The sequence below is a fragment of the Schistocerca piceifrons genome, chromosome X (genome assembly GCF_021461385.2).
Source record: "Schistocerca piceifrons isolate TAMUIC-IGC-003096 chromosome X, iqSchPice1.1, whole genome shotgun sequence".
Taxonomy (NCBI): Eukaryota; Metazoa; Arthropoda; class Insecta; order Orthoptera; family Acrididae; genus Schistocerca; species Schistocerca piceifrons.
Window position 1 is genome coordinate 556,147,976 of NC_060149.1, and position 144,179 is coordinate 556,292,154.

Consider the following 144,179-nt stretch of genomic DNA (forward strand, 5'->3'; position numbering starts at 1 on the left):
GTACAGAAAATTGGAACAGAGATCAACGTAAACATTATTTCCGCCCTTTTTATTGCTCATGAAAACCACACATTACATGTTGTACCACCATACAGCGAGACCTTCAGAGGGGGTGGTACCTCTAATACCCAGTAGCACTTCCGCTTGCATTGATACGTGCCTGTATTCGTCATGGCATACAATCAACAGGTTCACCAAGGCGCTGTTGGTCCAGATTGTCCCACTTCTCAACGGCGATTCGGCTTAGATCCCTCAGAGTGGTTGGTGGGTCACGTCGTCCTTAAACAGCCCTTTTCAATCTATCCCAGGAATGTTCCATAGGGTTCATGTCTGGAGAACATGCTAGCCACTCTAGTCGAGCGATGTCGTTACCTTGAAGGAAGTCATTCACAAGCTGTGCACGACGGGGGCGCGAATTTTCGTCCATGAAGACAAATGCTTCACCAAAATTCTGCCGATATGGTTGCACTATCGGTCGGAGGAAGGCATTCACGTATCGTACAGCCATTACAGCGCCTTCCATGACCACCAGCGGTGTACGTCGGCCCCACATAATGCCACCCCAAAACAGCAGAGAATCTTCACCTCGTTGCACTCGCTGGACAGTGTGTCTAAGGCGTTCGGCCTGACCGGGTTGCCGCCAAAGACGACTCCGACGATTGTCTGGTTGAAGGCATATGGGACACTCATCGGTGAAGAGGACGGGATGCCAATTCTGAGCGGTCCATGTGGCATGTTGTTGGGCCCAACTGTACCGCGCTGCATGAAGTTGTGGTTGCAAAGATGGACCTCGCCAGTGACGTCGGAAGGGAAGTTGAGCATCATGCAGTCTATTGTGAACAGATTGAGTCGTAACACGACGTCTTGTGGCTGCACGAAAAGCATTATTCATTATGGTGGCCTTGCTGTCAAGGCCCCTCCGAGCCATAATCCGTAGGTAGCGGCCATCCACTGCGCTAGTAGCTCTTGGGCGGCTTGAGCGAGGCATGTCATCAACAGTTCCTGTCTCTCTGTATCTCCTCCATATCCAAACAACGTCTATTTGGTTCACTCCGAGACGACTGGAGACTTCCCTTGTTGAGAGCCCTTCCTGGTACAAAGTAACAATGCGGACGCGATCGAACCGCGGTATTGACCGCCTTGGCATGGCAGAACAACAAACAATAAGAGCCGTGTACCTCCTTCCTGATGGAATGACTGGAACAGTTCGGCTGTCGGACCCCCTCCGCCTAACAGGCGCTCCTCTTGCATGGTTGTTTACATCTCTGGGCGGGTTTAGAGACATCTCTGAACAGTCAAAGAGACTGTGTCTGTCATACAATATCCAGAATCAACGTCTATCTTCAGGAGTTCTGGAAACCGGAGTGATGCAATACTTTTTTTGATGTGTGTACTTGTTAATATTCATCAGCTTAAGATCTTGCTTGTTTCTATCAAATGAGAATGCGGAGACTGTGCTTTGACTACCAAACAATGTAACAATTTGTTTTCTTCTGTTTACTAACTTACGTGCAGAGACAAACGCCAACAAGTGATAGAGTGACAAACAAAACTAAACCTCCACTCTAAGCGAACTGAAGTACCTAAAAAAAATCCTAGGATCTACCATTACTTTTTAACTCAATTTAAAACACAATCTGCAAAATTCTCAACCACTTCAGGTGTTAGCGATCCGTGATCTTACTAAAAAAACATCAATGACAATATCACTCGTCACTATTAACTACAGGAGTAATGGTTGCAGTGGAATCAGCTAGGCTCTGGATCAACCAGAAACGTTACTGTCGTAACTCTGAATGGGGTAAACTTTATCAAAATAAACCACCGGTCTGGGTGTTCTGGTAACAATCTTCAAATCTGTAAAAAAAACTGATAACTTCGCTATACAAAAAAATAATTCAATATCCACAAAATCTTGCTCACATATCACCGCAAATACCGAATCCATCCAATACATTCACGGCCGTTACTCTATGCCTCAGAGAACGCGGTCGTCTCTTTGACAATTAATCACAGCACCCACTTTGTAGGCGTACAGCAAATACACCAGAATTGGAACCCTGACTCAAATTGCTTCAGTGCGATCGTTGAAGTTAAACAATACTCCTTCGATTCACGGTTCACAGTCATCAGTAAACTCGTAACCGCGTTACAATTACAAAACTTAAACTCACATTCAACTAACTGAAGCATGTTCACTGGGATAACTGTTCAAATAAATCGAGGAGTGTAATAAAATTAAATTATTTCCAGTATCTGACATCCAGCCCTATACCCGTTGCAGCAATCTTTGACCGAAATACAGACACTTTAAGTCATACTTCTAAAATTGCGGACACTTCCCATTTATATAATAAATCGATACAACCGTCCGATGATTAATTAATATCGATAGCTAGCCGCATCAGTTTAAGTTAGCGAACAAACAGCAATTAAATGTCCTGTCCTTTCGGCCCTCTACACACAAACTTAGTTCCACTTAAGTGTCTCTCACTGCTCCTCGATAGTAACTCAACTTCCCTTTGGCATAAAACCTTAGCCGAACCATTTCGTTGACAAAAGTACGGCGGCAACATTATTTCTGAACTATTATCAATGAGCAATATGCACCCGTCGGGCGTTCCTCTAGATGTCAGCTGGTGCTGACTCCAGCGCTCTGCGGTTCTCGCCGTCTCAGAGATTCTCGTTTCCAGTAGCAGCGTCACAACAATGTGCCCTTTGTCAAAACGGCTCGTATCAGTGGATTTCCGCATTTTTTGCCCTTATCTTTGCCATAATGAATGCCCATTCGTCTCTCTTCCCCTTACGTTCTTTCCGTACTGCGTCACATGGCCACAACACCACCAGAAGGCATTCAACGTCGCGGTGGGCAGTGGTCATAATTTTTTGGCTCATTAGTGTAAATGTAAGTCAAGATAAGGCAGCTGATATATGCTGGTGTGCAAAGCTTAAGGTTGAAAGTAACTATCACAAAATATGTCACTGCCAAATAACATAGCTCTATCAAACTTGGACCATAGAAACAGAAGGTAACTGAAAGAAATACGCAATGAGACTAACAGAAATGGAACCTACATTCAAAGACAATAATTACACTGAAGTCACCGAGATTCATGACGGTGCCGTGAACGTTTTAAAAGGTGGGACATGGTTCTTAATAGAGAGAGTGATCAGCACGTTCGGCAGTGCGTACCCTACAACGCAACGCACTCCCACGCTAGCCATAAGGTTGGTAAGGATTTCTTGTGGTAGAACGTTTCCATTTCTCTACCAGCGTGGTTATTAACTACCGGATCGAAGTTGGCGCATGTGGAAGTGCTGTAAAATGTCCCTCCAACGCATTCCGCAAATGCTCGATGGGATTTAAGTCAGAGAATGGGTAGGCCACTCTGTTCGCTGAACATCCTCTGGTTGCAAGCGCTCCTCCACATGTGCTGTTCGATGCGGTCGCGCGTTGTCATCCATAAAGGTCAGAGCCGAATTCACCACTGAAAAGACGCACCTAGGGAAGGAGTACAGCGTTACAAGAACGTTGTTGATTGAGATGTGTTCTCCATTCCAACACTATGCCTCCCCTCACAACAACACCTGGACCACTAAAACGGCCATGTTGAACAATGCTGGACGTAGCTTCGTCTGGCTAGAGATGAGAACAAGTAATACACCCAGGAACATTCAGCATACAGGTTCTTGCAATGGTTAACATATCAGTGAAGCGTGATGAGATCGGAATGCTCATTCGTGTTCATCCCTTGCCACACTTACGTTCTAAGCTGGCTATTATTCTCACGACTCAAAGTTCTCTCTCGTGGCCACCCAAATATCGAGATTAGTTACCCACATTGTAATGAAACTACCCGCTACCTGTTTGGCGTCGCTAAAACAAAGACTACACTGGTTCATATGTTAATTTCGATCTGGCAGCCATTTCAGTAATTTGTTTCCTCGGTGATGGAGAATGTACATGATTGTTCAGTGACTCGAATTTTAATTTTGGATTGGATAACATGTGCTTAGATGAAATCTTAAGCGGATGGTCTTTGTGGTGACCCTTTGCCTTCAGTGCCAACGGTTAGACAATGAATCACCTAATTTAAATGAGAATCCGGTTTTGATGAAGCTCTCCCAAAAATTACGGTATGTGTGCTTACCGAAGAAATAGTATTGAAAAATGGCGACAACGTTTCTCACTAATCGTCAAACGAAAGTGCGCGAAGTATCAGAGCTGTTGTACTGGCGGTGGACAACCAGCAGGAGTGGCTTCCTACTTCAGAGCAATTTAAGCTATATCTGAATGATATTTTGCGTCGACTTGTCACCGTGATGAGATCAGAAGATACCTTTATACCCTAGAAAATAGGAGATAACCGAAACAACGGCTTACTCTCGCTAAATCTGTACCTAATAAGACGAATACGATCTCCTCATCTAAGGAATTTGTAGTGAGTTTCTTGGGATGTGATGGCCATCAATGCCACAGACTTGCTAGAAAAAGAAGAAAAAACGGCAAGTGGAAGGAACTAGAGTGAGATAGTACACCGTTTCGATACGAAACGGCACTATTTGGCGATGATGAAAGTGCTGCTCGAACAAGACAATGAGCCAACACAGTATTTCTAGATTTGTATTTGCAAAACCGCATGAACTGCGTGACTGTTTTTCTGGTGACAGAGCTGTATTTAATTTAAGTGTGAAATTTCTACGTATTAAAGGAGGATCTTTGAAGAGTACTCACGTGGGACTTTAGTTCATTGGTTATGTACGCACCATTGCTAGATCTAAGAATAGGACCATGTTTGCCATTCCGTCTAATTCAGCCCATGAGTTCCGTGACACCACATCAAAATTTCGTCTAACACACTTCCACCCTACAGGTCTGGTTATTCTCCAGCTGATACAAGATAGGTTCGATTTCCTAACCCCATAACACTGATTCACGAAATCATCTCTGTGGGTAACTATTAGTAGTCGTTCTGCTTACTTTTTGTTAATTAGCTGTCCATAGTTTTAGCACACGCGCAGTCGTCGCGGGCGAGCATAAACAATTGAATGCTATCGCGACGTCTGTAGTGCAACTGCATATGTCATTTTAAATGTGTATTGTTACAATCGCCTTATTGAATGTATATTCGATACTTTTTCGATTGAAAGTCGACTGGATCTTGAAGCCCGCTGTGCGACTGTAATCTTTCACATAGTTTTCCCTGACTATTCACAAATGTGTTAATCAGGTAGATTGGCGTGTACGTTTTAGGATTAACTGAATCGTTATCCTCGGACTTGATTGTTGCAGCTTTTGGCAATAAGCTGACAGACACTTTGTCTAATGTTAACGAATCATTAAGTAATACGGTTCGGAATGAAGCAATTTGAACTTTTATATGTCTGAGGATCTCAGCAGTAGTATCTGGTCGTGGTGCCCTTCTGTTTTCCACCTTCGTTTCGGCTAAAGGTACTTCCTCTATATAACATTTTGTAAATAGAAAATAATGAATATATTCACTGTGTAGCTTCTATGCAGGGTGATTCTGTGATGATGTTCAGAGTTTTAGAGATCAAGGAGAACTGTAAACGTATCGGTTTGAAGTAAGGGCACTGGTCCGGAAATCATTTTGCACAATGGAATACACTTACCGGCACTTTTTTATGTAGATTGTAGGGTAGGCAACTTTCAGAGGTGGTAGTGTGGACGAAAACAAGGAAAAAATATCTAATGAACATGAGCTCTAAAATGCATACCTTAAGAGCTAAGAGCACTTGTTTATCTTCTGTACTGTGAAATACGTCTCTTCTACTGAATAAATGCCTATAGCTCCAAAGGTATGCACTTTAGAACCCATGTTTACTAGACATTTTTGTTTTTGTGCATAAAATTCACTCTGAAAGTAACCTACGCTACAATCCTAGCAAGAACAGTACCTGATACATACAGGTGTTTCACAGTGCATATTACAGAAATCTAGAAATTATAGAGGGGAATTAGCAGATCAAGTTTTACGTAGGAACCCATGTCCGAAAAACGTCATTCAACGACGCTGTGGAGAGTTATGGTTATAGGCACCGGCCACTGTAAGTGTACGTATATACAGGCTGATTCCGTGATGATATCACAAACTTTCTAGTATGATGGAGAAGGATAAACATAGCAATCTGAGATAAGGGTCCCTGTACCGGAAACGAACGAGTCGAATGTTATAAGCGAAAACCGTTCTAATACCTTCTGACAGTGGAGTGCAGGTACTGGTAGTGTTGCTGCTAAGATTGAAGAGTAGACAACTTTCAGATGTGGTAGTATGGACCAAAACAAGAAAATATGTCTGGCGAACATGGGCTTGAAACACGTCCCTTAAGGGCTATGAGCAGATGTTCTATAGAGGAAATATGTTTCACAGTAGCAATGATGAACAAGTGCTCATAGCTCCTCAGGCATGCATTTTAGAGCCCATGTTCTTTGGTCCGCACTACCACCTCTGAACGTTACCGGCCCTTCAATCTTAAGCCGCGCGGTCTAAGGCGTCTTGTCACGGGCCGGGCGGCTAACTCCGTCGGAGGTTCGAGTCCTCCCTCGGGCATGTGTGTGTGTGTGTGTGTGTGTGTGTGTGTGTGTGTGTGTGTGTTGTCCTTGGTGTAAGTTACTTTAAGTTAGATTAAGTAGTGCGTAAGCTTAGGGACCGATGATCTCAGCAGTTTGGTCCCGTAAGACCTTACCATAAATTTCCTATTTTTTTCCTACAAGCCGGCCGCGGTGGTGTAGCGGTTCTAGGCGCGCAGTCCGGAACCGCGCGACTGCTACGGCCGCAGGTTCGAATCCTGCCTCGGGCATGGATGTGTGTGATGTCCTTAGGTTAGTTAGGTTTAATTAGTTCTAAGTTCTAGGGGACTTATGACCACAGCAGTTGAGTCCCATAGTGCTCAGAGCCATTTGAACCATTTTGAAAAATGTCACGATAGACGCAAGAGAAGGCCTTATATTCCTAACCTTGGCAGGAAAAATGAAGCAATAAATAAATGAAAGGAGACTATTTTGAAAAATAAATAAAAGTTGTACTTTATATGGTGTCTTCATTGCTATCAGGTACTTGCTGAATCGCCCTCACAGCAAACCCAAATGTTATGATTGGTAGAGAAAGTGAAGATCCATCGTTAAGATTTCTAATTACGGAGATTTTTGATACTATATTAAATAAGTCACGCCTATCTGCAACATGAACACGTTAAGTTAGACTGTATGTCATGCGTTTTACGAAATTCAAGAGCAGGTGGATATTTTTCCACGTGTACGTGACTTAGAGATGTAGCACTGCAGGATGTGTAAGAATGCGTGGTAATCACATGGAACACCTTCTAGGCGGCTATCATAGGAAATAATGACTCATACGCAAACATATGATTATAGCACTTCTTTTTCTAATTTTAACCAGTATTATTTTCTCTGAGCATATGGGACATTTTCAGACACCCAACACAGTTCATCACTAATGCTATCTAGTAGTATTGGAACCATGACGAAGCACCATAACTCACATTTGTTGCTTGAGCGACCAAGGCCACCATACGCAACCTTATTCAGGAACCGCGCTGTTTCGCGTTTTCGCGTTTGAACAAGACGAAGTGATTTATTGTCGTCACATTTTATTCGAAACAATAGCATTCCTATTCTGTAGCTTAGTAAATTGGCGGGTTAATCATCTGTGTGTAAGAGTCTGTTTTATTTTTACAAAGCCGTACAGTCTACAGGGCGAAAGTCATGAGCTAGCGTGTAACTACGTTACATTCTCTCCCAGTCCCTTTACTTTCTCCTGGAACTTCAAAGAACAGATATGTGACTCCTCACGGGGTTCTTTACTCAGCGTGAGAGTGTGGCTGAAGTGCTCAGAGGTTAAGGCTACGAGATACATGCTATGCATTTCAGACAGCCACACTTACAAAATTCCAAGAATCCACGCGCCAAAGTGAGTAACGGAACATGCTGCTTCCGTGGACTTGGCTTTCACATAATTATCAGGACTCCTACAAGATAGAAGTTCAGGCTCATAAACACTGAAGAGCCAAAGAAATAGTTCAAATGGCTCTAAGCACTAGGGGAATTATCATCTGAGGTAATCAATCCCCTAGACTTAGAAATACTTCAACCTAACTAACCCAAGGACAGCACACACATCCATGCCCGAGGCAGGATTCGAACCTGCGACCGTTGTAATTGCGCGGTTCCGGACTGAAGCACCCTTGAACCGCTCGGCCACAGCGGCCGGCGGCTCTCCATAAGTACGTAAGAGTACGAGGGGATGGAGATCTCTACTGAACAGGACCTTCTAAGGCATCCCAGATATTCTCAATAATGTACATGTATTGGGAGTTGGTGGTCAGTGGAAGTGCTTAATCTTATAAGAGTGTTCCTAGAGCCATTCAATAGCAATTCTGCACGTGTGAGGTGTCGCATTGTCCTGCTGGAATTGCCCAAGTCCGCGGAATGCGCAATGGACGTGAATGGATGCAGTTGATCAGACAGGTTGCTTACGTACGTGTCACCTATTGGAGTCGTATCTACACGTATCAGGGATCCCATATCACTCCAACTTCACACACCTCACATCATTACAGAGCCTCCACCAGCTTGAACAGTCCCCTGCTGACATGCAGGGTCTATGGATTCATGAGGTTGTCTCCACACCCGTACACGTCCGTCCGCTCGATGCAACTTTAAACGAGACTCATCCGTCCAGGCAACATGTTTCCAGTCATCAGCAGTCCAGTGTCGGTGTTGACCGCGCCAAGTGAAGCGTAAAGCTTTGTGTCGTGCAGTCATCAAGGGTACACGAGTGGGCCTTCGGCTCCGAAAACTCATACCGAATGGTTCATACTCTGACACTAGTTGATGGCCCAGCATTGAAATCTGCAGCAATTTGCGGAAGGTTTGCACTTCTGTCACGTTGAGCGATTCTCTTCAGTCGTCGTTGGTCCCGTCCTTACAGAATCTTATTCCGGGCGCATCGATGCCGGGGATTCGATGTTTTACCGGATTCGTGAAATTGTATTACGAAAAAATACCCACTTCGTCGCTGCCTCGGAGATGCTGTGTCCCATCTCTCATGCGCCGAGAATAACACCACGCTCAAACTCACTTAAATTTCAGCGCCGTATTCTGCCAGTTTACATATCTCTGCATTTGAGTACACATGCCTCTACCAGTTTCTCTAGCGCTTCAATGTAAAAGGGTATCGACAGTCTTCCTTGTCGCGTACCATCCTCAAATGGAACAGGATGGGAAATGATGTAAGATAGATGTACCCCGTCAGTCACGAAAGTTTCGAGAGTGGGTTAGTAAAAGGTAGAAAATATTTAAGATGGTGGTTTTTATCCCTTAAGTGTTCTGTAAAGTCTCCCCACACTGGAGTACAACGCACAGAACGTTTACACGACCATAAGAAACTCTTAGACAAGTCTTTCATTGGAATACTGTTCAACTCGCGCGTCTCGTTGGCTTAAATGTCGGTTGCACCATCAAAGCGTTGATCCCTCATGTGAATTTCTGCACTTTTCAGCTATGATGGTTGTTCTAGAAAAGCACTGTCTACGCTTTAGATTTCAGTCAAGTAGCGACAGGTGTCCACGAATTGCTGTTTTTGTTTGGTAGTTAAGGTGTGCAGCACAAACTTTTGCACACACTTATCTCTGCTTCAAAACATTGCGGAGATTATCTTTAACTCTTGATTTAGAGACGTTGCTCCATTGCGATTTGTGGCATAACAAAGTTGATACACTGCAGCCGCACGCCTACTGCTTAACACTGCCTGCTCGCAACTGACTAGACAAATGCACGTCTGTCGTTTATTGTTCAAGCCACCATCGTAGTTACTGTGCCGACCTCGCTTATTCCAGGAATAAAATCAGACTTGGATCTTTTAGATGGACGGTGTAGACCTTTTTGTGGTGCATCTGACCTTCACGCTATTGCAATAAGTGCTCTGGTGTTGTTAAACACTGTAGAATTACGTATGCCACATATACAAGACCCAACTCTTTAAACACTACTATGTGTAGACTACGATGAACACTTCCACAAAATTGCGTTACTCGCCTACAGTGAAGTCGATTCACCTCACTCTTAAAACACTTTCGTTGTTTCAATACAACTATTGTGGGGTATCAGACAAGCCCTGTGACTTGGGTAATAAAGCAAAAAGGCTTGCCAAATACTTCTGTGTGGCGATTTCACACTGTAATCCGTAGTTCTCCCTCGCACTGCGAGCTAATTTACAACTGCTTCACGTGTCTTCCACATTCTATGATATATCATGGATTGCCCAGTGTTGATCGAGTGTGAAGCCATTAAGTTAGCTGTAGAAAACTCCTGCCAAGAGTCAAAGCTAAACAATGTGTAAGATATTCAGCTAAACAAAGTATAAAGTGGTCGTAAAGTAGCAAGCCAAGTACGGACCGTTGAAACCAGTCTGGTGTCAGAACTGCTTGATAGCGCTTGTACTGAGGGAGATGGCGATGAAGTCGTTGTAACTTTTTGTGGTCTTTATTTAATTTCTCTCATATATATCAGTAATAAAGATAATATATACTAGTTTGCGACACATTAATGAGCTACTAGTGACAAAACTGCCGTGGTTATTCAAGATTACGTTCTGAGTTTTTCTGCAGGACACATATACACTGGCTAATAACCTCATAACATGTGCGATCAGCTGTTGCTTGTGCAACAGCTCACACTGGGCGCGTTGTGAGAGATATAAAATGGCTTAATGTTTACGGTAACGAATGAGGCATTTTGTCATAATTTTACGTTTTTATAGTGTTGGTCTTTGGCGAGCACGCCTTTCCCTTTTATCGTCTTCTCATTCAAAAGAAATGAATGTTTGCAAGATTTATGTTACAGGATTGTCATGTGTTATACATTCCTAACAAACTCACCTCCGGCACGAACTTAAGTTCACAGAGTAATGCATTATTTGAATCGTTCGATACCTTCTTTTCCTTCGAAAAGATATTTTTTTCTCCTAATATTTTGTAACAGTAAAGTTATTAAGGCTGTTGCTGTCATTGTGGTGTACGATGTGGGAGGAAAAGAAAAACGCATAGTTTCGAAAACTTTTATTTCTAGTTACCTCTGTGGACAACTGAAGTACTTGTGATTTAAAATTCTACTTTTCTTCCCAAAACGCCTTTTACTTCCTTCAACCGAGATTCTCAGAATTATGCTGTGGTCGCGTTCACTAAATTCTGTAAGTCATGCACTTTCCTTCTTAGGCCTTGCTTTCGATTCCTTGAGCCATAAAGAAAAATTTGGTTTTTCAGGAGCTTCTAACCTCATAGAATTTCAACAATTATATGTTGGTATGGAAATGAGCAGCAAACCTCAGCTGAAAATGATATAGGTAGGAAATTAAAGTAAGTACTTATTTCAATACTGGACCATTGTAATTAATTAGAATTGTTTTTAAATTAGGTTTCATTTTCAGGACGAAAAACTGTGTAATTTTATGTGCCGACCACGGTATATTTTTTTCTTTTCCGCTGGCTGTCCTAGTTCATTTTGTTTTTTATTTAAAATAGTAAAATGTCTCGAAAGGAAGTATTTTGCTGTAACTGCATATAATGTACGGCAGTTATACTTATAAGAAAATGAATAACGTATTCAGCTCTTCGGGGAAAATGGACACAAACAAGCTTCTACTGAAAGCCTTCTCGTCCCTTTCTAGTTGTGTATAACGAGATGGTAAGCAACCAGTTCCATACCCGAAATTTAATTACTTTACCCTTCTTCAGAATTATTTGAGCGTGCATATAGAAAAATCCCATGGTCGTGTGGTTCAGAGTGTCTATACAAAAGAAGAATGGCACTATAAAGTGACCGAAACCGGTAAAGAAATTAAATTTCCTTTACGCAACTTGTTGCTTGTTATTTCATTATCTGCAGCTACAGTTGCTGACGCTGGATAAAATAAGTTTCTAGTTGCCCTTCATCCAAAATTAACAAACGGCCATAAGGCTTCACAAAAGTATAAAATGCACCACGTTACAATTTTCATGTATTATTTCTGATAGAACGATAAACAGAGTACAAAAAATGAACTGTTCACTTAAGCCTCAAAAGGTAAAACACGTTGCACAGGAAATCAGACCATTTTGCTTAAAAATGCAAGGTAACTGAAGACAATACGTGACGGGTCTCATATACGAATACACTGTCACGGAGAAGAACATATTAGCGCAGTAGTAAGGTTGCATAGTTAGAGATACGTCAAGTATCAGACAGGACCATAACCTCAATGGCTAATTAAAAGACAAAATATTTATTCTTTCCTTCACAGGCGGAGATTTTTACACTGGGAAAACAAAAAGTTGCGAAAATAACTGACGTAAGACTTAAATTCAAAAGCAAATGACAAGTACACTGAAAAACTCATATTGGAGTCAGATAAGAACCTAGCACCTGAACGAAAAATGAAAGACAGGGATCAAGCAAGCATAAATCCGAAAACGTTTCTCATAATCGACAGAATGAAAACATGGATTTTTTTTATTCTATGGCATGTATATAATGCGTAGAACACTGGTATGTAAGAGATGGATTCGGCCAAATTTGCAAACTGACATTTAATATTCACCAACTTTGAAAGCATCTGAGGCAGTCTTGATGAAAGCATTCTTTTCTCGGTGTTTCACTCTTGTGTTAAGAGTAGCCTCAGTTTATGGACCCGTGTGCCTACGTAAACCCCGCAGCAACGCCGTGGAGACTTAAACTTTTCCATCACGAACAAGTAACTATATCAGATTTGGGTCGCATTGGCTTTGTGGTAAGTTAAATGTTCGTATGGCATCTTTTGCCGAGAGTCCTCTTCTGTGGATTTCGACCGCCTGATGCACGTCTTTTTATTTGACGCCACTACTTCTACTTGCACATCAATAATTATGAAATAATAATGAGCACAATACCCACAACCAGTCCCGAGCGAAGAAAAGTGAAGTTTCGCACATTTTTATTCCACTTGCAGAATAAAACTTTTTAACGACTGGATAGCTAGATGAATTATTAAGTTTCATGAAATAATAAAAAGTAAATTTTTTAGTGAAATATAAAGGATTTCCAAGTGTAACCTCAGTTAAGCTCAGGGCATTTGTACTTCTGTACATCCTTAGTGAATAAATTATTTTCGAACTCTCCCTAATAACGGTTTATAGACCATTCCAGAATTTTTTTCTTTCACAGAAATTTGTGAGACTGTGAAAAGTAAAACTGCAAAATAAGCCAAATATAGAAAATAGCGTGATTATGGAACTATCAAAAGTCCATTTGGTGCGCCCTCCAACCAGCAGCCTAATGAAAAAAACAGATGTAAAAAGTTTTAGAATAAAATGTGTAAATATATGTGCACAAACTGTAAATATTCAGGAAAACAAAAGCCGGAGAAGTGCGAGTAGGAGATGCGCTCTGAGAGTTCTGTATAAGTTTAATTGCGTATATACGCGGGTCGGCCAATAAGTAAGTTTCCCTATTTTATTCGTCAAGGGCTGGCGAGTTCGACTGGTATGTGCCCATAACGCTCGTACTGGTTTACGATGCATAGAGCATCAACTTGCCAGTATGCTGTCAACAATCCTGACGTTACCACTACAAAGTGTGTCCCCTTGTGAGCTGCGCTCTCGCATTCGTTTTTTCGCAGAAAAACAGCTATTCGCTGTCGATATTCTTCGGGAGCAAATATCTGTCAATGGAGAAAGTTGTATGTCCATTCAAAAGGTTCTATGTTAGCGAGTACAGTTTGTGCAATGGCGTGGAGATGTGCATGACGAACATCGTGCAGGGAGGCCTACTACTCCGACATGTAATGATGCCACTGTAATTCCCAGTATTGCGTTGGAATATCTTCGCGTTGCCAATGACAACATCCTAATGCGGCCAGTTCCTGGGGCTGCAATTGGATGCCCATCCATCACACAGATTCTACAGACCGTCATCACAAGGTACCGCAAAGTCTGTGCAAGATGGATGCCACATTCGCTGAGTGGTGTTCACAAGCAGTAGCGGATGTATTCGGCCAGAATGTTTCTGGAAAACAACCAGAAGGAGAAAGATCTGCTCTTCGACCGACTTTTCGCAGGGGATGAGTCCTGGGCCCATCATTTGACTCCTGAGGCAAAACCTCAGGGTATGGTGTGGAAGAACCCTGGCGAAAGTGACTTAAAAAAAGTATTCGGCGGGGAAAATAATGCAGCCATATTTTGGGACTGTATTTGCTCGTTCACTACCTCCCGACACACAATGAATGCAGAGGGGTACTGTAATGTCTCTAGGAATCAGCAAGTTGCCGTCAAAAGAAACGCCCATGAGTTTTGTCTCGCAGAGTTCTTTTCCTTCATGACAATGCTAGTCATCATATATGATAGCTCGAATGAATAATGTAATGGCTGGACTCAAACTCCGAATTTTGAGTCTGCAGGGCGTTTACACTTTTAGTTTTTCTTTATTTGGGCCTCTGTTCTCTCCTACAGCCACTCGTTGCGCTTGCCAGTTGACCTATCTATTGGCGAAGAACTTAGCCTGATGTGTTTCCTCTAGGAAGTCTTCCTGGGACCGAGGCAGGTTCTTCTGTCCAGTAATGGGAAACCGTCCTTATACAACGAAACAGAAGATTTCTGACTGGGTCTTCTGTAGTACATTTGTTCTGTGCTCTGTTGTAACTCTGTCCACGCATCCAATTGAGAAATGCAGTAACAATTTTTTAAATTAAATGTAAGAGAATCATAGAGAAAAATGAAGGTGGCAGGCCTCTTTCTGCAAGCAACAGAAAGCAAAGCTCCGCGTTCTGGCCATAGGAGACCAATCGGGACCGACCGATCGGCCGGCCGCTGTGGCCGAGTGCTTCTAGGCGCTTCAGTCCGGAACTGTGCTGTTGCTACGGTCGCAGGTTCGAATCCTGCCTCGGGCATGGATGCGTGTGATGTCCTTAGGTTAGTTAGGTTTAAGTAGTTCTAAGTCTAGGGGACTTATGACTTCAGATGTTAAGTCCCATAGTGCTTAGAGCCATTTGAACCATTTTTAAATCGACCGATCGCCTCGTCATCCGCTGCCAATGGCCTTGTCGAATGCGGTACTGAAGGGCGCGTGGTGAGCACCTCGCTGCCCCTGCCGTTGTCGGGTTTCTTGATCTCGGGGCCGCTACTTCTCATTGAGGTAGCTCCTCAGTTGGGCTCATGACGCTCACTGTAATCCGATCCTGTCCTCCCAGCAAGATAAAATCCCTGGCCGTGCTGGGACACGAACACGGGAACTTCGCATATCAGTAACGCTCTGACCACTGGCCTACGGAGCCCAAATGAAATGAGTTGTTTCACATCATACTTCAATAGTTTAAAAATCCAGTTAATTAACACCAAAATTAAAAAATAATACTGCTAAAATGACTAATAACACAAAATCCTACGCTACTAGCATTAAATATAACCTATTTCTCGTTATATAATAGAATGATGAAAAAGAGGAAGGGTCCCTTCCTCATGATGCAATCCTTTAGAAATATAGTTAAAATTCACTAATGAAACATTTTAAATAACCAAAGTTACGAAGACGTATTTAGATGGAAATTAAAGTAATCGGCGAATTTCTGTAAGGACTGATATGATGGGAGGTTTACTTCACATTAGGCGATTGTTTAAAACTTTAAAATGTTGACGTATTAATCGGTTTACTCTGACGTGAGACATTTCATTTCGTTGAGCATATCATGTCCATCTTTCCTTTCTGTTCCGGTGTTGCTATTGTAGGTAAGTTTGGAAATATTGTAGGTCCGGTTGATGCGTAGTTAATACGTAATGCAGTAAGTGTGCCACACACCACATATATGCGTGATACTTGGCAGCTGGGAGGAAGTGCCAGTGGAACGACGGGTTCATCTGTATGGATTGGTGTGGACCGCCAGCTTGTTCCTCGTCCATGACCAAACTGTATTTTGGTCAATGTACGTGAATCTGTGGGCGAGGGTGTCCCGCGAGTGATACCTAAAACACATGAGTCCGATAACAAATGAATAGCGTACAGTTTGTCCCTTGTTGGGATCTCTTCGACAGTCGGACTCAATCACGCAGACTTGACGTGTGACGGCAGGAAGCTGTGATGGACATTTTTCCACAACTTTTTTCCTTCCGGTGTTTGAATTTTTTGTGGAGTTGGTGAACGAAGGAGTGTTGGAGCGACTGTCAGTAAGGATTGACAGCGGTGTGACGGAGGGAGCCTTTTTAACATAGTCAACTAGTATGAAGAACTTTTGCACATATCGCGACGTTGTTTCAGCCTCCGGCATTACTATAGATAGTGATATGCAAGCAAGTTAGCAGCATTAAACAATGCTTTAGTTAGTGATGTTAAAATTGACAGATGGGTTTCGAAGACCCAAACCTCCTGGCGATAGTCAACGTGTCCGTTGCTTTGAAGAGTAATTTAATTATATTGACAGACTAGATCACCTAGAAAGATGCTGGTGGATGTGCTTCGCAACATTTTCCTGGTCTGGGTAGACCACTGTGACACAGTGTATCTTGGACAAAGCATACGCTCTGATCAAGTGCAACAGCTGGAGCCTATAAAACAGTCGAAGACGATATTCGCTTCAAGTCAGCCAGATAGTTTTCGTTTTGCCCTTTTGTAACATATCATTCGGATTTGCTGATATGAATAAACTCAGGTACTTGCGTTGTCTGGCCATAGAAATACAGAGCAGAATGTCTGTGTTAGGCAAACTGCCAATTGCGAGGTAAGAGCAGGACAACTATCGTCCTCAGATTGTTGGACTACGTAAAGGGTGCGGAGACACTATTACTTGGCAATAAATAACGCTCACAGTGTTTGCATAATCTTGTATGTAACACTTAAAATCACCCAAACTAAGGCCCACAAAGCTGGCTCGTAGGCAACAGAGGAAAGGTCCAGTGGTAAGTGCGTAAAAGGTCGCTGACAACAGACACCCCTGTTTCAAAATCAATTGGTACAAATGGCTCTAAGCACTATGGGACTCAACATCTGAGGTCATCAGTCCCCTAGAAATTAGAACTACTTAAAACTAACTAACCTAAGGACGTCACACACATCCATGACCGAGGCAGGATTCGAACCTGCGAACGTAGTGGTCACGTGGTTCCAGACTGTAGCGCCTAGAACCGCTCGGCCACCCCGGCCGGCGTGCAATAATCCCATTAACATGATGACCAGAGGGGGTTCGAAGTCATATACAGTTAGACACTAATATTAGAAGGCGGCAGGTCCTTTCGACCTACCTTTCGTCCACTTCAATTCCTCGTGTTCTATGGTCACTGAGATTATTAGAGAGGGTTGACAGTGGTTGTGACACTGCATTCAGCAGTGGCTAAATGCATGCAATTACGTGAGGTGGAGGATATGAAATCTCGTTTTCCATCGGGCAGCTGTCGCTGTGGCAGGTGAGGCGAGTTCTGAGATGAACAAACCGCAGGTATGCGAAGGCCAGCCGGCTGGCGCTTTGACACGGCAGTGGTCATCACAAGAGGATGCAACTCGAGCCACGGGGAGTCACTGGACACACAGAAGCGGAAAGGCAGCAGCAGGGGTTCAGCTGTATTGTCCCTGCAGCGAGAAGAGAAATGCGCATCTCCTTTCGCAGAAGTGGCGTAGGAATGTGAGAGCTTCAAATGTCCCCGGGCGAAGCGAGGCGCAGTCCACGTTTCATCAGGGGACCTCATTTTGTCTCCGGTTTCCACTAAAATCGGTTTCTGCTTGTTGGCGGGGACATTTCTCGGAAACACTGCTGGTGGCCGGAGTCTGGGTCACCGAGAGGGCTGTGACGTTTCTTTCCAAGTTACGCAGGCGCTCTGGTCCGCGTAGTTGCCTGCGTGTAAAAAGTAATAGTGTGTTGCTTGCACCGCAGTCCCTGACGTGAAAAGCCCCTATTACAAGATGCGCCTAAACCGTACACCTATGCACCAGCGACCCAAGCGTGCATCTCTGTAACTATATGATGGTTTACGTAGACCTGTTACACCGTCCACGCGGGATATACCTGGCGCACATGCGTCGTAGACGGTAATAACGCGCTAAACGCAGATAGAACTGTCTCATCTTTTGTAAAGTCGTTCGTTCTACCGCACGAAACACAAGGGGGATTGTGTGACATATTAGAACGTTATTTGTTCAATAATAAATTGTTTTTTATCATTATTTGTTAAGTAATTCTTATTCTCTTATGTATGTTATCACTGTTCTGAATTACATATTCAACAGTTAGTTTTAAGGTACAGCACTTTGCACGTGGAGGACCCACTTGGTTTTGGAGCTGTTGCCCTGGTAGCGACAGTAAATCTTCAGATTAGGGCAGAACGACGACGAAAACGAAAAGCCATAGTCTATTGAGTTCAACCCTGGCTCAAAAGAAGGGACGAAGGGAAGGGATTATATTTGCTGCTAATGAAAGAACTGAGGCTCGAAGATCCGCAAGAATTTCGAAACGTCGTGAGTATGGACATAGCCTGTTTCGAGAAGCTGCTGTCTATGACAGAAGTAACAAGTGTAACACATTCATGAGGGAGGCTGTCTCACATTCTCGAAAGTAAGAATTAAATCATGTGTTTATAAGTTTTGTGATCGTACAAGCCCAGATCACGAATAAAATACCAGTAAAAGCCCTGTTATGTTGCAGGCTGGTTGTAACATTAGCTTTACTGGCGACTTTCTACCCTATCACAGCCAGTTTCTCTTTTCTGACATGCTGAAATAACGCAAGAGGTGCAATCAAATCAAACATTAATTTTTGTAAATACGCCATTACGATACAAATCGAAATGCATATTGCTCAGAAAGAAACGATTGCTGACGTACTTTATTATGATACAACCGGTCGTAATACAACATTCCTCTCTATATGTCTGAATGAAGACGCTTAACGCCTCTTTGCACCATTTCATTTTTAGAATACGAAGCAATCAATAGAAAAAATGCTTTCACAAACAGCTAGTATAAAAGATTCAACAGGCAAAAAAAAAAAAAAAGAAAAATTCTGCATTTATGAAACCTACTTACTGAAAAAAAATGCGGAAAAATCCTCAACACGAAAATTAAAATGGTTCAAATGGCTCTGAGCACTATGCGATTTAACTTCTGAGGTCATCAGTCGCCTAGAACTTAGAACTAATTAAACCTAACTAACCTAAGGGCATCACACACATCCATGCCCGAGGCAGGATTCGAACCTGCGACCGTAGCGGTCGCTCGGCTCCAGACTGTAGCGCTTAGAACCGCACGGCCACTCCGGCCGGCAACACGAAAATCCCTAATTAGCCACTAGCCACCTAACAATAACCAAATAACAGACAGAAAGCACTGCGGTACCCCTTCCTGCGCATGGGCTAGTTATCGCTGCCTAGTGCGCATGCGCTGATTGACGGCAGTTTAGGACTGCTCTCTATTCTGGCGCGCTGATAATGTGTCTGCTAATTTTCGTAGTTTCACCATTGGTGCCACTAGACGGCTGTCGCACTAGACCAGTATCTTTCACGGCGGATCGTCCTGTAACACCTGCTTAAGAAACCGTCAGAGCGGACGCCTATCGATGTACCGCAATATATTGATTATTCCTTGTTACTGTAATTTTATCTTGGAGCTGTGAGAAAGGACGACAGGCGCCCCAGGGCGCGGAAGCAGAGACGATGCTGAGGGCTGACGGAACTAGGAGAGATATTGTTACATGAAGTAAACCGTAAGGGGAGAGCTTTGCTAAAATGCAGACGCCCCCAGACGTGGTCCCAGAGCGCCAGTTACTCTTCAAGGAATTAGCACGTAACTTCATATGTCGTCTAGACGCTGTGATAGTTCGCCACCGTAGAACTTTGTAACCAAGAGGCACGTACCAGCGTATAAAGCCAGCTTGATACCAGTCCTGAGAACAACGACAGTAGGCTCACAAGGATTAGAAAGAGAGTGAAAACACCAAAAAACTGTTGACCTAGCAGTCCCTACTCCAGGGAGAACGAGCGGCGGGGCTAAATGACGTATCACAATAATGTTGCAAGCCTTATTTGGCAGAGCAGTTACGTTCAGCTTTTAGCTGAACAATGTTGATACCAAATACGGACTTAGTGCAACTGCCTTAGGAGCAGTAGAGGGGACCTAACTAAACCGTGATTGGCAGGCGCCTGCAAGAGACCTGCGGGATTGGCTGGGTGGCTTTAAGCGGGAAAAATAGTGCCCCCACGTGACTCTTTAAAATCCCTAGATTTCGCATTTTGGCGGAGATCTCAGTTAGACGATCTGGGTGCCGAATCCGCGTCCGTCGACTCCAGCCTCGGTCCAGCTCCGCGTAAGTCTGTTCTCTCACTTGGAGTGCCTCAGTGAACAGTGTCACATTCAGTATGTTTTGTTTTGCAACAAAGCTGTTGCCTTAAGATGCTGCTAGTGTTTGCTACTGTGGTTAGCATCTACTCCCGGGATTTCTGCACTGGCTTCTGTTGTAACAGTGTTATTCATGCTTTTTCTAACCCTATAACTAGCCACCAGTGTATTAATTAGTCCTGTCTGGAATAAACAACTATTTCAAAACCCTGTTTGTCCAAGAGTCTCTACAACGAGTTCCCTACCAAGTCTCACCACCTGCATTTCTAGTAAATGCCTGTACCAGTGTTGGCTCAGATAGAAGGAAACAATCAAATGACTTTACTGTGAATTGTCCTTTTGCCTTCTGCTCTGCACCGCTCGGGAGCGCAGACTGACCAGTAACCCCTTTTCTCCCTCTCCCACCTATGTCAGGACACGACAGTACTACGATTGGAGGGACAGTTTTTTCTCGTCTTATATGGAGATGCTGTACAGGACACGTAGCGATGTGCAATTGGTGCACGAGTGTTTTACGAGCTTCTGATTGGCAGTTTTAGTTTGTTGGCAAAAACCACGTGGAGCTTTCTGCGACATGAGAGAGATTGTGTGGAAGAAGGAAATTTGGTCGTGGTCCGCGCAGGAGTGCGGACGGCAGGATATTCGTTCGGGATCTATGGAAGATCATGGACAAGATTCGGTCTCGCTCTGAGAAACAGTGCGGACCAGAGATCCACCATCTGACCCGACGGGAGTATGCATCCCATCTCGAGTTTTCTACATGTACGGTGAAGACTGAGCAGCACCTGCAGTAAGAATATTGAGAGCAAATTCTCTCACTTCATTGTTCGCCCATGGCAGCAGACGCTATTGCCCGATACAAGCGCGTTTAGTAGTTTCAGTTTACAATCACTGTCAGTTTTGTATTGATCATGGTCAGATAGTGATATCCCTTTAAGTCTTAGTTAAAGTGGAGCCATCACCCTTGGTTCAAAATGGTTCAAATGGCTCTAAGCACTATGGGACTTAACATCTGAGGTCATCAGTCCCTTAGACTTAGAACTACTTAAACCCAACTAACCTAAGGACATCACATACATCCATGCCCGAGGCAGGATTCGAACCTGCGACCATAGCAGCAGTGCGGTTCCGGACTGAAGTGCTTAGAACCGCTCTGTCACAGTGGCCGGCACCCTTGGTTCAACTTTGCCGTCTGCCAAACAGATCATTCTACTTTATGAACATTAGGTAGTGTATAATCAAGATGTTATGTTGACACAAAAAAAAAAAATGGTTCAAATGACTCTGAGCACTATGGGACTTAACAGCTGAGGTCATCAGTCCCCTAGAACTTAGAACTACTTAAACCTAACTAACCTAAAGAAATCACACACATCCATGCCCGAGGCAGGATTTGAACCTGCGACCGTAGCGGTCGCACGGTTCCAGACTGAAGCGCCTAGAACCGCTCGGTCACAGCGGCCGGCTATGTGGACACACTTCTCACTTTTGACTTATACTTTTTTATGAATAAATCTGTCGTGATATTTAATTCTTTCTTTCATTCAAATTCACAAGATACCTTGATCACCTTTAATAATTTTATGTACTTACGTGGGAGATAATAGTTGTAGTCTTGTAGTGAGATATTCAATGTGTCGTCTTCAGTGACACTACACAGGGCCACCATTTACAGTCATTTGAGCTCATATCCTCTGCGCATAATTTTTGTAGTATTGTCACTGAAGTGGTGCCTCTATGTCATAGAGTTATTGAGAGGTAGACGTTGATTAGAGGCACGCACATGCCTGATCACCACAGAGACGCTTTGTAATACAAGTCCTCAAATCTATCATAAGCATTCTGAATTCCAAAAATTTCAAGGGTAATGAGGTATCAGTTTACGGTGTCAGTGCTGTAATGTCCGTGAGGAAAGTGAGGTCGTTCATCTTTGGGCGCCCTCATACAACGCTGTACTCGTGTTCTCCCAATAGAAAGGGACTGATGGTCCTGAGTCCCGCGTTCAGTGTCCTGCTTAATAATTTAAAGTCCTCTTTTTAACAAGAGACACGTCTGTAATGTTGTAGTTGCGCTGTCGTGCCTCTCAGGACAGCGGCTCGTGTGCCACATAAAGTTCACTAAACATTTGCAGCATATGCGGATCCAACAAATGCCAGAATTGGTTGTAGAAATGCGGGAGGATACCATCCACTCCATTTGCTCTGTTCGATCGCGCCTTCCGTAAAGCAAATGATAGCTCGTCTACACCGAATGGCTAAATGAATCGTTCAGACGTTGCTTTTATCCCTTGTACCTGAACTCAGGTAAGACAGCCATGCCGACACATGAGCGGCAGAAGCTAGGGTGCTTGTTCATCATTTAGGTCTTTTATATCCCTACGTGTGGCGAAGATTCGTCCCTGAATGTCCTTCAGCCCTGAGGTCGGTGGTAGACGATTTTGGTATGACTGAAAGCGGTTGCTGCGTCTCTTAATGTAGCCACATAGTCCTCTGTGACCTCAGTAGTTGAGTTAAAGTTTGATGAAGGGGAAATTCCGTTGAAAATTTTCCGGCCGTGGTGCCAGGAATAGTTATACGCATGTGGAACGTTTGCACTTCATCTTTCGCCATGTATACTGCTGTAGCAATCTAATAATATATTTTTTAGTACAGTCTAACGAACAGTCCATCCCAGTTCTGAATCTAGGACTCAATATGTACATTTGTTGCAGACGGTTAACACTGCGGATTGCAGTTCATCGTCCCGAAGGTATCTAGTATTGAGCTGCCATAAGATTCTGGTTTTGTAATCTGGCTATCGCTTCTGCCTCCACAAAAAAAAGGGGGGGAGTGAAGTGATCGGAAAAACTGAGTGATCTAATTTCACACTCTCTGCGTTTGTTCAGTAATTGTCCACCTGCGTATTTAGGTCAATATGGCTCGCAGCATTTGTTGCTACGTAAGTCTAAGTTGACTGTGTTCTTTGTACCCCACACGTCAATTAATTGCAAATTGTTGATGATCCTGTATAGTTCAGGTCTATATTTAAAGTACGCCCGCAGGTCCTGTTGCTCTACCACGCGATGGAAGTCTCCCACAAAGAACATATGCGCTCAAATATTGATAAGGACTTTGGCAAATTTTACTTTAATAAAATCTCTTGTGTCGGTCTTCGCACTGGAACCTAGTGGAGCGTGATATTTATGAAGTAGGTGAGGACTACTATACATGCTGTACCCTGCCAAACGGAAGCAATGCGGTGAGTGCGCAAGATACGTCTTGTCTAAAAAGGATAGCTTTGCCTGCTTTGGGATAGTATTTAGAACAGTGTCGAAACCTGCATCTTTTGTAAGGTTGGCGGAGCAAACCTACTATAGAAAAGAGATATTAGTGTCTGTGTCTAGCAAATGATTCCAAGATTTAATTACCTTGGTGGAGGAGATTATTCTATTCATATCCGCTGTCGCTAAGCTATAAGTTTGAACGTCCATCAGTAATGAAAGTTAAAGCCTATCCTCAAACCAAAGTATGTTTGGATCATATTGCTGTTCCGGTGTGGAGTTTGAGTCAGATAATTGCGGCATTAAGTATTTTCAGAAATAACTGCAACCAGTCGCCTTTTGTGATAGTATTTATTACACCATGATCGGTTTCAAGTCACTTAGTGACCATCAGATGGTTTTGATGACCGTTCGCAGCATTTTGGGTGTTGTTTGTAGCCACAAAGAATCGTTAGAAGTGTCTACCACCTAATGATGAGTTTCTAGGTTACTTGAAACCGTTCATGGTGTAATAAGAATTGAACCATCACTCAAGGCGACTGGTTACCGTTATTTCTGAAAATCTTTATTCATCATACTTCGCTATGGTCCACGCCCACAATAGGTAAAAATTTCATCTGCTGCGAAGCCATCTTCCAACTTATCATGAATCAGTACTGAGACTGTTAGCCACCAGATGTCCAGCGTGTGCTACATGAGGGAGGATCAAAGAGTTTCCGTTTGAGGGCACTGGTGCAGCGTAGATGCAACGTAGCGAGAATCCGATGCGGGTATATAAGGATTGACTTGTAGCCAAGGGATTAGTGTGGGATTCGTGTCATTCAGACTTGTGAATACGGAAACGTGAGCTGTGGCGACGTCATTACCAAATGCATCCCAATAGGACCAACACACAATTATTCTTTTCTTTGCTGTGGAAGGACAAGCATCGGTATACGTCCATCGGAGAATGAAGACTGTGTAAGGGGCAGCATATCGGTCGAAAACAACCGTTCTCAAATGGTGTGGCTAGTGGTGCTGCCGCATCCTGATACCGCACGTCCCCATTATGTGTATCGATGCCCTACCTTCAAAATCGCAGTGACGTTATATTTCAACAAGATAACGCAAAACCGCACGATGCCCATGCTGCCCTGACCTTTCTAGATACTGAGGGTGTTTGACTGATGTCCTGGCTGACACGTTCTCCAGGTGTCTCACACTAGAAACGCTCCTTGTAACGTTGCAGAAAGACTCGCACGCCATCGATAGCCACCCACTACTACATCTACATCTACATCTGTACTCCGCGAGCCACCTTACGGTGTGTGGCGGAGGGTACTTATTGTACCACTATCTGATCCCCCCTTCCCTGTTCCATTCACGAATTGTGCGTGGGAAGAACGACTGCTTGTAAGTCTCCGTATTTGCTCTAATTTCTCGGATCTTTTCGTTGTGATCATTACGCGAGATATATGTGGGCGGTAATAATATGTTGCCCATCTCTTCCCGGAATGTGCTCTCTCGTAATTTCGATAATAAACCTCTCTGTATTGCGTAACGCCTTTCTTGAAGTGTCCGCCACTGGAGCTTGTTCAGCATCTCCGTAACGCTCTCGCGCTGACTAAATGTCCCCATGACGAATCGCGCTGCTTTTCGCTGGTTCATGTCTCTCTCTTCTATTAATCCAACCTGGTAAGGGTCCCATACTGATGAGCAATACTCAAGAATCGGACGAACAAGCGTTTTGTAAGCTACTTCTTTCGTCGATGAGTCACATTTTCTTAGAATTCTTCCTATGAATCTCAACCTGGCGCCTGCTTTTCCCACTATTTGTTTTATGTGATCATTCCACTTCAGATCGCTCCGGATAGTAACTCCTAAGTATTTTACGGTCGTTACCGCTTCCAATGATTTACCACCTATGGCATAATCGTACTGGAATGGATTTCTGCCCCTATGTATGCGCATTATATTACATTTATCTACGTTTAGGGAAAGCTGCCAGCTGTCGCACCATGCATTAATCCTCTGCAGGTCCTCCTGGAGTACGTACGAGTCTTCTGATGTTGCTACTTTCTTGTAGACAACCGTGTCATCCGCAAATAGCCTCACGGAGCTACCGATGTTGTCAACTAAGTCATTTATGTATATTGTAAACAATAAAGGTCCTATCACGCTTCCCTGCGGTACTCCCGAAATTACCTCTACATCTGCAGATTTTGAACCGTTAAGAATGACATGTTGTGTTCTTTCTTCTAGGAAATCCTGAATCCAATCACAAACCTGGTCCGATATTCCGTAAGCTCGTATTTTTTTCACTAAACGTAAGTGCGGAACCGTATCAAATGCCTTCCTGAAGTCCAGGAATACGGCATCAATCTGCTCGCCAGTGTCTACGGTACTGTGAATTTCTTGGGCAAATAGGGCGAGCTGAGTTTCACATGATCTCTGTTTGCGGAATCCATGTTGGTTATGATGAAGGAGATTTGTATTATCTAAGAACGTCATAATACGAGAACACAAAACATGTTCCATTATTCTACAACAGATTGACGTAAGCGAAATAGGCCTATAATTATTCGCATCTGATTTATGACCCTTCTTGAAAATGGGAACGGCCTGCGCTTTCTTCCAGTCGCTAGGTACTTTACGTTCTTCTGTTAATGAACGCTGACATAGGCCTGAAGCAGCACGTAATGACCTACCTGTATGCGTCATCCAAACTCAGTTCAACTCATTGTGCAGCCAATTTTGAGCCATTGCTGTTGCCAGAGGTTTCATCTCTATATATCAAATTTTCCACACCTCTACCCCTAAGTCACCTCCAACGTTAATTGTGCACTGTTTCTACCATACGATATCCACAGAGAAACAATAATTTCAGTACTTGATTTCCTGCCTGGTGTTGCAGTTTTGAGGTTCAGGAATGTATTCTGTTAGCGGCGGAGCAGCCGCGGTTGGAGCAGCGAGTGGGCGGGACTCTGCAGGTAGGGAGCGGGCATAGGCACTCGGCAGAGGCAGCCATCCTCCCTGAGGACCCTTTGTCTGCCTTTAGTCGATCACCGGACCCTCTGTGGCCGCACAATGCCCTCTTGACAGCTTCTGCCAAGCAAATGGCTTCTTGCCCCTTCGTTTAAATCCGGTTCTGCGGGTCCCTATTGTCGCGGAATTGGTGGCGACTTCCGAACGGCAGCGCAGATGGGTGGTCGCCGCTCTGTGGTCTGTCATTGCCCCGGCTCCACAGGTGTCCCTCCCTCAACGTGCGACGAAACCCTTTTCTCGTCAATGTCAGAAGTCGATTATTTGCATAGAAACTACGGATTTGCTCTATAGTCTTTCAAAAACTCGTATTTGACCATTAGCAAGCTTTAGACCGGTAGCTGCTCGTATAGCTTGATGCTCAGCGCACTAGCTTGTGAGAGGTGAGCCTGACGATAATCGAATCCACACGGCATGTTAGCCGTTGAACACGGGCAGTAGACGCGCCGTGTAGTATAGAAACATCTGCGCGACCGAATTCCTTTATACGCAGAAATAATGTAGCAGTAAACGAACGCTCAACAAGCGATTAGGCGTGACGATTTGAATGACATAGTTCCCATTGTTTTGGATGCGAGCTTTGGACTGGCGGTGGTCTAGTTGAAAATACGTATTTCTGTTGATTTTTATGTTTTAACTTATAAATTATTCTATATTCCTACTTACCAAATGGAATATACAATTAATTTTACGTAACAAATGAGTACTTGTTACTACATCACCGTTGTAAAATGTTGCACCCAGCTATGTACGGGAAAAAAATGCTTCCGTATCACGTGATGCGTGGTTGAGTCACTACGTTTTGCGTTATTATTACGGTTCAGTTTTATTATATATATATATATATATATATATATATATATATATATATATATATATATATATTCGTCTCCGTGGTAGTCTAGCGGATAGACAACTGCACGCTGGTCCTTGAGGTCCCAGGTTCAATAACCGATAGGAGTGGGGAATTTTCCTCATTCCAGTCCCTCCAGGATGCACCGTGTCCATTTTGCTTGCGAACACATTAATACCGCGAAATTTTTCCTTGTGGTAAAAAGTTTCCAGGGCCATGGGCCAACCAACATCCCCTCTCCCTCCTCCAAATGCCGCGGCGATGATAGGCTGCACTCTAACTACAGCCAGGAGAGCAGCCCGGTCACGGGCTGAGCGGAATAGACGTTACCTTCTTTTCGGGTTATTATGATTTTCCACGAACAGTTGTAGCTATAACGTTTTTATTTCGTTCAATATCAATCGATATTCTAGAAAAAGAAGAAAATTAACATAAATATGACCGTGCATGATACTTGCTTTCCGCACCCTCGGCAGGCCTCCTCAATTATATAAATGGCACCTGTACTATTGAAGACGCCGGCGGCCATTTGCAGCAACAAGCATCAATACTCAAACTAAAGTTTTATTCGGTGGTTTTGATCAAGTTAGAAATAGAATATTATTATAATGAAGTTTTAATACCACCTTACAGAGTTTATTAAATGAAATATGCCCATGAGTGGGACATAGACAGGTGATTAACTGAAATACGCATACCAAATATTCTGTGAAATGATAAGGGAATATGGTGTGGCTGGGAGAAGTCACTGTAACATATTTATATAATAACACAATCACATTTATTCAGTAAACATTACCATCTCAAATATTCCCTCTCACTTTTCAAGTAATGCTGGCGCGATACAAATAGTACCAAATCCAAGTAAACTTAGTTAAACATCCGGCTAACATGTGCCGTGAATCGACAATGACTACCGCCTGCATATTTCTATCATCATTTAGCCACACACACACACACACACACACACACACACACACACACACACACACACACACACAAACATTCACTCTATTCATTGTATCTAACAGATAAAAGAGGAAGGTTTCCATACACCAAGTGGGACAACATTGGGAAAGAGCACATGGTTCCAACTGTAACTTTAATTCGGGCAAGTCCCGTCTTCACGTTTACCTAACTCCGCGAGTTTTACTGGATATTATGAAGGAACAATTAAATCACACGCGTGAATTTACGTAGAAGATCCAACTCGATCACGAAATGTGATTACGTCGAGCTGAAGCTTCTCACCAAGAAATGCACGGGGTCTGCGGACCACGTGTTACCAATCTCTCCACAATCAGGAGTCAAAAATACACTTTGCATATATACTTCACACTCACACTGAAATGCAAATTGAGCAATTCTGAGTATTACTCGGCAATGAGCGCCAGTTCACTCCCAACTGCAGTGAACACAATTCCCATGAAATTACTTGGCAAAAGAAATCATCTCCCTATCTCTCCTAACCGAGATGATTCTAGGAAATACCATAGTGGCTTTCCTCAGCAGGGAAGCTGCTTCCATGTTCAAAGTGAACATGGAATTCTAAATCTTCGCTAACTATCGGAGCGATAAGAGCAGAGTGTGCTTACTCACCCAGGTCTTCCCAGCAACAACCCCGATACGGTCTCCCTCGTCCGGGTCCACCCATCGTGGCCGCAGGGACTCAGAGATACCGCACACGGTTATTTGCCAACATAACGAGCGCTAATGACGCGCGTGGAGCTTATGCCTCTCTGGTCCAGTGCAGTCGCGCTCTACTAGATTCGAGGTTGGCTACACTTCCACTATGCCTATAGCACACCCACAGCCGACATCTCACGCATACCTCATCATACGTTCGCATTCACACCTTGCAGACAATTACCATATCTAACATCAAAATGATCGTCCATATTTAAACAACCTCATCCCACTAATTATCATCAGACTCCTCCCTGAGTGTCGGAAGGGCACTCAGGTGTCCCTAGTTGTGGGGTCGAGCCATGTAGCGGCTTACATGGAGCCGTTACAACCGGAATCGCCAATGCGTGTTTACATATAATTTCATTCAAAACACGTCCCCAGAAAATGGCGAAATAAATGGAGGAAGGAAATGAAGCTTCGGTTGGCTGAATTATATTTTATAATACCATGTGGCACGCTTCATTGGTTCATGTTATCATAGGCAATGTAGTGAGGGCTCGTTTCCAGTGGTCCTACATACGACGTGCCTCGGTGTTCAAGGGTTACTGAACTTTAATCGATTACATCAGTCAACCTGTTTAGTTTTTAGGGTGTTGTTCTGCTCGTTCAGACGATTGTCGCGAAAGAAAAGTCATCCGGCCACGAGGTTAAAACAAAACTGCGTAGTCATGAAAATAGCAGACCATGCACGAAGATCTAAACGCTACGAAAACAGGAGATGGTAAGTTCGCCCAATTCCAAGCCAGTGTAGACTCATCCTCTGATAGTGAGTATGAACTGACACTTTGGTACCTCGTGCAGCAAGTCACTGCCATCATGACGACGTCATGTCAAACAAATCACATATGCAATATTTGTCGCCCAGAATTAGTTAGTTAAAGTTTTTACAACCACCAGTGCTGATCACATCGGCTGAGAGTTCTAGCCATGTAGTCACCTATTTCGGGAACACCGGAACATAAACTACTTGTTTCCATCAAACGTTTTCCATAAATCTCCTTGAAAAAATCTTCAGATATATTTATGTTTATTTGTGCTTCAGAGGTACGGTACTAGAAATGTAGAGGAGAAGAATGTTGACAGCGACTGAATATAAATTAGAGACAATGTTATTGTTTTTGGAATGGAAAGCAGGAAAAAGTACACCAGCGACAGACAACAAAGCAAATAATTTAAGAACAACGAAATACACTTTTGCCTGTAATAAGCAATACAAATCCTTGGCTCTGAGTGGTTAGGTTAAAAACAATTTTTGGGTTATTAAAATCGAAATAAGTAATAGATATTTGTAATTTTCATTCTGTAATAACTATACGTTCCTTCATTTCATAAAAAAAGTTGCACATCAGATCTTCATTTTGATAAAGTTAAAAAAGAAAATCACTATCCAACTAACAATACAACAGATTTCCCAGAGAAAATACTTCTCTGTACAGCAACTGAAGTATACTAGAACATACACTGAAACATCGCGTTCTTTGAAATTCTTCAAATGGGTGCCACCAGCAATTTGTCTTTGTCCGTCTGGTTCTGGAAATATTCGCTAGCAGCGGCCTAGTTGCTAACTGACCACCACTGTTTTCGTCACACGACAATGTTCTCTCTTTCCCTGCTGCCGGCCCTGAGGTGGAGAGAGCTCGCTGCACAAAATGCTCTTCAATTAACTGCATCTGCTGGCCAGCTCTAACAAGCAGCGCAAAGGGGCATCATCGTAATGAAAAGAAACAATACGGCTACTTTGAAGGCATTGAGGAAGTGGTGTAAGAAATGCGTACAATATTGCTTAAAAATTATGGTCCCCCGTCATTCATGGGCGTTAGTTTTTCCACTATTTTATTGCCGTTGGTTTTGCCATCTCAGCTGCAAATTTCTTTTACAGTACATTTATTTTACAGTATAGATGTGCGATTGAGACTGCTAAATTAACGTGCGGGCTTTCATATTAAAATGATGAAGTGGTGTGGTGGCCCTCAACTACGTACCCACAGACTCAGAGTTGGAAATTAAAAGTTTTGGCTAGTTTCGTTGTCTAGGGGCTGGGATACGTAGTTGCCGCATTTCAAGCCAAATACTGCTGAGACTACAGTATACCATATGAATATACACATCAATCGAAGGTTCCTATCACTCAGCAACTGCGAATTTTGAACGTAACATAGACATTTATAAATGAAAGACTGCAATTAAATAATCATGCAGGTACTGTTTTAACGACTTTAAATGATGAGTACGATAACAGAAGTACCTTTAAGAATGCTCTTTATTACTGTAAAATACTTATTGGTGTCGATGGTCCAGCAATTAATAAAATATAAGTCGAATAACAGTGAAACAATAGAGTCCTACTTCACGTAATTAGTTATGAACAACAACATAGCTCGCGAGATATTCACTTCAAAAAGCATACTACGTCTTCAATGCAGAAGCCACGCAAATGTCACAAATGCACAAGTCGGCACTATGAAATATTTCTATCTCCTGCGACCACGCGCAAACTGCTCCAGTTTCCAAGTCTTTCCCGCGACCGTACGTCGCGCCTTCACGTCCAGCACTCTCTCGTGTATGTTCCAGAGTACTGTCCAGAGTTCCCCACTTCCATACAGTCTCTCCGTGTGTCCTTTTTGGAACGATCGCTGTGATTGGCTAGAGCGCTCCCGCCCTGTCTCCAAGCCAATGCGCAGTCACAAATATAATCAAACACATTAGAAATACTGGATTTACATTTAAATAACTTGAAATTAAATAAATACGGCTGGACCATAAACACGCTCTAACACACATTATTAATACATATACAAACTAAATAAACTTATATCAAAGGAATACAACAGAAGTTAGCCAGTAGCCTACTGTCTCTGTGCTTTCTAAAACACAGTAAATAATGGACCAATTTCTTCATGAATAGTATATATCGCATATAAACAAAGACATAGATTAATAAATATATTTATAAGCATGCTGCCACCGTTTTTTCATGTAACTGTGGAGTACTTATTGCCTGACGCGATCAATAGTAACCGGCCACTTTGACCTCCAATAACTCATGTACTATTAAAGTTACATGCCTGTAATTTATATGAATTTAGGCTTACACAAATGGCTTTCTAAAAACATGTCGATCGACAAAAGCGGATGAGACGTTTAGATTTTGGAAATTCGTTGCTGGGTGTTATTTGTATAATTTATCATCAGGTACTAAACTTTAAACTAATAAAGTTATTGAAAATATGATTACACCATCAGAATCGTCGTGCAAATAATGGTAATGTACATGTTTCTTTTTGAGGTATCATGATTCATATGGCTACTATTAATTTCTATACGAACTATGAAACGTGTGCCATTAAGGTTTCACAAAGTCCGTCATCTTTGGCACTCACAGCACGTCTCCTTCATCGACACAGCGTCAACATGGAATTCCCAGCCACACGGTCAGCTGGACCATGTGGTCTGGCCGTTTTGTGGCATCACACGGTTGCTAACGAGCCGCGGCTTGACGACCGGCCCGAGCAGTGGCTGCCAACTCTAAACTTAAAATATTTCCAGGGCGCCGAAACTAACCCAATGCCTCTACAGACGGTAGGGCCTAACAAAAATGTTAAGTATCACTGCAGTTGCTAAATACTCCCATTACGGATATATTGGCCATAGTGAATTCAGTTCTTACTATTTCCTTGTGAGAAACATAGTTGTTGAGATATTTTGATGTAATTGTTCACCCCACGTACCCTGCAAACCATTGTACAGTTGTAGTGGACGGATTAATGCCGTCCTCTTTGTAAATAAGCTAAAGATGGAGTCATTTGACTCTGAAATTGTTAGCTCTACATCAATAACGTGCAGCTGAGCCGGAAAAGAAGAAGGGAGAGGCAAAACAAAAAATATTTATTTTTTTCCCCCAATGAGTTCTACATGAACATACAACTTGACGGTTTCCCATCAATTTGGCAACTACAAGATTCCCACTCGGGTTCTACGAGTAGCTCTTTTACTAGCCACTGCTAGTTTAGATGAGCTCATTCATTAAAGTATCTGTGTGAGGTGTGGTACCCATAACCTCATGCTTAATTGGGCCATCCGTAGTCATCTCACTGAACGAGGCATAATGTGTAGTGTGACATTGCTTCTCTTAAGTTTGCACGATCTTATGAGGAGCTTCCCTTCCCTGAAGGTCACCGGGGAGACTTATACCATCTCAGTCGCATGCTAAACAGCTCAACCACCACCTCAAAACAGTTATTAAAAAGGTCGGTTTTTCGCTGTGGCGTGATCTCTTAACGAAATTCACCTACAGTTGTGAAAATATTTTGTTGACTACCACTTACGTGGGGAGAAACCATCATCGTAATAAAATACGAGAAATCAGATTTCCCGTGGGAAGGCTTCCATTTTCCCCATGTGCTACTCGAGAGTGGAGCGGTCGATAGATAGTCTTATGCCCAGTTTCACTAAGCTTCTTCTAAATATGCTAGACAAACGTCAAATTCGTCGGCTCGTTTATTTCCGACGTACGATCATAACCAACAGCATTTCATAAACACTAGTCAGAATGAATTAACGATGCTTTTGTTCTGACAAACTCTCTGTTCAAAACAGAATTTTCCAGTAGGTCACGAAAGTCTCGTATCGTGCACTAAATCAACATTATCGAATTTTATCGTTTGTTTGCAGTGGTGAAGGTCGTTACGTACGAGTATGTAGCGGAAACATAGTCAAGTTATTCCATCTCTTACAGTTGCAATACACTGATGAACCAATACATTACGACCACATGTTTAACAGCTGGTTTGTCCGTCTTTGGAATGACATACATCACCGACTCTGTGTATCAGGGATCCCACAGTTTGTTCATAGGTTTTTGGAAGTGTGTGGCGCTAGATTTCTACGCACAGGCCACGTAATTCGCGTAAACTCGCGGGCCACTAATTTGCGTACATGGTGACGACGCTCGATAGCGACTCAGATGGGTTCCATAGGATTTACATCAGGTGAATTTGGCTGCCAAGACATCAAATTAAGTTCACTATGATGCTTCTCAAACCACTGTAGCACGGTTCTGGCTCCGAGACACGGACATTTATACAGCTGAAAGATGAAATCGTCGACGGGAAAGACATCAAGCATGAAGAGACGCATTTGGTTCGCAGCTGTTACTATGTCTTCAATTTCTACCACAGGTCTCATACACGGACAGGAGAATGTCTCCCGCAGCGTAATACTGCTCCCACCAGCCTGCGTCCGTAGCGCGCTGCACGTTTCGAACCGCCGTCCACATCGATGACGGCGTTTGTGGAGACAACCATTGACCTACTGTAGCAAAATCGTGATTCAGCCAGCGAGCAGACACGTTTCCATTGATCAGACGGTCGAATCCCAGTGGTCCTACGCCCACTGCAGTAATAACTGACAATGTCGTTGGATCAACTTGGGAACACTTAGGGGTTGTCTGTTGCGGAGCTCCACGTTCAACAATGTACGATGAATGGAATGGTGCGAAACTCTTGTGTGTGCACCAGCATTGTGCTCTTTCGGTAGAGATGCCAAGGATCACCATCTATCCTACTTTACAGAGCACACAACCTTCCGAACCCCAAGTTCTGTGAAGAGTCGCGGAGGTCCAACCATTTAGCACCTAGTGGTAGTTTCACTGTCCTTCTACCACTTTTCGTTGATGCTCACGACAGCAGCACGTGAACATTCGACCAGCTTCGATGTTTTCGAAATACTCGTTCACAGACTTTGCGTAGTAATAATCTGCCCTTTTGTCAAAGTCGTTTTCATCATTTGCAGCCCATATCTTCGCTAGCGTGATCCAACGTTCGTGTCTGCTCCGTTTACATACTTTTGTCTTTTGTTACCACGTCACCTGCCCGCAATGCCATCAGGTGGCGTCCAACATGTACAATAACAACGCAAAGAAAATGGAAATTACTAGTGAAACAGAGAAAAGGGGATAAAAATTTTTTGAAGATGAGAAAGGTCTCATTTTCAAAATGAAAGAAGTAAATGAAAACAAGAAAACGGGCGGTCCCAAAATGCGTGAAAAAGGCAAATCATGGAAAGAGCTTGCAAACGGTTTCGAGCCAAATGAGTCTGTAAAGAAAAGAACGGTGGAGTGACTGAAAATGACTTACGACAATTTCAAACGAAGGGCAAAACTAAAAAGGAGCCAAGGAAAGGTGAACATGTTTAAGAAGGGAGATGGCATTGCTACAACCCTGTCACTGGACGAAACAATTTCGCAGTTTTCGTAATTGTTGCAGATAATCGGTGCTCAGGTAGATCCATTTCCCAACAGCGTTGATTGTGATACTGCCTGTGCTGTACTTGCGTCTGACAGTTATCAGAAACCATCGAATATGGTTTTCAACATTCGGGATAGCGTGATGTTAGTTTTGGAGGAACCTGTCCTAGATATACAGACAGATAGAGATATCAGTTTATCCAGAACAGGAAGCGCGACCGACCACCATTAATAATATATCTGAACATCCATCGTCAGCTTGTCAGCATCTACAAATAAGAGCCCGTGGACAGCAGGAAATAGGCAGTCCTTAAAAAAAAAAAAAAAAAATCCCATGAGAAAATTTCGAAACTATCGGAGGAGAAAAAGTGTCTATGTAGCCAAGAACTAGAAATGCTTCTTAAAAACCACAAAGAAGAATATGAGCTGCTACAGATGAAAATCATACAAATACAAAGTGAATTTCTGTATTCCAAGGCTAATATAAAAGAAAGTAAAATAAAATAAAGTAAAATAATATTGTTTTTCTTAAAATAAAGACTCAATTAAATTATTTTCCTTGTCATTCTACAGATCAATAATATTGTTGTGCTATATCTGTTGTTCACAATTACCAATAAGGGACACTCTAACACTGCCACGTTTCTTCTCAAGTGTGCCTAAATAAGTAAAATATAGTATTTCCTCACAAGACAGCTCCTTTTATGGAGCTCAAGCCATGGATTTCCCAACATAAAGTCTATGGGTAGGGGAACCCGGGGTAGAACGGGGTAAAGGGGCAGAATGAAGACCTAGGTATTTTGGTGTCAAGGATGTGCTGCCAGCGATCGGCAGTAAGTAGAACTAGTTCAGACAGTTATTGCTCACCCTTGGCAGCCATGTTTGTTTAGTTTTCGTAAGCGTTGGCTCGTGAAGTTTTCGTTATGCTAATTTTTGCTCCTGCCTTGTAACTTCTGGCGAATTGGAAGCAAGAAAAGGTACACCTACTTATTTACAACACGACTATTGCTAGTAGATGCTTAAAATACGTTTAATAATCTTCAGTTTCATGGGGTTAAATGTTTGTTTTCGTATCTTTTATTAGTAGCCTTACCTCCATAACCTAAACCGTGTACCTGGAGCGGAATGGGGAAGTACCCCATTCTGCCCTGCTACATTTTTAACAAATAGATCGCATTTATTAGGCTCCTAATCTATTTTGCTTTCGATTTCAGATGGTTCAAATGGCTCTGAACACTATGGGACTTAACTTCTGAGGTCATCAGTCCCCTAGAACTTAGAACTACTTAAACCTAACTAACCTAAGGACATCACACACATCCATGCCCGAGGCAGGATTCGAACCTGCGACCGTAGTGGTCAAGCAGTTCCAGACTGAAGCGCCTAGAAGCGCACGGCCACACCGGCCGGCGATTTCAGATGGGTTTAGTATATAAGAGAGCAAAAATTGTCAGTCATGGTCTACTGAGGCCATGAACAATGCTGTGGACGCAGTTAATTCTGGCCATTGTGGGTATTTGAAGGCTTCAAACCAATTTGACTCTCCCCAGACTATTCTGGAAAGATACGTTAAAAAAAAAGGGAATAACCTGACTACAAAATTGATAAAATGGCTGGAAAGTTTAAAAATGTATTTACAGAAGAACAGGAACTTGCGCTCGTTAAGTACTTAAAAAGTATGGAGGCTAGGTTATGTCGATTAACAATGAAAGACTTGACTAACCTAGCTTATCACTTGGCTGTAAGAAATGGCATTGTTCATAGATTTAAAAATGAAATTGCAGGCAAAGATTGGGCCACCGGAATCCTTAAAAGACATCCTACTTTATCTGTTCGGAAACCTGAACCAACATCTGGTGCAAGATCCATGGGTTTTAAAAAAGTAGCTGTCGATAGGATTTTTTCGTTAGTAACAAATGTAATTGAGAAACACAAACTAATGGCTTCTAAAATATTTAATTGTGATGAAACAGGCGTATCCGTTAACTCTAAAAAACCAATCAAAGATCATAGCTTGCAAGGGAAAACGTAAAGTAAGATAGTTAACATCTGCAGAAAGGGGCGAAACGGAAACATGCCTCACTTGTATGTCAGCAAGCGGAGCTTACATGCCTCCAATGCTTATTTTTCCACGAGAGAAGAAGCAGAAAGAATTTGAGTTAGGACTGCCACCAGGAAGTTGGGCTAAGGTCCACAGCACCAGATGGATGACCACAGAGCCGTTATTTGTATGGTTTCGAAAATTTGTGTAATTTTTTACGGCATCAAAAGACTTCCCAATTCTTCGCATATTAGATGGTCACTCAACTCTTACCAAGAACATAGACGTTATAGACTACATGGGGGAGAGTGGCGTTTTGTTGCTATGTTTACCACCACATTGCTCTCAGAGACTTCACCCGCTTGTTGTTTCTTTTATGAAGCCTTTAAGTCTTCCTTGTAGTGATGAGCTTTGAAAATGGCTACGAAGCAACCCAGGGAAAGTCGTAACTCTTTTTCAAATTTCAACGCCTTTTGATTCGGCTTTCATCAAAAGTGCAACAATGAAAACCGCTATTAAAGGTTTCGAAGCTACTGGAATATGGCCCACGGACCCATCCATATTCACCGATGAAGACATCCTCCCGGCAGGCACAACTAACATCGGACTTGATAGGCCGTCAGATAAAGAGGTTATTATATCTGGAGCTGAACAATTGGAATTGCCTTCACCTAGCACACCAGCTAAAAAAGACGACGCCAACGGGTTGGATGATCAAGCTGGCGACGTTTCAGCGAATTGTAACAATGGACTGCCGCCTAAGAATGACAAAGTTATTGAGGCTAATTGTTCTAGTCCTGAGTGCTCTTGGATGACAACTGACAACACGGCCTCCTCATTTCATATTGCACCTGAAATTCTGAAGCCCTTGCCATAAGTTAACGAAAGTACGAAAAGGGCGAAACGGAAGCGGGGAAGGCCGTTGTTTTGACCGATTCACCCTAAAAAAAGAGTTAGAAGCCATTATTAAGGAAAAAAAGGAAAAGAACTTTGCCAAAGAAGAAAGAGCAAAGAAAAAACTATTTGCAAAAGAGAATAAAATTAAGAATACAAAGAAGAAAGGAAAGGGCCTGAAGATAAATGGAAAAAAGAAGTAGAGAGCATCCAATACTAACGAGAGTGGTTATGAGGAAAGTTCTGACTGTGAATGGATTGAAGGTTGGGTCGCTTGTTCCATGTGCAAAAAACGGGCTGACGATTCTTGTGCAGGAATATATAGCGAAGATGATGAGTCTCTCCTCGTGTGTTGTGACCTTCCCTCTCCATCTTTCTCTCTCTTGCTCCGTCGTCGTCGTTTTCTTCTTTTCTCCTCGGCTGTCCAAACCCTCTTCCTTCTTCCTTCGTCGTACCGTGGCTAATCTCAGCGTTTTCGACAAAAGGGAGGGAGAAGGGGGCACATATGTGGTTGATCACGATGACTTAGTGCTATGTGTGAGTGTCACCCTTATCTCCGTTTTGGGAAGAGTGATGACTAAAGCTGAAACATTTCTCTAAAAAGTTGTGCTCTCTTTTTCAAAAGGTGAAAACTGTAGTGTAAACTATAATTTTTGTTGATCTGCTAAACTGAAGGAACACGACACAGTTTATAAAGTTCCAACTTCGGATGAAGTTTAGTGATCCTAAGGAGCTGAAACAAAACTCATCCGCTCCAAATGTCATTAACAACGAGAGTAGTTCGGTTTTAGGTCAATTCTTTAAAATTAAAAAGGACCCTCACTCTATTACAACTTGTCTGCGCACTAGAGCAACTCAGAAGTTATTATTCTTTTCAAACAAAAAATCACGCATAACGCAGCACTGTGATCTGCTATGTCCAAAAAAAAAAAGAAAAAAAAAACTCATTACCTATTGATTCGTATACAGTGTAAACCGCTCAGCAAAGATTGCACTACAAAAAAATGTCGACTTGAGATGACGTCACGCGTTACTACCTGTTTTGACTCTCGTACTCTCACGTGAGTCTGACTTTAATGGACATCCCGACAAGATTATTGCTTAAAGATTTTGTGGGCTTCTCGGACGATTACCCATGTAATGCTACAGTGTGAATTTTGTAAACAGCCTTGAGAAAAGGGTACAATACATGAAAACTGTAGTTTGACATTAAAATAAATACCGAGCACGCCAATTTTTTCTGCATTTGCGATAAGTTTATACGTTTTTATAATCACTTGTACTTACCACCCCAATCTGCCCCGTGTATTTGTCGTATTCATACAGTAATTATCTGTTTGTAACAAAGTTTGGCCGTGGCTCTCTAGAATGTTTTCGAAATCTATTCCAGATTATGGATTATCAGTTTTAGGTCAATTCTTTAAAATTAAAAAGGACCCGCACTCTAATACAACTTGTCTGCGCACTAGAGCAACTCAGAAGTTATTATTCGGCAGAATGGGGCAAATGACATACCTTTCTGGTTTTGAGTGAAAAAATATTGTTCTTTTATTTTATGGCAATGTTCTTGTATTTTTGTGATTAATACATGATAATGTGTTCATATAAAATTGGTAACTCTATTATTTAACATTTTTGTACTTTTGATCAATGTTTTCAACTTTGTACCCCGTTCTATCCCGGGTTCCCCTATATGAAAAAGCCCATTCTTGTTGTCTATTGCCAGAATATAATAAAATGTGTGACTTAGTTTACATTATATTAAAACTTCATTAAACGTTCACGTATTCACCATAATTTAACACTCATTTCTCTGAGGGTAAACGGTTTTCAACGCTCCTGATTCGATTAGCAACTGCAGGTTCATCGGGTGAAACTGCAACACCAGGTACGAATATCTTCTCAAACACTAAATAATTTTTATTAATACATTTTTTCTCCTCAACGTAGCGATGGATTTCCTGATCTCCTGGGGTTTCTCCTTCGTTTGTCTGTATAGTAATGCTGTGTAATAGAGAAGCACCCACTCTTATAATCAGCGATGTTGTTGCTGATGTATTTAATCTAAATCATAGAGCTCCGTAATGTCGTTCGACAGTGTTTCTGGTATTAATGTGCGCTCTGTTGTAATTTTTTCCTCTTTGATTACTTGGATTTAAGAATGACGCGTAAGTCTGTATCCATTATCACTTAGTAAGTATCCTTCTTGAGTTCTTGCTGTTTCAAATAACACTATAACTTCTGAGTGGTCAAAAATAAAACTGTCATGAACTGACCCTGCCCAGCAAGCTACTGTATTCCTAGTTATTAGCATCGCAAACTGTCTGCACATTATTGGTGAAGTACGACTTTCTATTGCGACAAACTTGCGCATCATGACCACTAGGAGACAGAATCGGTATATGAGTACAGTCGATAGCTCCTATTACTCCAGGGAAATTACTGATCATGCAGGAGTCCTTACAAGTGAACAAACTTCACCACCTTGCGGGATTTTCACATATACGGGTCTCAGTGAAGCAACTGTTTTTGAAATATTATTCATATATCGACATATAGTTGATTTAGAAACACAATTTAGGACTGCTATTGCCGTCTGAACAGATCCAGTAGCACAGAAATGCGGAGTTAAAAACAGCTGTTGTATTGGAGTCAGTGGTCTGTTTCTATTAGCAGGCTACCCTGTACCTAGTCATTCATTGGGCAGAAATTGTCACTACGCTCACAAATTACTCGTTCAGGTCCTACTTTTTCCAGGAAATCTATGTACAGTAATTCTGCATCAAAATCATCTCCCATGCTGTGAACCAATCTCGTTTAAACCATTCGTCAAATGGTTTGGAGATACAAAACCGGCACGTCAATTGTGACGGCGATTTTAACGATCGTAAAAGTAAATAGACATGGATGAAACGCAAAAATGGAAATCAGACGATCGTCAAAGAGTAGTCAGTCACCAAATCCGTAAACGATACATGGTGAAACCGTGCGTTAAAGTAGTTCTCTGAATCCTCTGCCAGCCCCTAATTACGAACTGCAGAGTAGTCATGTAGACCTGTATCAAGCAAATTATACCTCATAATAATGACATGAATCTTTAGTCAATTTTTACTTAGTATGTTGATAAGAGGCTGAGGGTCAGTTACTGTGTAATTCACTGACTCCTGATATAAAAGGGAATGGCTCATAGAGTTCATGGAGTTCATACACGAAAATCATGTTTATAAGACGACAATTCAACCATGTTGTTATAAAGATCCTTGTGTTTGAAGCATCAAACAACAAAATTGAACAAAATATTATTTATATTACGGTTGGGATTAATATCATCGTCATTCTCGCCAAACGACAGTATATGTTCTGTAGAGTATGAATTCGGAATCACATTTTATTTGTTTATTGAAATACGATTTCATAATCGTGTGGTGGCGCCCGTAATTCCTACATTTAACATTTTTGTTACCGGACGCAATACTATTTACTTTTTCAAGTTACTGGTTTCGACGGCATCGAACATTCTTTTTCAGGTCTAAAATACGAACAAAAAGTAAGCAGGTCTTTGTTACACAGAGATCTTATACATTTTTTCCATCCAGTGTATTTATCAATGTTATCATGTTATAGTTTAAATTAATTCATGAAATATTGTCTTTTTTTTTAACTAGGTGCAAAAGTGAACACTTAAACAATATGTATATATCTGTTTGAGTAGTGAAATGTTAATGGTTTGTTGTTAAAAGATAGGGAAAATTACGGGAGACAATATGCTGAAGTCATAGTTGTAAATTACGGTACACTAGGGACAATATTTAATATGCGTAAATTCAGTTTCGAAAGTCAGAGCAAATATTGCGTGAAACAATTGGACAGTTACCTACCGATTCCTTGATAACTATCTCCGAATATATAAAGCGATTAATTCGTGAGGATTGTGTTACATGCTCTGTCTATGATGGCCACGCCATAGACTGGCGATCAAACTCCTTCGTGATTGAATTTTTGTACGTACATTCAGGCAATGTTATTTCATAATTCCGTTTTGATGCGGAGTGCTTTCTAGTACCTTTTATGAAACTGATTAAATTATAATATCGGTTTCTTCGAGTCTTTTCTTCCATCCTGTTTACGAATGAATAGCACGAATGGCCCAAGCGATCACCAACGAAGCGCAAAACTGAAATCTGCACGGCAAGAATGGCGACCCTCTGAGACTTCTGACAGCTGACTTACTCCTGTATCCGGCGCACTCACACCCCAATGAACACACGGACGCCTTCTGTCACCGAAAATAGAAGCTCATTCGCAGGAGGCATGTAAAGAAAATATCGCGGCCTTTATTCGGTAGAAATATCAGGCCTCTTCATATACTGCTGTGGTGGCGGTCAAATCGATCGAGGGGCCGGAAGCACATCGTGCGGTAGGGATGCCCAGGCGCGACCACATAACAATGGGAGACCACAAAGGGGAGGGTACGCCGGGTTGTGTTTGGGGTGGCAGTGAAGGCGGCGTGATTCCAAACGAGTTGACTGGCGATGCCAGACATGGATAGCGCGGGCTAAGCGGCTCACGCCGCCTCCACCTGCAGCTGCTGCTCATTTCGGGCCACCGCCCCGTCATAAATAAATCCCGCGCACTCTCAGTAAATACCAGCTGCTTATAGTTATTCCAGCCGGGCGGGCCGGCCTGCATTCGAAACGTGAGATCGCTATCCTCATTTGGTTTCCCTTTCTGGGACTGACAGCCATCTCACTGTTATGACGGGGCCGTAAGCCAGAATGGCAGCTTAGGAGACGCTGCTGAACGCGCGTTTTCATTCATATCACACTACGTCCAGTCGCTAGTTTATTCGCAACTTGCGCTTGTTCCTGGATGCCCCTCTTCGTTGGAGCCAATATGGCTACAGGAGGTGCAGGTCGTACAAAATCCAAATCACGTTCTTCACACAAGATAATCTGTATCACGGACAGAGGTGGTCATGTGGATCCAGTATTTCTAAACTTGAGAAAAACTTGTGATTCACACTAGCGAAAGATTAAACAAAAGTAAACATTATATAAACGAATGTGTACCTGTAGTGAAAATTTATTCCCTAGAAGAACTTAGTGGAAGATGGGGCTAAATGAATCATTTCTATTTTTTGGGCCGCAAAGGAATAATAAATGTTTACTATACATCTTAAGCTGTAATGGTGAATAGGTTATTGCTGTATGTTACATATGATAAAGGTATATTGCTTCGTGATCTATTCTTCTTCACTGTAAATAGCAGGATTTCAAATGTTGAAACTGTGGAAAAAATAAAAATTTGTGGGCCTGTGTGAATCGCAAATAGGACTACGGGGATCATTGTAAACTGCCGTTCAGTTACACACAGTATGAAAGAATACATTTTTTAACTGTTCCAGTAGTTTTTACACGCATTCTCCACAGCGTAATTTGTTACAACCAGCAGCCACGAACAAATTTCGTGAAACGACACGTTCCACTTTTTGTACCTGATCTGTTTCTCATTCTTCACAGACCTAAGGTTGTAAAGTTTGATGTTTCAGAAACCACAACGTACATTTTCTTCCTCCGACTGAGCTCTAGGTGATGAATCGCCTTCTGGATTTGAAGGTTTCGCTTGGACATCCTACGCATTTCTGCAGTCCTTGACCTTCTTCCTTTCGGAGTCTTAAATATGCAATTTTCTCTTCCCCCTTGTACGGCTGAGCTGAACTGGTGAAGTCAGATGGCAAGCTGAATTTTTCTTTTCCTCACATCTGTGGTACCGCTGGTTTTCGCTGCGGTTGGCAAAACAAAAGAAAATGATAAGATGATGTTGCTGAGCTCCGACTTACCGAAATTCTTGGATAATTAGAAGCTGTAAGGCCTGAGTTTACTTTTGATACTGTGGTAACAGAACGGGAGTCATCATACAGGTATTTGGACGAAAGAAGGAATTTGTGTGATGGCATTTTGTTGGGACTGAAGGAGAAAGTTCCGTGCACTCAAATCCGATCACAGCATTTCCAACATTATCTCCACATCTACAGGAGACGTCGAAAATTTTAGGATAAACACATTTTGTAATGGAGGCTGAGGGATTATTGTGTACAACTAGGCTAGATAAATACTTTAATAAAGAAGAAATAATAAATATTATATTCCAATTCAGAAAGCCGCAAAAAAACTGATTCACGTAGTCCCATTCCCTTATTGTTTTTTAAACGCAGTCAGTTGCTCGAATTTATAACAGGTGCCGCTGGTTGTTCTGTTGATCGACCTGGTGGATCCTATTCAACTTGCAGCGAAAATTTTTACGACTACCATTCATCTATTTCAACAATATAACTTATTCTAAGCAGACTTAATACAGCATGGCGAATAGTTATAAGCTCTACTGTCTTACCCGTTATTTAGTATCTCCTTCTGGGTGTTTGCTTACTGTATGAAACATATGTGAAAAAAGCTTTTTCTGCTTCTGCACGACTTGTCTAGCGACGATTCTGTAACGTAATGTCTGAGCACGTGGACTGAGCAGTAGAATATTTTCTTATTTCTATCCACACAGCCCCATGATTCGTAAAACCCCACCCTACCCCAGCGTATTATTCTGAATCCACAAGCACATAATTAATAAGCGATTTCCCTCAAGAACGCAGACAGAACTGCTTTCAACACTGAAAAAATGGGATGTTTCACATCGGAATAGGAATCTGGCTGAAATAATTAAATAGCTTGGAAACAATACACTGCTAATGGAGTAAATGCCGGAAAGACAGGATGGCTACCAATATTGTCAACGTATTGACTGCTGTAACAGTCTTACTAAGGTCTAACGAGATAAATGGTTCAAATGACTCTAAGGACTATGGGACGTAACATCTGAGGTCATCAGTCTCCTAGACTTAGAACTACGTAAATCTAACTAACCTAAGGACATCACACACATCTATGCCCGAGGCAGGATTCGAACTCGCAACCGCAGCAGCCTCGCGGTTCCGGACTGAAGCGCTTAGAACCGCTCGGCCACCGTGGCCGGCTCTAACGAGATAAATACTCAGCAGAATACGAAATCGTTCGGGCGAAGATAAGCGTTAAAGGTGGACTCAAAAATAGTAACCGGACATTTATATTGACCATCTGCCTTCAATATGTAAGTGCTGGAAAATTTTACAGAATGTTGGAAAACACAGCGCGGGAATTCCCGCATCATGCCGCAGTAATAAGAATGCTGAGATATCCTGAATTTTTCTAATGTAGAAAATATCTGGCTATCGTAAGAGGAAAGTAATTTAGAAATTTTCCTTTCTTATCTTGAGTAACGTCGTTGGAGAAGGGGGAAAATGTTATGATTCACCATCCAATCAACAAAGAGATCGCTACAGACTAATTGAAAGCCCTGAGTGGACTAGGATTCAACAGAAAATCGATTGTGAACTTGTCAAAGAATCCATTTCGGAATTTGCTTTACAATATTGAGGGAAACAGAAGATAACCTAAAACTGTGGAACTCACCACTTCCGAATGGGAATTCGTTGCCTCATCCTAATTGGTATGCTGTTCTTGACACAGATAAAATATCACCATGAACTGAAAATATGCTGTGTAGAAAAGTTACGTGCAGATTCGGAGGCTGCAGAATCAAATTAATTAGCAGTTTAATTCAGTGAAAAAATCATTTTTAAGATATACATGACTGCAGTTCGCTTTATTTACAGTGATTTTTCAACATGACCTTGGTGCAGACTGTTATATAACAGATAATCCACAAGAAACAGGAAGGATGAAAAATCATAAACTCGAAAAGTTATACCAACAGAGTGATGCAGATTTCACAGTAATGCCTAGAAACGTGCGGGAAGCGTTTAAATAATTTTAAAACAATCACTGGTTTGTTATCTTTTTCACTGATCGGGTCAAATTGCTTCAGTCGATGGTAGAGAGTCGTGGACGTTTACATTCTCATTAAATTAAAACGCGCCCCGTATACCTGCTGCGCCGCTGTTCGGTGAACAAAAGTAACAAACTTTGACATCATTTTGAAACTTCCTATTGTTTTCGTGTATTTCCACAAAAATCGCATCCCGCTACTTGCAGTGCATTTTGAATTAATTATGATTCACATGTTAGGATAATTTGGTACATTTAAATGTTCTTCAGCATCAGGTGATTGCCATTACCCGTTACCCACCAGTATTTCATGGTTTGCTAGATGAATTCGCACTTACGATAAGTTCCCAGACGAATATTTGCAGCTGTGCATGATGTCACTTTCAAAACACGACCTATCGCCTGTAAGTGTAACCTTTCCACTTCATCTGTTAACGGTAATTGGGAACCAACTATTGATATTAATTTTAGGCAACAAAAAGGACTCTACCATTATCGACTACGTTAATACGTTCCGACGTTCGCAGCGTAATGAGAGAAAGTATAATTAGTACTTTTCCATCTATGTGGGATGTGCTGATATTCCAGAAGTTTGACACAGCGCTGTTGCTTTGGAGAAGTTACATTATAGAAGTAGAAACGAAATAAGATTTGTACTGTCCGACTCACTATCATGTCACTGTGCGAAATACCCTAATTTACGCCAGTGATTTATTTACAGGAATAAGATATGAAAACAGCGTTTTCTATACGCTGGTCCGACAGGAAACACTGAAAAGTACAGGCGGTACACTGCTGGAATGCTACTGAGACAAAAATCACACTGTCTGACCAAATACACTTCTAGCTTCACCAGAAGGTTTTAGACTCGTTACACTTAGCCTGCACCATTTTTCTTCATACCGTACCTTTAAGCACATAATCACATTAAAATTAATTATAGTATTTAATAAATACATATCAAAAGTACACTCGAGGTGGAACATGGTAATCGTGTTAATGATGTGATTCGTTTCACACTGAATGAATAAGGAGTGAACAGCGACCTGAAACTACTCGTGACCATTTTTAAACGGAACATAGTTCTCGTCTGGCACAACACATTCCATATAAAGGTTGTTTCAAGATTCTGACACTGTATTTCAAGATATTAATCTCGCTTTTACATTTTATGTCGCTGTATCATTAACATCAACGTAAAATCCCAAAGAATTCTGAATTTCAAAGTTTTCAGAATTGAGAAATCGCGCTTTTACTAGTAACCAATACACTGAGGACATGAAGTGGCGCCCTCCACCATATTAGGAGTGTTGTTGTTGAGGAGTGTTGGCGCAGATTTCGCTAAGATATGTACACTAGTGGCCATTAAAATTGCTACACCAAGAAGAAATGCAGATGATAAACTGGTATTCATTGGACTAATATATTATACTAGAACTGACATGTGATTACATTTTCACGCAATTTGGTTGCATAGATCCTGAGAAACCATTACCCAGAACAACCAACTCTGGCCGTAATAACGGCCTTGATACGCCTCTGCATTGAGTCACACAGAGCTTGGATGTCGCGTACAGGTACATCTGCCCATGCAGCTTCAACACGATACCACAGTTCATCAAGAGTAGTGACTGGCGTATTGTGACGAGCCAGTTGCTGGGTCACCACTGACCAGACGTTTTCAATTGGTGAGAGATCTGGAGAATGTGCTGGCCAGGGCAGCAGTCGAACATTTTCTGTATCCAGAAAGGTCCGTACAGGACCTGCAACATGCGGTCGTGCAATATCCTGCTGAAATGTAGGGTTTCGCAGGGATCGAATGAAGGGTGGAGCCACGGGTCGTAAGAAATCTGAAATGTAACGTCCACTGTTCAAAGTGCCGTCAATGGGAACAAGAGGTAACCGAGACGTGTAACCAATGGCACCCCATACCATCACGCCGGGTGATACGCCAGTATGGCGATGACGAAGACACGCTTCCAATGTGCGTGCACCGCGATGTCGCCAAACACGGATGCGACCATCATGATGCTGTAAACAGAACCTGGATTCATCCGAAAGAATGACGTTTTGCCATTCGTGCACCCAGGTTCGTCGTTGAGTACACCATCGCAGGTGCTCCTGTCTGTGATGCAGCGTCGAGGGTAACCGCAGTCATGGTCTCCGAGATGATAGTCCATGCTGCTGCAAACGTCATCGAACTGTTCGTGCAGATGGTTGTTGTCTTGCAAACGTCCTCATCTGTTGACTCAGAGATCGAGACGTGGCTGCACGATCCGTTACAGCCATGCGGATAAGATGCCTGTCATCTCGACTGCTAGTGATACGAGGTCGTTGGGATCCAGCACGGCATTCCGTATTACCCTCCTGAACCCACCGATTCCATATTCTGCTAACAGTCATTGGATCTCGACCAACGCGAGCAGTAAGTCGCGATACGATTAACCGCAATCGCGGTAGGCTACAATCTGACCTTTACCAAAATCAGAAACATGATGTTTCGCGTTTCTCCTCCTTACATGAGGCATCACAACAACGTTTCACCAGGCATCGCCGATCAACTGCTGTTTGTGTATAAGAAATCGGTTGGAAACTTTCCTCACGTCAGCACGTTGTAATTGTCGCCACCGGCGCCAACCTTGTGTGAATGATCCGAAAAGCTAATCATTTGCATATCACAGCATCTTCTTCCTGTCGGTTAAATTTTATGTCTGTAGCACGTCATCTTGGTGGTGTAGCAATTTTAATGGTCAGTAGTGTAATTGCGCCTACTTAGGCCAACGATAACCTTGACTAGCCCACTTGGACCAATCTGCTACATTCTTACGCTCATGAAAATGTTCAGGTAAGGGTCGCCAGACTCATTGTGGCCTGTGTGTCATGGTTAAAAAATTACAGCTCCCACAGGCACTGATATTTAACCTGTAGTCATTTGATTATAATCATCAGTGCGTTGAGGATTCCACAGTTAGCTCCCTAAAACTACAAACATCAGATTACAATTATGAAAATTCGAAAATCCGACCCGTGGGCTGGATATCAAAAATCGCTAACAGTCTCTCATTAAACTATTTGCATTGTTCTCAACATATCAGGAAACACAATTTCTGGTTAATAATTCTAGATCTGCACAACATTAGAAACCAATAAGGTTTTATCTGCACTTCAAGAAACCTTATGAAGTCAACTGCGCCAGTGAGAAACTTCTACAGAGAGTTAGTGCGTTATCAAAAATTATGCTAAACTGACCCAGAACGGTGTAGCAAGCCATTTCACCTTTATGACCTCATGGCAAGGACTCCGTGGGACACGGAAACGCATCCTGATCTATGGTCACTCAGCTTCAGCCTACAGCTTACAAAACTGGTTGGAGATAGGTCCAAGGCTGCACACATACTACTTAATGGAACTGCAGATGCACTCAATAAGACTGATATTACTAATCCTGGGCGGCCATGCAAGCACTCCAATGTCCGTGGGGTTTTATAAAGTCTTTCTGACGCAGCTATGGAGCGGTGGAGTAGTTCATTGCCTTGCTGAAAGTACAAGACGCTTTTGGAGTGCTTTAGATGAACAAATAAGTGCAGGTTATTGAACAGTTGGTTCCTGTATCGTCCACTGGTGAGAGACGATGTCAGACTTAACAGGGGCCTCATTTCTCCTCATATGGACATTCCCCACGCGGCAGTAGCCCAACCAGTGTCGGGAAATCGTGATGGATACATAACATCGAGTGGTTTTTTACCCCGTACTCCACCATCGGCGTCCACCAACGTGTATAGACATTCATCAGTCCAGGAGACGTTTCTGCATTTATCGGTTGCTTATTGGTAGTGTTTCTGCTAGACCGCCATTCTTTGTGACCTGCGATATGCCTTGGCTTCCGCACCCATAGCAAAGAGGTAGGTCTCTGTTATAGTTGATTAATGGTTGTTGTTCCCCAGCACTGAAATGTGAGTGAATCACAGTACTATGGGCCGGCCAATGGCTTTCGCTCAGTTACCATCAACACGTTGTTTCCCACGGCAGTTGACTCTGGCGACTGCTTTTTTCCCTCGAATCGACGTATTCGCGGTTGATTCTTGAGGCTTTATTAAGTAAAAATCCACTTGTCAGGACGACCTCGGAGGTGATGCGGCACCTGTCACATGTACATCTTGTGTTCCATTGTCAAGCCGATCGCCATTACCAGGTTTTATGACATCTCAGGCACTTGAAGTGCCGAACTATTCTGTCCGATGTTTTCTCCATTTCACACACCAGCTATTTCCAATTCAGTCCCCCATCAGTGGCAGGTAAACGTCTTCTTTACATCTCATTCTCGCGGTTTTTTACTTTATGTGTTAATTAGTCACTTTTAATCATTTTTGACCGTACGTTTACGTTGCGACATGCAAGTAAACAGATATATATTTTGCCTTGTTCATTGGTTTTTACCATGTTTCCAGTTTCAGGTTTCATCTTTTTTCTCATGGCAGTTGTTTCGTGGGGCTAAATAGCATTAAAATGTGCCCTAACTATATTGTGCTACACTTGTCTATTAAGTTCGCTAACTTGGTTGCATTACGAGAATGTGTCAGTTATAAAGGTGTATAATAACATACACATGACATTATTTTTATAAGCTTTGTAAATGCTCAATGGTTCACCGCATATGACAGCACTGCTTTTAGTATGTAAGTTATGTTATCAAGTTTTCTTAAGTGTCTTTGGATATTGTCAGTTATTTAACATTTTTCATTTTTTGAATCAAAAGTCATAAAAATGGGTCCACCAGTAGATTATAGTTTCTGTAATTCCATCATGTGTAAATTAAATTGAAAAAAGAAATAGATGCCAACAGACGTAACTTTATTTAATGATTTTATTTACCTACTAGTGTCTGTGCCTCATGGCACCATCTTTAAACACCTGAACAAATCGACAAAATCGTGAAACTAACAACAGAAATCGAATCTGTTATAAAACATCAATTGTCAATATTTAAAGTAACCAATGATTGTGTCATGAATTTTATTTTACAGTCCTGATAGTTTTGATCTCTGTTTTTATACTTTTTACTAGTGCACATGGTTGGTAAATTTATTTTAAATAATGACAATTGATGTTGCATAACATTTTCGGTTTCTGTTATCAAGATTGATGATTTTGTCGATTCGTACAGACGCCTGAAGATGGTGCAAATGAGGCACCAAAGCTGGCAGCTAAATAAAATTATTAAATACAGTTATGGCTGTTAGTATTTATTTTCTTCAATTAGATTAAATTCTTATCGAATATTAAAGAGATTCATATTGCAGCTTTTTGATGGACGTGTCCTTTTCTATTGTGTACCCGGAAGCTATGAAGCACCATCTGCACGTCCGCAGCTTGTGGTCGTGCGGTAGCGTTCTCGTTTCCCGCGCCCGGGTTTCCGGGTTCGATTCCCGGCGGGGTCAGGGATTTTCTCTGCCTCGTGATGATTGGGTGTTGTGTGATGTCCTTAGGTTAGTTAGGTTTAAGTAGTTCTAAGTTCTAGGGGACTGATGACAATAGATGTTAAGTCCCATAGTGCTCAGAACCATTTTTGAACGATTTGCACAAAATATGTCAGATGTAAACTAATAAGCAGCGCAGTTTGAAGGCAAGTGTTTTAAAGTTAATAGATGCTGTAGTTATACACACTGAACTTCGAAAAAGCGTATACTCGGTTCTGGGTCAGGTAGGGATGTGTTACCGTGATCAGAATAAGTAAGAAAGGTAGAGCTAGGAATTTATTGAACAAACGTTTTGCTCTTAGGTCATCGACTCTGGATTCTTTCATACGAAAAAGTCGTGTAGAATGTGGTATTTTAGTAAAACAATGAATTGTAGCAGATAGCTTACAAAATTTCTGTCAAGGCTTGTTAAGTAGGTACGATTCCTATTTTCGATAACATGCACGTCACGTGCAACGCTGGCACACCACACCGCGAAACAACGGCAGATCAGAAATTCTGGGAACAGCGCTACTACAGACGACTACAGAAAAGACGAACGATAATGGTAATTTTTCACAGAATTCCTTTTGATTGCGAACGGAATGATGCTCTTGAAGCGAGTAATTGCAGCAAGAAAGCGTTAGTGTCCGCTTCGGGTGTCCAGTTTATCAGGGCACATCGAAATGAGTCGTAGGGGCTTCTAGCTGCAGTCAAATCAATCGGAGCTTGCGCACCTGTGCGTGGGCGGCACTGAACAGTTGCTTCCCCCCTATCTCCTCATTGTTAGCGACGGCCAGCTGGAACGCTCACAGCCACTTAAGAGGACCCCGGCCGTAGGGTTATCTCGGTTAGCCGTGTTCCCAGCGTCGCAGATAGTCGCCACACATAGCGATGGAGTCTTCACGGAACTCGTGTTACCAGAGTTACCGCTTCCTCGACTACGCGCACCGTGATACTACCTGGGCGGCGCAGATAAACGAGTGGATGTAGGTGATCAATTTGGCCGAAAATGAGAAAATGGCTTTCGGGATGTCGCATTGTATTACAGTTTTATCTAGTTTAAAATCTTTGGAATTCTGAGTGATCAGGGATAAAAACAGGGACCAAAGTTTGTATGCTTGTCACGATTGCGAAATACTTGTAACGGAAGAACATCACATTTATATTTTGTGCTATGTGTTACTGGTAAGTCAGTATAGATTATATGGATAAATCAGTTCTGTAAAAGCAGTGACATTACGTTGCTGTGTCGGTATTTTGTACTTAACAGCTTATTGTAATATAATTTTGTTCTACATACGATTATTTTCGATAATACAAATTGTAGATGCATGTTCTCCTCCTACGAAATGACCATTTTTGAAAAATAAAAGTGTACTGTCTTCAGCCACTGAATTGGGGAAACTACTGTGCATTTTCCATTGTGTGCATTTTCCATTGCCGCCTTTTCTGTGAAGACGTTGAACAACGTGTGGACAGCTGTGACTTAGTCGTTCCCAGATAGTTTTAAAATGTAGTACAGTTCATTAAAACAAAGGCGCTTCCCGTTATGGAAGGATGTTTTCATGAAATTTAAAATACAAACTTTCTCCTCAGTGTGCTACAACATTTTGTTGGCACTACCTACATAGGGAGAAATGATCATCATAATAAAATAATAGAAAGCAGAGTTCGCACGGGAAGATTCAAGCATTCGTTTTTTCCGCGCGCTGTTCGAGAGTGGAATTGTAGAGAAGTAGCTTGAAACTGGTTCGATGAACTCTCTGCCACGCACTTAACAGTGAATTGCAGAATAATCGAGTACATGCAGATCTAAAGTGCATTCTGCATGAAACGGATGATCGTGCAGGTAAACGGTGCGATTTATGGCAGAAGGCAGTGGTTTGGCACTTTACAATAGTAAGTTATTTCATGCTGTGTGACAATTACTGAACTGTATGAAATAAAATCGTTATAACTTCTGAACGATTTGCGTTAGGACATTCAAACTGCACGGTTAACGGCGGGCAATGACGGGAATTAGTATGCCCTGTATGGTTTGGTTTAGCGACGAAGCCCACTTTCATTTGGATGGTTAGTCAATAAGACAAATCGGCGCATTTGGGGGACTGAGAATCCATATTTCGCGATTGAAAGTCTCTTCACAATCAACGGGTGACTGTGTAGTGTGCAATGTCCAGTAACGGAATAATCTGTGCGGTATTCCTTGATGGCAAGGTGACTACCGAACGGTACGTGAAGGTTTTGGAAGATGATTTCATCACCATTATCCAAAGTGACTCTGATTTCGACAAGATGTGGTTCATGCAAGACGCAGCTCGACCCCGTTGAAGCAGGAGAGTGTTCGATGTCCTTGAGGAGCACTTTAGGGACCGCATTCTGCCTCTGGGGTACCCAAATGCCACTGTCATGTGCCTCGATTAGTCGCCATATTTTCCGGATCTGAACACATGCTACTCCTTTTTATGGGGCTATATTAAAGACAATGTGCACAGCAATAACCCCAAAACCTTTGCTGAGCTGAAAACAGTCATTCAGTAGATGATCTACAGCAACGAAATTTCAGCGAGTCGCCGGCCGGGGTGGCCGAGCGGTTCTAGGCGCCTCGGATAATAACGACAGCCTTTGCAGCAGTAAAACGGGTTTTATAAACAGTTAACTTCTATTCAAAATTAAATTAATTTTAGAAAAAGCTGTTCTCAAAAGCGTTGAATTTTTTTTTTTTGTCTTTTCAGTTATATAGCTTTTGCTGCGATAACAGCTTCGATAACTAGTAGACGTGAATAGCCACTTCGAAAGTTGCCCATGAAAGTTCACTCCATTAAGACAAAAATTTTGTGTAGGATCAGTACATACTGACTTAGATCACCTGCATATGAATGGAACGACAGGCAGAAACCGATCTGCGGACAGCTCAGTTTAGTTTCAGGAGAAATAGAGGAATACATGGGGTAATACTGACCCTACAACTAGTTTTAGAAGTCAGCTTGAGAAAAGACAGCTTACATTTACAGAATTTATAAAAGGAATAAACACCGCCCGAGTAGGTCTTGAAGGCCCAACAGTACCGAGCGGCCGCCGTGTCACCCCCAGCCCTTAGGTGCCACCGGATGCAGATACGGAGAGCCATGTGGTCAGCACACCGCTCTCACGGCCGTTGCCAGTTTTTGTGACCAGTAACGCTACTTCTCAATAAAGAGGCTCCTCAACTGGCCTCATAAGGGCTTAGTGCACCCCGCTTGTCAACAGCACTCGGCAGACCCGACGGTGACTATCCAAGTGCTAGCCAAGCCCGACAGAGGTCAACTACGGTGATCTGACGGGAACCGGTGTAACCACTGCAGCAAGGCCGTTGGCGTTTGCAGCATTCATTGATTTAAAAAAAAGTCATTTGACACTATTAACTGGAATACACTCTTTGAAATTGTGAACAAAGCAGGGAGAAAAAAATAAGGAGCGACATATAACCTACTACTTGTACAGAAAATAGACTCCAGTTATAAGAGTGAAAGGACACTGAGGGGTGACAAAAGGTGAGAAGATAGAGAAACGTGTTATTCAGTCTGTACTTTGGACAAACAGCAAAGGAAATCAAGGAGACGTTTGCAAAACGAATTGAAGTTCTGGGAGAAGAAATAAAAATTTTAAGTTTTGCCAATGACAGAATTTTGTCAGACACAGTAAAGGACATGTAGGATGAGTTGAATGCTGCGGACAGTACCTTTAAAATAGGTCATAAGATGAACGTAAACAAAGCTATGGTAATGGAGTGTAATCGCACAATGTCAACTGATGCCAAGAGAACTGGATTAGAAAATTTTACTATCATCCGATGCAGAGTGGACTCGGATTATCCAGAGGTATCCGAGTCGATAGCGTACGATCCTCTACGTTCGTGGTACGCTCACTGGGTCAGATGATCGTACGGTGTGGCGTAACGCCGTAAGGGTCGATGCACACCAGCGAGTAAGAGCCGCGCGTGCTCGCAACGAGATCACGGGTTTGCAAATCGTTTCGGTACACATGCGGCGGCATCGCAAGGATAATCGCGCAGCGGTACCAAATTGGTAGCCAACCAGTACGCACATAGGCAGCAAAAACGCAGGCAGTGAGTGCTTATTTCATTTATTAATACACTAAGAAACGAAACAGGAGGTTTTGCACTCAACCAATGATTACTCGTACTTCACGCCTGCTGAAAGGAGCGTTCACGATACTGTTTATGGATTTAAGAGAAGATGAACGTAACTTTTCACTTTCGAACGATTGTACAGTCGTTTGACGAATTAACAGGAAAACGGTAGATGTACCGTCAACTTTTCATCTTTTCCAGGTATCTGGGTAATGGCTGCACTCTAATTAATCTGCATTATCGATACAGAATCGGGCATACAGTGCTACGTAATTTAGGGATGTGTATAAATCTGTGTGGGAAGTCTTGCACATACCGAAATTCACAGAGAGAAGGAGGCTGAAGAATGCTAGGAGATTTGGAAATTAAGCTATGTGATCTGAATGATGAAATACCATCACCCAAGCAGGAAGTTAACGCAACGGTAGAAGACTTTTTTCACAGTTTACTTTGTGGACGATGCTGACATAGTACCACGGCAAGGCAAATGTAACTGTATATTATCCGTAACAATGGTAGTGAACAGTGAAACACTTTATTCCCAAAAGTGAAAGACTATTCAGTTTATATAATTTTTGAAGTGTGGGCAATTATGGATTTTGCGACTGCAGTACTATAAAGTACTGATTACAATGGACCTGCTGATGTAACAGAATTTATTTTAAACTGCGATTGTTCACTGAAGATTTGTCCATTCAGATAAAGGGGTTAGAACCCAGGCAGCAAAGCATTTGCTGCTTATCTTTATTTCAAGTTTTAAATTGCCAAAAAAATTTGTGTGTGTGAATTCCTAAGGGACCAAATTGCTGAGGTCATCGGTCCGTAGACGTATACACAACCGAAATTAAAGTAAACTAACTTATGCTAAGAACAACACACACACACACATGTCCGAGGGTGGACTCGAACCCTCGGCGGGAGGGTAAACGGCCACATTCGAGTAAAAACGTCACCAGTAGAACACAAACACAAAATGGTTTAACCCCTCAAGGCCTGAATAAATTTCTTCGTGAAAGAAAAAAATTAAAAATTATGTCGCTCTAGTAGTACTCGAAACACTCAGGAGATGACAGAACGTCTCAGAAGCGTTGGTAGCTTCTTGTAGAATCTGTACTTACCGGCAATCGCACTCGAAAACAGTTTCCCTTCCACTTATTAGACGTCCAGCGTCAAGTGGTTACCAGTGATGTGTAACTACATCATTTCTCTCCTGATTCAATTTCGGAGCAAACCTCTCAAAAAACGTAACTGAACTCCGTCTGAACAGGCCTCGAAGGCCCAACGGTACCGACCTAATGCCGTGTCATACTCATACCAGGGGCGTCACTGGATGCAGATATGAAAGGGCAGCGCACCGCCCTCCCGGCAGGTGTCAGTTTTCTTGACCGGAGCCGCCACTTCCCAGTCAGGTATCCCCTCAAGTGGCCTCACAAAGGCTGAGTGCAACCCGTTTGCAAACAGAACTCGGCAGACTAGACGATCACTCATCCAAGTAACCAATCCCGACAGCGCTTAACTTCGATGCTCTGACGGGAACCGGTGTTGCCACTACGGCAAGAAAATTGGCCACAAAACTTAACGCATACATGAAACCATGCCAGTCTCTTCTTAATCCTATCATCATAGCCCTTGTGAGATTTGTCCCATATTTCAGGGTTATTTTTCGCCCCTGCGGTGAACAATTCCACGTCCAAACTGGCTGCATTCATGACAGACTGACGGCAGCTGTCATTGGGATTGTCAACGCGTGTGCGCTGCCCCATTCACCAACGACGGCTGCGGCGATAGGCGAGATCGCTGCTTTGCAGCACAGGCAGTCGAGCACAGTTCTCACCCCGCTTTCTTGTGGCGGGTTCACAGCGTCACTGCCGCAGTGCGCGCAGCTCGGTTGTTCCATATGCAATGCTGAAACGCGGGACAAAACAACTTTGCGAGGTCGCAATAACAATTCGCTCTTGTGGCTCGAGACTAGCAATTTGGGCAGAAAAATAACTCACAGTTGCAGAAGTAAATAGGATAAAAAGAGATTCCCTGAAAAGAGAAATAAACATTTAAATGTTAGTATAAATTTGATAAAGGTATCTGTTTAGACTTTAGAGTGTAGCATTACATGCAAGTGAAATCTGGATCTTAACTAGCAAAGACACGAAGACAACAGAAGCTTATCAAATGTAGTGTTAAAAGAAAGACACTTATTACTCAAGATTAGAAGCGTAGAGCCGGTGTGTAACGAGGAGACAATGAATCGAAACGGGGAGAAAAGAGCCTTGTGGCACAAATTGTCTAAAACTGGGGTAGGCTGATGACACACATCCTGGAAATTGTATTTGATACTTGTGGGAAATGCGATAGAAGGGATAATGATTCTTGACGGAGAACAAGGCTTTAATACATTAAGCAGGTTTAAATAGTTATAGGATGCAGCAGTTACGCAGTTATGATAAGACTTGCAGAAGATAGATCAGCATGGAGAGAAGTATTAAGCCAGCTCTCAGACTAGTAATTACAACTACAAAAACACAGAAAATGCCAAAAATAAATAAATAAATTATGAATTTGGTATCTCGCCGACAAAAGCACTGTAAATGCTGTGGACCCCGTTGTGTCGGTACTATTAAGTATGAAATCTATAGCAGCCACAACCTCAAGTTTTTATATTGTGCTTGGTTTAGTTCTGATGTGAGCACATATTACTTCTGGACTCAATTTCTGTACGGCTGTCTTGGGAAATGTTAGGGATGCGTGTAATTTTTGTCAGGGATTGATCGTGATGGAGTATGCTGCTATACGCGAATAGCTGGAAACTGTTCCCAATCGTCGACCAGCTTCATATGGCCACTGCGAATAGCGCAGGTGACGGAGTGGCATAATGATCTGTATCAGTGGATCCTACTAGCGACTCCTCTTGCTGACGTAGTCAGCAGAGAACCCTCGCCTATTACAAGGCGTTCACCCGATGGTAGTTGGCAGATCGTGTCCAGATCTGGAGCTGTTGCGCGGTGAAGACTGCGTCTGACTAGTGACCGAAAGGCTAGCCTTACACTCGTAACGAACAGCTTTAAGGTATTCGCTCCCGCTGATAATTGAAAAGAAGCAGCTATTCTTGACTTCCCCACTTGTGCAGTGGTGTCTCCTTTGAAGAGGTCTGGACACCCATGGAGGGGACATAAGGGGCAACCAGTTCTAGGTGTTTCCAATGTTGGTTACGTGATGGCCATTCCAGAGAAATAACTTCTCGGGCAAGAAAGGAACCAGACGTAAACTCTTTATGTATACTGGGAGGAATGAATCATACGGCAAGTACAAAAGACCGTACGGAGAGCAACTGTGAGTACCGATCGGTATCAGCAGCAAATACTCTCTCACTTGGATCTTGAGAGCAACAGTTATTTCCGGAGACTGGAGGAAGTGGTATCTGGAGCCGAGCGACCGCTACGCTCGCAGGTTCGAACCCTGCCTCGGGCATGGATGCGTGCGATATCCTTAGGTTAGCTAGGTTTAACTAGTTCGAAGTTCTAGGCGACTGCTGACCTCATAAGTTAAGTCGCATAGTGCTCAGAGCCATTTTTGGAAGTGGTATAGACAGATTGCCTAAATCGCGAGGGCTCTGCACAGCTACTGAGTTCTAATTAATAGCAATTTCAGCCTATCTGGTACAAAACAAGAGAAATTCCACTCGCGAGAGAGGCTTTTGGGTGCAGCCTATAGTAGAACGAAGATGTACAAAAAACGTGTCCGTTACACTGTATTACGATTTGTGTAACAACGGAGACAAACTTTATGCTCATTTTCGTATGTCTACTCTTTCCTAATTACTCTGCTGTACACTCATATAACCGCGCTAATGGAATGCTCCGACTGAAATGAAGGTATTCTGCTTCGTCTGGGCGAGGTATCCGCAGGACTGTGCACGCTCTATCATATTTCTGTGAATTTAATTGACGCTGACGGTTTCCGGCGCGTTTAACGAAAAAAATACTGATGTTTCGCTATATCCTTGACAAAAATTTAGTTTTAGAATTTAGATATAACTTTTGATTGATTATTTAAAATTGTGAGGAATGGATTTTATGAATAAATGAAAATATTAAGGGAAACAAAACTTAATAATACATTATTTTAAATGTAAACAGAAGAGTCTTAGGAAAAAACTATAAAAAATTAATGCTACAGCATACGATGTAACTGCCAGAAAAAACACTCAGAATACCGACGATGTAAATGAAACTTATTTTCTAAAGATCGTGAAAAAATTAATTTGTAGCACAAATCATTTCATGAGATTTTGAAAATAGTCTTCCTGTAGCAACTGAAGCCTCGTCAACATATTTATATTTCCTAACTATCTGATACACACTGGAATTGAGTTGAGATATTTCCCTCCACATTGTGAATGAATTATCTCCTAACTGTCCAGAGGGTGCTAATGCTGCAGAAGTGTCTTCAGTATCTAGAGTTATTGTATTTTCTTTACCTTCGACGTTTTTCCAATTTTTTCTACCAATGTTACTTTCGAGTGACAAAAGGTTACCAAAGTACACAATGGACAACGGTCAAAATATCTGTAATAACTTCAAGGGAAAAAAAGCTGTAGGTACCGTTCTTATGTTATAATCATTTCAATATTTAAAAGAAGGTAGATTTAAGTTTTCTCTGTTATGAGATAGATGATCAAAAAACATTATTTGATTCTATGGCCAAAACATATCGATTTTACCGATATATCGGCTGGATATGTATTGATTAAAGATACTGCGTATCGATGTTTCAATATCCTGACCCTAGTAATGCCTCATACGAATACGTGACCATCAACTGCGAACGGAACGGGGAGCGCGAACCATCGGCGCAAGTGGGTCAAATGGCTCTGGGCACTATGGGACTTGACATCTGAGGACATCAGTCCCCTAGACATAGAACTACTTAAACCTAAGGAGATCACACACATCCATGCCCGAGGCAGGATTCGAACCTGCGACCGTAGGAGCAGTGCGGTTCCGGACTGAAGTCGCCGCAAATGTGCAACGGTCCTTATAGGAGCTCTTTAAGTACTGTTCGTCTTTTTTGCCTGTCCGTATGTAAAATCCCTTTTTCTCAGGAACAGATAGGTGTATCAAGTTGAAATTTATGTTAAACAGTTATGTGTACGGCTTGTTGGCGGTGTAAAAATTTAAGCTTCTAAGCTAATGCAGTCAAAAGACGTGGCCATTTATGACACATAGTTTGATATAAGCAAACACACTCTTCCAAAGCTGTAGGTGTACTGTCTACATGAGCATACTGACAAGTAATGCCTGTCAACAGGAGACTGATGACCTCAGATGTTAAGTCCCATAGTGCTCAGAGCCATCTGAGCCTGTCAACATAGTCACCCTGGCGACGAAGACATTTCTCCCAACGAGAGACCAGTTGGTTGTTACTGTCACTGTAGTATGTTTGTGACTTTGTTGACGGAGCAAGAACCTCACCTCTGCTTTCAACAATTTAAAAGTGAAGTCTTTGAAGGTTTTATAAGTTTTGGAAACAGATGAAAATCGGATGGAGCTAAGTCGAGACTTTATGGAGGATGATCATTGACAGCGAAACCAAGGCGTCAGATTGTTGCAGATGCTGCAGCGCTCGTGTGTGGTCTGGCATTGTCACGATGAAGGAGACGGTGCTCTATGTGTGGACGAACTCTTCGAACTCAAAACTCGATTACAGCACACTGTTTCTCACGTACCGACATTTTTACGCTACGCACCGCCATGCTACAGGCTACAATTCCGAGCCCTCTAGCGGCAAACAGTTGCAGATATCTAGACATGAAGAAGAATGACGTGGAAAGTCAATAACGTTCGTTTTATTTAAAAAGCTTTAAGAGTTTTCACGAAAAAATTCGGAGGCATTACCTTTCAGCACGCCCTCGTATATACGTAATAAGTTTGTACGGAACCCGCAGAGCGCGACTCCTACTCCCACTCGTCCGTTTCTTTTTCTTTTTTTGTGTTAGGCTGAACTACGAGACATACAGCACAAAAATTAGCAAAGGATAAATAAAGCAACTGCAAAAACATAATGGATAGAAAAAGCGATTAATGAGAATCTTAAATACTACATTTGTACTGGCAGAGTATTCTGCTGGGCCTGACGTCTGCCCTAGGAAGCAATCATCCCAAGATCGTACCGAAGAGTATTTGGAACTACAACTAGAGAGTAGGGAAATTTCTGACAACGCGTTGAACATATATCGGAATGACAGATTAGACTTCCTAGTAGAAGAAATGTTTATAGGGATACGCAGGATCATTAGATCTGGCAAGATCGAAAGTGATTCCACAAGAGTAGCTGGAGGGGGTAGGGGGTGGGGGGCAGCCCACTAGATGAAAATACGTTGTTCGCAGACTCATTCAAAGATATCGCAAACTCCACAGTACGGTAACACCCCGAATATATGGTAGCAGGTATCAAGTGGAAGGATTACACACACATTATCAGCGGTAAGGACGAACAGTCCTGAGATATAATACTGAAAACAAATATCTGACAACTGCCAAGAACAACTAGTCCGACAACCTACAAGCGAAAGAAATATTTTCTGTCTCCTTGTTAAAAAAGAGATCTGATGCATTCGAGAGTGCAACCAGTGATAACGGATTAGCGGCCGTGGTGTTATTACGTGAACGAAGATCACGAAAATAGAAGGTCATAAAGAAGGAAGATTATACTAATGCTAATTTGTCTAAAACTGACATGGTGAGACCGTGGCTGTGTACAGTTAATGTAGGTTAATTCTGACAAAGAAGAAGACAGCAACCAGCTACTATTAATACTGCTATTTATTTAGGTAAATAGTACCGTTACCGGTTTCGAACTGGCAAGTTCATCATCAGACGGCTGTTCACATGATTACCAAGATACGCTTTACATTATCATCCGTTTTCGATTTTTATTCTTCCACTGTGGCGAAGTATTTTTGGTGTGCTGTAGCCCTACGGTAGGAAAGAGTGTTAGAAGAGCCCTATGCGAAAATAACTAACCTCCAAACGATGAAATACAGAGTAAATAAATATGTGAGATTAAGTGGTTATGGTACTAACGTCGAAAATTCTGCGCGATTTTGTTGCGAAGTTGCAGGATTGTATTTTTCGAATATTCCAAAACATATTCAGCACTTATATAATTTGTACATTACCACATTGTGCAAAGCACCACACACACACACACACACACACACACACACACACATACACACACACACCAAAAAGAATTTGCCACATGTGAAGTTATCACAAGGATTGCAGATTTACAAATACGACAGTGTCAGAGACGTTCTCTCTCAGAGACAATACAATATACGGATTGTTTTGATTTCAGAGTATGACTGATTTTAAAGAATAACATAACATAATGAAAATTAAAACACAAAGGTATGAGCATATAATACTACAGATGAAGTTGATAGATGTAGTAACCAGCTTGTGTGAATGCTACTTATATGGTATTGTGTAAATACTGTGCAATATACAAGGAGCAACAGAGATGTGAGATAAAATGAATAATATGACAGTAACAATTATGTTAACATTTATGGTGTACTGCAATTTTGAATCAAGTAAAGTTTTTTTTCCCCAAGGAGTCAAGGTAGCATTACAAGTATTTATATTACAAAGAATACCATATCCAGTGGGCATTACTCTAAATAAATTGGGAAAATGTGATGGCCAGTCGTTTGATTATATATACCTAATCTTTTGTATGGGGGGTTCTTATTCTTGATGTTATGAATGGTTAGCTGCTGAAGTTTATAGTTTGTGTGGAAGTTTATATTTATGTTTGTGTTTTTGAAGAGATTAGTTATGTTATGGGATATGATCCCTAGAAAAGGAAGTGAGACATATTTTCTGCTGCGTTCTGCAGACTTTTGTGTTGACTGTATAGGTGTCTGGTGTGGGGCTTTGTTGTTTACTGTATTTTGGATTTTTTGTGATAATTTATCAATCATGTGTGGGTTATATCCATTGTTTTGAACTATGGCTTTGATGATATTGGTTTCTTTATGTTGTTCAACTGGTTCCAGTGGAATTTTGCAGGCGGTTAAGCATGGACCTGAAGTATGCCATATTATGTTGGTTTGGATGGCAAGATGAGCTATTGATGCACACATCTGTGGCTGTTTGCTTTCTGTAAATTTAAAGTGATGTTTCTGGTTTTTGCTGGAAATTTTTAAATCTAAGAAATTGATGCTGTTATTGGATTCATGTTCAACAGTGAATTTGATGTCATTGTGCATGCTGCTCAGTTTGGTTGTTAATGTGTCAATTTCTTCATTAGTGCCATCAAAAAGAATAATTGTATCATCTACATACCTTTTATAGTAGATGATTTTACTGTTGATGTGATTGTTAGTTTTGAAAAGTGTGTGTTCTAGGTGGTTTATGTAAATGTCTGCTAACTTCCCAGCTAGGCTGCTGCCCATTGCCAACCCATCATTCTGTTTGTAAATTTTGCTATTAAACTTGAAGTAATTGTATGATAGCACCAATGTGAGTAACTCAATGAGCACAAAGATTTCTGCCATACACAGTTTCTTGTGTTTAAGCAGATTGTTCTTGATTATATTTATGGTGTCTTGTATAGGGATGTTGGTATAGAGATTTACAATGTCAAGCGATGAAAATCTGGCTGTCGGTGGAATGTGCACATCCTTAATTTTGTCAATGAGCTCATATGTGTTCCTAATAGAGTACTTGGTTTCAAAAGTATAATGGGTATTTAGAAGAGCTAGCAATCTGTGATGTAATTTGTATGAAGGGCTGTTCCTAGAGTTAACAATAGGCCTGATTGGGCAGTGCTGTTTATGTATCTTGGGCTGTGACCTAAGGCGAGGGGCAGGGGGTTCATAGCAATACAGTCACGTACTTCCCACTTTCTTAGGGGCAAATTACAGTTCTTAAGAGTTTTCTTAAGTTTGGCTTGAAATTTAGAAGTGGGATCAAAGTCTAATTCGATTATGTTATTACTACTGAAAAATCCCATGGTTTTGTCAACATATTCATTTTCACACATTACAACTGCACAGTTACCTTTGTCTGCCTTCACTATTAGAGTTTTACTGTTAGAAAGTTTGTTTGAGTTGATACAGTTCAGTGTCTTTTGGTCACTGTTTTTATGTGAAGTATTTCTCAGGTGTCTTGTGATTATTTTATTGGCTTTCACTGGGATTCAATTTAGCAGCATCACATGCAAGCTTAGTGGATGCAATAAGGCTTTCTAGGTTATTGTCATTAAGCTTCGGTTCTATGTTGTGCTTAAGACCTTTGTTTATGAGCGCAAGTTCAGTATTTGTAAAGGTGATGTTAATTAAATTAATAACTCTTTCATGGAACTGATGGAATTCAGCCTGGGAATTTTTGGCATTGAAGCTACCTTTTTTAATTTTCAGGCCATCAAGTTTTTTTGTTATACCTACAAGTTAATTTCTGATGTTATTTAGAAATGGTGTCGTCAATGTATTGCAATATGTAGGAGAACTGTAGGCTGGAAAGCCTATTGCTAAGTTGCAAGTGTAGATTGTACAGTTGTCTGTTGAGGAGGTCTTTCTTTTTGTGTTGCATTTTTATCTCTGTCTTGAGTCACATGATTTCACATTTGGCTTTGACTGTTTTTGCAGTGCTGCTACGTGCATTAATCTTTACTTTTACGTAGTTAGGGGTTACTTGAGCTAATAGACATTGCTTGTTATATTTGATGTTGAGGATTGTCTTCGTTAGGTTTCTTCTGCACCTTCTGAGGTAGTGAACATTTCTCAGTACCTGGCGAGGTATGCCTAATGCTATTTTGTCTAAAACTGACATGGTGGGACCGTGGTTGTGTACAATTAATGTGGGTTAATTCTTACCAAGAAGAAGACAGCAACCAGCCACTATTAATACTGCTACTTATTTAGGTAAATAGCGCCTACCGGTTTGAAACTGGCAAGTTCATCATCAGACGGCTGTTCACATGATTTCCAAGATACACTTTACAGTATCATCCGTTTTCAATTTATATTCTTCCACTGCGGCGAAGTATTTTTGGTGTGTTGTTGCCCTACGATAGAAAACAGTGTTAGAAGCGCCATATGTGGAAATAACTAACCTCCAAACGAGGAAATACAGAGTAAATAAATATGTGAGGTTAAGTGATTATGGTACTCACGTCGAAAATTTCGCTCGATTTTGTTGCGAAGTTGCAGGATTGTATTTTTCGAATATTCCAAAATATATCCAGCACTTATGTAATTTGTACATCACCATATTGTGCAAAGCACCACACACATACACACACACACACACACACACACACACACACACACACACACACATACACATACACACACACCACAAAGAATTTGCCACATGTGAAGTTATCACAAAGATTGCAGATTTACAAATACAACAGTGTCAGAGACGTTCTCTCTCAACGTATCTTGGAAATCATGTAAACAGCCGTTTGATAATGAACTTCCCAGTTCGAAACCGGTAACGGTGCCATTTACCTAAATAAATAGCAGTATTAATAGTGGCTGGTTGCTGTGTTCTTCTTTGTAAGAATTGACCTACATTAAGGAAGATTATAATTTAACGTCTTGTCGATAGTGCCATCATCAAAGACTGAGCACAATTACGGATTATTAAATGTGGGAAAGGAAATTGACCGTGCCCGTATCAAACGAGCCATCCTGCATTAGCGTAGTGCGGTATAGTGAAAACACGGAACACTTAAATCTGGATTCACGGACGGCGTTTTGAATTGTCGGCCTCCCGAATGCGAGTCCGCTGTGGCAAACACTGCGCCACCTCGTTCGGTGGGTTATCAAGAAATCTAGATTCCTATTTGCGTTTAGTCGGCTGGTAGACAGTCACTAACAACCTACTTAAAAAAAGAATTAATTGCGAGACGATTCAACAAGTTTGTTTGTGTGGCCATTTTCTAAAGCAAGTATAGAAATAATTTTTTTATAAGTACCAGAAAGCATACGATATGTAATGCGTGGTACTTTGGGGAAACAGACAGAACCTCCGATATCTGGTGCAAAGAACATGTGAGAGTCTGAAAATATGTGGCGAACCACTGCACGTTTGTAGAGCATCTCAGAGAACATAATCACAGGCCAGCCTCTACTTAAGATGACATGAAAACAGTCAGAATGAACAATAAAAAAATATTTTTTAAGCTGATAAGAAAATTCTCATACACGCAACGCCAAAGAAATCAAGAAAACCCCTTTAAATGACGTGGTGAACACGACAAATTGCTCACTATTTATAGTAAAAACATACCAACACCAGTTCATCAGAATGCTGTCACACAACTCCTTTCCCCACATTCTTCCCTAAATACCTACAAATAACATCTAAACCGAAATCCAGTGGTCTGAAGAGTTAGTTGCTCCTTTCCCCATTTTTCCTGATTCACACTCCCGCTGACGTCTATTCTACCTACATACCACAGTCTGCACCCCTCCCCGAATCAAATATCACTCTCCTAAATATGTAAACAACCCTGTAATAAATATGCTATCAACCTCATTTAATTCCTTAAAGAAAGTAGATTGATAAGACTTAGATACCCAACCAAAACAAGAAACACCGATTAAAAAGGTAGTACTTGCAACAAAAACTGTCACAACTCTCGCACTATAAGGCTGAAGCTACCGCTTGATTAAAATGTTTCAAATGGCTCTGAGCACTACGGGACTTAACTTCTGAGGTCATCAGTCCCCTAGAACTTAGAACTACTTAAACCTAACTAAACTAAGGACATCACACACATCCATGCCCGAGGCAGGATTCGAACTTGCGACTGTAGCGCCTAGAACCGCTCGGCCACCCCAGCCGGCTTGCTTGATTAGCAGTAAAGTGCTTCATATCAATTAGTTTCCGAAAAATAAAACGTGAAAGCAATATTTGGATGCTAATATCTGTAGAATGTTCGTAAGTGAAGTGAAAGTACGTTTGTTACCCTGTGACCCCATGAGAAATTTTGGTAGGAGGAACATGTAACAGTAAGCAAATTCTATTTATGCAAATATTATGGTGTGAACTATTTCGAATCTTTGAGTACTATGTATAAGAACAAAACTGTATTATCCCATATAACAATCCACTAAAGGTGTCTTTAATACGTCCCTTTGAAATTGGATACATATTATATCGCAGCAAGAAAAATTAGTATGAATTTATATTAGAAGAAAAATTTGTGGTAAGGTCTTATGGAAAAAACTGCTGAGGTCATCGCTCCCTAAGCCTACACACTACTAAATGTAACTTAAACTAACTTACTCTATGGACAATACACACACTCATGCCCGAGGCAGGACGAAGGGAGCCGGTCGGACTGCGAGAAGGTGCCCTAGAGCGCGTGGCTACCCCGCGCGGCTATATATTAGAAGATTTCGTTGAGCTGTATGTGTGTGGCAGGACTAGTCTGTGACTGATGCCGGTCGCCCAAAGTCTGGAGTGACCACCCAGCAGACATGAGCAACGTATCCACACTTCCTCCCCTGGAATTCTGCAAAATTTTTTCAGGTCGTTTCCTGCTCATATGGGACGAAGTGTTAAAAGCCAGTGCAACTGGTGTGCGCAGAATGGTTCACAGAAAGTCATAGAACACGATGAGATGGGTCAGGTCGCGCCACCCAGACCACCGCCCGAGAAGATTGACACATCCTAATGGCATTGCAGAACAGATCTGCGTCCTCCTCGGCTCTGGCGCAACAGTGGAACAGTGCAACACAGTTTACACTATCAGGGGAGCCAGTCCGTCGCAGTTCATTACGGCATGGGGTACGTGCTCGCCGAATGTGCAAAAACATGGTAGACGGAAATGGTGCCCGCATCTCGTGGTCGTGCGGGTTCGAGTCCCGGCGGGGTCAGGGATTTTCTCTGCTTCGTGATGGCTGGGTGTTGTGTGCTGTCCTTGGGTTAGTTAGGTTTAAGTAGTTTTAAGTTCTAGGGGACTTATGACCACAGCAGTTGAGTCCCATAGTGCTCAGAGCCATTTGAACCATTTTTTTTTTGAACGGAAATGGTGTATGAACGACGTCACTGGGACTGGGATGGCATGAGATAGTGTTTTCGGACGAATACAGGTTCCGTTTGTTTGAAAATGATGGTCGCATTTTGGTTCGCCACAGACAAAGGGGAGCGACATCACAGTGACAGCATTCGCACAAGACATAAGCGCCTACCCAAGACCTTACGGTGTGGGGTGCTACTGGGTACAACCACAAATCACAGTTGGTGCGGATTCAGGACACCGTGACCAGTGTGACCTACGTGAATGATATCCATCTTGCCATATCCTTTCTGCACGACACCCGCCAGAGGTCATTTTTCAGCAAGGGAGTGCACAACCTCATGTTGTTGCACGAACACGTGCCTTCTTGGTTTCGCAGGATGCCAGCCCTTTGCCCAGGCCCGCCAGATCACCAGACTTGTCGCCAGTCGAAAATGTGTGGGACGTGGTGAAACGATGGGTGCAGCGCTATCACCCAGAGCCAACCATCACCGATGAACTTTGGAAACAGACGAATGCAGCATGGATGGCTATACCACATTACACCATTCGCGTCTTATACTAGTCGATGCCATCATACATGAAACAAGTTATCAGGGCCCATGGCAGACCCTGTGTCTACAAGGGAACAGGACACATGCTGAACCAAGGTGAGCGAAATGCTAATCATTTCTGTAGATCATAGTAATGTACATGTCCTGTGAATATGAACGTCCTGTCTCTAGTCGTTCAATGTGTCCTGTTTTTTCTGATCGTAAGTGTATTAAACACGCAAGAAAAGTAATGAATACCCCCAGGGGAGATGACGCTAATAACGTGTAACACCACGATTAGCTTTAACAATAGACTTATTTCGGCGACGAAGAGAACCCACAAGTTTCTTAATTTATGCCAGTTTCAGCTGAAGCCACTCATTGATAATTAGATCACGTAGAGTTGGCCTGGGCAACCTTTGGTGGCCCAGGGGCTGATTCACGCGCTACGTGAGCTCGCAGGCCGCCTCGTCACGTTTTCTTAGCTGCGGGATTTCACGCAACGTGCCGCATAAAACGCGTGCGACACCGCGCTCCCCACTCGTGCAATGCAGACATACGTCACTGTTTCCTAGCGTGCCGACAACGCAGTGCCGCTAAGGGCTCTACCTGCGGAAAACGCTTTCGTGCTTCTGGAGGGATTGGCCCGCACGTCGCAGCGATTTGTTTGGTTGGACCACTGGGGGAAATCGAACTGACTAACAGCTAACTACTACGCGTCAGCTACTGTATTTCTTTCGCGCACGTGCAGCAACAGAGTACCTAATGCTTCCCATCAAATTCTGAAACATTGGTCACAATTGTCGGCTGACCGCTTCTCTGGTTCTTAAGATTAGCAGCTCATTGAGCTGGTATCCCAACAGCATATTTCGTGGAATATGGCCAATGCCAAATGGAAAAACCAAATGAAGAAGGAGTTAATTTGGGCAGAAATCAGAAGGAGGCAAAAATGTCTTTATTATGTCCATTGAGATACATTTGTATATGTATTTGTACCGATTCTTTAACAGCAGTCATGATGAGTTGGATGTTGTTGTTATTGTGATCAGTACTGTGAACAACGCTTTCTCCTCTTTCCTAACTTCCATTTACTATCGGAGTGCGACAAGTAACAGCTCTTTAGATCGAACACTACGATGCGTGTTTGGTTTTCACTGGCTGTGCTAGTACTGTCGCACGGCATTGCCCCGCGCGTAGCAGAATTTTCCTCGCAGCGAGCTGCGCCAATGAACCACACAATACTTCTCTCGTCTAGGAGAAACTGGAGCACCCACTGACTTCCTACGGACTGTAAAAATAAATTAAAACCTTTCCGAAATTTTTTCTAGCTTTCGCCACCCACAAAAAATTCAAAGGGAAAGGTTTGTCTCTTGCTACATTTCGAATGTTGATTTGATAAAAGTGCCGCGTCAGACGTGAGACTTTAATTTATTACTTCACTCTTACTGACTCTACTGACCAGATAGTTTGCAGACGTTATCATCATATACCGCTGAAGGTAACTACAAAATTATTTTGTGGTACCACACATAGCTTAGGGAAAATGGCGAGATAAATATTGAGTAGTGTGAAAGATCAACTCTTCTTAAAAGTTTAAATATTTCTCCATTTCAGTAGCACAAAAATTTTATTGAATTGAAAATAGGTGTCAGGAGATAGTTCTTGTATCACTCTATAATGTGCATTTCTGACGCGCACCCAACCTCACATAGGACAACGTTTCACGCAGCTTCCTGCGGTCCGCTTCGGACGCTGTGATAAATTTCCGCACACAGGATAATGTGACTTTGCTGGAGCTCGCGGCCCTCCTCGTCACTTGACGCGACATCGGCGCTCCTAGCCGATAAAAGTAAAAATTGTAACTTCCGTGATGTTAATGTTCACGGAATAAAGCACTGATCCAAATGACACCTCTCTCTCGACAGAACACAACAAGACAACAAATTCTGTCAAAAAACACGCGCTTTTGAGAGCACATTCATTTTATTATATTCACTCCGTCTTTAGATGTTAACACTTATTTACCCATCGGGAACATTGCTTTTTACTTAGGATGTTTTACAATAGCTGCCGGTTCTAGGCACTTCTGTCTGGAACCGCGCGACCGCTACGGTCGCAGGTTCGAATCGTGCCTCGGGCATGGATGTGTGTGATGTCCTTAGGTTAATTAGGTTTAAGTAGTTCTAAGTTGTAGGAGACTGATGACCTCAGATGTTAAGTCCCATAGTGCTCAGATCCATTTGAACAATAGCTGCTGTAAAATTCTGCGACGTCGTTAGTAAAGAAACAATGTTCATTACAAGTAAATAAATGTAAGTTTCTGAAGACGTGATACCAGGTATCTCGAAATGTCAGCACGGAAAAATAAACGCCTATAAAAGCAAGTGATTGCTGCTGTTTCATTACATGAATTAATCAGTTTCAACCACCTAGCGCTCTAAAGCGTCCACAATGGACAACAATTACTGAGCAATGTTAATATGAGAAACAATGGAGAAACGCAGTGTGGCAATGAGACAGGTAATTCCAGGCGACAGGCAGTTAGGAGTAATTTTGCCATTTTTGGCAACAGGCACGTCATTCGAATTTTTGCAGTTTAGTGTGTTAATATCCACAAACACTATTAGCAAAAATGTTCTGAGTATTTACCCAAAAATACTTTTAATTACTGATAGCGAAAATATCCGAATATGCGCCCCGGACGGAGTACAACGCGAGCGCCTCGCTCTCTCTCTCACGAATTTCCAAACTGTCCCAGACGTTTTACATGGGATTAAGATTGAACAATTTAGCGGGCCAGGCGAGATACGATTCGGTCACTGTGTGTTCATCAAACCTAGAACGAACGCGTGCAGCTGTGTGAACAATGCTGATGTCACCTGGGAAGACGGGAGTATCCGTAATATACACTTCATAGACATGTAGAAGAAAGGGCAACACTTCATCGACGAGAACGTAGAAATAAACATCCTAGTTCATGTTCACGGCAACTAAAAAGAATGCGTCCAAGTAATAGTACGAAAAACACATGGGAAGTATCACAGAGCAACCTCCGGCCTCAACTACACTCCACAGACTACAGGTCAAAGCTTTCATTTTGTGCCCTCGGTGTCTTGTCTCATTTGAAACGAGCCTTCAATAAGCTACTGCCCAGTTTCTCTGTTCTCTGGCCCACTGAACATCTGCAGCTTTCTCTGGCACTGTGAGCACTTGACTTTTTGAAATGGTAAGTAAATCGACACCCTAGCTGCAAACAGGTGTTGATATACATCATTGGGGACATGTAGAAAATGTGTGCCCCAACCGGGACTCGAACCCGGGATCTCCTACTTACATGGCAGACGCTATATCCATCTGAGCCACCGAGGGCGCAGAGGATAGTGCAACTGCAGGACGTATCACTTGCACGCTCCCCGTGTGACCCACATTCCCAACATGTCCACACCACTACATTCTTAGTGCACCTAATAGATGTTTGCCCATCACACTCATAACTCGTGGCAGCTTATTCTACCAAGTCCCTTACGAGTTGGGGCATAGCGCGTACGTTCGCACAAGAAGGTCAATCGCCGGGTATCCATATTTAAACTATATATGAAGGTAGTATCTGTTCGCAAAGAACAGATACCATAGATGACCGTGCAGCTTCTCTAAAATGAAATGATAATTAAATCGACGCCCTAGCTCCAAACAGGCGTTGATATATATCATTGGGAACATGTTGAAAATGTGTGCCCTAACTGGGACTCGAACCTGGGATCTCCTGCTTACATGACAGACACTCTACCAATCCGAGCTACCGAGGGCACAAAGGATAGTGCGCCTGCACAGACTTATCCCTTGCACGCTCCTCGTGAGACCCACATTCCCAACATGTCCACACCACTACATTAATAGTGCGCCTAATAGATGAGTGTGATGGGCAAACATCTATTAGGCGTCTTCTAATAATTTCCGGGTATGCAGCCGGATCCCGTCGACATTCTGCCTCGTGATGACTGGGTGTTGTGTGATGTCCTTAGGTTAGTTAGGTTTAAGTAGTTCTAAGTTCTATGGGAGTGATGACCTCAGAGTCAAGTCCCATAGTGCTCAGAGCCATTTGAACCATTTGACATTCGTCTTCCGTCCTTGTCAGTTTGAATATTCGTATACTGTTCACCGGACTGCATGTGGACATGTCGGACAGTCAGCGTTGATACACCAATGAGTCGATCAACTTCGTTGAAGGTGTGGATAACCCCCCTTTTAACGGGGTGGGGGGCTGATATTTTGTCTGGTAAGTTTATTTATGAATTCTACTGTAAGACGCGTTAGCTATAAATACTGTATTTCATGTGCCCTTTCAACAATGCAGTCCAGACAGCTGGCAATTGCTTCTTCATTAAATTCTTAGTTACTGAGCACTGTCAGTTTCTTTGTATCCGAGTCACATTGCGCCAAGTGAATAATGGTAAATCGCTGGTGCATTTTATACTTTTACATTGAAATAGAAAGTATGTGACATCTAGCGTAACGGTTTATACGTGTGATTCATTCCGCACAGTCCAGTTACAATAACGTGACTACCTGTCAAAAGCCCGAATAAGTATCTGTTTGAGCGCGGACCGCTGCGAGACCTGCAGGGATGGACTGAGTGAGGTTCTGGAAGGTATCGACAGGGATGTGGAGCCCTGACAACTCCAGTGCCGTGGCCAGCTCCACTGGGATTCTCGGTTGAGGATCTTGGCGCAAACAGTCCAATCGAGGTGGTCCTACAGATTCTCGGTTGCGTTTACATCCGAGTAGTTTAGTGGCCAGGGAAGTACGGTAACGTCATCCTGGTGCTCTTCGAACCACGCAAGTACGCTACGAGCTGTGAGGCGCGTTACATTGTCCTACTCGTGTAGTTTCATTGTGCCTTCCATAACTGTAACGTTCCCTCTTCCGACCGGGCCCTTCCAACGATTTTTGCAGGTTGTTTGCATTATCAGGCTTCACGCCGTAGGCGCTAGGGAACGTCTGTTGTGAGGAGCATGAAACGTGATTCATCTGAAAAGGCTACCTGTCGCCACTCAGTGGACGTCCAGTTGCGATACTGGCGTGTAGATGTAGGCCTTCGTCGCTGATGAACAGCAGTCAGCAAGGGTGCATGAACTATCCGCCTGCTGTGGAGGTCTACACTTAGCAATGTTCGCTTAAGGTCATTAAGGAGACACTGTTGGTAGTCCCTCGGTTCATGTGGGAGGTCACATGATCAGTAGTTGTTCGCCCGTACACGTCTCCGCCGCCGTCGGTACCCCCTGTCATTTATGGTCCGTGGTGCCCACAGTAAGTTGCAACGGCGCCGGTTTTGTATAGTGCCATTTTCACATTGTAGTTATACTTTAACCAAGGGGGTACGCGAAACGTTTACAAACTTAGCCGTTTCGCAAATGCTTCCACCCTTGGCGCGAAAGCCAATGACCATGACCTTATCGACGTAAGACGAATGGCTCCGTTTCCGCATTACGACAACGACTACAATATTCCCCCTCCCCCCATCCCCCCTTCCTACTCGCCAAGCCTTATGTATAGTCTCCATTGCAAGTGTTGACACCTGCCGTCCATTAGTGGTTATTGCAAGCTGACGTCGGACATAGACGGTGGCCACACTAATGTGGCTGGATCGTGTAGAAGGTTGAACCTTTCCTACTCTGAGATGGGTAAACGTAATACATTACTTACGAGACATTTCGAATGTTTAACACTTGTACACAAATTTAAGTTAATGAAAATACGTAACAAAGCACGCAAAGTGAGTCTCATAGGATGAAACGCGATGCGTATCGCAGAAATATCAACGACCTGTAAATAGTACATCTTGCTGTGAAACTTTCTGGCAGATTAAAACTGTGTGCCTGATCAAGACTTGAGCTTGGGACCTTCACATAAATTTCCCGAGTTCGAGTCCCGGCCTGGCACATACTTTTAATCTGCCAGGAAGTTTCATATCAACGCACACTGCGCTGCAGAGTGAAAATTTCATTCTGAAAACATCCCCCAGAGTGCGACTAAGCCATGTCTCCGCAGTATCCTTTCTTCCAGGAGTGTTCTGCAAGGTTCGCAGGAAATCTTGTGTGAAATTTAGAAGTTAGGAGGCGAAGTACTGGCGGAGGTAAAGGTGTGAGAGCTGGTCGTGGACTGTGCTTCGGTAGTGCAGTTGGTAGAGCACTTGCGAGTTCGAGTCTCGGTCCGCACACAGTCTTAATCTGCCAGAAATTTTTATATCAGCACACACACCGCTGCAGCGTGAAAATTTCGTTCTGGATACATCCCTCTGTCATTGAAAGCTTTGTTCAACAATTTTTCGGCACGCTGTTTTGTAATGGAACGAGAAAGTTCTCTCTGTGCTGTCGATCTCTGCCACATTCCTTGAAGATATTTCGCCAAACTGCTTCCTTACAAATTTTAGTGACTTTCTCGATGTGTCTGGACTTCTACATCCCATCAGACAAGAGAAGAGTTAGTTCTACAGTCAAGAACAAGTAGACGTGTTTCTCTCTCGTAAGTTCTAATCCTTCTAAAATTATTTACTGTTAAACAGCTATGTGCGGGGAGCTTACGCACTGTAAATCGATTTCTTAGTTACATAGGAATGCTTGGCGACTTTTACTCAATGAAAGTAGCTTGGTTCTAGCGTTCAGTTGGAAAAAGGAAGAGGAAAGGATGTGATTCGTTGTGCGAGCACATTAAAAACACAGCTTCTTTTTCACTCTTCACTTGAAAGATTTATATGTCCGAACAACATACGTCAGTGTTCAAACATTAATCGGGAGTCCCGACTGTGACCTCCAGACGCGTTGTCCTCATATCCTTAAGCTGAATGGATGGCGGTCGTTCACTAAGTAACTCCAGTTAAGCCCTGTCACTGTTTCATATTTTACGCAGCTTAAACTAGTGGTGACGCATCAGTGGCAAATGTAACAGTTTGTAACTGCTCTTCACATTAATTATTCACCCACTAAGTGCACCACCCTGACGCTAGGTACAACGTTCACGCAAACGCTGTTACATTATAGTACCCTAAATCTTTCTCCAGCGTTTTTTGTTTTTCTTTCTATCGATTTTATGCTGTAAGACTGATACTCGCATGCACCTTACGAGGAGAACGCGACAAGTGCCATAACCCGATTCCCCAGAAAACTCGCTCGGTGGAAGAGGGATTAAAAAGCGAACACGCGTCTCGACTTATTTATAGACTCTCGAATGTTTCTGAAAAACGACGGTCAGAGTCTTAGAGTTACTTTATAATCCTCGTAGCGAGTAAATTTTTCAACCGAAGAGCTACCACAGTGGCTAGCATCGCGACTTCACACTTTTGTGCCCCGTGTTCGAAACAGGATTGTTATTTTCAGTTTTGTTTTTTTATTTATCTGTCCATGCCAATAGAGGATTACTCACGAATGTTTTTCAGTGTATATTGAAATAAAGCACTCAGTCTTCAGGTCAGAAGTGGCCCATTGGGCCATCCGACCGTCGTATCATCCTCAGCTGAGGATGCGGATAGGAAGGGCGTGTGGTCAGCACACCGCTTTCCCAGTCGTTATGATGGTTTTCTTTGACCGGAGCCGCTAGTATTCGGTCGAGTAACTCCTCAATTGGCTACACGAGGCTGAGTGCACCCCGAAAAATGGCAACAGCGCACGGCGGCCGAGTGGTCACCCATCCAAGTGCCGGCCACGCCCGACAGCGCCTAACTTCGGTGAGCTGACGAGAAGAGGCGTATCCACTACGGCAAGGCCGTTGCCATATTGGAATAACGTTGTCCTTATTTGTCTGCTAGTTGTATGTCTGGTGAATGAAATTAAATGAATAACAATAAATGAATGAGGAAATTATTAGAAACTGTTTTCGATGGAATTCCTGTAGTGCATCTTGAGTTATAATCAGTTGCATGCGCCAGTTTTCAGTAAAGCTACCCGTTATTCATGTTTCTCCGCCTAATTATTGCCAATGCGTGAGATACTCAGCAATGTTAACGAAGTGTGTTTCCCGAGTGATATTCACACGAAGAAATGTCGCTGTGGCAAAACTGCCTTAGCGCGATGCTCGCAGTATCCGGAGTTTCCATGTTCCGAATATTTCTGCTATCCGTATCATCCAATGGAATGTACCAAATCTTCCCGAAGAATAAAGATAGGAATAAAATACAAGAATTAATATAAGAAATGATAAGAATGAAGTATAAGAATATGAGAATTTAAAAAGTTTGTAACCCTTGCAAATGCCATACACACATATATTGTATAATAATGTATGATACTTACTGTGAAACCCAGTTGTAATTTTACAATTAATATAACGCCCTTGTACTCCAAAACTTAATAAGAAACATACGTGTAGTAAGCTGACGTACATGGGTAGATAAATGAAAAGAAAAAATAAGATAAATAAATCAGTAATCGGGTTTCGAACAAGTGGCGCAAAACAGAGACCGCGACGCACTGTGCCAATATTTCAGTTGAGAACATCGTGCGCTAAAAGGTATCTATATTATATCAAATCCTTTGACTGTCGTTTCCTCAGAAACTGTCGAGTATCTGCGGATAAAGCCGAGACACGTATTTATTGATTTTGACTCCTCTTCCACCGAGCGAAGTTCATAAGAAATTGGGTTATGGCAGTTGCTGACTTCTCCTCGTTAGTCCAAATCGAATAACATTTGAGTGAACATACTGGCTTCTTTTCAGCAATCTTTTACCACTTAAAAGTCATTAGCTAAGGAAATCGTAATTACTGTAAGCAACCTATGATTTTCTCTACAATTTTCCTGGTTCGAACCACTTCTTATAATAATTAGATTCTATGCCTTTCGTGACTATTATCACGACGGCCTCTCCGTTAATAACTATTAGAGACGCATTTTAACCCAAGCACGTTACTAGTAAGATCACTAGACACAGTATTAGCCACCCCATTCATACAACACACTGGTAGCTTTGTATCATTGTATATTATCTTGTAGAAATGGTATCAGTCAGTTGTAAGACCCTCATCAGCTAATGTAAGTCACGTCAGTGAAGTGGTTTGTATCTTCCAATAGACTGTGTAGAATCAGTAGAGTAGGATGTGTCAACGTGGAAACGTGCCCTTGACCTCACTAAGAATGAAGTCGCACGATTTGCTGATGCATCAAATGCCGACTGTCCAATGTATCTTCATAGAATGGTGTGTCACTCCCATCCAAATAACACGGCGTTAGAACAGTCATCGTAAGTAGACATTAACCGACAGGAACGGGATAAAAGTACGCGCCTTCTCGAGTGCAAATCGGTTTCAAACCCGAAAGGAATTGCTTTTCTCTCTGAATGCAAGTAATCCTAACCAAGTTTCCGAAAGAACACTGCGAAGGTAACTGCAGACAGTGGACATTTTGATTGGGTATCTTGCAAAGGGCGATTGCTCACTGTGGCACATAAAGCTGCTGTCATTAGTGGGCCAAAGAACACGGAAATCAGGCCCTAGCCGACTGTCGGCGCGTAGTGTGATCTCAAGAGTTGCGAATATGTCCCTTCTAATATGATGTTATGTAGACGTGGAGTGCCCCGACGGCCCAATGAGGCGTTCAGCCTGCAGTGTATGGAGAGTGTAGTCCAGGCCACAGGTGTCTCTGTGATGTTTTAGGGATGTTTCTCGTATTGGTTCAAATGGCTCTGAGCACTATGGGACTCAACTGCTGAGGTCATTAGTCCCCTAGAACTTAGAACTAGTTAAACCTAACTAACCTAAGGACATCACAAACATCCATGCCCGAGGCAGGATTCGAACCTGCGACCGTAGCGGTCTTGCGGTTCCAGACTGCAGCGCCTTTAACCGCACGGCCACTTCGGCCGGCTGTTTCTCGTATTACGGCTGGATACCACTCTTCCAAGTTACCACGAACATAAACAAAGGATGTATATCATCAGAGACAAAGTGTTACTCTTTCTTCTAAATCTTCAGGAGGGGTGTGCTATGGACGCTCTCGTTTCTCGTGATGACAACAGCCGTATTTTCCTGGCTGCACGTTCGTGGTTTGAAGAACACTCATCTACCCTGTCGCACTTCAACAGGTCCGCTAAATCATCCGGAAATAATGCCGTACAAACTGCCTGACACTATTTGGAAATGCGTGTGAAACTTAGTAATCAACATCCTCCCACTTTGATAGCCCTACGGGATCTAATTTTCAATCAGTGGCTTCTCCTAAACGTGGCATACATTCAGAAACTTGTGGAGTCTCTTCCTCGTCGAGTAAAAGCAGTATCAACCTAATTTTTAGTCTCGTGTTTTGCATTCTTACCAGTATTTATTCTTTCTTCTTTTTCTTTTCCTTAGCGCTTATCCCCATTATTACGGCGCCTGCTTTTCAAGCCTGAAAAATTTTATTTAATTATTTTATTTATGATCTGATACCCTTCCTGTCAGCACATTCGCAAAGAAAACTGAAGGGAGGAAACTCATTTGCGCTATTTGTCTGTGAAGCTTGTGAACATCATTCTGTACATTATCGTAACCTTCCAGACGGATTTTGGGGATCATCCCAGCATTTGGCTAAAGAGAGTGGGAAACCGCTTAAAAACAACACTCAGACTGGTTGGTCTACCACAGCAGTTAACCAGCTCCGTTTTTTTTTATTCTTTACTGCGGTTCGATCCAGATCTGGCTAACTCGTGCCTCACAACCTAGAACGTCGCACATTACCATGTACGATCAGAATGTACGTCTTTAACGGTAATATAGTTTAAGTATTTCGTGATACACTCACTACACTGTGCTTCAAAGAACTAGTATTAACAAGATGTTGATATTTCGTTTCCTAATGGATATAACATGTAACAGGGTAGTACAAAAAGATTTAGTAAGTAGACTAGTTGATAACATCAGTTTGCGACTTGCAGAGAACCGATTGCCATTTAAATTCAACATATCGCTGTACATACAGATTTTCACAAGAACTGTTGTAAAAATGAAAGTTTTTCTTCCCTCATGATGATTAAATAATTAGTAAAATCCCGTATTTTGAATTTTTAAGTGCTGAAGTTGCAGAAAATCTTTCACAGATAAATCATTTTCTGGGTGTCTACTGAACACAGAGTGTTGCTACTTTCACTCTAAGAATAACCTCCACGGTTAATGAGAGTGTGTTTTTACTTTGATACCATGGAACATACTGGACTAAAATAGCGAATATCCTACAAAATGTGCGTCCGCAGTAAATATTCTTAGGTCAGAAACAGACGATGAGAATGACGGACGTAGAGCAAGTGTCGAAAATTTATAGTCCTGTATTACTACCACATAATCCCTCATAACATTTGTAATTTATAATACGGAATTACTCAAGAGGAGCTGCGGCATTTACTCAGTGAACTTTAGACATAAAAACTGCTCAGTTAAGGGGTACACTATCTTGAAAATTTCGTTTTAAGTAGATTTCCAGGCAACTGAAAACACTAAGCCCCACATTTTGTCTAGTTCAAGTTCAAAAGATTGTATCTAATCTAAGTTTAAATTTGTAAATTTTTCGTTGCACCATACTCCTTTTATTTTGTACATGATTTAACAGCTTCTAGGTGTGTCCTTGGTAGGAATGAAGTTTCAGGTTTAACAAACCGCCCACGACATCGGATAAAGATGAGAAAGAAAACCGTTCCTACTAAAAGAAGACATCGCAACGTTAGCTTTAAGAGAATGAGAACTACCTACCTACACCATAGGAATTATTTCTCTAGAATGAAACCTTCGGAAAGGAAAAATTTAAGCAGAATCGTAAGATACAACAATTTTCAGACGTGTAACCTCAATAATATCAGAAAATTCAACTACGTCACTAGCACGTTTTAGAAATTTTATAAGACTGTTATTATTACTACTCTGTTATATTACATATACCACCATCAGCTCCCATAAGAGAGGTCGATAGCGTCTCACTGTGTGGTGGCTCTTGACTGGGAAGCAACTCTTTCAAGTCCTGTTCGTGGAACAGATGTTTAGCACCAATATTTGGTCAACACTGAGAGAAGTGGTGACGTAAGGTTCCTGACAACCAGACTCCAAACCGATGCTCTGGGCTGACTTCCATACCTCTCCACTCAGTCTCATGAAATATGGACATGTGGCAATGTTGTTGGTGCGACATCCATCGGATCGGGCATTACGTTCAGCTGCACCCTTGGTACTATTCGAGAGGAGTAGGTTATGCACCCACACCGTGTATCACTCTTTCCCTTCAAAAAACAAACATTACATCACACTAAACAAATACACACACACACACACACACACACACATATATATATATATATATATATATATATATATATATATATATATATATATATATATATATATATATCAGATGTGTGTGAATTCCTAAGGGACCAAACTACTGACGTCATTGGTCCCTAGACTTGCAGCCGGCCGCGGTGGTCTAGCGGTTCTGGGCGCGCAGTCCGACTGCTACGGTCGCAGGTTCGAATCCTGCCTCGGGCATTGCTGTGTGTGATGTCCTTAGGTTAGTTAGGTTTAAGTAGTTCTAAGTTCTAGGGGACTGATGACCACAGAGGTTAAGTCCCATAGTGCTCAGAGCCATTTGAACCATTTTGAACCTAGACTTGCACGCTACTTAAATTAACTTATGCTAAGAACAACACACACCCATGCCTGATGTTGCCCGAGGGAGGACTTGAACCTCCGGCGGGATATAAATACATGATGATACCCGAGGGAGGACTTGAGCCTCCGGCGGGATATATATATATATATATATATATATATATATATGTATATGATATGGTTATAATAGAGGGAAACATTCCCCGTAGGAAAAATATATCTAAAAACAAAGATGATGTGACTTACCAAATGAAAGTGCTGGCAGGTCGACAGACACACAAACGAAAACAAACATACACACAAAATTCAAGCTTTCGCAACAAACTGTTGCCTCATCAGGAAAGAGGGAAGGAGAGGGAAGGACGAAAGGATGTTGGTTTTAAGGGAGAGGGTAAGGAGTCATTCCAATCCCGGGAGCGGAAAGACTTACCTTAGGGGGAAAAATGGACGGGTATACACTCGCGCGCACACACACACATATCCATCCACACATATACAGACACAAGCAGATGGAATTCGGATTTTTCCTTTTCAGAGGTACCATCCCTACCGCCCGAATTGTTTAGCTAAAGCCATGGAATCCCTTAATCTGTAGAACTGAAACTAAATATTACCGTATTCCTTCCAGTTCCTGCTCCATCTTGTTCATTCTGTAAAAATGGATATACATTTTCTAACTATAAGCTTCTGCATCGTTTATGAGTGAGAGACGATGGAACATGTATCAGGGGCCGTATTCAACCCCATATACTCATACCTCATAGCTAATACCCCCACAACTTACATGAACAGTGCTCTTTTCTTAAAACCAAATGGACGGCTTCGTATGACTTTACTCATACTCGTACCATGCATTCGGGGTGTACCAATATGAAGCAAACTCCTCAGTTAAGCGTCCTTTTCCCACACTTTGTAATTTTTTGCGCCCATGATAATCTGTACGACTTGTAACGACCTGTGACTTCTTTGAAAAGTGTGGATGGAATGACTGATAACCTTTACTTATTTATTTCTTTTTCCGCAGAACTGACATAGCGAGTAATTCGCTACACTGTGGCACGCCTGTGTGCTACTACAATCCACAGTATTCATGCGACCCCTCTCATCAACACATTACATCCCATGGAAGTTGGCTCTAGTAGCAGCAATTTCCAGGAATCGAGATCTTTAAGGTATTGTCTTGACAAGGCGTTACATAGAAAGCCCATTGCCTGCATCACTTCGATGACAGAATGTGCCATGTATCTGGAAGACACGATTTGACTTGTTTACACATTATGGAGGTAGTTTATAAAATCTTCAAATGGTTCAAATGGCTCTGAGCACTATGGGACTTAACATCTATGGTCATCAGTCCCCTAGAACTTAAAACTACTTAAACTTAACTAACCTAAGGACATCACACAACACCCAGTCATCACGAGGCAGAGAAAATTCCTGACGCCGCCGGGAATCGAACCCGGGAACCCGAGCATAAAATCTTCGTTCGAGCGATACTTGAGTATTGATATATTGCATGGGCCCCTCACTAGAAAGGATTGTTAGAAGTAGTAACAAAGGAGGGCAGCGCCTTTCAACTTCTTTCAGTAACCGTGAAAAGTCACGGAGGCGCTCAACGACAATGGTAGACACTACAACAGAAGTTCTGTGTGTTACGGAGAAGTTATCATGTCGAAATTTAGAGAGCGTATGTCTCTAGAGTAGTCAACCAATACTTTGCTTCCCACTACATATGCTTTGTGGAAACGCCATGAAAGTACAATCAGAGATATTCGAGCTAACATGGAGGCTAACAAAGATTCGTACTTTTCGAAAACGATTCACGACTGTAACAGTAGACTGTGAAATGACAGTGAAACGCGAAGTACCAGCAGGATAATGAAGTTTGTGTGGGAGTGAACTATAATTGAAATTGCATTCATTACGATTTCGAGTCACCGACCCTGGCTTCCAGGAAGAGAGCTCCTATGCGGCGACTAGTGCGTGTAGGCGGACGTGTAAACTTTGAGGAGCGACGACACAAAGTGGAGAGGTTAACACCGTTCTCAGAAGACCACGTATCACAGCCATCGCAAACAGCGCTCTTCCTGGTCCACAGGACTACAGTGTACAAAATACCAGGAAGCAGATCGATCTAAATGCTGGTAACGCGGGCCGACACGCCAGCTAATAAGGCACACTCCGTGTGTCTTCCTCGAAATGACAGCTCTTTCATCATTTCAAGAACACTTCCAGATTTCTTCCAGAGACAAGTGATGGATCTGTTTCATCAGTTGCGACTGGTGGCGTTCGAAAACCTTTTCTGAATGCAGAATGCCGAAACACATAATGAGCAACAGGAAACGTACCGCCTGAAACTGTTAGGCAGATGTTTAAACTGATAATATACTGCAGACAAAACGGGGGAGTTTTATGCCCGTCTAGTTGCAGCAGGTAACCCTCGACAGAGGTTCGAATCCCCGATCGGTCATCCAATGTAGCTTTTCATGACTTCTCTAAATCGTTTACGGGGAAAGCCTGGAGGATTCCCTTGGAATTTTTCTCCCTCAGTCCAAGCTCGCGCCCCAGCCCTAAGGAACTCATCACCGACAGGACCTCAATTTCTAATATTTATTTCTTGAGACTCATATATCAGCTGTCGAAGCAAACGGAATGAAGTGATTTCAGTTTCAAAGAAAACATACATTCTCATTAATTTCCATGACGATTTCAGGCGTTAGTATTGACTAGTTAAGCCAGATATGGAGGTTGGACAAAAATATGGAAACACCAAAAACACATTACCATGACTCATACTTTCTAGGAAACCATTCGCCCTGCAAAACAATGGCAACTCCAGATAACGATAATGGAAGTGAATAACGATCATGCACCGTTATCTCCAAAGTAGACCACAAAAGACTCAATAACATTGAGATCTGGTGACTGTGATGACCAGAGGTGCGACAATTCATCCTCGTGCCCACAACCCAATCCTGGACGATGCAATCTGTGTGAACAGGAGTCCTGTCGCCTTGGACCAGATGATCACCATTGAGGAATCAACATTGTACCATGGTAAGGACACGATCAGCCAAAATGATCAGACAACCCTTGGCAGTAATATACCCTTGTAGAGTAACCAAGTGACTTTCTTACATTGCTCCACAGTGCAAGTTTTATGGCATCGGAACAGAGTGAGCCGAGTCCATAATTGCTGTTCAGTGAAAACTGTTCCGCATCTTTCTTACTTACAGCACCCATGAAAATGCACAAGATCTCTCCAGATGCGAGCATTTCGAGGAGGTTAGCACCTAATATCGGTGTATAGTAGATATGAGAGTGTTGTGATGATATAAGAGATGTTTAAGAAGGAAACATGTGGTTTTATTCATGATGGAGCTCCAGACGGACAGAGTTTGAAGTATTTTACATAAATCAGCTGCACTATCAATTCTTAAGTCTTATTCTAGTGTCTGGGGTCAGTACCAAAATGGTATTGATAAGAGTGTAATGATTGCAGAACATAAACACATGTTCTCTAATGCAGGGCGTAAATGTCCAGCATCCGACATGCATCCACCGTGCAAGTTTTCTATCCCACTCACTATGGTGACAAACTTTAAGAATATGAAACTACTTCCTTCTACACCAAAGAAAAAAGGACATAGTGACTATGTGATATACGCACAATTCATCTATCCACAGTTGTACAGCGGCCACCGTTCACATCCAGTCATGGTTCAGAAATTATACTACGCTCGAAACAGTCCCATAAAACGATCATCAGCAATGGAGAATACCTCTTAGAAGGAAACAGACAGGCGCATAGCAGCGATGTTTGACATGTGGAATTACACTCCTTAGCTAATGAGAATTGTATTACCAGCTGCGGGGCTGCATTATACAACTACAGATTGGATCATGTGCTTGACACTTCGCAGGACTGTTTAGGTGTTTTAAACCCTAACAAAGAGTAATTACAATGTGCTCCTTTGTACTCTCCACCAATCGCAACCTTGGGTTTCAGCTAACAAATACCTCACAAGCAGTTGCTGTGTGGTTGTTTTAACAACATTCTACTGTATGACTGTTGAGGTAATAGTGATACATGCAAGTTGACTGCTGTCTTTGATGCTTTCCTGGAAAAGCGAACCATCCGCCTCTAAACTGACTTGCATCTGCGTTAAATAATGGTAGAAAGTGGATGGAGTGATCGCTTGAAATGGGGTGGTAACGAGGTATGATTTAATGGTCGACTGATGATGCACTCTAGAGAGAGAGAAGAGTTTCTGCACGTCATTTTTCGATCGTTTAACTATTTTTTCCATCGTTCTGTTGGGGTGCATTAGTTGTGTGGTATAACATGCGTTCTACTCATATACAACTGCGTGTTCTGTGTGTGGCCTAGAGCACTATCTGCCTGTGATCGTTAACAGCAAACCTCTCCATATCACAGTCATCAGAGGACTTCCAACTCACGTGTGACGATGAAACATGTCCACTGACTGAATTGTGTTTTAGTATCCTCCTCTAGATGAACAAAGATCTTTGCGACATACTTTGTTCCCCCATTGCATTGTGGACTTAAATTGAGTCTTCAGTATCACAATTACGGTGATTCTAAGTTGATCGCAGGTGTTTGTGAGGTACTGAAATCCCTATGTATACATCACCTTCACAGACGTCCTGTCTACGGAGTTAGTGACTGCGTGGTGTGTAATTTCACATGTCAAACAACAGTTTTCTGTGGGAGCCAATGGTTCAAAACCGTTAATGACGATGAAGCACATTACATAGGCCTCTAAGTCGTGATGGAAAAACAAAATGTATGGCAGTGTGCAAAGCAGCAGCCATACACTGCTCTGCTGTGTTATAGCAGAACAATGTGTCAATATCAATACAGGGACCAGCTCTTGTGACTGACAGTCAGTGGGATATGGTCCTCCTACAATACAGGTGATGAAACTTTACACAGTTCTGTGCAAGCGACTTCAATCACTGAGTATACCAATACCTATGCATTTAATAAGATCACCATACATAGTCACATTAACATGCAGACGGTATTTGTTTTTGATATATTAGAAGAGGGAGATGTGGAGAAACTTACCGAGTTCTCTACCGTGTGACACTAGCGGAGCTCTTTTTTAAAGCTCGTAGTTTTTATCTGCTGGATGGTACAAAACAATGAGAATAAAGAGAATTTTTAGGTGACAGACGTGAATGCACCCTGAGGGATGTGTGGCTCCTACGGACTGCAGTATCTGTACATAATTTGGAGAGGCATTACAGTGCAGTAGCAAAATCCTCGTCCATCTTCCAGTTCCCATAACTGCTTTTACTGTCTTTTCTACTACCTCATGTTGCAGGAGAAACCTTCGTTTGGCGCTGGCCTTGCACGTTGTCCACAGTTGGTGGGGCTATGTCAACATGTTCCCACTTCCACCGAGTGGTCAAAACACGATCCTGTCGCATTAAGTAAGCTCATCCTGTTTCCCCATGGGTTGCAGAAAGTGGTAGGTATAGCTCTCTCCAACATAAATTGAGATTATCACACGGCAAAAGCTTCAGGGAGGGTGGAACATTTAAAAGATGCAGAGGAACTATGTAAAAAACTATGATGGAGTTTTATTCTATGGGTTCTGTAGCAGATAGGTTTGAAATAGGTGACTCACTTTGCGAGATGAGAACGCCACAAATATGCTTCGCTAGTGGCTGTAATCATTAAAAGAAATCTCCATAGGATACAACACAGGTATGTGGCTCAAAGGAAAGATTTTATTCCAAACCGCAGACAGCATTTCTACCAGAAAGTGTAACACTATAGATCTGAAAAGCCAGTGGCTTTGTCTGAGTGTTCAGAGGCAAGTCCAAGCAAACAATCCTCTGGTTCAGACAGCTGGTGGTGCTATCCGCCACCTGTCATTTTGACTTTAGAGCATCTCCAGGCCAGCAGTTGTAAGACATCGATAATTCTCCGAAAATTACAGCCATTTTACTAGTCTGTAGGACAGTGCTCCAATTTCTATTTGTGTCTTTATTGTTTTTCAGGATCTGTTGTGGGATTCGAAATATGTCATGAACTTTTAGATATGTAATTGTTCTGATTTTCCCATCTGTGCTCAGACACTACTGTGCTTCGAGAAGTGAGGAGAATAAAAAAATAGGAGCCTTAACGTCCTTCACACCAGTAGCAAATATAAACTAAGCCCACTCAGCGTTTTAGAAAAGTGATTAAGGCAATAGCAGCTGTAGGACTCAGACATTTTTCCCTCTCTGGTAATGCTTTCAGACAAGCAGCTCATACTCGAAAAGTGGTGAGCGCCCAGTTTAGAGTCGCAGACATATTTATTTCGACTTCCAAATATCGTCGTTTTAGCATGTAAAATCGGATACTGTAGCTGTTATCGGCTTCCGGATCTATTTCCCACAAAAGTGACTCAGGGAGGAAGACTGGGAGGTTTCACAAGTGTGCTGCGAGCAATTTGGAGTTTGTATTGAATTGTGGCGGTATACATCACAAAAATGAGGCATACTAATGTGCAGCGACCTTTTTGAATGTGTATTTACAGATGTATTCAATTCGATTCAGTAAGTCCTGAAACAGTTCCTGCTGAAGGACAAGTGTAGGATGCGGTATTTCCCACAAAGGCGCGCGAAGTGTGTCAGGGAGGAAGGCTGGGAGTTTCCACATGTATGCCACGATCTTTTTTGAGTCAGTGTTGATGTGTAGCGGTATTCCTCGGAAGGAAACGTGTAACTACATCTCAAATTATTTAACTATTGTTGCCTCATCTGCAAAGCTTTCTCTCACATTCTGCAGTGATACATGTAGTTCCAGTGATATCTTTAAGATATGTATATGGCAATATTCTGCACGTTTCTTTAACAACAGATTTAATAACTCCTGAAGCACTTCAATCACTGAGTGGACCAATACCTGTGTATTTAATAGGAGCACCACATATGGTCACTGTCAACACACAGACGGTTCTTGTTTTCCATATATTGGAAGAGAGAGATGCAGTAAAATCTTATCGAGTACTCTGCCAGGGGACATTAGCGGAAGATTTTTTTGTAGTTCATAGTTCTTCACTGCTGGATGGTACAAAATAACGAGGATAGAGAGAATGTTTGGGTGACAGACGTACCTGTGCCCTGAGGGATGTAGATCTCCTTCAGACTGGACTACCTGTATGTAGTTGGAGACACACCACAATGCAGTAGCAATATCCTCGTCCTTCTTCCAATTCTCGTATCTGCTCATACTGGTTTTTCTACTACCCCGTGTTGCAGGACAAACTTTCACATCGCGCTGACCTTACACATTGTACACGGTTGATGGAGCTACGACATGTTCTCATTTCCACGGAGTGGTCGAACACAGTACTGTCGCATTAAATAAGCTCACCGTTTCCCCATGGGTTGCAGAAGGTGGTAGATATAGTTCTCTCAATCATAAATTGGGGTGATCACATGGACAAAGCTGCATGGAGGGTGGAACATTTACAATATGCAGAGGAACTATGTAAAAACCATGCTGGAGTTTTTTTGTATGGGTGACTCGTTTCGAGATATGAGAGTGCCACAAACGTGATTCACTAGTGGCTGTCATCATTAAAAGACGTCTCCATAGGATCCAACGCAGGTACGTGGCTGAACTGAAAGACTTGACTCCAAATCGCAGACAGCATTTCTACCAGAAAGCGTAACACTATAAATCCAAAAGGCCAGCGTGTTGGTGATAGGAGTTTGTACAGTTTTATGACCTCGACCTAGCATTGCATTTTTCTTAAGTGATTCGTCATATAGCTCACCATTTACTGTATCTGATCATTCTCAATCAACTATCGTTCTCAATATTGTATGGTGTCACCAGCATTCACTTCAAAAAAATTGGCTCTAAGCACTATGGGACTTAACATCTGAGGTCATCAGTCCCCTAGACTTAGAACTACTTAAACATCACACACATCCATGCCCGAGGCAGGATTCGAACCTGCGATTGAAGCAACATCGCGGTTCCGTACTGAAGCGCCTAGAACCGCTCGGCCGCAATGGCCGGCCAGCACTCACATATTGGCGAAGTATTATACTTAGTATCGAATGTGTGGAAAACCCATTGTGATCAGCAGGCTTATGAAGTATATGTTGTGTAAAGTTACTGTGCTCATTCTTCTGAAATGTGCAAAGACAATTGCTTTGTCTTCTCGGGATTTGACATGGAAAATTACGATTTCAGCGCACCGGTAGCCGTAAGTGGAATGAAAGATATTTTCCGTGAAAATTATATCCAGTCATAACAGTGATACAGATTTTGATAGTTCCAGAGCCACATTCATCATGAAGTTGTATTTCTGATACTCTGCTCATTGTCGAATGTCATCTGATTGAGGCTGAATCGTAACATTTAACTGTAATTACAGTGATAAAAATACGTGGCTGGTTTCGTGGGACGATTCTGTGTGGCGTGCGGGAGCGCATGGCGGACGTAGCAGCCCGTGACCGGAACGATTGACATTTCCCGAGCCGTAGTGTAGCCGTAGTGTAGCCACTGAACTGGAGACGCTCAGGTACAAGAATGAAGCAGATCTAACTGTGTTACCATCCAGGTGGCTGAATAGTGAACCAATATGCAGCATGTGATGGGCAGGCTTCGTGGTCGCGTGTGTTGCGAAAATTCTCCGTGGAAATTTGAGAAGATTCCATATGGGTGAGTATTTGCACTGGACAGTTATTCCCTCCCATTTACACTGCCTGTTTGACGGCTTGTACTGCCATTCTGCACATTTCCCATCTTTATTTGGTTGACAGAACATCAATTGTGATGTGTGTTGTGTGCATCTAGATGGTGTAAAACAGGTTGCTGGTTAATGTAGGTTGATTCATACAAAGAAGAAGACAGCAACCAGCCACTATTAATAAGGTTATTTGTTTAAGTAAAGAGCAGTTTCGAACTGACAACTTCATCATCAGACGGCTGTTTACAAGATTCGCAAGATGCACTTTACGTAATCGTCAGTTCACGATTTTTATTCTCTCACTGAAGCGATATGTTCTTGGTGTGTTAGTGCCCTACGGTAGAAAACAATGTTAGAAGCGCCCAATGTGAACATAACTAACCTCCAAACGATGTAATACAGAGCAAGCAAATACGTGAGGTTAAGTTTTTGTAGTACTTACGTCTAAAATTCAGCGAAATTTAGTTGCAAAGTTGCAGGATTGTATTTTTGAAATATTGCAAAGTATGAGAGGTGGCATGAGCCCCCTCTCATATTTCTATCTTACGATTTTCCTCTCTAATTGCATGCAGTGGAAAGTTGCTATTCCTTCACACGCGGACTTCCCACGCAGCGTCTCTCGTCACCCAGGTGGTCCAGTGACAGGCGGGCTGCACTGATCTCGAGAGGGTTAAGCCGACGTGTGTGAGGCAGTCGAGTGAATGCTTTCCAGACGCCGACATTGTCAAGAGACACGCCCGCCGGGGCCTGAAGTAGCGGCTGGGCTAGAGGTTCCGTTACTTCACAGAAACTTAGCGAAAACACTTTCTGGCGGGCTACCAGCAAGGCGTGGGAATGACTTGTGTACCCAGGCAGTTGTGGCGGGAAAATTCCCGCGCTTTCTGCAAAATAGTAACTGTGATTTGCTTGCTCAGGGCATAGCTCCGTGACGTAGCAAAATCAGCGCAGAAATTGGCGCCAAGAATCTCCATTGGTGGAATGGTAGTGTTCCGGCAATGGGGTGGAATTTTCCGCCGGTTTTTGAGTTGCTGATTGGAACGTTTAACCACGGCCACTGTCGTGGGGGCGGGAATGTTCTGTGTTCGGCCTGTACGGGTGCTCTTGTGGGTAGTGGGCTCTCGCCTTTTGGTCGAGGACGTCGAAGCAACCAGCCATCGCCTACGGTAGCCAGATTGTGTTCTGGCAGTTAAGAAGACAGTTTGGTAATGTATGTCCGCAGCACCGGCAGATAGGGATTTTCCTAGGTGATAATCAGAGCTCAGCAGAGCGCACCTGTTCCTCTTTTTCTAACTTTGTTCTGTCTTGAGTACCAGCAATTAATGTTGGGTTAGTTGTGTGTCTCTCTTATGATTTGAGTAGCAAGGAATTGGCTCCACATACCACTTCGTCTTAAACCTCACAATCTAGTTTAGGGACAACTTCACCTTTACTGTGTTTGTATGAGTATCCAATTTGAGCCAGTTTGATGTATTGTAAATGTTTCATGTGGTTTGGTTTAGTATTTTGTGTTTAGTCTTAATAAATCATATTGTTATTTTGGACAGACCTTTCATTCTGTTGATCGGTAGAGCAAACCTATCATTCCTCACTATGTTAATGAAACCTTCGTTTATTTAACTTATTTATCAAATTAAATTATTGCAGGTGCCAAACTCTGTTCTACTTCACTTGCAGGGTTGATTACAGTCAGTTCGCGTATATTTTTTAATCCTTGTGCAACAGCAAAAGTCGGAGTTAGAATAGGGGGGGGGGGTTTAGAGCATCATTTACACATGTAGATTCTAGAATTTAGTGTTAAATACACTGCTAGCATAATATGGCTACCCTTAGCCTCGGATCTTTCCTGTGAATCGCTGATAAGCAAGTGTTGTTAGTAGTAGGGACATTCAGAATTTTTTTTGCTTAATTTTTTTATTGATTAATGCCCAAGTTTTTTTTCTGGTAGTTCCGCGTTTAGTTTTAAGAAGCGGCGCATGATTACAGTTTTTGTTTTCAGTGTATATATTTTTTTTGTTCATTGTTTTTTGTGTTCCTTTGATGGTGGGTCTGTACCACATCACACTTTGTCGGGTTTGTGTGCGGTTTCTGTACCACACCAAATCGTGCGCATAATTACAGTGTTGGAGCGCCGTTGTTGAAATTTTATGTTTATGTGTAAACATATATGGAGTAGATTAATTTTATTGAGCATTTTAGATAAATTTGTTTTTCATGAATGATAACGAGAAGTAAGGTACGACTATTATCGAGAGAAGCTAAAACAAAAGAGGATAGCATAATGGATAATGGGCAGTTTACTGACGGGAATAGGTTCGGAGATGAGATGGGCACATGTTTCGCAGGACAGGACGCCAGGGTCATTGATGAGGAAAGTGATTTGGACGCGATCTCAGAGCAGCGTTGCGGCCGTGATTATGATAGTGAAGTAGAGGATGAAACAGAGACAGGCACACAGGTCGAGACGGTAGCAGAAGTTTATAATCAAACGAACGAGAGCAGACGGGGGCCAGCTCGGCCACGTCAGAGCTCTAGCGCCCAGGTGTCCAGAGTTACATCTCCCACGTTTGAAGAGGATCAAAAAGATGACGTAAACCCAATACTGAGCTTCCTACGATCAATGAAAGAAGAAGCTGATGAACAACGTAAGAAGGAGAAGGAAGAAGATGAGAAACAACGTAAGAGGGAGAAGGAAGAAGAGGAGAAACAACGTAAGAAGGAGAAGGAAGAAGCTGACGAACAGCGTAAGAAGGACACTGAGGCAATAATTTCGCATATAGGGGAAATTCGTGGGGAATTACTAACAATAAAGAAAGAATGTGGAGAAGTAAAACAATTGTCAATGGCTGCACAAAAAGTAGCAGGCCTGGCCAAAACGGCAGCAATAGGGGCAATGAAAGTCGCGGAAGCAACTTCTAAACTCGCAGGGCGCTTGCGACGTACAACACAATCCCACTCAAAATCCCTAGCGTTCTTAAAAACTCAGGGTAATATCGCGGTTGCGAACACCACGAAACGAATGGAAGAAGTAGAGAGTCGGATAGCAAAACTAGAGCAAAACGGGCACACGAGCACTGCGCGTCCGGATACCAATGATGGAATACACAGAATTGTGTCTCCGAGGAAAAGCCCGTCGTGCTCTAGCCCAATGACCGAGTGCGGAACTAACAATGCACACGCAGAAACAGCGAGTAATAGCTCCAATAATTATAGCCCACTTAGGAGAGTGAATTCTGAGTGCCACTTCCACTGTGATACAGAGGTAGCACATCACAGTTATCAGCAAGATAGAACAGGACACTCAGCAGACGTGCAAGTATCAGAAACGAGTGACAACACCAGTGCAAGGATCAGACAGGATTTTGATCATAATCACTTCCTGTCGATACTAAAATTCCAGAAGTTCAAAGAAAATGGAGGGTCGATGCATCCGAAGAGCTGGGTGATGCAGTTTACAAATTCATTACCGGCATCATGGCCAACCCAGGCAAAATTAGAATTCATGTGTGGACACATCGAAGGCCAAGCCGCGGAAAAGATGCGGGGTGTGGCAGTGACGTGTCGGACTTATCAGGAATTTGTTGGTGCATTCCTGCGGACCTACTGGTCAAAGGAAACGCAAGACAGGATTAAAGAGGAAATAATATTTTGTCCTGAACTGGAAGTGTCCGGGCATAGGAGCGCAACCAAATTTCTTGATGATTTACTCAAGAAGAATCAATTTTTAGATAGTCCATATAGCAACGGAGAAATCATTAAATTTTGCTTTTCCAAATTGCCAGTTAGGTACCAACAGACACTTGTCGGGAAGTGTGGATCTGACATAGAAGCATTCAAGAGTCTATTGCGCGAATTCGAAGTAGTCTTCGATAAACAAGACGCAAAGGACAGGAAGAAGGGGCAAAGTAACAAATACCACTGGCCAGGAAGGGAAGACGACAACAGATCGCATAATCGCACTGGTCAGTTTGGAAACCAGGGTTACGGAAGTCAAGGTTACGCTATTCAAGGTTATGGAAACCAAAGACACGGAAACCAGAACGTCAGGGAGCAGGGTCAATCTAGACAAGGAATCTGGGATAGGAGGAATAACGAACGGCAAAGCGACCGTAATTGGAGAGAGCGAAACCAAGGACAACAGTGGAACCATGAGATTGAAACTAGACCCGCAAATCCTAATGCACGTCAGAGGAGGGGAAGCTTAACAAGGGATTGACGCCAGACTAGTGCGAACACAGGCCGCCGGAATTTCGCACGTAATCTCGGACCTGGCCAACTACGGATGATACATTACGAAGATTTATCAGAAATCCTGCTCGAGGAACATAAAGCAACTCCTCGACAAGATCGGCAGCCTCTTATCACAGTAGCAATAGATAAAAAGAGTATGAATGCGATAATAGATAGTGGAAGCTACATAACAGCAATATCTGAGGCAGCATACAAGAGGTGCTCTCAGGAGATGGACTGGCCTGTCCTATCGGTTAAGAAAACCAAAATAAAAGGGGCATTAGCGGGTAAATGTACGGAGGTCACCCAACAAATAAGACTGGAATTTTACTGCCAAGGACTCAAAATGGAGTCTAACTTCTGGATCGTGCCAAATCTGGCGATCGACATGATAATAGGAACGGACTTCCTAAATGAACATGAAGTGATAGTTGATCTAGGACGAGGTGAAGTGGTTTTGAGGAAAGGGAATCCCGTCCACATTAAGTTCGACGACCAGCTGATCCCAGCTCAACTACCGTCTAACTGTGTACGGATGAACTATGCGTGTCTGAAAGGCAGAAAGGAAGAACAGGTCGACGTTGCGGGTAGGGGAGAGGACACGGATGAGAATGAAGTCGGAATAATGGGAGAAATAAAGGAGAAAATAGGAGAAAAAGTGGAAGCAATAAAGAATATAAGGTGCGACCACCGCAAAGAACTTCATAAATTACTAGTAGAACATGCGGAGGTCTTCCTTCCCAAGACAGGATCAATAAAGGACTTCCAATATGAATTTCGTGTACGTCCGCACAACCAGTTTCGTGTGCCACCCTATCCAATCCCCTTGGCATATCGACAGAAAGTAGCAGCTGAAATTACGCGAATGCTGAGTGAAGGAATAATAGAACCTACGGCTTCATCCTATAATAACCCGTTAAGAGCAGTCGAGAAGGCAGATGGTAGTATTCGTTTAGTCTTGGACTCGCGACAAATTAATACCATAATAGAACCCGAAACAGACAGACCGGAACGATTAGAGGAACTCTTACAAAACTTCCATGGAATATCAATCTTCTCATCAGTTGATCTAAAATCGAGTTTCTGGCAGATCGAGCTCCATCCAAATTGCAGTACACAGCCTTTTTAGCATTTGGAAGATGTTACCGGTTTCGTCGTCTACCATTTGGTTTGAACGTTTCATCTGCCGCATTCATTCGGGGGCTGGACGGCATACTAAGCGATAATTTGAAACGTCATGTCACCAGCTATGAGGACGATTTGCTGATCGCGGAGAAATCTTGGGGAGAGCACAATGCGGTCCTCGGTGAACTCCTTGCGACATTCAAGGAATACGAAGTGACCATCAATATCGAAAAATCGAATTTTGGGGCGTCCTCTGTCAAATTTCTAGGACATATCATCACGGGTGAGGGCATTGCGCCAAATCCCGAAAAGATCGAAGCGATTGAAAAGTTTCCCATTCCTACGACAAAGAAGCAGTTAAGGGGGTTCTTGGGGATCATAAATTTTTACAACCGCTTTATACATGTCAAAACTCAGAGCAGTCCTAGGTTGCATCAACTTACAGGAAAGAAGATTCCTTGGGAATGGAAAGCATTAAAATTCGCATTATTACAAGCACCCATCCTATCACACCCTAATTTAGCAGAAGAGCTTTGCATAGTAACGGACAGTTCATACTCAGGTCTGGGTGTCATGGTGTTCCAAGACTATGTACATGAAGGAAACAGGGTGTGGAAGACAATTGCGTTTGGTAGCAGAGAACTAGCCAAGAGTGAGAGGAATTACTCAGTAACCGAGTTGGAGGCGCTGGCTATTGTATGGGCGTTTGAAAAATTCAGATACCTTCTGTTTGGTCGCAAGACGAGGGTCTACACAGACCACAAGGCACTCGAGTTCTTGATGACTGCAAAGCTTAATCACAGGCGGCTCATTAGGTGGGCATCAAATCTGCAGCAGTACAACTTTTCGATAGAATATATCCCCGTCAGTCAGAACATTATTGCAGACGCCTTATCACGGTCACCGATCGGATTTGAGCACAACATGGAAGAAGATCTGGAGGAAAATCACTACTGCCTTTTCTATATGCAGAAAGTAGCCTTTGAAAATTTTATTACCTGTAGTATGCAGGACATCAAGAAGGAGCAAGACAAGGACCCTGCCCTAGTGTTATTGAAACAGAAATGAATAGACAGAAGACACGCCACTATCAGGCAGTTCTACCTCTTGCGGAAAGGCATAATTTTCCACCGAAATTATGCCAATGACACTGAATGGGGGGTATGCATCCCTGAACACCTAATAAACAAGGTTATATGGCATACTCACCTCAGCTATGGACACTTCGGACCACGCAAGTGCAATCTCAAGCTAAGGACCATGTGTTACTTTCGAAACATGGAGCGTCGAATACGGAGGGTACTGTCGGTGTGTAAAGACTGCCAAAAGGCTAAGCACACCATTGTGAGCATGCAGGCACCATTATACCCAATCGTACCGACCAAATTAAGACAATTAGCAGCAACAGATTTGATGGGACGTTTGCCAAGAACAAGAAGAGGATATACTTACGTATTAGTGTTTGCTGAACTAACGTCCAAATACGTTACCTTTACGCTACTGAAGAGGGCGACAGGACGAACTGTATCACGAGCCCTAATCCGGGATTTCCTACCACAGGTTGGTCATGTGAGTAGAATTATTTCTGATAACGGGTCACAGTTTAAGTCAAAAACATGGAAGGAGACGTTGCGTCGATGTAAAATTGATCCCATTTTTATATCTTCACACCATCCGAGCTCGAATGCTGCAGAACGGGTTATTAAGGAACTCGGAAACTTGTGCCGGTTGTACTGTAACAAACAGCACACGACATGGGACGTTTTCCTTAAAGACTTCCAGGAAGTGATCAATGAGGCACCCCATGGGATAACAAAATTGGCACCCATTACAGTACTGAAAAACCGGATTCCTAAGGACTTGATAACTGAGGTCGTAAACTTCCCACCAAGGGCGCGAACGCAGCACCAAGCCATAGTGGATTTGGCTCTCAAGAGGATACGGGCTGCAGCAGAGGTCAGGAAGAGACGTGCCGACAGGGGAGCTCGTCTACGACACTTCCAAATTGGACAAAAGGTGCTCGTTAAGTCTTTCCGACTTTCGAACAAACAAAAAATGAAATGCCAAAAATTCTATTCTGTTTACAACGGCCCGTACCGTATAAGGAGAGCAGCTCACCACAATGCTTATGAATTGGAGACGCTGAAAGGAAAGAAGTCCATAGGACTCCACCACATCTCTCACATAAAGGACTTCGTGGAATAGTAGTAGTGTAAGTGGTGTACATAGTAGAATGGGCAAATACATGAACCTTGCTATAGTAGTAGTGTAAGTGGTGTACATAGTAGAATAGGAAAATATATGAACCTTTCTTCGGGGAACAATAATCGTTGCATTAATTGATTAAGATTGTTAAAGTATTAACACGCTGGGTTTTCTCGCATAAGAATTTTCTGCTGTTAACTTTTTTTGTCTATGTTCGGGATCTCCTCTGTCGTTGCGATAAGAGGCACTACCTTTCCATGAGCAATGTTTTTGTCCTTTCCTATCTGGTGTCCATGTTAAGGGATAAAGATGAGTGACGAGATGTCGCACAAACGGGAGCATACAAGAACGTGCTCTAAGAAGCGTTCTGAGAAGTCGTGATACGCTCCATAGCGGCCACAACCAGTTCGTGAGACGTTCATACCAATGCTTGCAGGCACGCGTCAGTGCACTGCAAGATTGTGGTATATTGCGTGATTTCGAGGATGAATATGGGCAGTATAGTTTTTTGCAGAGCTGCGCCAGCATCGTTGTCTCGCAAGTCGGGGTGAACCTGTGAGCGTTTGACTCCAAGGGTGCCCTAGACGAGAGAAATGCGGGCATAAAGCCTACCATGCCAATGTGCTGGTTGGGGATTTAGCGTGCTGCTCGTGACTGTCACAGATGAATAACCAGGGATATTCGTGACATACTGTGTAGCTGGCGTGTGTTGGGCGACTGAATCCTCAACAGGAACCAGTCCTGGCTTGGTCATATTACATTGCCTCTGGAAAGGTGTGCTTTGATCGCGAATACTGCATAACATAGAAAAAGAAGTTGCAACTATAAATTTATTGTCTTGTATAGCCATGGCTAACCCAGTCTCTGGAGTTTCAGTGAGGCGTAGTGAGAACTCGGAGGCCATGTCGTACGGCGCGCACATCACTGTCCTCAATAGCGGCCAGCAGCGAGACGTCTCAACGTAACAGGAATTATGTAAGAGTATTGTATAAGGTAAACAAAAAAATAAATAATAAATAAATAAAAGGGTACGATATACTAGGATAAGTTAAACTGTATGATTTAACAATAACTAGATTAATATTGTGGGGGTTTTCTACCACAAGTGTTTGGCGCGCGCCTGTTGGGATGTTATTTTTCAGGTCATCAAATCACAGACCCGAGATGGAGAGACGACCGGCGAGCGAACGTAGAATAGTTGCATGTTCTTTATAGCTCAGTAAAACTTCAGCCTGCATAATAACATAATTTATTCTGAAGACATAGAATGTAGATCGTTGGCATATGGTAGTTAATTCTTGAGCATGTCTACTGTCGATCTATATAAGTAATAGTAATATTGGTGCGGGCCCCCACATTTAGTTGTTCATCCATTACATAGCATCAGTTATCACACACCATGTACAATACTGAGATCGGTCTCTACACACATATCAAAATAAATTATTTCCATGTCTAGATTAGATGTTATAATGATAGCTACAGATAAATAACTATAAAAGTAAAATAAGAGTGTCTGAAATGACAGACCATCAATGTGTCATTATGTAAATTTATTATAACATAGAAGGTCATGGGAAAAAGTTAGGCATAAGATTTTTGTCAGAACTGTGCAGATGACGGGTATCGTGGCAATGCAGAGGCCAGCCAGCGCTAAAACAAGAGGTCTTCGGCTACCTCCAGGAGGGCGAGCGTCCGGTCCTGCAAGCTGACAGTCACTGGGCCGTATACCTGAGGGATTAGGCAGGATCCCCGCCGGGCCACAAGCGAAAGTGAGGCTGGCCGTTGACCCTGACACGCGACCCACATGCGACAGCCTGCTAGCTCTCCGGACGCGGCAGCCGTTTGGAGGGATTCCCTGCTGCAGACCACGTTGTCGTGAGTACACGAAGAAGATCACATATCGTGCCAGAACCTGCGCCTCATGTGCCTCAGGACAGAAAGGGACGCTCCATACTCACCTATTTGGGTTTTTACAACTCACTAGCATTGGCCAATCTGCATACACAAAGCAGTATCGTGCCACACTAACAAATGTATGGTCTCATTTCTAACTTCTCCTCTCTATTAGAGAGCAGTTTTAGCAATCGTCGCTCCTAGTTCGATCCTGTATGGATGACCTCACACACTTGTGGAGTCACTCCACGTGCCATCATACCTCGTCGAACTGCAATATTGGGAAACGTAAAGTACTGTCCAGCGAGAGAAGAGACCTAGACTAGTGATGTATCCCAACAAATAGACCTCAGAGACAATTAATCGACGTGAGGAGAGCCTATCACTGTGTCTTCCTACCGTACTCCCGTGATCATATGCGTAGGTCTTGGTGCAATCTCAACAGAGAACTGCAGATGCTCCAGAACACCCTATTGCCGTTGCAACAACGTAGTAACAACACCCGACGTTTAGCCCTATGAGATGTCAGCACTGTCGAATTTGTGAAGTGCTTCGAATATTTCTAACAATGTGATTTAGTGCCTCATTCTCAGCACAGTCGTGAACTTTGTGCAATGTGCACACACAACTTGATGCCCCATGAACCTTGTTTTTTTTCTTAAATTTCTTTCTCTAGTGTTGTTTTTGTAATGTATGTTATACCTTGTATGTGTTTGTGTTTTACACTGTAATTCTTATTACAAATGACTGTATTGTTCTCCACACCATGTTTTTTTTGTATTTTGTATTTATTGTTGTGTGTATGCAAACAGTGTGCCTGAAGTCCCCATAAACTGAATCAGATACCACCACTGTCATTGTTAATGGACCATCAGTTCAGGGAACATTTTGTAAAGGTTATTCTTGCTGCAGGGAGACAGAATGAATCGGAGGTTGTAACTAGATTCTGAAAGCTCACAAAGAGATTGTTAACTTAAATAGTATCATGTGTGAGTGAGTTCAGGTTAGTTTCATGATTCAAATTGTTGTAAAATCTTGGGCATTTAACTGCGGAGCACTCCAACTCTGATTGTAAAGAATAAACTGCTCCATATTTGGCTCACATGCCCGGGCCATATTTAGAGCGTGAATGTCTGTGTGAATCGGTGTTTGGAAGGGGCTCCCTGGGTATGGATGTGTGATATGAGTGTTAGTGTTCCATATTAAGAAGGTGAAGTTGGCTACATCATAAATAATCCTCCCTCTATGAGCTGCATTTTTCGGTTGCAGTGATTCTTTTATAGAGTGCGGCATATGGAGTCAGTTTGTAAGATTGTTCTTGGGCGATTGACTCACTACCTTGCTCCTAAGTGAGCCAACCGCTCACCAATTACAATCTAAAATGGCGTAGGGGCAATGAGAGGTGGCATGAGCCCCCTCTCATATTTCTATCTTACGATTCTCCTCTCTAATTGCATGCAGTGGAAAGTTGCTATTCCTTCACACGCGGACTTCCCACGCAGCGTCACTCGTCACCCAGGTGGTCCGGTGACAGGCGGGCTGCACTGATCTCGAGAGGGTTAAGCCGACATGTGTGAGGCAGTCGAGTGAATGCTTTCCAGACGCCGACATTGTCAAGAGACACGCCCGCCGGGGCCTGAAGTAGCGGCTGGGCTAGACGTTCCGTTACTTCGCAGAAACTTAGCGAAAACACTTTCTGGCGGGCTACCAGCGAGGCGTGGGAACGACTTGTGTACCCAGGCAGTTGTGGCGGGAAAATTCCCGCGCTTTCTGCAAAATAGTAACTGTGATTTGCTTGCTCAGGGCATAGCTCCGTGACGTAGCAAAATCAGCGCAGAAATTGGCGCCAAGAATCTCCATTGGTGGAATGGTAGTGTTCCGGCAATGGGGTGGAATTTTCCGCCGGTTTTTGAGTTGCTGATTGGAACGTTTAACCACGGCCACTGTCGTGGGGGTGGGAATGTTCTGTGTTCGGCCTGTATGGGTGCTCTTGTGGGTAGTAGGCTCTCGCCTTTTGTTCGAGGACGTCGAAGCAACCAGCCATCACCTACGGTACGCCAGATCGTGTTCTGGCAGTTAAGAAGACAGTTTGGTAATGTATGTCCGCAGCACCAGCAGATAGGGATTTTCCTAGGTGATAATCAGAGCTCAACAGAGCGCACCTGTTCCTCTTTTTCTAATTTTGTTCTGTCTTGAGTACCAGCAATTAATGTTGGGTTAGTTGTGTGTCTCTCTTATGATTTGAGTAGCAAGGAATTGGCTCCACATACCACTTCGTCTTAAACCTCACAATCTAGTTTAGGGACAACTTCACCTTTACTGTGTTTGTATGAGTATCCAATTTGAGCCAGTTTGATGTATTGTAAATGTTTCATGTGGTTTGGTTTAGTATTTTGTGTTTAGTCTTAATAAATCATATTGTTATTTTGGACAGACCTTTCATTCTGTTGATCGGTAGAGCAAACCTATCATTCCTCACTATGTTAATGAAACCTTCGTTTATTTAACTTATTTATCAAATTAAATTATTGCAGGTGCCAAACTCTTTTCTACTCCACTTGCAGGGTTGATTACAGTCAGTTCGTGTATATTTTTTAATCCTTGTGCAACAGCAAAAGTCGGAGTTAGAATAGGGGGGGGGGGGTTTAGAGCATCATTTACATATGTAGATTCTAGAATTTAGTGTTAAATACACTGCTAGCCCCGGCACCTCTCAAGTATTTGCAGCACTTGTATGATTTGCGTTTCACCATATTGTGCATAGTACCACACACACACACACACACACACACACACACACACACACACACAGCAAATAGTATTTGCCACATGTGAAGTTGACACAAAGTTGGCGGTTTCACAAATACGACAGTGCCAGAGGTCTTCTCTCTCAGAGATATTACAATATGTAGGTTACTTTGATTTTCAGTATAAATCTATGTAAAGAATATACGTAACATTATGAAGAATTAAAACACAGAGATAAACCTTACATTATGAGCATATAATATTACAGATGAGGTTGACAGATTTTGTAACCAGTTTGTGTGAATGCTACTTGAATGGTATTATGTAAACACTGTGCTATATACAGGGAACAACATAGAGGTGAGATGAAATGAATAAGATGACAGTAGAAATGACGTTAACATAGTATGGCACACCGAAACTTCGAATCAATTTTACAGTTGCAATAATGTGTGACTGAGCAGGCAGCTATATTTTGGTGTAAAACAGTGCCAAAGAAATTCATGTATTACAATATATACATTGCTTTGATTTGGCAGTGGAATTTTTTTTACAAAGAATCAAGGCAACATTACAAGCATTTAGATTACAAAGAACAAATGTTACATTGCGAGCATACAATATTCAGTGAGCATTAATTACGAATAAATTCAGAAAATGTTAACCAGTTTGTGTGAATGTTACTTATATGGAGTTGTGTAATTTTTTTACAGTTGTAGTAATGCGTGACTGAGCAGGCAGCCATATTATGATGTAATAATTTGTTTGGATAATTGATTGCATGTTGTTGTTAAAAGGAGTAGTGTTTATTCATGATTTAAACTGGAAAATAGGAGAGTGAAATTTTGTAGAAAGGTTGCATTAGCTAGCTCTGTCTGTTCATTGAGGATATGGGGTGGTGATTTGCTTTTATGTATATATTTATATCTCTTCAAGCAGATTCATGAGGCTACCTTTCTCAGCATGATGCAATATTTGGATGTGGTCTTCAATGTTTTTTACTCGAGGTTTACTCAGCGTTGTGTCCATTGCCAATGCAGATTTTGAAGGATTGTTCAAATCTATGGCATCTAAATGTTTTTTGAATCGAATCTCAAAGTTTCTCCCAGTCTGTCCAATATGGAAGGAGGGGCAATTTTGCCATCTGTGTTTATATATACCTGATCTTTTGTATGGGGGGGGGGGGGGGGGGAGAGTTGTTATTCTTTATGTTACTATGTTACGAATGTTTCGTTTATGGTTTGTGTGGAAGCTTATATCTATGTTTGTGTTTTTGAAAAGATTACTAATTTTATGGGATAAGCTCCCTAGAAAAGGAAGTGAGACAAATTTTCTGCTGCTTTCTACTGACTTTTGTGTTGACTGCATAGGTGTCTGGTGTCGGGCTTTGTTGTCTGCTGTTTTTTGGATTTTTTGTGATAATTTATCAATCATGTGAGTGTTATATCCATTTTTTAGAGCTGTGGCTTTGATGATATTGGTTTCTTTATGTTGTTCAACTGGTTCAAGTGGAATTTTATGCAGGCGATTCAGCATGGACCTGTAGTATGCCATCTTATGTTGGTTTGGAAGGCAGGATGAGTTGTTGATGCACACATCTGTGGCTGTTTGATTTCTGTAAATTTCAATGTGATGTTCCTGGTTTTTTCTGGAAATTTTTAAATCTGAGAAACTGAACCGCCCGACCGCTACGGTCGCAGGTTTGAATCCTGCCTCGGGCGTGGATGTGTTTGATGTCCTTAGGTTAGTTAGGTTTAAGTAGTTCTAAGTTCTAGGGGACTGATGACCTCAGATGTTAAGTCCCATAATGCTCTGATTCCTCGACTTGCGCCGTAGTATAGTGGGGCTGCAGGTTCCACTAAATACGTCAGGAGGTGCCTACACAGGAGGAATGTAGATCTAGGAACCATCGGTATAACACTTGACAATTGTCCTATCTGTGTTAGGAAAATACCAGAACTCCAAGCGCTAACAGAAAGCACTGATGTCCATTGCGAAGGACCTAACGCTGTTCAGAAACGCAGTGGCGGGTTTGATGCTCTTAGAAGTAGTTTATCTTGTAAGGGAATTGAAGTTAGTATGGGTAGAGGTCATCCTTGGCAGTCGGTACAAAATTATAACTAGATCCTTTTTCCCGACCTCCCGACTCAGATGATACAATAGCTGAAAGGTTCAAAGAAAACTTGAGTCTAATTTTAAACCCGTACCCGACTCATATGGTTATAATTGTTGGTGACTTTAATTTACTCTTAATATGTTGGCGAAAATGCATGTTTAAACCAGAAGGTACGCATGAAACATCATCCGAAATTGTGCTAATCACATTCTCTGAAAATTATTTCAAGTAATTAGTTCTTGAATCCACTCCAATAGTTAACGGTTGTGAAAATCCACTTGACTTCTTAGCAACAAATATTCCTGAGCTAATAACGAGCATCAAAACGGATACAAAGGGCCGTCGTAGCGAGACTGAATACTGTAACTCCCAAACCCACCAAAATAAACGAAAAATATATCTATTCAAAAACGTAGATAAATTTTCTTTGGCTCTTTCCTGAGAGACAATCTCCACTCCTTCCAAATTAACGATGTAAGTGTAGATCACATGTGGCTTGAATTCAGAGAAATAGTATAGATAGTTACTCAGAGATTTACACCAAATAAATTAACAACCTCGGAGCTGATCGCCCATGGTACACAAAACAGATCGGAACACCGTTGCAGAAACAACGAAACAAGCATGCCAAATTTAAGCGAACGCAAAACCCCAAGATCGGCGATATTTTACAGACGCTCGAAATTGATCACTGACTTCAATGCCAGATGCTTATAACAGTTTGCGCAACGAAACATTGTCACGAAACTTGGCAGAAAATCCAAAGAGATTGTAGTCATATGTAAAGTATGATAGCGGTAAGACACAATGCCTTCTCTGTGCGATGGCAATGGGAATTCTATTGATGACAGTGGTGCTAAAGCAGAGCTCATTAACACAGCCTTCCGAAATTTCTTCACCAAAGAAGACAGAGTAAATGTTCCAGAACCAGAATCTAGAACAGCTGCCAACACGAGTAACTTATATGTAGATATCCTCGGACTAGTGAAGCAACTTAAATCATTTAATAAAGACAAGTCTTCCGGGGCAGACTGTATACTATTCAGGTTCCTTTTAGAGTACGCTGATGCAATAGCTCCATAACTAAGAATCATATACAACCACTCGCTCCACGAAAGATCCATACTCAGACTGGAAAGTTGCACACGTCACACGTTATAAGCTCATATCATTATCGTCGGTGTGCAACAGGTTTTGGAACATGTATTGTGTTCGAACATTATTAATTACGTGAAGAGAACGGGCTACTGACACAGAGTCAGCACGAATATAGAAAATTTCGTTCTTGTGACACACAACGAACTCTTTACTCGCACGAAGAGTTGAGTTCTATCGAGAAGGGGATTTCATATTCATTCAGTATTTCTAGATTTTCATAAGGCTTTCAACACCAAATCACGCAAGCAGCTCTTAATCAAATTGAGTGCTTATGGAATATCCGGTCAGTTATGCGAGTAGATTCGTGATTTCATGTCAGATAAGTCACAGTTCGTAGTAACTGACGAAAAGTCATCGAGTAAAACAGAAGTGATATCCGGCGTTGCCAAAGGTAGTGTTATAGGCCCTCTGCTGTTTCTTATGTATTTAGACGATTTAGGAAACAATCGGCGCAGCAGTCTTAGGTTGTTCGCAAATGACGTTGTCGCTTGGTGTAAAGTCATCAGAAGATCAAAATAAATTGCAAAGTGATTTAGAGCCGGCCGTTGTGGGCGAGCGGCTCTAGGCGCTTCAGTCTGGAACCGCGCGACCGCTACCGTCGCAGGTTCGAATCTTGCCTCGGGCATGGATGTGTGTGATGTCCTTAAGTTAGTTAGGTTTAAAAAGTTGTAAGTTCCAGGGGACTGATGACCTCAGTTGTTAAACGCCATAGTGCTCAGAGCCATTTGAACAATTTGAAGCGATTTAGGAAAGATATCTGTATGGTGCAGAAATTGGCAATTGACTCTAAATAAAGAAAAGTGTGAGGTCATCCACATGAGTGCTAAAAGAAATCCGCTAAACTTCGGTTACGCGATAAATCAATTTGATGTGAAGACCGTAAATTCAATTAGATACATAGGAATTACAATTAGGAACTACTTACATTGGAAAGAACACATAGAAAATGTTGTGGGACAGGCGAATCAAACACTGCGTTTTATGGGCAGACACTTAGAATATGCAACAGATGTACTGAAGAGACGGCCTGCCTACACTACGTTTGTTAGTCCTCTTTTGGAGTGCTGCTGCGCGGTGTTGGATCTTTACCAGGTGAGGTGCATCGAGAAAGTTCAAAGAAGGGCAGCTCGTTTTCTATTATCGAGGAGTAGGGGAGAGAGCATCACGTACATGATACAGGATTCGGGGTGGAAATCATTAAAACAAAGGTGTTTCTCGTTGCGGAGGATTTCTTCTCACGAAATTTTAATCACCATCTTTCTCCTCCGAATGCGAAAATATTTTGTTTACGCTTACCTACGCAGGGAGAAACGATCATCATAATAACATAATTGAAAGCAGAGCTCGCACGGAAAGATGAATGTGTCTGTTTTTTTTGCGCGTGCTATTCGATTATGGAACAATAGAGAATTATTGTAAAGTGGTTAAATGAACCCTGTACCAGGCACTTAAGTGTGATTTGCGGAATACTCATGTAAATGTATATGTAGATGAAAATCTGAGTTTATACTCGACAAACTATTAAAAGTTCAAATATGCTGTTTAGTTAATGAACAGATCAGTTTTCAGTCAAGCGAGCGAGATCATTTAGTGGTTAGCACAGTGGACTCACATTCGGGAGGACGATGGTTGAAACCCATGTACGGTTATCGAACCTTAGGTTTTTCGTGATTTTCCTAAATCACTCAGGAAAATGCCGGGATGGTTCCTCTGAAAGGTTACGGCCAGTTCCTTCCCCATTGTTGACACAATTCGCACTTGTACTCCGTCTCTAATTACCGCAGTATCGACTGGATGTTAAACTCAGTCTTCCCACCTTCCTCTAATTTTCAGTGATCTGTCAAATGATTGCTATCTAGACACATTAACGTATGTTGAAAGTTCAATAATTGTAGCCGGAATGTAACCAAATTTGACAGCTGTATAGATAAGTTTACCCAAAATAACTGGTTAAGACTACCGGGACACCACAGTGGTCCAAGCACTTACCTGCCCGAGAAATCAAATTTGCATCCAGCTCAGATGCTGCGCAAGATGATGCAGTACGTAAGGCAACATCTCAATCTGGAAATGGGCGCTTCCAGACACAGCGCCGTCGTGCCGGTGGTCTATCGTGAGTCCGGGAAAACTCTTCTATCGTGTTGGTGCCTGGGGTAGCCGTAGTCTATCGTGGAGTAATAGTCTACAGTGCATCAAGTTAATCACCAGTTTACAAACACCGATCAGTAAGCATTCCGCATTCCTTCAAGAATCACCTCCTTGCCCCAGGATACACAGAACACTGCCCCACATACGAACCCCTACACAGCGTGCTTCACACGGCACATACGCAGGGTGCACCGCTTAAATCCCGACAGATTTCAATTTGAATTTCCTGCCATATCGTAGTTCCGCCGGAGGTCGCTATTGGCTTTCTTGAAAGCCATAGGCATCTAGTAAACAGTCAGAATCTCAAAATGGCGAGATGTTACGGACAAATGCGGAGCACAACAGAAGAGCCGCGATTATCGGAATTCTTCACGTTGGCGTTCGCCCACTGAAATAGCTCTATTCTTCGGGTACCCGAGATGAACAGTTTTCGATATTGTGGCCAAGTAAGTGCTTCGGAAAAGTCTGGGGATGGTCCTCTAAGCCTGCGAGGAAACGCATGACACGAACTGCTGCAGTCATCGAAAAGACTCAGGCGCTGGTTTCGAGGGACCCGGGGCAATCGCTGAGGAAACTGACGTCAGTATTGAATGTCAGAGAGCGAACAATGCGTCTGATGGCAGAGGAGGACCTCATACGGGCCATTTAGTCCAAAACTGTCTCTAGGATAACGTTGACATGTTCTGGTCAAAAGAGTTCTGACGCCTTATTTCGGATTTCAAACCCCTCGACTACTATGTTTGGAGCGTAGTCGAAAGAGTTGCCGATAAGACGAGACAGCCTAATGTCGCATCTCTATGAACCGCTATCGAATCAGCATTCGCTAATGTGGACAGTGCTGTTTTAAATAGTGCGTGCGATCGCATCAGGACAAGATTGGAGGCGGTCATTACGGCTGAACGGGTTTACATCGAGTAATGTAACACTTGAAAGACAACACTACTTATATGTAAAAAGGTTTTCATTTTCATTTGTATTTTGTTGTAATAAATTTGGTTTTACGAAAAGTTTCATTTGTCCGGTCTTAAGCACCGCACCCTGTACTAACAAGCGCACATGATGCACGGTGAAAGGGTGCCGACCGTTAAGTATGAGGAGAGGAAAACTGAACTATACATTGCGTCCCTCAAGCCAACAGGACACCTTTGAGTCACTTGGTGAAGATGTTCTCGTCTGGAACATATTGTAACACGAAAGAATAACATAAACAGAGAAAACCTGTTGAGTAACTTTAGAGAACAGGACTGGATGAAGAATGTGTGACCATTTTGCTGCCACCATTGTATATCTGGTGTAGGGAGTATAATAATAAGATTAGAGTGGCTACAGCACGTACAAAGGGTTTTAGACAGTCTTTTTCTCGCTCGGTACATGAATGAACTAGGACAGTAAATCTGGCGGGTGGTTTTAATTAAAGTGCAACTACTCGCAAAAGTCCAATGCGGGCTGTAATTACTGTATATGGTGGTGAAACTTGGTAGATATTCTAATGGGTTAATGCGGAACCCATTTAAGCTGGGAAAAATTAGTTCCAGTTTTCGCCACCAGGTGCATATCTGCGGCTGTGAATGCAAGAAATATGCATATAAATGTCTCGTATAATGGATTAGGAATGGGACGTGGGCAGGAAAGGTCAAACAAGCGAGAAAGGCATAAAGTTGATTTCATTATTAACCGCCACTCACACAATTTGTTCTATATGACCACCGGAGACGTCGTCGAGATTCTGCAGCCGTAAAATGACGTGATCAACAGCGCCAGATTTGCACCTGTTGGCCAAAACTGGAACTAATTTTTCCATCGGAAATCGCGTCCACATTAACGCATTAGCATATCGACAAAGTTTCGCTGCCATACGATCGTTACAACCAACACTGTATCTCATTGTCTGCTATCTCTTTGTTGGCGTGCATCGTTATTGGGATTAGGAGACCTAACTTCTACAAATTCACCTTGTCGAGAGTGCCCTGCTCTGTTTGAATCTCGCCAGTTCTGATGGAATTCAGGTCTGTCGTTACGATCATATCGTCTGTCGTCATGTCGGCAGATTCAATAGTTTCTTTCTTGTCGGTCACGTGGTGGAGAATTTCTCCCTGAATCGTAACTGCACGCTGGACCGTTACGTCTAAAGTTATTCTGTCTCCCTCGATAATAATTATTTTCGTTCCCATATTGTCTGTTTCTATGGTTATCTCTGTCATATTCATTACAACGGAAGTGCGATCTTTGTCTGTAACTATTATTCTGCCAACGGTTGTCATACGAGTGGTGACTGTGTTGGTCACGATTTACATTGTAAGAATAACCTTGTCGTGTCCAGTTATTATTTCTTTCGTCGCGGAATTGTGACGAATGTGACCTGTAATTGTTGTGTTCCTGTTTTCGCGTCCCGCGATTGTCAGTGTCGATTTCCAATTCTTGTGACAGTCCCTGAAAAGCTTCAATATCGTCTTTGCAACGTCCTGCCAAAATAATATGTCGTAAATGTTCAGGTAATTTGATTAAGCAAATGCGGATGAGTTCTGAGGTGCTGTATGGATTTCACAGGTACTGATTCGTGTGCAACATGTCTTCAAAATATTTCACAAGACCGGAAAATTCAGATTGGTCGAAATGTTTCATTATTATGATGCTATGTTTTACTCGGTCTTGTGTGGCTTGAGACCAATATGTTGAGAGGAAGGCATGATAAAATTCTCCTTCACTGTGGCAATCGTGAATGACCGATCACATTCTTACAGCTGGTTCATTCTCTAAATAGCCACACATAAATTCTAATCTGTGCTCTAATGACCAGTTGGGAGGAAAACAATGAGAGAATTGATGAAGCCACGCTTGTGGATGAATGTCGTTGCCGGAATTCTTAAATGTTTTGAATTTACGTGTAGTAATAAACAGCTTATAGTCAAAATCATCATGTCGGCGAGTCGCATGTCGGTCATTGTTACGTCGTCTCGGCGGTTCTATCACAAAATTCGGTGTACCTTGCCAATGTCTTTCATAATTTCCGAAGTACCCCGTGTTATTATTTTGTGGCTGTTCCGCATTTCTATGTCCCTCTTCCCGTATTGGAGCGCGAGTGTCCTCTGAAATACGTAATTCTTGTATTACCTATGTCAGCTGATCTTGTACTTCCCGGATTTCTCTTTGGTGTTGTGTATTAATTTGATTGTGATTTTGTTTGAATTTCCTAATTTGTTCGCACTCTTCTGTGTCGTTAAAGACTACCGGTTTTGTGTCATTCAGATTATCATCTACCTTCGTAGATAAATTATTTAGCTGATCCGAAAGTTCAACTACTTTCTCTGATAATGAACAAATTTCCTCCATGTGTCTTTCTGAACCAATTTTCAGAGTATCTACTGTGTCCTATAAGTTTTCCTGAGTTTTTGCAAGTTGCGTAACCGAATCGGTAGATGCAACTGAGTCAATTTTAGCTTGCAAGATCTCATGATTTTCATGAACAATAGTTTGCAGTTCTTTTATGGCTGCTTCGTGATTCTGTAACGCATTTTCATGCCGCGAAAAAATAGGTTGAAAATGCTCACAAATTTGTGTTTTTGCGTCATTACAGACTTTTTGACATTTCGATTCAATGTTATGCAACTCAGTAGTTAAATCTTCACGTGTTTGTTCAAGCGTGGTGTCTAACTTTTGAAGCTTTTGCTGTGTTTGTCTCTGATTTTGTTCCATGTGTTGCATTAATTGCAATAATAATGTATTAGTGTCTGGAATCTGTTTCTCTATGCTTCTTGGCAGTGCGTTTTCACCAGCAACATTCACATTTTGACAAGCAGAAAATGTGTCTTGACTCATTTGAGAAAACGGTGAGGACCCAAAACCTAAGCCTACAGTATTTGCAATATTGTGTTCTGTCATTTCGGATTCCTGAGGCGAGCTGTTGCCGACCGATCGATCGATAATGCTTCCCTGTTCACTACTTGTTTCATTGTCCACAACATTATTTGCCGCCCGCTCCATTTCCCTAAGCATAATTACCAAATTACTACTTCGAATGCCGGTCGGTGTGGCCGCGCGGTTATAGGCGCTACAGTCTGGAGCCGCGCGACTGCTACGGTCGCAGGTTCGAATCCTGAATCGGGCATGGATGTGTGTGATGTCCTTAGGTTGGTTAGGTTTAAGTAGTTCTAAGTTCTAGGGGACTGATGATCTCAGAAGTTAAGTCCCATAGTGCTCAGAGCCATTTGAACCATTTTGAACTACTTCGAATGTCTGTTAATTCACTACACAGTGGTGCTGATAAGCTACGCTCGTCGTCACTATTATTTCTCAGTTTACTTTGGAGCCTGTGTTACGTTTTTCACACGCTATTATTGTCACAATATTTCACACGATAACACAGAAAAGCACAATTTGAAGAGCAAAAACAAGAGAACACGTTACCATAGCACTGAAAATAATATCTAGTTAATTGCAAGCGCAGCTGCGAAATACTTGGTGCAAACCTACATGCATGTCACAACTGTTTTACTGTACAACAATGAAAGACTGCAACTCTAAAGGAGATTCTCTCTACAATTACACGCTAGCAATTCGTCACTCGAACAACTGCCGGCCGCGGTGGTCTAGCGGTTCTGGCGCTCAGTCCGGAACCGCGCGACTGCTACGGTCGCAGGCTCGAATCCTGCCTCGGGCATGGATGTGTGTGATGTCCTTAGGTTAGTTAGGTTTAAGTAGTTCTAAGTTCTAGAGGACTGATGACGTCAAAAGTTAAGTCCCATAGTGCTCATTGCCATTTGAACCATTTTTTGAACTCGAACAACTGCAATACAGCGAGCGCCACTACTGCCAGCTAAGTAAAAGATTCAAACTACGGAAGGCACTAACTACTGATAGGCATAGTCAGCAAATGAAAGATTTTAATAGAGAACAAACAATGTATTTACCTTAATAGTCATAATATATATAGCAGTTCATGACATCCATTCTTACAAATGTACTGTTTCTGATGGACACACCTCCAGATTATCCATTCTCAAAAATTCGCCATCTCACTTCCCGACATCCACCACTGCTGGCGGCTCACCTCCAACTGCGCTATGCTACGCGCTGTTAACATTCAGATGCCCAACACTACAATGGCAGAGAACAATGCAAACTAGCCACAGACTGCACACAGCACAGCCGGTGATTTTCATACAGAGCGCTACGTGGCGTTACCAATAAGAAAACCTAAACAGCCTACTTACACTGTTACTATGCCAATGAAAGAAATATATTTCCAGTCCATGACATACATTCTCCTTGCAGGTTCCTCTACGATAAACTATTGTGGTAAACTATAAAATGAAAAACTACTTCCTTAAAACTTCGATTCCTTGTGATACACGTACAATATAGCTTTCCAGATGTGTATAGCCCCCACTATTCACATCCGATCACGGTTCAGAAATTATACTATGCTCACATCAGTCCTATATAAAATGATCTTTAGTAACGGGGTATACCTCTTACAGAGAAAGGGGCAAACTCATAGCAGCGGTGTTTGACATTTGAAATTACACGTCACTCCGCCACTAACCCCGTAAGCATCTGTCAAGCAGATGTAAACATGGGGATTGTAGTACCTCACAAACACCTGTCGCTAACTTAGAATCACCGTAGTTATGAAAAACTGAAGACTCGATTTTATGCCCAAGATGCGGCGGGGGAATGGAGTACGTCGCATAAATCTTCGTTCGTCTAGAGGAATGTGTCGAAACAGGATGGAAGTCCTCTGATGATTGACAGGTTTACTGTTAACGATCGCAAGTCTGGTTGGGCGGCATAGTATAGCCCGTACTCGTATGCAACCAGTCACTGAAACCGCATATTCAACACTTGCAGCACGTTTCCTCTGTTTTCTTTATGTCTGTATCTGTGTATGGGCTGCGGATGGCTCCCAGGTTTCACAGTCGACCCGAGTTAGCGTTCGAGTGTGGATCAGCCGAGAGTTATATTTAGAGTGATGTTGGGATGCGGATCCACAATATACCACGTCCAGAACAGGATTTGAAGTTGGGCCAGCCGTGCATTATATCCAGAGCTATGTTGGGATGCTGATCCACAACACGTCACATGGGGTATAGGGCTCGAAGGTGGATCAGTCACGCGTTACGTCCGGAGATGTGTTCTGTGTTCGAAGTTGGAGGCATCTGCGGAAACGTCATGGGAGCCTCCCGCGACACATGCGCAGATACAGACATACAGAAACCAGAGCAAACGTGCTGCAACTGTATAATATGCGGCTGGAGGTGACTGGTTGCATTCGAGTACAGTGCTTTACTATGCCGCCCGACCAGAAAAATTGTGCGTTTGCTCTAGGTGTTGGCAGCTGTACTACATTTACAAGCAATTTTGGAACACGGAACGATAAATGATGTTGTGATCTCATGAATATAAGTGCATAAAATCGATAAAATCACCGAAAATACGTATCAGTTGAGGGAAAATACGTCGAAATTCTGGGAAATTGAGGGAGTTGAAATGAAATGGCTCTGAGCACTATGGGACTTAACTGCTGTGGTCATCAGTCCCCTAGAACTTAGAACCACTTAAACCTAACTAACCTAAGGACATCACACACATCCATGCCCGAGACAGGATGAGAAACCTGCGACCGTAGCGGTCGTGCGGTTCCAGACTGTAGCGCCTAAAACCACTCGGCCACACCAGGCGGTAAATTATGGGAGTACTTGCATGTCTTCTGATTGGTGCAGCTCCCTGCCGCCGTTGGATAAGCAGCTGCAGCAGCAAGTCGTATACTCCTAGCTCACTTATTTGTTACATGGTTTAATTATTAATTCCTTTGCGTGTTTTTGGTACTTGCATTGTTTAATTCATAAATTTCGGGCGTATTATAGTATTTGAGAGTGTAGCATCGCGTTTTAGTACCCGTATACTGTAAAATCGCGTAGTCGTCTGTCTCCTGTTTTTGTTTTGAACGGCCAGTGTCGGTTGGTCACAGCCAGTGTGGTCCCTGCCGCCGTTGGATAAGCAGCTGCAGCAGCAAGTCGTATACTCTTAGCTCATTTATTTGTTACACAGTTTAATTCTTAATTCCTTTGCGTGTTTTTGGTACTTGTATTGTTTAATTCATAAATTTCGGGCGTATTTAGGCAATATTGTATTTTAATAACCGTTTAAATTTTGTGTCGAATTGTTTGTGCTCTCTGTAGATTAGTTCAGACGTTCTTTGCACAACAGTTTTTAGCACTGCAACTGCTGTGTTCGGATGCAGGTTGAGTTGGCATCCCTTCGCTCCCAGCGTCAGGCAGTGTTGGCTTCGGTCACACAGTTTGAGGCTGTTGCCAATCGGCATCACTTTGGGGGTCCGGATGGGAGCTTGTCGGGGACGGCCAGCTCGTCCCACGCATCCCCCGATCGGACTACGACTGTGGCTGCCCGGGATACTGCCCACATTGAGGCTGATCCCTCACCTGTGGTAGAGTGTGTTTCGAGGTGTGGCAGGGGGCGAAAGAAATTCCGGAGGGCTGAGCGGAAAGCCTCTCCAGTTTGTCTGACGAACCGGTTTCAGGCTCTGTCTCAGGCTGATACTGATCTTCGGCCGGACATGGCTGCATGTCCTGTTACAGAGGTTGCCCCTCAGTCTGCAAGATCCGGGCGGTCGCAGAGGGTGGGCTTACTGGTAGTTGGGAGCTCAAACGTCAGGCGCGTAATGGGGCCCCTTAGGGATATGGCAGCAAGAGAGGGGAAGAAAACCAATGTGCACTCCGTGTGCATACCGGGGGGAGTCATTCCAGATGTGGAAAGGGTCCTTCCGGATGCCATGAAGGGTACAGGGTGCACCCATCTGCAGCTGGTCGCTCATGTCGGCACCAATGATGTGTGTCGCTATGGATCGGAGGAAATCCTCACTGGCTTCCGGCGGCTATCTGATTTGGTGAAGACTGCCAGTCTCGCTAGCGGGATGAAAGCAGAGCTCACCATCTGCAGCATCGTCGACAGGACTGACTGCGGACCTTTGGTACAGAGCCGAGTGGAGGGTCTGAATCAGAGACTGAGACGGTTCTGCGACCGTGTGGGCTGCAGATTCCTCGACTTGCGCCATAGGGTAGTGGGGTTTCGGGTTCCGCTGGATAGGTCAGGAGTCCACTACACGCAGCAAGCGGCTACACGGGTAGCAGGGGTTGTGTGGCATGGACTGGGCGGTTTTTTAAGTTAGATGACCTCGGGCAAGTATAGAAAGGGCAACAGCCTCAAAGGGTGCGGGGCAAAGTCAGGACATGCGGGGACCAAGCAGCAATCGGTATTGTAATTGTAAACTGTCGAAGCTGCATTGGTAAAGTACCGGAACTTCAAGCGCTGATAGAAAGCACCGAAGCTGAAATCGTTATAGGTACAGAATGCTGGCTGAAGCCAGAGATAAATTCTGCCGAAATTTTTACAAAGGCACAGACGGTGTTTAGAAAGGATAGATTGCATGCAACCGGTGGTGGCATGTTTGTCGCTGTTAGTAGTAGTTTATCCTGTAGTGAGGTAGAAGTGTGAATTATTATGGGTGGAGGTTACACTCAACAACCGAGCTAGGTTAATAGTTGGCTCCTTCTACCGACCACCCGACTCAGCAGCATTAGTGACAGAACAACTGAGAGAAAATTTGGAATATATTTCACATAAATTTTCTCAGCATGTTATAGTCTTAGGTGGAGATTTCAATTTACCAGATATAGACTGGGACACTCAGATATTTAGGACGGGTGGTAGGGACAGAGCATCGAGTGACATTATACTGAGTGCACTATCCGAAAATTACCTGGGGCAATTAAACAGAGAGTCGGCCGATGTGGCCGTGCGGTTAAAGACGCTTCAGTCTGGAACCTCGTGACCGCTGCGGTCGCAGGTTCGAATCCTGCCTCGGGCATGGATGTGTGTGATGTCCTTAGGTTAGTTAGGTTTAATTAGTTCTAAGTTCTAGGCAACTGATGACCTCAGAAATTAAGTCGCATAGTGCTCAGAGCCATTTGAACCATTTGAATTAAACAGAGAACCGACTCGTGGAGATAACATGTAGGACCTACTGATAACAAACAGACCCGAACTTTTCGACTCTGTAAGTGAAGAACAGGGAATCAGTGACCATAAGGCCGTTGCACCATCCATGAATATGGAAGTTAATAGGAATATAAAAAAAGGGAGGAAGGTTTATCTGTTTAGCAAGAGTAATAGAAGGCAGATTTCAGACTACCTAACAGATCAAAACGAAAATTTCTGTTCCGACACTGACAATGTTGAGTGTTTATGGAAGAAGTTCTAGGCAATCGTAAAATGCGTTTTAGACGGGTACGTGCCGAGTAAAACTGTGAGGGACGGGAAAAAACCACCGTGGTTCAACAACCAAGTTAGGAAACTACTGCGAAAGCAAAGAGAGCTTCACTCCAAGTTTAAACGCAGCCAAAACCTCTCCGACAAACAGAAGCTAAACGATGTCAAAGTTAGCGTAAGGAGGGCTATGCGTGAAGCGTTCAGTGAATTCGAAAGTAAAATTCTATGTACCGACTTGACAGAAAATCCTACGAAGTTCTGGTCTTACGTTAAATCAGTAAGTGGATCGAAACAGCATATCCAGACACTACGGGATGATGATGGCATTGAAACAGAGGATGACACGCGTGAAGCTGAAATAATAAACACCTTTTTCCAAAGCTGTTTCACAGAGGAGGACCGCACGGCAGTTCCTTCTCTAAATACTCGCACAAACGAAAAAATGGCTGACATCGAAATAAGTGTCCAAGGAATAGAAAAGCAACTGGAATCACTCAACAGAGGAAAGTCCACTGGACCTGACGGGATACCAATTCGATTCTACACAGAGTACGCGAAAGAACTTGCCCCCCTTCTAACAGGCGTGTACCGCAAGTCTCTAGAGGAACGGAAGGTTCCAAATGATTGTTAAAGAGCACAGGTAGTCCTAGTCTTCAAGAAGAGTCGTCGAGCAGATGCGCAAAACTATAGACCTATATCTCTGATGTCGATCTCTTGTAGAATTTTAGAACATGTTTTTTGCTCGTTTCTGGAAACCCAGAATATACTCTGTAGGAATCAACATGGATTGCGGAAACAGCGATCGTGTGAGACCCAACTCGCTTTATTTGTTCATGAGACCCAGAAAATATTAGATACAGGCTCCCAAGTAGATGCTATTTTCCTTGACTTCCGGAAGGCATTCGATACAGTTCCGCACTGTCGCCTGATAAACAAAGTAAGAGCCTACGGAATATCAGACCAGCTGTGTGGCTGGATTGAAGAGTTTTTAGCAAACAGAATACAGCATGTTGTTATCAATGGAGAGACGTCTACAGACGTTAAGGTAACCTCTGGCGTGCCACAGAGGAGTGTTATGGGACCATTGCTTTTCACAATATCACGAATGTAAAATTAGAGAGATTCGAGCGCGCACGGAGGCTTTCAGACAGTCGTTCTTCCCGCGGACTATTCGCGACTGGAACAGAAAAGGGAGGTAATGACAGTGGCACGTAAAGTGCCCTCCGCCACACACCGTTGGGTGGCTTGCGGAGTATAAATGTAGATGTAGATGTAGATGTAGATTCTTGAACACGGGAATGGTTATACGACAGCAAGAGGAATACGGGAAAACTTTGAGATGGAAGCACCGGGAACCGGGAAGCAATTTTTTATTTTACGTCTAGGCAGCATTCTACTGTATGTCTATTGCGGTAATGGTGACACCCGCGAGTTGACTGCTGTCTTTGATGCTTTCTTGAAAAAAGAGAGCCATCTGCCTCTAAACGTACTTGCATATGCGTTAAAGGATGACAGAGAGTGGCTGGAGTAATCGATTGAGATGGGGCTGTAACGAATAGGATTTAATGGCAGACTGATGATGCATTCTAGAGAGAGAGGGACATGTTGCTGCAGGTCATTTGCCCACTTTTCCCGTTGTTGTGACGGAACGCATCAGTTGTCACACCAGCTGTTCCTTAGACTTTGTCAGCTGGAGGTTTGGACTGTGATGCGTGGAAGCCAAGCTCCTCTGACGTCACAATCCAAGACAGCGACAGGTCATGACCACTTTATCCATTAAGTGACAAGCAACACCCACTTTCCCTGTTCCCCACCCCACTCACAACAGTGCCGTCCCTCCCATGCCCTCTCCAGCCAGCCATAGTATACTACTAAAATGAGACAATCAATCACAGCTTAATGCTTTACAGACGTTAAAATCAACTATACAATCAGAATATAGAAACTTGCCTATACTCAGAAGTCTCCAGTGCTCTGATTTTTTTGTTTAGTTTTACAAAGTTTATCCAAAAAATTATGTAACGTGTATAACTCGCAGTATTTTAGTTGTGCTGCAAAGTGTCGAAATACTCTGAACTTTGTAGCCTGACCAAGAGTATTTACCCAAAAGAATTACATAAAGAATGTAATTTGCAGTAATTTTCGCTCCGCGTAGATACTCTGAATTTTATTTTGCACCGTAGTCAACGAAAGAATTATGTATAGGTGTAACTTCAAGTATTTCAAAGCACTTTACAGAATACTTGAAAGTATCAGAACACTCTTAAGTTTTTGCAGCATATTCAAAAATATTTGTCCAAAAATTACTTAAAGGAGCGCTTGCAAATATGTAAACCTCGATTTCTGTACGATAAGAGCGGCAACAAAGTCCCAAACAAATTATTTTCCTCATTTTAATTGTTCTATGATACTAGTCAAGTGTCACAAGGCAGGCAGCACGTGTAAGCAAGACTGAACCCAAAAGCAAAAGGTGAAGATATTGGAGAAGAAGAGGATAATATTGTGATGAGGAAGATGATTATGGTGATGGTAATGGAAATGCCATGTGGCTAGGGCCTCCCGTCGGGTAGACCGTTCGCCTGGTGCAAGTCTTTCGGGTTGACACCACTTCGGCGACTTGCGTGTCGATGGGGATAAAATGACGATGATAAGGACAACACAACACCCACTCCCTGAGTGGAGAAAATCTCCGACCCAGCCGGGAATCGAACCCGGGCCGTTAGGTGTGACATTCCGTCGCGCTGACCACTTGTTTTTTTTTTTTTTTTTTTTTTTTTGGATCAGGTAGTGGGCTGGAGGAGGCAAGGTGGGCAGGGGTCGCGACCCGAGGCCTGCCCACGATGTCTCCCCCCTCCCATCCTGGGGATGTGAAGTAGTACAAAGGATGCAGTTGGTGTATTATTGTGATCTTTTTTAATTTTATTTATTCATTTATTAATTTTGATTTTTTTTTAATTTTTTTTTGTTTTTTTTTCATTTTTTTTAAATTTTTTTTAACAGTAAGGAACTGAAAACTAGTAAGTGCACTCTTTGCGTCGAGTTGGGGACGCACATAACTAAAACCATGCTAATAGTTGTAGAAAAAGACATAAAGAAAGAGAACAAAGTGCGGGGCGAAGGAAACCATGAAACAAAACTGAAGGGTGGAATCCATACCACCATTAACCAGTGCTACATCTTGCACCGGATGGGGAAACCAAAACTGCGAAGACCTTTTCGCACCGGGGACAAAAAGAGGAAATGGGGCAAATACTGCTACAGAGTGTGAGGGTTCACAACGAAACTCTCCATCTGCTGTATCATCCAGGTATGACTTCTCGTAATGATGAAAGTAGATCCCACGTCGTACCGTGTAGTGTTCTATCATCGTATTGTAATTTTAGCTTCTCTTACCCGTGATGTTCCAGCTACGTGGAGGGTCGTGGAACGCACTCCACAAAAAATTGGAAAAATATTGTCGATACTTAGGGTTACGGAGGATCGTGCAATGTCGTTCCTGCAAATAGTTCCAAAAGTCTAAAGTGTCCTTAGTGCCGTCTTGAAACAAATAATGCACTGCATGTCCACGAAGCCACGTCATTGCATTAGTTTTAGTGCGTGGGTAATACGTTTCATCCGGGAATAAGATAGTCTTGGGGTCGATATGATTCGGCGTTACCCGAAGGAAGTATGCTGACATTTGCCTCACTAAGTGCCACACTGCCGTAGACTCGCCACAGCTAAGACGGTGTTCATCGTCGTCTTGAACGCCACAGTATGTGCACGTGGGTGAGTCCACCATGTGGATCGCATGTAGCCTTGATCTGGTCACCTGCTTACCGTTGACAGTGATATACCACATCGACGTGACGTCAGTGTCCAGTGTTACGTGGTGAATTGTCCTCCACACTACTCGCCAGTTGACGTTCGGGTGCTTACTCTCCACGACGTTATCGGGTCGTCCACGTTGTAGGACCCTATAAACCGTCTTTGCCGTCGCCAGTTGAGTCGCTGGTAAGGCAAGTCGAACGTAACTGAGTTCGAGGTAAAAGACACCGATGTAGAAGAGCGAGGAGGGGACGTGGTGTATCGGCACAGGCGGCAACAGGGAGGGCGGTGCTAGTTCTTCTATTAACAAACTGGTCAGACTGTCCGGACGGCGGTGCCGTAGTTTGACTAATGTGCTCACAAATAGGGCGACCGCTCTGTCATAAACGTGATAAAGGCCAAGCCCTCCCCGATCCGGAGGAAGGGTGAGAGTCTCATATTTGATCTTGAAAAGCATTCCTGAACTCACGAAGGACCCAAAAGCCGCATGTATACGGCGTGCTGACATCACCGGTATAGGTAATATCTGGGCGATGTGCGGAATGCGTGACGCTAAATGTGAGTTAACATACTGGGTCCGTTGGACGATGTCCAGGGCTCGTAGGCGGTTGTTGGCAATTCCAGTCCGAACATTCCGTAAAAGCCGTCGAAAGTTGTGAGCAGCGGTCCGTCGTATATCGTCTGTAAAGTCAATGCCGAGACATTTCAAACTATCTCTGAGCTGTAAGGGGGTGACACTGTTCTCAGACAATCCGACCCCGATGTTCATCGCTACCGATTTTGCGACGTTGATACGACTACCAGCGGCCATGCCATATTTCGTTATCCAATTTAGTGCGCTAGCGGTGTCGTCACCGTGGCGGATAACAATCACCAGGTCGTCAGCGTACGCTTTACACCGGAAAGTGTGGCCTCGTAACGTCATACCCGTTAGTCGTTGGCGCAGGCCGCAGAGGAGAGGTTCCATGGCCACAGCGTAAAGTAAAGTGGACAGAGGGCACCCTTGGCGTATCGATCGAGAAATGGTGAGGGGCTGCGAAGGTCGGCCGTTGACGATCACCTTGGACGTCGCGCCACGGAGGAGTCGCATGACGACAGTGACGAATGGCTGTGGGTACCGCATATGTTGGAGGACCGCTTCCAAATAGTTGTGGTCCACTCGGTCGAAAGCTTGACTAAAATCGATTGCCGCCAGTGCACCCTTCAGACGACATGCCCTCGCCAGTGAGATCAAGTCACGATATTCACTGAGTGCTGTTTGAATATTATTGTCGCCTCCTAATGACGTTTGATCGGGTGAGATAACATTTCGTAAGGTCTGGCGTATCCGCACCGCCAACAGTCGAGAAAAGATCTTAAAGTCGCAGTTCAATAGCGTCAACGGGCGGTAGTCCTGCAGTCGTGAGCCACCGGACGGTTTGTGAATAGGAATAATCATTCCTTCCACAAGGGCCGCAGGGAGCGGCACGTCCGGGGATAGGGGTTCGCGACATATGTCCGTCCATCGGGAGGCTAATAAATATTGAAAAGTCCGGTAAAATTCCAAGGGGAGGCCATCAGGACCCGGAGACTTGTTGACAGCACCTTTTCGAAAGGCGTCGATCACTTCTTCTTCTGTAATTTCTTCCATCAAGGCCGCTTCCATTGCCGGGGTGACGGTGCCGTAAATCGTTTGAGAGACGTCCTCCAGTGCTGTCGGATCAGGGGTCTGAGCGGAATAGAGTTGGGAATAATGATTGTAGAACGCTGTGTTTATGTCTTGTTGCGTGGTGAGGCGATGACCGTCCTCCGTGTCGATGAAGCGTATCAGCGCTCGTTGGCGTCGTTTACGTTCACGAAGGACGTGGAACATTGACGGGCGTTCGCTCGGTATCCGATCCTGCGTCCTCGAACGGATGACTACCCCCTCTAGGTGGCGTCGCATATGAGCGAGGATCTGAGCCTTAGCACGGTGGACCGCCGTTTGTCGTTCCGGAGACGGCGCCATAGCATCGCAGTCGCGCAGGACCCGGAAGTAAAAGTCGAGTGTATGTCTTCGCCAGGTAGCGTGGTCACGATCGTAGGTCATCAACGTTCGCCTCAGTGCCGGTTTGGCGCAGTCCAACCACCAGCTGATCGTTGTGGGATATGCACGGAGGCGATTTTCACACGAATGCCACGTATCCTCAACGGCTTGGCGGCAATCCGGGTACGACAGGTGAGCGATGTTTAATTTCCACGGACTGCGGCTTCTCCACACATGTTGCCGCCGCAGGGTGACGGCACAAATGTAAGCTGAGTGGTCCGAGAATGCTGCAGGCCACAGTTCCGCATCCTGTGTTCCAGCGGCGAGAGAGCGTGAGACATAAATCCGATCGATACGACTGGAAGAGTGACTTGTGAAGTGCGTGAATCCCGGTCGGTGGCCGTGAAGATGTTCCCAAGTGTCCACCATCTGCAGGTCTCGAATTAGCGTCCCGAGTTCCGGGCACGGATTATGTCGTGGGAGTTGATCTCTGGGCGCCAGTACGCAATTGTAGTCACCTCCAAACACCAGATGGTCGTGGCGGCCTTGGAAGAGCGGGGCGACGTCTTCCGCAAAGAATCGTGAACGTTCGCGACGTTTGTCCGTCCCGGAAGGTGCGTAGATATTGATAAGGCGGACCCCCAGTACTGTGAGTGCCATTCCTCTTGCCCCAGGCAGAAACAGGATATCGTCCGCCAGTATCCCTTCCCGAAGAAGTACAGCGACACCGCTGCCTGTTGGGGAAGCTGGAGAGACGCAAGCATCGTAACCGTACATGCCTGGGAAGTCGTCGACGTACACTTCCTGGAGAAGGGCTATGTCGATGGAAGCAGAGTTCAACATATCCTGAAGCAAGGATAACTTAGCGCGCGTCCGTATAGTGTTAATGTTTATAGTTGCAACGCGATAAGTTTGAGGTCTATCCACAGCATCCGTGTTGGCCATCAATACCCTGGTAAGGCTGTCTCGTCACTGTAACTGACGGCGGGAAAGGATCAACACTGGTGGGGTAAATTTCCCCCCGTGTCGTCCGACACGATGGGCAAGGAGTGTTCCTCACAGTCGTCCGCCCAGTCGCCGTGAAACACCATCGGCTGTTGGTGGCTGTTAGTGGCTGCTGCGGCACTCGGCGCTGACTCCATCGGCTCTGCTGGCTGGGAATCGGCAGCGGATGTCTGCTTGTGATCCTGCTGTGCTGTGGGGTCTGAGGGGCTGAAGCCGTCACCACGGCGATCTGTTGAGTTTGAAGTTACAGCGGCCTCTGTACCGCCGGTACCGTCGTCGGAATTTCCATAGTCCATGTCAGACGATCGCTGCAAACACTCGTCCGATGGAGCACGCCGCCGTCTCTTGTGTTTTCGCGGGGAACGCTGTTTACGGACGTGTGTTTCAGTATCTGAATGTGGGTGGATTTCGTCAGCTGCTCCGGTGTCTGGAAGAAAAGCCGCTGTCGGCACAACCCGTGGGTCAATGTCCATTCTGGCATCCACGCCTTCTTGCAAGGTCGATCGGTGATTATCTTCAGGTGGGGGCGCCGTTGTAGAGGCCGGATCCTGTACTGCAGAAGCCATTTTGGTCTCTCCATCGGGGGCGGCTATCGGACTACTGTCGTCAGCATCGGAAAGAGTTGCCGCCCGTGTAACTTCGGCGTAATTGAGAGGAAGGGTCGTCACCGTAGGAGGAGTCATAGATTCACCTGTCGGGATTTGAGTAAGCCGTCGTCGGAGACAATCCGACCGGACGTGCCCTTCTTGGCCACAACCAGAACAAGTGCGTGGCTGACCGTCATACATAATGATCGCCCTACATCCGCCGATGACAAGATATGACGGAACATTTTTGGTCAGTTCAATTTTAATCTGTCGTACCCCGTTAAGAACGGGGTACGTTGTAAAGGTGGTCCATTTTTCGGCCATATGGCTGATCACTCTGCCGTAGGGCTGGAAAGCCGCGGTGACTACGTCCGGTGGTACTTCGAAAGGGAGTTCGAAGACGCGTATCGTACGGAGGCCAAGCCCCGCGTGATCGATAGAGACCGCCCCAATATGGCCATCAGAATGTTTGAATTTAAGATCGTTCGCATGTGCGCTCACGATTCTGTTGCACACCTCGTCACTTACTAGCTTGACGTAGACAACACTGCTCGTGATAGAGAGATGGATACCAATTATGTCTCGCGGGTCAATTTTAACGTCGTCACGTAGAAAACGTTCCACTTCAAAAGCTCGCGGTCGTGCATGATCGGTTTGGAAACTGATCTTGATGGTGGTTTGTCTGTATGAATGTGCCATGTTGCGTCGGTAGTGATGGACTCTAAACTAGCGGCGACGAAGTAGTAAACAACTACGGGCACTCGCGACCGCGCGGACGGGACGTAAACAAGACGTCCTCGCCGCAGCGCTGCGGAAAGCAGACTGAAAATTGCATGGTGCGAGATTCGATCCGGCGACCTTCGGATTACGAACCCGAGTGCTTACCGCTGCGCCACGACGCAGTTCCACTCAGCTACTGGGGGCGGACATTATGATGATGATACTAAAATGTAGACTTTCACGGCCGGAAATATCATGTCCATTATAATTATCCGGGCTGTTATGCCGTGGTCGGTTGATGAATTCTGTGGTGATTCCCAACGTTTCGTCTCCGACTGCGGGAGACATCTTCAAGGGGGTCCGTAGCTCGATGGAACGTCCAACACACACACTGGCTCGTCACTGACTGCCGCTAAATTCCGTGTCCGCGCGCCCCCGCGCCGCGGCGTGACGTCACGTGTTTTGAAAACGTCAGTGCAATTGGCCGCTGTCTGTCGCCGTCGATCGCCGTTGCCATCACCCAGTAGTGGACGGGTGGTACACATCTTCTTTAACACCGGCATCCATATACCGTTTAATTTGAAGCCCTCCTCCTTTCGCTTGAAATTATTTGGGTGTTTAGCAATTTCGATTGCCTCCCTGTAGAGCCTTTCGTAATATCCGCTCGTGGCCGCTAGTACTTGCGTCTCCTCGAAACGAATATTGTGGTTCCCTGGCTGGAAAGCATGCTCCGCAACAGCTGATCGTTCCGTTTCTCCTCTTCTACAATTTCCCTTGTGCTCTTCCAAACGTTTAGAAACAGTTCTTTTAGTGGTATCGAAATCGCTAAACACCCAAATAATTTCAAGCGAAAGGAGGAGGGCGTCAAATTAAACGGTATATGGATGCCGGTGTTAAAGAAGATGTGTACCACCCGTCCACTACTGGGTGATGGCAACGGCGATCGACGGCGACGGACATCGGCCAATTGCACTGACGTTTCCAACACACGTGGCGTCACGCCGCGGCGCGGGGCCGCGCGGACACGGAATTAAGCGGTAGTCAGTGGCGAGCCAGTTTGTGTGTTGGACCTTCCATCGAACTACGGACCCCGTTGATGATGTCTCCCGCAGTCGGAGACGAAACGTTGGGAATCACCACAGAATTCATCAACCGACCACGGCATAACAGCCCGGATAATTATAATGGACATGATATTTCCGGCCGTGAAAGTCTACATTTTAGTATCAGACGCCTCTACGGGGAGGAGATGTCAAGAGAAGTGCGACGCCTGGAAGGACTCCAGAAGAAGAGAGTGCAGCTTTTGTGTTCCCTCACATTCCTGTCTCGTTGCAGAGCCTTCGGCGTTATACCGAAGTTTCTGAAGATAAAGCGACTGTTCTATTCAGGAAAGGCACAGCGCATTTTCAAACGGACTGAGGAGGCCTTACTACGAGAGCGCATCAGCAGACCCGACGGGACTTGGCAAGCACAAACTGTAAGTTAATGTCTCTCCATATTACGATCAGTAATAAACTGTGCAGCGGTGACTGGGATAAAATTGATAGACTACTGCATGATACCATGGGGAAGCGTATGTTGACGACGTCTAGTAGACAGAAGAAGAAGTTTGATAATTTGCTACCTAATCAGACTGTTCGGCATTTAGACATTTCCCGGACCGTTATCAATTTGTCCAAACGTTCGTTATCTGACGATGAGACATCTGTGCTTGCCAAGGGAGGAAATTTTGCTGTTAGTCCGCGTTTTGTGCCCACAGAAGAAATTATAGCCAGTGTAGAAGCAGGAATTCGCCGTGTGGATTCTGTAACAGCTGAAGAAATCCGTATAGAAACAGTGAGAATATTAGCCAATGCAAAACCGCAGAAAAGTAATATAACTGTGGGTGAGAGAAGAGCTTTAAAACTCCTGAATGACGACGATAGTATTTTGGTTCTCCCAGCTGACAAAGGAAGCGCAACGGTGGTTATGGATGTGGCCGACTATCAGAGAAAAATTACTGATCTACTGGATCCGCAAGCATATAGGAAGCTGAATAAGGACCCCACTAACAACGTTCTCAGAACTGTGTCGCGGTTAATAAAAAAGTCCTCCATTGAAGAGAGTGTACAGAAAGGTCTCTGCAATTCGGTTGCGCTACCATCGAGGCTTTATGGATTGCCCAAAGTTCATAAAGAAAATGTGCCGTTAAGACCGATACTAAGTGCCATTGGTTCGCCCACCTACTCGTTAGCCAAGTTTTTGACTACGCTGTTAAAACCACATGTGGGCCGTTCGGACTCTTATATAAAGAATTCGACACATTTCATCAGCAGATTGAATGGCATAGTGGTTTAGCCGGAGGACATACTGGTCAGCTTCGATGTGGTATCGCTGTTTACCATGGTTCCACTTAATGATGTATTGGAACAACTGGATCGAATTTTTCCTGCCGATATTTTAGAACTGTTTATGTTATATCCTAGCCAGTAATGCCACCCGAGCCCGCTGCCAAAAGGTTGGCAGCATCAAAGTCCGGACGCCGTCCGCATAAACAGCGCCAGCGAGACAGGAAATCGCCGCAAGTCCGCGCGCGCCACCGCTGGCTTCTTGCTTCTTAAGCGCTGGAGTCGCGAGCGCTAGGACAGTTCTGTATTCGCCGCTCAGTTGTATACTCGCCACCGAATTGTGTACTTGCTAGTCAGTTGTGTGTTCATCGCAGCAGAGTTGTTGTTTGTCGTCAGCCGACGCTGACCTAGCCGCTCCGACTCGAACTAGACAGATTTCTGTAGACACGGAGTTCACTACTGTGTTTCTGTATCTTCGTTAATAAAGATAAGTACCGACTTTTATTTAATCAGAGTGTTTGGGTTTTCATATTTCTGTTCACTGTTCCAGCGGACCGGTCGGCCCGCTATTAAAAGTGTGGCGGTGACTTCGTAAGCCGTTTCTACAGCGAATTGTTTGTCGCTACGAACGCCGCCACAAACGTTTAAGTGTTGTTTGACGACCACATACTTCAAGTGGAATGAACAGTTTTATGAGCAAACGGATGGCGTGGCTATGGGAAGCCCCCTAAGTCCCGTAATTGCAAACTTCTTTATGGAGAAATTCGAAGAACAGGCCTTAGGTACTGCCAGCAAGAAACCAAATGTATGGTTCCGATACGTGGATGACACGCTTGTGCTGTGGAGACATGGTAGGGAGGAACTAAGCCGGTTCCACGAACATCTGAACAGTATAAACTCGAGAATTCAGTTCACAATAGAGGAGGAGGTAGACGGCAAATTACATTTCCTCGATGTGCTTGTTTTTAGAAACGAAAGTGGTAGTTTGGGCCACTCAGTGTACCGCAAACCCACGCACACGCACCGTTATTTGCACCGGGATTCGAACCACCACCCACAACAGAAGCGGGGTGTTATCAAGATGTTAGCGGACAGAGCTAAAAAAATTTGTGAACCTGAGTTGCTCGACGCTGAGGTGGAACATCTCCACAATGCACTAATGAAGAACGGATATTCGTCCGCCGAAATAAAACGTGCGTTGAGGCAGCCACGCAGAAATTGTACTGACGTACAGGCTACTGCAAAATCTAAGGTTTTCTTGCCGTTTGTTAAAAATGTAACGGAAAGAATAGGGAGGATCTTGACGAAGCGGAATATTACCGTAATTTACAAGCCCACCAGGAAGATACAGGATTACCTTAAGCCTGCCAAGGACGCTCGCAAACCATTGGAAAAATCTGGAGTGTATAGGATCCCATGCAGCTGTGGTGATGTTTATGTGGGTACCACTAAAAGAACTGTTTCTAAACGTTTGGAAGAGCACAAGGGAAATTGTAAAAGAGGAGAAACGAAACGATCAGCTGTTGCGGAGCATGCTTTCCAGCCAGGGAACCACAATATTCGTTTCGAGGAGACGCAAGTACTAGCGGCCACGAGCGGATATTACGAAAGGCTCTAAAGGGAGGCAATCGAAATCGCTAAACACCCAAATAGTTTCAAGCGAAAGGAGGGCGTCAAATTAAACGGTATATGGATGCCGGTGTTAAAGAAGATGTGTACCACCCGTCCACTACTGGGTGATGGCAACGGCGATCGACGGCGACAGACAGCGGCCAATTGCACTGACGTTTTCAAAACACGTGACGTCACGCCGCGGCGCGGGGGCGCGCGGACACGGAATTTAGCGGCAGTCAGTGGCGAGCCAGTGTGTGTGTTGGACCTTCCATCGAGCTACGGACCCCCTTGAAGATGTCTCCCGCAGTCGGAGACGGAACGTTGGGAATCACCACAGAATTCATCAACCGACCACGGCATAACAGCCCGGATAATTATAATGGACATAATTATGATGATTATGATGATGATGATGGTGGTGATGATCAGAGTGAGGAAGAAGAAGAAGAAGAACAAATGTATGACGTGATGAAGTGAAACACTCAACTGGAAGAGTGGCTAACATATTGATGATACGGGGGGGGCGGGGGGGGGGGGGGGATGTTTCAACAGTTCCATTTATCCAGAGGTTTTGTTGGACAATCATTATTTACATTCTCCTCGTATTGTCATGTATTAAAACATGCATGGATAAACAGCTTTCTGCAGGCATAAAATGTTTTCATTGTTTATTTTTCTGACAGTCAGAGCACTTCATGCTCTAAGTTAGATCTGCAGTATGTCCAATATGAGTATTTTGCAAGCAATTTTGACGTTTTATAGTTACCTACTAACCTATAATTTATTTAAGTACTGTCACTAAGTGTGCAATTTAATAAGTTATACAGACAATTTAGATGTGGAAATATTTAACTGGAATCTCTGTAGAGCCTGCAAAATGTGGATGTCAAATCAAATTTTCTTCATCAACAAGTGCTGCTTAATATACAAGTTTCTATCATTAGTGCCGATATGGAAGCTACATCTATTTTTATAGGTGAACCAGTCAATTTAAATGTGAAAATTTAACCAAAGATTTTGCTTTTGAGATATCGACTACTTTGGAGATGTTACATCTCTTCCACTGAGCAAAATGGCTCTGAGCACTATGCGACTTAACTTCTGAGGTCATCAGTCGCCTAGAACTTAGAACTAATTAAACCTAACTAACCTAAGGACACGCATCCATGCCCGAGGCAGGATTCGAACCTGCGACCGTAGCGGTCGCTCGGTTCCAGACTGTAGCGCCTAGAACCGCACGGCCACTCCGGCCGGCCCCACTGAGCAATACTGGCGTGAGCATAAGGTCAAACTGTTATATCTACAGCTAAGAACGACCACCTAGTAGTGCTGATGTGTGTGCTCTGCCACGTCTTCATAAGATATAATTCTCCTGAAGAGGTTATATTCCAAGCAGTTCAGCAGTAGGAACAGGGGTCGTCGATTCCCACAGCTCCTCTCGCCTATGAGCTCGTCCTTCTTGTGGAGACTGCAACCGCTAAATACAAGGGTTCCTAACTCTTTAAAATGAGTTTCTTGAAGGCATAAACTCGGAGTTCTGCTCTGTGTCAGGAGTTTCAATTCCTCCACATGAACCCCAAACCTAAACAGGACCCACTGCTGTTTGGGAACAATTTTATCAGTGATGTTGATCAACATCTGACTTAATTTCTTGTCACCGAGATTACAGGCGAATGACAGTAGAGAGCTCACAGGGACACATGTTTGTTCTGTCTGACACACTTCATATGATAGTAGTTATGTAGTAAGAGTTCTAGATACAAATGACCTTAAGAGATAAGGACTTCCATCGTCAGGTTACAATTGACCTTGATGGTGTCTCATGTTACAGCTAAAGCAACTGGGCGATTTATATTCATATTCAAGATTACAACCCTACAACCAAGGCCTTCCAATGTGGTACATTCAGATCACCCCTCTCCCCCACATCCCATGTCACCCCATGCACCTAAGGCACTGCCAGTTCTAGATCGTCTTGACCTTGAGTGTCAGGTTACAAGCCCTGCTTACACACGCTTCCCCCAATCCCTTCCTCAGACCATTAACGTTCGATCTCCTCCATTCATGTCCCCATACTTTATAAGTAGGGTAACTGAGTGGGCGATATCAGCCTAGTTATGAGCATCATACAGAGAGAATAAGGTCTGTTTGGGCTCGGGGAGTGGATATTTGTGATAAACAATTATTATAGCCAGTTAGTTTTATTATTATTATTACTATTCTTATTATTGCAATTCGAAATTCGTCCCACTGCCCACGACATCATGCCAACATGGCGTCATGTCACCATTGCATCACATCACTGTCACGTCATGCCTACATTGCATTTACATCGATGTCATGATGCTCTCAGCCAATCACAATGCAGCCTGTACTCAAAAGTACCCAAACGACCTGAATTACTTAACAGTTATGCACTGTTATTCTCCATTTGAAGCATGTGCTCTGTAGTGAGAGGAGCAGGATGCGGATATTTGTTATCACTAACACTTTAATTTTATTATCATTCCTATTACACGAGTTTCGGCATTAGAGCTCTGTGCACAGTAGCTGACTTATCCTACCAAAGAAATGTTGGTAATTCTTTTGAGGTAAGACAATTTGACATTATAAATTGACTTCCCGATATGTTACCCAAATTGGCGTTAAACATCAATATAATTCGTGGTTTAAGGCACTTTGACAATGCTGTGTGTAGCTGTGGAACGACTGAGTTCTATAATGTAATTATGTCACGAAATATTCTGAAAAATGGTGGAAAATTTTGAAAAATTTGCCCTGTAAGGACAAACGCATTACAAAGCGTGTCTTTTTTTCTGAATTGGATTCTTGCGAATCATCGGATGTATTTGAAAAAATAACACAAAATGTGAGTCTATCCACTTCTATAGGCGAATTGTGAGTGACTATTATCTTGGCACTGTTAGATTGGAGGGAGCACCCAACAACTTCCTTCAAACGTAGGGAGAAGTAGGGCAGTGGGATCGTAGATCCGAAATTACCATATTCCTGTACACGTGGACCATACCTTATTGTCAGTAGGCAAAGCAGTATAATTTTGCAACAAATACATCCCTGATTGTACCTTAGGGAAGCTCACTGACGGTGGGTGATGTGAATCGAGGTCTGTTATTGCTCCCAGGCAGAATAAAACGACTTGTAATTGTAATTAACCTACAACAACATGTAATTTAAACAACTAAACTCTTGATGTTGTTGTTGTTGTGTTCTTCAGTCCTGAGACTGGTTTGATGCTGCTCTCCATGCTACTCTATCCTGTGCAAGCTTCTTCATCTCCCAGTACCTACTGCAACCTACATCCTTCTGAATCTGCTTAGTGTATTGATCTCTTGGTCTTCCTCTACGATTTTTACCCTCCACGCTGCCCTGTGATCCCTAGATGCCTCAAGACATGTCCTACCAACCGATCCCTTCTTCTAGTCAAGTTGTGCCACAAACTTCTCTTCTCCCCAATCCTATTCAATACCTCCTCATTAGTTACGTGATCTACCCACCTTATCTTCAGCATTCTTCTGTAGCACCACATTTCGAAAGCTTCTATTCTCTTCTTGTCCAAACTGGTTATCGCCCATGTTTCACTTCCATACATGGCTACCCTCCATACAAATACTTTCAGAAACGACTTCCTGACACTTAAATCTATACTCGATGTTAACAAATTTCTCTTCTTCAGAAACGGTTTCCTTGCCATTGCCAGTCTACATTTTATATCCTCTCTACTTCGACCATCATCAGTTATTTTACTCCCTAAATAGCAAAACTCCTTTACTACTTTAAGTGTCTCATTTCCTAATCTAATCCCCTCAGCATCACCCGATTTAATTTGACTACATTCCATTATCCTCGTTTTGCTTTTGTTGATGTTCATCTTATATCCTCCTTTCAAGACACTGTCCATTCCGTTCAACTGCTCTTCCAAGTCCTTTGCTGTCTCTGACAGAATTACAATGTCATCGGCGAACCTCAAAGTTTTTACTTCTTCTCCATGAATTTTAATACCTACTCCGAATTTTTCTTTTGTTTCCTTTACTGCTTGCTCAATATACAAATTGAATAACATCGGGGAGAGGCTACAACCCTGTCTCACTCCTTTCCCAACCACTGCTTCCCTTTCATGCCCCTCGACTCTTATAACTGCCATCTGGTTTCTGTACAAATTGTAAATAGCCTTTCGCTCCCTGTATTTCACCCCTGCCACCTTCAGAATTTGAAAGAGAGTATTCCAGTTAACGTTGTCAAAAGCTTTCTCTAAGTCTACAAATGCTAAAAACGTAGGTTTGCCTTTTCTTAATCTTTCTTCTAAGATAAGTCGTAAGGTTAGTATTGCCTCACATTTTCCAACATTTCTACGGAATCCAAACTGATCTTCTCCGAGGTCCGCTTCTACCAGTTTTTCCATTCGTCTGTAAAGAATTCGCGTTAGTATTTTACAGCTGTGACTTATTAAACTGATAGTTCGGTAATTTTCACATCTGTCAACACCTGCTTTCTTTGGGATTGGAATTATTATATTCTTCTTGAAGTCTGTGGGTATTTCGCCTGTCTCATACATCTTGCTCACCAGATGGTAGAGTTTTGTCATGACTGGCTCTCCCAAGGCCATCAGTAGTTCTAATGGAATGTTGTCTACTCCCGGGGCCTTGTTTCGACTCAGGTCTTTCAGTGCTCTGTCAAACTCTTCACGCAGTATCTTATCTCCCATTTCATCTTTATCTACATCCTCTTCCATTTCCGTAATATTGTCCTCAAGTACATCGCCCTTGTATAAACCCTCTATATACTTCTTCCACCTTTCTGCCTTCCCTTCTTTGCTTAGAACTGGGTTGCCATCTGAGCTCTTGATATTCATACAAGTGGTTCTCTTCTCTCCAAAGGTCTCTTTAATTTTCCTGTAGGCAGTATCTATCTTACATCTAGTGAGACAAGCCTCTACATCCTTACATTTGTCCTCTAGCCATCACTGCTTAGCCATTTTGCACTTCCTGTCGATCTCATTTTTGAGACGTTTGTATTCCTTTTTGTCTGCTTCATTTACTGCATTTTATATTTTCTTCTTTCATCAATTAAATTCAATATTTCTTCTGTTACCCAAGGATTTCTATTAGCCCTCGTCTTTTTACCTATTTGATCCTCTCCTGCCTTCACTACTTCATCCCTCAGAGCTACCCATTCCTCTTCTACTGTATTTCCTTCCCCCATTCCTGTCAATTGTTCCCTTATGCTCTCCCTGAAACTCTCTACAACCTCTGGTTCTTTCAGTTTATCCAGGTCCCATCTCCTTAAACTCCCACCTTTTTGCAGTTTCTTCAGTTTCAATCTGCAGTTCATAATCAATAGATTGTGGTCAGAATCCACATCTGCCCCTGGAAATTTCTTACAATTTAAAACCTGGTTCCTAAATCTCTGTCTTACCATTATATAATCTATCTGATACCTTTTAGTATCTCCAGGATTCTTCATCATCTGCAGAGCTAGTTGGCATATAAACTTGTACTACTGTAGTAGACATGGGCTTTGTGTCTATCTTGGCCACAATAATGCGTTCACTATGCTGTTTGTAGTAGCTAACCCGCACTCCTATTTTTTTTTATTCATTATTAAACCTACCCCTGCATAACCCCTATTTGATTTTGTATTGATAACCCTGTAATCACCTGACCAAAAGCCTTGTTCCTCCTGCCACCGAACTTCACTAATTCCCACTATATCTAACTTTAACCTGTCCATTTCCGTTTTTAAATTTTCTAACCTACCTGCCCGATTAAGGGATCTGACATTCCACGCTCCGATCCGTAGAACTCCAGTTTTCTTTCTCCTGATAACGACGTCCTCTTGAGTAGTCCCCGCCCGGAGATCCGAATGGGGGACTATTTTACCTCCGGAATATTTTACCCAAGAGGACGCCATCATCATTTAATCATACAGTAAAGCTGCATGTCCTCGGGAAAAATTACGGCTGTAGTTTCCCCTTGCTTTCAGCCGTTCGCAGTACCAGCACAGCAAGGCCGTTTTGGTTAATGTTACAAGGCCAGATCAGTCAGTCATCCAGACTGTTGCTCCTGCAACTACTGAAAAGGCTGTTGCCCCTCTTCAGGAACCACATGTTTGTCTGGCCTCTCAACAGATACCCCTCCGTTGTGGTTGCACCTACGGTACGGCCATCTGTATCGCTGAGGCACGCAAGCCTCCCCACCAACGGCAAGGTCCATGGTTCATGGTTCTTGTTACGCCTCTGAATTATTAGTATGTGACTTCAGTATAAGACTTGTGAATAACTACACAAAAATTCTTGTATGTACACTTACAATACATTCCTATAAACAATAACCGCAACTAATTACACTCCTGGAAATTGAAATAAGAACACCGTGAATTCATTGTCCCAGGAAGGGGAAACTTTATTGACACATTCCTGGGGTCAGATACATCACATGATCACACTGACAGAACCACAGGCACATAGACACAGGCAACAGAGCATGCACAATGTCGGCACTAGTACTGTGTATATCCACCTTTCGCAGCAATGCAGGCTGCTATTCTCCCATGGAGACGATCGTAGAGATGCTGGATGTAGTCCTGTGGAACGGCTTGCCATGCCATTTCCACCTGGCGCCTCAGTTGGACCAGCGTTCGTGCTGGACGTGCAGACCGCGTGAGACGACGCTTCATCCAGTCCCAAACATGCTCAATGGGGGACAGATCCGGAGATCTTGCTGGCCAGGGTAGTTGACTTACACCTTCTAGAGCACGTTGGGTGGCACGGGATAGATGCGGACGTGCATTGTCCTGTTGGAACAGCAAGTTCCCTTGCCGGTCTAGGAATGGTAGAAAGATGGGTTCGATGACGGTTTGGATGTACCGTGCACTATTCAGTGTCCCCTCGACGATCACCAGTGGTGTACGGCCAGTGTAGGAGATCGCTCCCCACACCATGATGCCGGGTGTTGGCCCTGTGTGCCTCGGTCGTATGCAGTCCTGATTGTGGCGCTCACCTGCACGGCGCCAAACACGCATACGACCATCATTGGCACCAAGGCAGAAGCGACTCTCATCGCTGAAGACGACACGTCTCCATTCGTCCCTCCATTCACGCCTGTCGCGACACCACTGGAGGCGGGCTGCACGATGTTGGGGCGTGAGCGGAAGACGGCCTAACGGTGTGCGGGACCGTAGCCCAGCTTCATGGAGACGGTTGCGAATGGTCCTCGCCGATACCCCAGGAGCAACAGTGTCCCTAATTTGCTGGGAAGTGGCGGTGCGGTCCCCTACGGCACTGCGTAGGATCCTACGGTCTTGGCGTGCATCCGTGCGTCGCTGCGGTCCGGTCCCAGGTCGACGGGCACGTGCACCTTCCGCCGACCACTCGCGACAACATCGATGTACTGTGGAGACCTCACGCCCCACGTGTTGAGCAATTCGGCGGTACGTCCACCCGGCCTCCCGCATGCCCACTATACGCCCTCGCTCAAAGTCCGTCAACTGCACATACGGTTCACGTCCACGCTGTCGCGGCATGCTACCAGTGTTAAAGACTGCGATGGAGCCCCGTATGCCACGGCAAACTGGCTGACACTGACGGCGGCGGTGCACAAATGCTGCGCAGCTAGCGCCATTCGACGGCCAACACCGCGGTTCCTGGTGTGTCCGCTGTGCCGTGCGTGTGATCATTGCTTGTACAGCCCTCTCGCAGTGTCCGGAGCAAGTATGGTGGGTCTGACACACCGGTGTCAATGTGTTCTTTTTTCCATTTCCAGGAGTGTATTTTCACTAAATACGTCGCTATCCTGCGTTATGTGATTTCCGCAATGCGTTATTTACCAAAATACGTTCCTTATTGTAGCTTATGTAAACACACAGATAATGGTCACATCCTTCCATTACTAATAACAATTTTTTCGATTCTCCTTCAACGTTACAAATCCACTTGCCTAAAATATGGAACCTACTAATGAGCACTCAAATAATAGCTACGTACAGACTTGGTCGCTCAGGTCTCTGGAGGACTTACAGCCGTCACTGCCTCCACCACTGCGTCTCCAGCTATCTCGGTTAACACTGCTGAAGTCCCAAAGGATAGCGGCCGGTGAACACCTCTCTCTTTCCCCGTACATATGAAGCCTCCAGCCTGGGGAACTACCCCCTGCCCACACTAACATCTGCAAACGATGGGATTCAACTTGAGGACAAGACGCGCTCACTGACTGTCAGTACCTGCCAGGCAATGAACGTACGGTAGCTCCGAGCAGTCTTACCCACCACTGTCTGACAGCTCTCTGGACGTGACTTACGGTCAGAAATGCCAGTAACGTCCACTCTTACTTATCGTCACTCGGCGATGGAAGGGGAGGATGTGACAAGGTGTCACCTGCCCAAGCGTCCAACAGCCAGCGGACATGGCAAGCAGCCAGTCTTAAAAACAGTCTAAAATTTTTCTGTTTGATATTTTTTATAAATATCGAGAATATTGTCAGTAATGGTGCACCTCTTCTAATAATCAGTCACCTCGCAGTCATAGCAGTAACGCTAGCAAAGTTTTCCCCTACAGCAAGAGCTTAGGTCGACAGTCCACGCGACAGTCGCACTACGCACATGCATGTGCTTTGCACTTGACGAAAGTGTGTATCCCGCTAATTAGGACTCTCGCTTGCATGTATAGAATTTGTCACTGAGCGCCACCATCAGTCATCACAACACGCAACAAATGGAATAAAAATTCACTAAATAACTCGTTACCACCACGTTTAATGTTTGCACTGCATACAACATTCTCAGCAGAGCGCTCAGAACATTGTTGAACGCTCATTGGCTGTCGGACAACACATAACTTAAATGAACAGAACAAGCCTAAACTCGTCTACCATCTATGGTGATTCCACCTATAGCACGTAATTAATTCTCTTCGCCAAGGTTTTCCAGTATCCTGAAATATGTCTCGTACAATTCAGCATATTTAGAAGATGGCCCACCATAATTAGAAAAATCTGCTGAATATTGTTTTATAGTGTGACGTCAATCGTGAGCATTATGTGAAGAGATTTCGTTTATTTTAAATGCACGCTTTCAAAAAAGTTATACTTCAAGTATTCCTCACTGATAATCATTAGTGTAACCGTTTCATATCGTAATAATGACTTACTTATTATTTTCAGTTAACAAAATACACGTACACTGAGATGACAAAAGTAATTAGATATCTTCTAATATGGTGTTTGCCCGGCGTAGAACAGCAACTGGACATACATGTACTTAGCATGTTGTTAGAAGTACCCTGCAAAAATATTGAGCCATGCTGTTTTTATAGCCGTCCATACCTACGGAAATGCTGCCAGTGCAGGATTTTGTGCACGAACTGACCACTCAATTATGCCCAATAACTGTTCGATAGCATTCATGACGGTCGGTCTGCGTGGCCAGATCACTCCTTCGAATTGTCCAGAATGTTCTTCAAACCAATCACGTCTGTTGTCTAGGTACTAACGTGGAGCACTGCAAGGTGTTTCATGATGAAAGTAATGTTGAGTGAGTGGAAAACTCTAGTAAAGTTCATTTTCTCTATGACAGCGAATCTAAGAATGAAAGGAACAGCTATACATCTGTGCTAACAAAGGGGACACCTGACTGCCTTTCCGCTTAAAGAAACTCTGATGTTAGCGCGCTCATAGATGGTTGGTAAACGATACTACATAATTGGTGTTGTAAGCTTTCCACTACTTACAAATGCATGTGTACCTGGGTGATCATAAAATTTTATTATTTTATTTCTGTACCAATTTTTCTTCGTACGTATCAGGATTGGACAAAATAGAGTAGAAATCAACGTGTGGATGATATGTGATACAACAATCATAATTTAACACTGAATATATTAACAAAAAGCATATTTAATGATCACATCACCCGGGTCTAGCTGTCAACGCATCACAACTCATTATATTTGTCGTCTTTAATATCTCAGAACGTCTTTTAGTACGGTCGACTCAATAAATTCTTGCTCTACGGGAAAACTTCGCTGGCGTTAGTAGTGTGAGAAAAGGATTGATTGTTAAAAACAAGCCATTACTGGAAATATTATTGTTATTTAGAGAGACGTCTAACAGAAAATTTTAGACTGTTTTAAGGCTGCCTGCTTTCTGTGTATTCTTGCTGTTAGACGCCTGGGCGGGTGTCAAGTTATCACGTACACTTCTTTCTCGAGTGATAAATAGTAAACATGGGCGTTACCGGCATCTCAGACAGTTTGGCGTGCCCAGCTATCTGACAGAACGTGGACGGGAAGACTTCTGGGAATTACCGTTCGATCATTCCCTAGCAACAATTGACAGCCTACGAGCGAGTGTTTTTCGCAAGTTGAACCCCGTCGGTTGCAGATAATAGTGGGTAGTAGTTCTCTGTAGCCCTGCATTAAGAAAGGGAGGGAGGGAGAGAGAGAGAGAGATAGAGATAGGTGTTGGCCAGCTGCAGTATATTGCGACTGGAGCTGGCTGCAGACTTGCGAAGGTGGAGGAAGCACTGGCTGTTAGGTCCTGCAGGGACGTGTGTGAATCAGTCAGGACGTAACTATTATTTGAGTGCTAAATCTCGGTTACTTACTTTCATGTGGGCGTCTTTGAAAGGTTGAGGGAAAATCGAGAAAATGACTGTTCGTAAGCGAGGGACGTGATCTTCATCAATGTGCATACAGAAGGTACAATAAGGAATGTATTTCTTGTTAAATAGTAATAATATTCACCACCATTTTAAGTAGTGTGACTCAGCTACTTCTGAAGAGTCACTCATCAGACTACACAGAACTCAAATGATGAACTCGTGTTATTGAAATAACAATAAAATTAATTTGTTAGTTATAACAGGTATCCACTCCCTTCAGAGCACGTGCTTCGTATGGAGAGCAGCAATGCATGATTCATAAATAATTGAGATCATTCGTATACTTTTGAACACAGGCTGCATTTTGACTGGCTGAGAGCAGTATGACGTTGACGTAATGCAACGTAGATATGACGCGACATTAACGTGATAAGACGTTGAGGTGGCGTGATGTTGAGTTGATGTCGAGAGCAGTGGAGCGCAACTCATTTATAACAAATACCCACACTCTGACCCCAAAAAAAACTGATTCTCTCTGTATGACACTTGGAACAAGACTCATGTCGCCCACTCAGTTACTCCAATTATAAAGGATGTGGAGGTGGAGCGTGAGAGCGTGAGATTGAATCGTAATGGCCTGAGGAGAGAGGTTGGGCAATGGGTGTGTGAGCAGCATATGTAACCCGATACTCAACGTCCAGGATGTTTAGATTGACGGTGCCTCAGGTGTGTGGGCAGGTTTGAGAGTGGGGTGGGCGGAGGGGAAGAGGGGAAGTGGGAATTGCCTTGAACGTTCCACATATAATTGCGTGGAAGAGCTTGGGGAGGTGACCTTGAATATTACTCGCCCAATCTCCTCAACTGTAACATGATATCCTCACTAAAGGTGAAATGTTATCTGACACCAGAAGTCCTTATCTTATCTGTGAAGACGATATGTACCTAGACCTATCGCTATGTAACTACTTACGTCATTGTCTCCATGGCAGGGCTTACTTTGGATTGGAGGATAAGTGTGAGATGGCTGATGGCTTTTCTTTTACCCTTTTATGTTTTTGTTTATTCGTCTGACATTTATCTCTCAACGGCAGTTTAGGTGGTCATGGATGTTTCGTTGTTCTCCTGCTCTTATCTGGGGCACTTTTGTTGCAATGTGGATACAATTTCGGTTCTCTCGGTACCTACCATAACTGTTTACTTGATAACAGAGTGAGAGTAGTAGTTACTATACGACTAAACTTCCTGAAGCATGTATTTGCACCAACGCTGCTGATCTGCGTTTGCGTGGACATGTCATATTTGGTAACTAGCTTCTTAACCACTGAGGCAAAGGATGTAGAGAATGTGGGCGGTTACATCGCCATGTGAAAGTTTTTGCCTTGACGTAGGCCACCTGTTTCGTAATTTTTACCTTATACCTTCTGAAATATTTTCCAGATTCTATTCCATGTTGTGTGATCACCACAGAGATTGACGCTGAGTTCTGAAAGGTGGGGACTTCTGATTCATGGGGCTGCTTTGCCACAGCTGCCACAAGTTGTATGTCCACTAAAGACAAGGGCTGTTTGACCATATTGCAGACAAAACATCTCAGAGAGATTGAAATATGTAGGATGTTTCACAATTCATATTACTGGCCTTCCAGATTTAGGTTTCCCGTGATTTCCCTAAATCACTCCAGGCAAATGCCGGGATGGTTTGTTTTGAAGGATACGGCCGATTTCTTTCCCCATCTTTGGCTCAATCCGAGCTTATGCTCCGTCTCTAATGACCTGTATGACGACGCGACTTTAAACCAAATCTGAATGTCGGACTTTCAGCTAGAAGAATGCTGCCTCAATATACCTCTGCGAGTTCGGAGACTCGAAAGTTATGATTAAGGCAACAGTCTTTTGAAGCTCGTCACATGGGTGATTCATCATGTTTTGTACATCCGATACTCCTAAAACAGACCAATCTATGATGAATGCCTTTGTCTCTGTATTCAAAACATCAGGGCAAACACCACACCTATAATAGAGTTACGGGAATTATGTTTTTCTAAAACATTAGAGAATTTTTCCGACTTAATTTAAGCAGCTGGTCAGCTTGTTTAGCTACTCAAGTTTGCCCACGGACGTTGTTGATTGTTCTGAGGTACAAGTGGTCGTGCTCTCTTTAGGGTATGGGTGGTAAATGCAGCTTGTGTTTCTGCCGAACCACTGTAAGGCTTCGCTCTAATTTCCAGGGTAAATCTCACTAAATTGATGTGGGGAAAGTTTCCCAGAGATTGCCTGCTAACCACTGTTCCACACCAAAATGTTATAGTAATGTTAACAAGGTACACTACCAATCCAAGGGGTTTTAATTAAGAATGTAACAATAGTTCGGCAATCAGATTCCGTTTTTGTTAGATATTGCTCCAAATACAATAACGTAACACTCCCACCATCGTGATTAAAGCGTTATTGACTTGGGAAACGCGAGTATTCTCCCGTAGTCTGCTGGTGCTTTTAAATTCCTACAGGCTGTTGTTGGTAATAAAGCTGTAGCCCACAAGAAACTCCTTGGTAGGCCTGCACTGAAGTAGTCCCTGCTTTCATTTATCAACCTCTCGACTATATGGGAGAGAATCTGCACTGGCGACACACCCAACCCTCACATCTAGATATAACGTATAAAATGGGCTTTTAGAAGTAGTAAGACTTACAGTATTTATCCTACTGCTACAGATTAACGGAGCAAAGGGTGTATCACCGTTGACAGTAATGATGCACGATGATCGCCTTTATAGAATAAGTTAAGGCCAATTGATGTCAGAGCAAGATGTAGCATATATACATAATCCACTTAAGTTAGTAGTTATTAGGCCTATCGACCCCCAGAATTTACAAATTACTAAGGGTTGGACAAAAACATGGAAACACGGCCAGAAACGCATACTTTAACATAAAAGTAAATGCTAGCCAATCCTGTAGGTTACGCTGTTGTATTTTATCACTCACGGCACCCATACGAAGTCCTCAACACGTTGCAAGTGTCGGTCGTGATCAGAGCAGTGTTTTGTGTAGTTCTGAGTGCACTATATTGGACCTAAGTGAACTCGAACGTGGGCAAGTTGTTGGTTCTCTTATGGTGGATCCTTAAGTAACGAAGTTAGCCGAATTTTTAGGTGTTTAAACAGGCACCGCATCGAAAATTTATGCCGTATACAAGGAAATCGGAAAAACATCATCCGCAATCCCACAAGGCGCACGGAAGAGTGTGCTGAGTGATCGTATCGCATGGCCATTGAAAATTATTGTGACGAAAAATAAGAAGACAACAGTTACAAAAAAACTGCAGAACTGAATATTACACTCACAAACACTGTCAGCACCAAAGCGACACGAAGGGAGCTCCATGAACAGGGAATTTCAGGGCGATGTGCAATTCCAGAACACTTCATCATTAGAGCTGCAAGTGTCCGCAGCTCGTGGTCTAGTGGCTAGAGTAGCTGCCTCTGCATCACAAGGTCCCAGTTTCGATTCCCAGCCGGGTTGGGGATTTTCTCTGCCCGGGGACTGGGCTTTGTGTTTTCATCATTATCATCATTCGTGACAGTGCTCGATTGGATTGTGTAAAAATTGCACTGTGTAAAAATTGGGATTTTGTACGGGTGCTGATGACCGCGCAGTTGGGCGCCCACAAACCAGACATCATCATCATCAGTGATGCAAATGCACATAGCAGAAAATCGTAGTGCCGAAGCCTTGAAACCTTGACTATGGAGAAATGGAAGGATGTCATTTAGTCACATGAATCTTTTTTTACACTGTTTCCGACTTCTGGCCAAGTTTACATTCTAGGGGTGAAGCAGGGCGGGGGATTCGGTGA